A 144,179-nucleotide genomic window follows, 5' to 3' on the forward strand; every position below is an offset into this window, starting at 1 on the left:
ATCTATATAGAGTATATATTTTTAGTTTGCCTGGCATTATACTATGCTATTTATAACTTGACATAGATGCATCCTCTTTAAATAGGAAATGCTTCAAGAGGGAGAGTGAAAAATTTCTAATGTTTTTATACTACTCTTGCAATGATTTTTTTGACAATAGGATGTTCTTTGAAACATTTATAACGGAAAAAAATCGGTAATTACCGATCTTCTTTTTCACTTTGGTTTAGATTGCTCAATATTACTCAAAAGAATTTTGCGACACACTACCAGTGAAAATGAAAAAGAAGAGATTTTTCTATGTCAATGTCAATGAAATAATCTTTACACTAAAAGAGAAATATTATAAAGATGTTATATAATTTTAATATTTGATGCTAGGGGCGGGGAAGGGTGAGCTAAGTGTGAGGGTGTTATTGATAATGGGATGGTCACATTTTAAGTAAAGATTGTGCAATAATGATTTCCGGGTTTCATTGGGCTGTTCCATTAAAAATCCATACAGAGGGGGTGGACGAACCTTTTAAAGTCAAAACAAAATATTCTTGAAAATGCGGGGATACCCCCTGGAAAATGGAAAAATTTGCTAAAAACCCTCGGAAATTTTTTTTTTATTATTTAAAGTGACTGTGGCCGAACTTAAACCTGTTTTTTACCTGCTGGAAATTTTAGAATAACTATTTACCCCCCCCCACTCCTTTAAACTCCCTGGAAATTTTCGTCCACCCCTGTATGAAGCTAAAACGGAATGGGCCCATTTCATTACAGATCGTCCATCCTAAGTGATATAGGGGCTCTGGAATAATTGGAACCGGGGGGGGGGGGCATGCGAGAAATTGTTGTCGATGTGGCCGCCCTAAGGGCTTCCGTACACAAGCAACATAAGACGAGCTGATCGAATTCGAAAGAAAAACATTTGAAATTCAAATCTTTGTCTAGTTTCTCCACGCCCCTTGATAATTGAAATAAACAAAACAAAGAGTTTCCACTTTTCATAGAAACCGGGCTTTACAAAGCCCTATGCACATTTGCATTAACGTTTCAAACAAGGTTTTTTTATGAAATCCTTATTTTTTTGGAAGTTTTTCACGTTTTTTTATACGGATCAGGTGACGTTAGCGTGGTCGGTGTCGTTTAAGTGAACTAGTATATTTTACAAGTTCACTTAAGCGACACCACCCAAAATGATAGTACCGAACTGAAGATGGCACATTTCAGAAAGTGGGCCACCGTCTAAGATGTAATTTTCTGACCAGCCAGAATTCACTAGTTCACTTAAGCGACACCAGCTAGTTCACTTAAGCGACACCAGCTAGTTCACTTAAGCGACACCTACTAGTTCACTTAAGCGACACCCACTAGTTCACTTAAGCGACACCTACTAGTTCACTTAAGCGACACCTACTAGTTCACTTAAGCGACACCCACTAGTTCACTTAAGCGACACCTACTAGTTCACTTAAGCGACACCTACTAGTTCACTTAAGTTTACATTCACTTAAGCGACACCTACTAGTTCACTTAAGCGACACCTACTAGTTCACTTAAGCGACACCTACTAGTTCACTTAAGCGACACCTACTAGTTCACTTAAGCGACACCAAACTTTACAAGTTCACTTAAGCGACACCCGCTAGTTCACTTAAGCGACACCTACTGGTTCCAAACTTTACTTACTTAAGCACCGCTAATTCACTTAAGCGACACCCGCTAATTCACTTAAGCGACACCCGCTAATTCACTTAAGCGACACCCACTAGTTCACTTAAGCGACACCAAACCTTACAAATGCACTTTGCTGGCTTGGATGATCTGCTGGCTTACCCAAGCCTCGCAGCAAGTTTAGCTAGTTCCGGACCATCGCGCCGTATTCATAGCTATATCGTCCAGGTCGAATTCTTTCCGAATTTCACGTCACTGAGATGCTTTTACAAGGGATTTTTGTACAAGCATAAAGTCAATAAAATCAAATGCAATACAATGCTTCGCCGCCAAGAAAAGTAGGTAAATCGTAATTACCATTCACACCTATCAAATATAAATAAAATTGAAAATGACGTCATTACGAAAATAAAAATTAGTACCTTAGAGGTGGATCCTTATCTTGAGGTCGAGATTTCGTTGATATAGCATTATATTTTGGCTTTTTGCTATAGCATAATTTTGCTAGCTCAGCAAAAAAGGACATTTTTGCTTATTGACAAAATGAGAAAACGTATTTAAGCTTATTTGCCACTGTTTTTGTCTAAGAAAATCCAATTTCGCGAAAACTAATTCCTATGAAATAAGTCAATTTTAATGATTTGCAAAATTAAATTCCATCAAAACACGCGGACCAGACACCTACTAATTCACTTAAGAGACACCAAACCTTACAAGTTTACTTAAGCGACACCCGCTAGTTCACTTAAGCGACACCAAACTTTACAAGTTCACTTTGCTGGCTTGGATGATCTGCTGGCTTACCCAAGCCTCGCAGCAAGTTTAGCTAGTTCCGGACAATCGCGCCGTATTCATAGCGGCTTTATCGTCCAGGATAGATTTATATATACAGTAATATTTTGAAATGTTTTCAATGAGCCTCGGGGCTATTAATACCGAATAACCTTCCATATCTTGTTATTACTAATATTATCTATCAAACGTATTGCCCACGCAAGCTCGGTCAATGTTTTACGATATTGCCCTCATAAATAGTTAGTATAGGATTAGTATAGAAAATGGCTCTTCTTACTATTATACAATAATGACCGGTTACTGAGGGTTATACTGAGAAATGGCGTCGAGGTCGTTGCGTTGACCGAGGGCAATATTTCTCAGTATAGTCCAAAAAAAAACAGTCATTTTTGTATTTGTTAGCCTTTTCTTTCAGCTTCGGTTGATTTTTCGCACTGTTTTACTGTAGGGGAAAATAACGAAAGCAAAAAAAACAAAAAAAATTGAAAATAGTTTTGATTTCTGACGTCAAGAATAAAAAAAGGAACGAATGATTTCAACGCAGTGTTAATTTTCCTTTGAAAAAACTGACGTCACTGACGGGCAACCTCTTGTGTATAGGCCTGTAGTCAAGCGAAATTAGACGTAAATACAAACCGGTTAACAATAGGAAGGATTGACTTGACAATATGTCTTCTTTTGAACAGCCAAAATTGACGTCAAAAATGCTAATCAACAAAATATTGATCTCAAGTTAAGAATCCACCTCTAAGGTACTCATTTTTATTTTCGTAATGACGTCATTTTCAAATTCAAGCTTTAGAGTTGATAGGTGTTAATGGTAATATAACAAAAGTTATAGCCGCAAAAGACGGCCACTTAGTTTAGTCTCTTCGTAAGTCTCTCTTCGCTTCAATGCAACGACTTCAATCTAATTCCGAGCAGGCCGCAAATGACGTTATTGCCCTATAACCCGAACGGTTGATGATATTTCAGCCAACTGAAGCCTGGCGCCTTATTTTCCTCACCACGGGTATATGACTATAGTGAGGTTAAGCACGGGTTTATTTTGACCGTAAAGTGCGATACCGTAGGTCTGTACATAACTTGCCAAAGTAAACCATGCAAGTGAAATCTTTATGTACAGGCCTACGGTATCGCACTTTACGGTCAAAATAAACCAATGCTTAACCTCGCTTATAAGTCAGTAAACCTTTCAATACTGCCCACCGATAGAATCTTTCATGGCTTACTTAATGACCGTTATATGGATAGTAATTACGATTTACCTACTTTTTCCTGGCGGCGAAGCATTGCATTGTATTTGATTTTATTGACGTTATGTTTGTACAAAACTCCCTTGTAACAATATCTCAAACAGCATCTCAGTGATATGAAATTTGGGTGCAACTGTGCAACTGCAAGCTCGCCAGAGAAATCAATCTATCCTGGACGATAAAGCCGCTATGAATACGGCGCGATTGTCCGGAACTAGCTAAACTTGCTGCGAGGCTTGGGTAAGCCAGCAGATCATCCAAGCCAGCAAAGTGAACTTGTAAAGTTTGGTGTCGCTTAAGTGAACTAGCGGGTGTCGCTTAAGTAAACTTGTAAGGTTTGGTGTCTCTTAAGTGAATTAGTAGGTGTCGCTTAAGTGAACTAGTGGGTGTCGCTTAAATGAACTTGTAAGGTTTGGTGTCGCTTAAGTGAACCAGTAGGTGTCGCTTAAGTGAACTAGTGAGTGTCGCTTAAGTGAACTAGTAGGTGTCGCTTAAGTGAACTAGTAGGTGTCGCTTAAGTAGGTGTCGCTTAAGTGAACTAGTAGGTGTCGCTTAAGTGAACTAGTGGGTGTCGCTTAAGTGAACTAGTAGGTGTCACTTAAGTGAACTAGTAGGTGTCGCTTAAGTGAACTAGTGAATTCTGGCTGGTCAGAAAATTACATCTTAGACGGTGGCCCACTTTCTGAAATGTGCCATCTTCAGTTCGGTACTATCATTTTGGGTGGTGTCGCTTAAGTGAACTTGTAAAATATACTAGTTCACTTAAACGACACCGACCACGCTAACGTCACCTGATCCGCTGACTCTTGTGACTAAAAGCTTTTTTCATAGTCCGAAAATTTTATGTACCGTTCACCGTGGCTCTTGCAAAATACCGTTTCCCGAACACTTTTTATCGTTTTTACCGCTTCCCGGTTCTAAATTAGGCCTTATTCCGAGTACCGCCAGATCGTACGCCCTTTCAGCATGCACTTGTCTTTATAGGAGGAATAGAAATATATAGTTTTCAATATGGTTTGAAGACCTTCGAAAAATACCAAAAAATTCGGGAAAGGTGTATTCGAATGCAAATATATTTTCGACTAAGAAATTATGTATATAAAACTTCCTTAAAATGAATTTTACTCGAACTTGATACTATGTAAAATATACATTTAATTTTAACAGGATAATTTTGTGTCGCTCTCCTTATCAATTTTCACCTCGTTTTTTTAATAAATAATCCAATTTTTGACAGGTCAAAGAATGGAAGAGGAAGTAGGCCAAGAAGTGTTGATAAACTGAGACACAAAAGGCTGCTTATTGGTGGGCTCAGTCTCGGCAATTTCAAGTGTGGTCTCGGGATACCACCAGAAGTCTAATGCGGAAAAGAACGACACGCAATAGCACAGAACAATCCGATAAGACATTTGTTTTATGTAATGATTATCAATCATAAAAAGGCGAAATTTTCTAAATTTAGTCGTCCTGTTTGTAGTATACGTTCGTATTTTTCGAATTCAGAGGAAAAGAATAAAAGAAGGGATCCTGAGGGTTTGTCCCCTACCATTACGGAAAGACTGGTGAATAGTTTTGTAAAATTTTTTTTTTTTTTTTTTAAGTCATTACTCATCTATAAGGACCGTTATTTTGATGACTCTATTAAAGAGCTATTTAGCTTTAGCTTAGCATGAAAATTCAAGATCTTTCAGTCCTAGTTTCAGTTTTCTGATAATGAGTTGATGAAGCATTTTTTTATTTTTGAAATTCATGCTTCATCTCACGAAGAGGCATAATCAGTTAAATCTTATCTTTGATATTAGATATTTATTGTTCATTACTCATTATTAATACCATATTACATATTGAAAGCTTTTGTACTAAAGGGGGGATTTGATATAAGGATATGTGACTCATAATTCCTTGAACCATTGAAAGTAAAGTACCCCAGCCTTAATTATTAGTTATCAATGCTAAAATCAGTAAATAGGTTAGGATTATAGTATATTAATTTAATTTTCCTATTTGTTTTTTAGGCATGCCGTCATGAGTCGGATTTTACCTATATGCTAAAATATTGCCATTCGTCAAATCTTTCCCCAGTTTTCTTCACATAGTTGAAAACTAACCGAAAGTTTTGTAAGAACTTGATTCCAAATTTAAGGTTTGCATTAAAAAGCAAAGAAATTCTAATCATTGCTAAATTTTGTTTCAAGACAGCCCAATTTTTTGTTTCTAACACATACCTTTCTCTTCCCTAAGACCCACTGGGACCCTTTCCACGCCCCCTTCTCGCAGACCCACATGAACCCTTCCCACTGGAAAGATTGGCCAAAATATCGTCCCCGGTGGAAAAGTATACTCTAATTTTTGTCCCTGCTGAAAATAATCAAATAGACCAATCCTCACTGCAAAATATTATTCTATTTTTCCCGTCCCTGCTGAATTTTCTGATCCCCACTGAATTTTCTGACTTGAAAACAAAAGAATGAAATCCCCAGCCATAAAAATATGGGAATATCAATGCCCCATTGAGTTTCAGTCCGATATTCTTTCACCCCACTGGCTGAAAAATCCTAACGGTTTGTGGGAAAGGAATGTCCTTCCTACTGAAGAATTTGCAAAGAAGTCGTCCCCAGTGGAAGGTTTTACTCGAATTTTGATGCCACCTGAAAATAATCAAATAAACCAGTCTTCACTGCAAGACATTATACGCTTTTTCTCATCCAAATTGATTTTTCTGACTTGAAAACAATGGAATTTAAATCCCCAGTCATAAAAAATCGGGAAAATCAATCCCTGATTGAGTTTTAGTCCCTTTTTTTCACCCTCACTGGCTAAAAACTCCTACCAGGTCTGTGAGAAGGGAGTGTTCTAACAGAGAACCTCTCAATATCTGTTCGAATTTTTGTGGAAGAAGATGAAAAAGAGCCATTTTTCTCCTTTACCAAATTTCTAACAGGCACAGCGGAAGCAGGGAAACTGGGAAGATTTCAGCCTCCCCACTTTTGAGCAAAATGATTTGTTTCTCCAATTCCTAGCGAATTTTGACCCTTCAAACTCCCCACTGTTACGGTTGTTCCACCAGGCCTGTAAGAGCCTACATCATTATCTTTTACACCACTTTTTGACATACTTTTGATGAGCACTATTATAAGAATCATTACAATAAATGAATGAGCGAGTGGGTTTGAGTTTGTCTAGAAACTATCAACAGAAACTACATTAAAGATAGCTCAAATTTACTTTCAAAAAGTACGAAAAATTTGAACTATTTCCAGTTACATTACAAACTGGTTATCAAAGGTAATGAAGAGATTTTTACGCTTATCTGTCTCTTAAGGTATTTACCTTTTTTGTCATTTCTAATGTCTGGAAAATTTGGCAAGCAGTATAATAAAGACAGTAACAAGGACATGTAATGAATTTAGCCCACCTACTTACTTTCGAAAACGTTTATGAATTAGAGAAAAAGATAAATTTATTTTTACAGCTTTCATAAGCATAATTCCTCAGCCAACGTAAAATGGCCACGAGGTTATTTTTAAAAGAAACATGTCGTACGATCATCAACTTGTACATTCATGTAACGTTCATAAAGAAGACGTTAAGACATTTTTGACGATAACAAACGTGGCGAGATGGTCCAATGAGACGATCATGCGTAGTTAATAACCGTTAAAAACTCTGCGGTGGAGTGTTTTCCTGCCGCACACTAATGCAACCGCATACACGTTTATTTATAAGAACATATACAATCTTAACTTTTTGAGTTTTAAGCCTAAAAATATCCTTAACATGTTCTTATTTCATTAGAAATCGGGTGTTCTAGAGGCCGAAAAGGCTAAAAATATTCTTAACTTGTTCTTAATATTTTAGCCATGGAATCTAAATGTTCTCATATAGTTTTTCTCATAAAAAAACGTGTAAAAGAAAAACTGTAAATTAATTTGTTGGATGATTTACTTTGTCTACAACCCCCAAAAAAATAGAGGGAAATTGTAGTCTACCTTATCGGCCAAAACTTAGTCGGCCTTAATTTTAGTCGGCCTTAATTATTAGTCGGCCCTAATTTTGGTCACCTCGTCAAAATTTAGTCACTAAGGGCCGACTAAGCGGTTTATTTACAGTTAATTTGTCCCAAAGTTTTAGTCGGTCTAAATTTTTAGTCGGCCCTAATTTTAGTCACCAAGCCAAAACTTAGTCACTTAGGGCCGACTAAGTTTTGGCCGATAATGTATCCGGAAGAGGGCTACGGAGGTAGCGAACAACGAAATACCGACGCATTTTGGGAGCTAGGCTTCCCAATGTCATCTAAAAGTATTTTCTGATATTCCAAAGGTGAATTTGCGGCCAAACCAAGCCAAAACTTTAAAGGGAGCGGATCAATTGGAAAATCTTCCCGATCTTCAGAACTTTAGCGTGACGGTAACTAAATAGCCAGTTAACTAAAAGTATGAAGATACGGTACTGGCCATGCTCAACTAACAAGGACTTACAAACAATATTTGAAAAATGAACCAAGTGTTGCACTATTTATTTCTAAGATTCTTAAAATTTTCTACTTTTTATTGGAAAGACTCAAATCACCACACTAAGGTTATTTCTTCTTCTTCTTTAGTGTTTTCGAGACCCTGTCTGGAACTTGTTGGCGGGTTTAATAAGCAGCAAGCCTGAATAGCGTCACATACTGCACCTCTTCTCGTAGTACCAACCCTGTCAAATTTTAAAGCTGACGAAATTTCTCTCCATCACAATTTTGTGATGTTTTACGAAAGTGCATTCAACACGGAAGTATAAACATTTCCATGAAATTACTTTCGAGGAAAGTTATTTTTAAATGATGAGGGAATACCAGCAGGGAAAATGATGACCGACAAATCATTATTACAATTTACATATTACTAATGTGTTATTAGATAAGCTTATTCCTTCTGATCCAACTAAGATGAAAGAGTCCCTTTGTTTTATGAGACCTATAAATATGAGGTAATTGTTCCAAATTTCATATTTATTTTCATCACTTGATAAGAAAACAAGGTGGAAGTTGACAATTGAAGAATTTAAAAGGTATGTCGTATTCATTTTCACACCCCTGTCTCGTAGCCACAATGGAACTTTCCTCAGAGGGGATAAAAAAACTCCTATATTGAAATCCTAATGGGGATAGAAATTCTATTGTTCCAAGGTTAAAAAACCCAGTTGTGGAGTGCAATCTCTAAACATGGAATTTCGAGTGAGGATGAAATAAAAGTCAATTTCATAGTGGGGCTGGAATTCAAGGGTATTTTCCCATCGGGGAAGAAATTTTTGCTTAATCTTCCAGTGGGGCTTGGGTCCCAATGGGTCTGTTAAACAGGGTGTATTTTCATTTCTTGCATGATCGAACATATCTCGGAAAATATCTCACGGTAGGAGGTCCTCGAATATTATCGCTGGGACCCCTGCCCTACTGGAATATTTACCCAAATCTCGTCCACGATAAGGAAAATACCCTGGAATTTCTTCCCAACTTGAAAATTGACTGTATATTCATCCCCATTTGAAATTCAATGGACAAAATAATGTTTTCCGAAATCATTCTACTGAATCCTTTTAGCTGAGAACAATACAATTTTTTCCCTGTTGGGATCGCAAAAGAAACCTTCATCGCCACTGTGGGAAATAATCCATCGGGGGCGTTGAGACAGGGGTGTCTAGAAGGTCTGCTAATCTGGGCATACTCACTTAAGAGGCCATGATCTTTTAGATAGAGTGAATACTTGCCATACGGAGTAAACAATGCTCTTAAAAATTTGCTCGGTGATTACCACACCCCTCCGTCACAGACGCGTTGGGACCCTAGCCCCCTGGAATTTCAGCTCCACTGGAAAATTGACTTTTTTTCATCCCCACTCGAAAATCGATGTTTAAAATTTGCCCTCCAAAACCATCCCCACTGGATTTTTTAACTATTGAACAATAGAATTTCTATTCCCATTGGGATTTCAATGGGAATTTTTATCCCCATTGAGGCAAAAAGTTCGACCAGGGCTGTGAGACAGGGGTGTATTACCCTACTGGGTACATTTAACAGGTGCTACAATATCTTCTGTATTTTTTTAGTTGGTGAAAATTTGAAATGGAGAAAGAAACAATTTCAGTGATCGGTACCGGTAATTTTGGAAGAGCGCTTTGTCATGTTCTCCTGAACGCTGATTATGAAGTGAAACTCGGCAGTCGGTATCCTGAACGGCGATTAGAAGCAACATATGATCCTAAACTAAAACAACCAAAGGAAGTCGTCAGCATCAAAGACGCGATAGCTGCATCGAATATCGTTTTCTTGGCGATTCACCCCGACGCTCAGAAGGAATTTTGTGATAATTATGGAGCACTGTTGACAGGAAAGATTATTGTCGATGTAGCTAACCCTGACCATATCAGAGAAGTAAGCTGTATAAAACTTTAATCACATAACATCAAAATTATCAATTATTATTGAAGCCTTAAAAATAACCTTAACTATTTATTTTGCGGGTCACCATTCTAAATCGTGAAAAAGTAAACGAACGAAAAGCAAAAAAATAATTAATAACCCGTGTATAAATCTCGCTAAACTTTCATGTGACTAATAAAGTCAAGGTTAAAAACGAAACAATTCTTTCTACTGTCATTCTTAGAAATCGAACGCTGAGATATTGCAGGAAAGATTGATCAATAGCAGTGTTGTGAAAGCATTCAACACTGTATCAGCGTATGGTCTCACATCAGATGAAATCTCAGATGTCAGATTGTTGGTTCATGTTGCTTCAAACACCATGAAAGCAAAACAGGAGATCACTGAGATTATTCACCGGCTTGGCTTCACACCACTCAATGCTGGTCTTTTGCAATCAGCACGTAAGTTGGAATCAAAAGCTGGAAAATTATTCCATGGCTGGGGTAAACCTTGCATTATCTCTTTTGTGATTTTTGCAGTATGGTTTATTTACGGAACAATCCGATTCCAACATATCAATGAATACGCTTGGAGTAGATTACCGGTCAATGTGATGAATAAGATCATCGGAAGTACCTCCATCACACTACTTTGCTGTTGCTATCTTCCTGGATCATTTGCTTCTTTCTTGCAGCTCTACTATGGAACAAAACATCGCCGTTTTGCCAGTTGGTTAGATAGCTGGATGAAGATGCGAAAACAGCTTGGTCTCTTAGCTCTATGGACTGCAGTGGTGCATGGTTTCTTCTCTATCGTTCTTCTACAGCCAGGTTATTATAAAAATTGGTTTGATGAAAGTGTTGTGAAAATTCCACCTCATCTCAACCATACATTTGTTGTCAATGTTGCTCCAAGGATGAATTGGATTGGTGAAGGAGCTGTTTTCTTTGGCGTCATTGCACTTGGCTTGATGGCTATTCTCGGAATCTCATCATTACCATCTGTTGGATCAATCATGAATTGGCGACAATGGGTGTTTGTTCAATCACAACTTGGATATATTTGTCTATTCATCTCCACCGTTCATCTTGCTTTCAAAGCTTGTCCTTCATGGCCCAAAAATCCGTTCTACATAACGGTACAAAAGTTGAGTTTCCTCAGCATACCTTTACCATTGTTCACTTTACTTCTTCGTTTGGTGCTCCTGATTCCTTGCGTCAACAATCAACTCCAAAAGATACGACATGGTGTAGAACGTGGTAATCGAGAAGACCAACAACAAATGGTGGTTGAGAAAGAGAAAACAATGAAATTTGATAACAATGGATTTTCAATGGCTTAGTTGAAATTAAAACATACTTTAAACATCAAGTGTTTCCTTAGTGGAAATTTGAATGATAATTTTGCGATCGTTTTTACAAAAACAATTTGGGTTAATAATAAATTAATTTCCTGTGTTCGTCTGCTGGTAGCATTATATCGTGCCCTTCGAAGAAATTACGCGAAAAAACATCAACTGCACATAAAGGTCGGACTCCACTTTCGCGTGAAATGGGCGACAGTTTTTTCTTAACTTTTTTTGAAGAAAAGATTCCGTCATAAAAAAATTTCGCGCGAACTAAAAAAAAGTTGAAGGAAGTTCAACTTTTTTCACCCGTAACCGACACATGTCGCGCGAAAGTGGAGACCGGCCTTAATAGTTTTTCTTAGAGTACCCATTCATGCATTCATGGTTATTGGACCTAACTAAAGTAAAAACACACAAGGGTAAGATTATTTATAGTAATGAATGAAGCAAAAAACATTCATGATATTTCATCAGTAGTTGTAAAACCGTAAATAGTATATGTATATAAAAAAGTCTTACAGTACTTTGAACTTGAAAATATTTCAATAATGTATGTAATCATGTTCATGATGTAATGTAACTAATGTTTGGTTTTGTTACTTGAAGAATGTTTTATATATCGGTGATAATTTTTCATCAATCCTTCATCTTTTGTTTTGGTCCCAGGGGGGGGGGTTAGTCAGGCAAAAATGGGTGCTGGGTATGTGCGAGCGGCAAGGGTCGTTTTTTTCACCTAGTCTCTCTAAGGAGGGGGGCGTACGGGGGTCGCAGACACCGAAATACCGACGCATATTTCTTGGATTACCGTCAACACCGGCAGCAAAATTTGGTTAATTTGTCAAAATGGCATCCGAATTTGACTGAAAAACGTCACTTTTCCGTCAAACACCGGCATAAAATTTTCAAACGGGTTAATACCGTCACGTCAAACACCGACTTTAAAAAAAGTCCACCGTACCCGTACGCCCCCCCCCCCCTCCTTTAAGGGTCGGAAAATTCACGATTTTAGGAATTTCTTTTGATTTCAAGTGAAAAAATTGTAAAAAGAAGTTTCACTAAGGGTATACCAATTTTTTCAAAAATCGAAGAAAATTTTTCAAAAAAGTCTCTCTAAGGGCCTCCTTTTCAGCAAAAATCAGTCTCTGTAAGGGTCGGTTTTCGGAGGTCCCGTTCGCATATAACTCTCATCCGCCAACCCTAGCACCCCCCCCCCCCCGGGGTTTTGTCAATTTTAGATTTGTGGCGCTGTTATAAACTCGCCCGGGGGGTACTTAGGCAAATGGAGGGTACGGTATGTGCCGCCCTTAAGGGTACCTTTTTTGGACTTCCAAAGTCCCGCTAAGGGTCGGAAAAATCAGAAAATCAAATTTCAGTCCCACTAAGGTCGGAAAAATAGGAAAATTTCAACTTTTTACCCCCTGAAAGATCGAAATTTGGTCAAAATTGGTCAAATTTGTCCCGCTAAGGGTCGTAAAATTCCCAAATTTTCCTTTGTTTTCCCCTTTTTAGTCCCGGTAAGGGTCCAAAGTTCGAAAGTCGGGCGGCACCCCCCCGTCAGCTCACAACCCTAGTACCCCCCCCCGTAAACTCGTCATCTTGCAAACTACTTTTAGTACCCTAGGCTATATATTGGCAAAGGTAGTTTAAATAGTTTCCATTGTTAAATCTCCTACGCTATCAAGTACGAGTAAAATCGATTTTCCATGCTAAAGATTGACTATTCGAAGAAAAAGATTTAATAATGATTTTTCAAGAAACATGTCATTAACCAGTATTCTCCAAAAAACTCTTTCGAAGAAGGAAGAAACTAGACAGCTTGTGCAAGTTTACATTGAAATCTTATTAGTGTAAGCAAAAAAGTTAAACCTAAAGTCTCTCCCAAAAGTATGTGCACACTTTAGTTTTTTGAGCACCCATTCATACTATACTAGAAAGTTATGCACCGTTGAAAAGATAATCTTAAAGGGAGTCCGGCACAAAAAATCAGACTTTGTCAGGGCATAGCTATCATGAAAAGCATTTGAAAAATTCAAGTCAAAGTTGTCAACAGTGATTCTATCCTAAGATATTGACATCCAAAGTTCCAAATTCTAAAATTGAGAAAATTTGAATTTGGAAAACTTCTGTTCATACCACCTAGTCATCAAACTAAAATAATTGAGAGCAGGCTAGAAGGATACCTGTAGTTGAACTAAATAATTTTAGTATGGTTGATGAATGCACATGACATTTGGAGGATTTGTATACAATAAAAAGTCATTTAATTTTTGACCCAGTCCTCTAATCTTTACCTAATATGGATTAAGGATACCAGAAAGTTTGAAATCAAACTTTGAAATTATCATTTCAATATGGCTTCCACAGAGTGCAGAAAAATGAAGATTGAAAAAATGAAGATTTTTTTCTACTGTTTTAAAAATCATGACATGAAATTTTCTAGAATATTTGAACCTTGCTGATTTCAAAGCGCTGTATTCAGACTATTCGTATCTTTCATAGGCGAAGTGAGATACACTGCAAAATTTATGAGGGAGTGCAGACGTTTATGACATATTCATTGTCTTTTGATAAAACAAAGACAATAATTACAGTGTCGTTAAAACCACTCTCATCCATAAATTTTGCAGGGTATCTCGCTACGCCTATGCTTCTTAGGTAGAAAAAAAAGTTATAGCAATGTGAAGTTGGTAATTTTTGCTGTTTTTGGTGATTTTTGACTGTTCAAGGCAGGCCTTTAAAAGTTTGAAACTCCAGGGCTTTTCCTAAAGTTACATTTGGAAAATAGATTTCTTGCCGGAAACTGGTATTTCAAAAATATTTTCGATGGCGGATTTTTTGTGTTCGTTTAGGCGGTTTGACTGAACTTAAGGAAAGACTCGGGTAAGTTATGGCACGTCTCAAAAACTGAAAATTACCATAATTTTTAGATTGCATTAGTCGACACAAAATGACCAAATAAATGACTGAACGTGAATGGTGCTATGATGAAGTTTCTAACTTGATGTGTAACATAATTGTTTTTACCCTCACTTTCGCGAAAAAGCGCAAAAACTGATTATTACGTCATAATCGATGACGTCATCAAAACTAAAAATTGAATTTCTCAAGAATGGTTTATCCAATTGTGTTCAAACTTTCACCAAAGATGTATCTCATTAAAGTCGATCATTTGAAATAAAAATTATTTCGAAATTTTAATGATGTCAGCAGAAATCAGTAAAAAACGAAAAATCCTATTTTTTGCTGACGTGATCAGAATTTTCTAAAAAATTTTTTTTCAAATGATCGACTTTAGTAGGATACATCTTTGGTGAAGGTTTGAAAAGAATTGGATAAACCATTCTTGAGAAATTCAATTTTTAGTTTTGATGACGTCATCGATTATGACGTAATAATCAGTTTCTGCGCTTTTTCGCGAGAATGAGCGAAAAAACAATTAGGTTACACATCAGGTTGGAAGCTACATCATAATACCCTTCATGTTCAGTCATTTGTTTGGTCGTTTTCCGTTGGCTAATGCGATCTAAAAATTATGGTAATTTTAAGACATGCCATAACTTACCCGAGGATCGACCGAATAGCAGAATCGGGTACTCCTCACCTTTATAGGTTATGTAAGTTTTTTAAGAAGATTTTGGAAAGCTGGCTGCATCTACAGGAAGAATACTAATGGCAAAACTTCAAATCGATTATTTAGAGGAGAGAATTGACATATTTTTTGTGATTTTTCTTCACTTTGAAGTTTGACCAAGTATGAATGGTCAAATAACATAACACGTTCAAAATTGCTTTTTTTTTGTTAAAATTCCGCGAATTTTTCATTTTTCGGGCCAAAATTTCAGTCAAAAAGCCAATATTTCTTCTGTTGAAAAAATGAAATCGTCAAATATCATACGTTGTTAAGTAAGTTCTTACATTTTAAATAAAATTCAAATGAATATGTATAAAGTGCCAATGCATAAATATGTTATGAATTTAATAAAAATATACAGTAGTAAAAATTCCTTCATCAAAGTGTGATGACGTCACTGATCGTATCAAGATCATCAAAAGTTTGTTTAATATTTCTATTCTTCATTTCCATCTCGTCTGAAAGCGATTCAACCAAAGAATGAAGCTTCGATAAACAATTTTCAAAGTCTGTCATTTTCTCATTTGTTTGTTCAAGTTTATCAAAAATGGAATCCATCTTTTCGTCGCCATCGATTCTAATCTCCTCATCAATATCATCTTTCCCAATAAATGCTTTCATTTTCTTGGTGAAATATTCAACAACTTGAATATCTCCGGCTTGCTTCTCAAATTCTTCATCGAAATCAGCATCAATGGATTCACAAATAATCGCCATAAACATATTGAAAGCCACAAAAAGCATGAATCCGCTATACGCTAAGAAATACATTGGACCAACAATCGGTCTGGCGTCTGACATGCTTTCGAAATCAGCCGCTCCTAAGAGATGCAGAAACTGACTTGTAATGGTGCGCGGGATCGTCTGAAATTCCTCTAAATAGCTACCGAAAGCCAAATGAGCACTCCATGAAAATAATAGGAAATAAGTTGTAAACGGCACCATAAAATACATCAAAGGTGCTGTGAAAGCTTGAATAACCTTTCCAATAACAAAAAATAATTTTGCAAATTGAAGCAATCGTAGAAACTTGATGTTTAGTAGAAAACAAACGATACCGATAACGGACATAAGTGCTGAGTCAGCAGAGGCTGAATACTGGAAACTGACAAAATCTTTCGGATTTTCTTTAAAAGTTTTAATGTTAGCTGAAGTCGTTAGCCAACGAATCAGGATCAATACAAACATGACCATATACAATGGCATCAGAGCAGCTTCAATCAAGTTGAAGAAACTTTTGAAATATCTCAACTTCAATTTCAACATTCTTCGAATCTCCACAACAGCGAAATAAACAATAAAACAAATAAACACCATTTCAGCCCATAAACTTTGCAGACCCTCTTTAGCCGAATAGCGATAACCGTTGAAAATTTTAAAGTCAGCCCATGGAAAAGCACCACCAGTTGGCAATGTTTCAAGATACAAGAACGCAGTCATGAATAAATTGATATTGGCATTATAGACGGTAAATTCGGTGAAAACAGCTCTTGTTTGTTTATCAAGCCAGTTATGAATATGAAGATCAGCTAGCACTGTCCATGATGTTTCCTCATTATAACCAAGATTTGCAACGTAGCCGCTCCCAGGGTACGTGTTCGTTCTTCCTACGATGGGGAAGCCACGAAGCTGACTAGCCGTGAAGTATTCCCAACGATCAGAACATGAGACGACAGTACCGTCAGGGAGTAAAGCTTCTGGCGAGACGAAATAAATTGGAGCACCGTTAGCAGCGATCTGGTTTTTCAGCTTTTTTCGACGTCGAAGTGATCCTCCTAGATTTAAAGAATGAAAGTTTAAAATGTTATGTCTGAGTGAGTGTCTGAGAAATAAAACAAGCATCTGACTAACCCTGAATGTTGTGACCTTAAGACAGCCTTCTAGCCACGTAAAGGCTTTTATGGTGCAATGTAACATCTGCCTAAGCCCATGAAGTAGATCTCATTCATAAGAAAGATTTTTGATCCTACTATGAATTTCCGAAAAGGGTAAAAGTTATAGTCCATTGGATTTCACTATGAATTTCCAAAATAGGTAAAAATTATAGTCCATTGAATTTCATTTGGATAATCGTTAGCAACTTTCGAATACAAGCCTTTTCTTTCAACTATTACGAATATGAAAATTTGAGATTTTGTAAAAATTATTAACTTTAAATCCCCCAGAAACTAATAGTACACCCGCGCGTCACAAACCAGGTGGGACCCCCACCCCAGTAGAAATTTGCTCAAAATTACATCCCCATTGGAAAAGATGTCCAACAATTTCAGCTTTGATTGGAAATTGGAAATTGACTTTGATTTCATACCCAATTGGAATTGAAAAGAAATTTTGAGCTAAAAACTAATTGTTATCCTTATTGAAAATTTGATATAAATTTCCCCATTGAGGGGAAATCCATTGGAACTTTGAGATAGGGATCGATGGTCATGGCGAACAAACAAAGAATGCTTATAGAGTTTCTTTAGACAGAGAATAATTGAAATTGATGACCACAAACCTGTCCCTGTGTCCATCTTCTGGTACTGAGACGTGGTTTGATCACTTGTCGACGTCTCACGCCTTTTACGAATCGCTTGCGGTGTGATCGCGCCACGTTCCATTTCTTCATCTTTACGTACAGTCCATGAGGACCGCCTTTTACGAGACGACATCGAAGATGCAGCGAAGTCGGAAGACATATTGAGATTTTTCCATGCCACTGCATAATCTATGTGATCTTCGTCAGAGTCTTTGTAGAGACTTTCACAATGATTGATCAGGTGACTGAACGTCGAATGAACAGGACACGATTCTGACGAGAAAGTGTATTATTGTTGGTAAGTAAACTCTAGCTTGGACGGCCGACTGTCTGTTCTACCTATTCTAATTGTTAGAGTAGGCCAAAAGTGGGAACAAAGTTGGCTTTGCTTGAAAAAGATTGAAAGAATTCATTGCATTGGCGTCAAAAGAGGGCAATGCATTTACTTAAGACAGCCAAGTTTATGCCAACTTTAATTCACAATTAGAAAAGGCAGGGCGAAAAGTGGGCCGCCTAAACTAGAACTAACCCTTGCATCCCTTGTAAAATCTCGGTGACTGCGCCCCAATTGCACACTACGAATATCCTTTTCTTTCGAGATTTTTCACAAAATGTACTGTGTTATAACAAACTCGAGACTATACTAGTATAAGACCAAGCCTTTTGTGCTTTTGATATTTTACCTTAGTTTACGCTGTTTTAAAGCCTCCAAATTTTAGTTTCCCATACCTTTTTGTACGCGAACTTGTCTTATTCGAGGAATGCTCACAAGAAAGCTCTCATGGTTATCGATGAAACCAGAATATTTCACCAGTTCATCGTTATACCAAGGTCCAGCAAAAACACCTGGAATTAACGTATCTCGCATCCAAGCGTAAAAATAGCCGTGGTTCGAAACCTGAAAAATAATTAAAATTATATATGTGAAGAAGTTCATAGGATTTCTATCCAACTATCTTCTTTCAGGAGATTTGGGTGGCAGAGCAGCATATGCATTTCGTCCTTATTAGGACTCGTCAGCATTGCATACTGTACCCTGGCTGGGCAGATCGAATTGCCTAGCAAAACTAGGAATCATTTTCAAGTAGAGTTTACAGAGAAATTTGATTAACACAGGTTCAAGATGGAGAGATGTGACTGTATACTAAATCAACAACACTCCATTCTTGTTAGGATTTGATTGTTACACATTTTTTTAAGCAACCCCACCTTTCGGCTCAGGGCTGGACTTGTTAAGGCTTCCCGGATTTCACGCAAAAAGTTGCTTATGAATTATTGGCCGGAAATGCCTATTCAAATACCATCGATACATAATTTAATTTTAAATAATGCCAAAAATGCCTCTTTTATAGGTATTTTTGGTTGCTTTTCATGTCCATGCTCAGTTTCGAGGCTAGGTTGCTAAGCTCAAGTTGCTTACTTGCTTGTCCATATTCTCAGGACTAGACCCGAAACAACTAGGATAACAAGTACATGAAAAATAAAGATTGTATTACCATTTCAAATTTGGGACCTTTTGTATATGTAGCCTCCTTCAACATACTAATCATATCTTCTCGGTAAATATAACTGTGGAAATCTCGCTCCATGTAAGCCAATTTAGCCACGATCAAGAGGAATATCAAATAAGTAGCAATATCCTTGACCACAATTCCCGTCATCTTTTCACGTATCTTCTCTTTTCTTGATTTCTCAAGCTCGCTATCAGTTGGCCTAAAATGGCGTGGAGAAAGTTATAAAAACCAATACAGGTTTTAATTACTAGTCTGTGAAAATGATTAAAACGCTCTTTTTCTATAGACAGCTCAGGCTAATTAACGTTAGTTTGTCAACGAAGTTTTGAAATTCATGCATCATTTCGAATGGCATCTTTGATTGGAGATGTTGACTTACAGATGGCTAAAATAGATCGTATCGGAGTTTTTATTTTTTGATCTTACTAAAAAGGCGACGCATTGTGGGATTGTTTCGGGGGTATTACAAAAGAAATCTCTTAAAAGAATAAGAATTCCTCGAGGGAATTCTATTGTATTACCCCCGAAACAATCCCACAATGCATCGTTCAAGTTACGAAGTCTTATGGAGACAAGGTTGTTAGAATTTGCTAATCTTAATCAAACCCTTTAACAACCCATCCCGTTCTGTACCAAAAATACTGTTAGCAAGATATCCCGTCATCGCGTTCCGTGCTAAATAATACTGATAACGAGATATCTCGTATGCACATTCTGTTACATGTATACCAAAGAATTATAAGATTCCCAAACAAAATTGCAACTAAAGACATCGTTTATTTATTTCATGCTGATAAGATTATTTTCTATAATTCCTGATACAGCCGCTTGAAGTTCAAAAACATATCGACGTCAGTACGATCAAGTCAAGATTTGACGTCAAATCACGGTAGAGCTGACAGTTAGTTGGCCTTAAAGCGGCTGTATTTCTTTGTGTGTTTTAGTCAGAGAGTTGTTGTAATACATTTTTTTGCTCAGAATTTCATTTTCTTTCAGATGGTACCAATCATTTTCGTTTATTTCGAATTTTGAAAATCAGCTATTTTCCTGCCCCTCATTTTCCCTTGCAGTTTTGCCTATGGCGTCACTATTTTAGCCACAAAAAGTTTTACCGGGCCTAATCGGCATTCTCCCTCTCAAAAAAAGCTTGTAATGTACTGTGACGTTGTTAAAGGGATAAGGGGTCAGTCATAAGAATTGAGAAAGCATTCAAGCTTTAAATCTTATTCGAGTTATGGAAACTCTACTGTAATATTGATAACTTAAGGCCGGTCTCCACTTTCGCGCAAAATGAGCGAAAACCTTTTGACGTTTTTGGTCGGTTGAAAAATGAAGCAATTCCATTGGTCGAAATTGACGTAACGGATGAAAAAAATAGAACTTCCTTCAATTTTTTTTGTTCGTGCGCAACTTTTTTATGACGGAATCTTTTCTTTAGGCAAAAAAGGTTGATGAAAGTGGAGACCGGCCTTTACCTAACAATTGGAACTTCATCAGCTGTTATAATCCCATCATCACCGGAAAGCGATTCTTCCTCATCTTCCTCTCCATTAACTTTTTTCACTTTCTCCATTTCTTTATTCTTCTTCTTATCATCGACCTCCTGTTTAACAGGCTTCTTTAAAATGACAGCGAACAAAAGTGCAACAACAACAGCTTTTATAGGCTGAATAACGAGTACTGATTGGAAAAAGCCTGTAAACATTGATACAAGCCATTCGTTTGATTTACGTGGTCCCCACATCATTGAGTAGAAGAAACATACCAGAGATGAACTTCCAACACTGGCAAAGACTAAGAAATAAGCTAGATATTGACATTGGTTCGGTAATGTAAACGGCTTCTTTTTCTTCTTCGTTTTGGCTTTTTTGTGATTTTCTTGTTCTGCTGTTTTGTCTCTATTGCCAATGTCATCTGTGTCTACAACGTGACCAATATCACCTTCATCTTCTTCGACCCCCTTATCATCACGTACCAATATATTTGTATCCCTGGCACTATCAATACTTCCTCTTTGAGTCTGTTGTTTTTTCATATGTTTCTTCTCTTTCTTTGGTCCCAGTCTTCTGAAGATTTCTACGATGAGGATACTTGGCGGTACAATGATGAACGCTGATTGGATACCAATGATGATGCCAGTAAAATTGATCTTGAATTCACCAAGCCATACGATTTTTCGTGATCCTAAAAAAGTTGATTGATTAATTCAGTGTGTGTAGAGAAGATTTCAGGCCTAAAAAATGTTTTTAGGATTAAATTCTAGTAAATCTCTTTGCAAGTTTTATTTTTCAATACACTCAAACCGTACATCCTGTGCCCAAGTTCAGGAATTGCCATAAAGCCATTATGGTAATAACCGGGAGGGCACATTGCTATACATTGTACACTCAAACTGATTTAGATGGTTAAATAAACCCCCTTTTAACCTTTCCAGCGCGCATCATTTTTATATCTTCAGCCCGTCTGCGCGCAACGTTTTTTGATGAAAATGCAATTTTCACGATAACCGTTATAACTTTTTGAAAAATTAACTTCAGAAAAAAACCCTTATATTTTTGGAAAGCCCTACCTTTCCCCTCTCTAAATATGTTTAACTGAGTACTCCAAACAATTTTGGACAGAAATTATGAAGCCAGACAAAAGGTATATGAAAAAACAATGTCGCGAAAAAGTCATTTTTGGTGCAAAAAAAAAAAATTATAGAGAACTGAAAAATTGATAAAAACACTTACTTTTTTCTTTAGAAGGTTTCTTTATAGTTAGGTAACACAATTCCATACTTTTGAAAAGCCAAATAAAACTCTAAAACACTTTTATAAACCCTTACTTTCATAGCTAATTTTCTGCATCCTCAGTTTCACAAAATCACGCAACATAGCTTGGTCTACCATTTCTATTTTTGAAAAATGTTGCGTCATACCAAAACAAACCCCGATTGTTTCTTATCGGAAATTTCACGCTGATTCCGATTTTTTAATCGGTTTTACCGTACCTCTGACGGTTGGGGCGTGATCCGACCAAATATAAAGGTCACCTTAACAACGTATCAGATACGTCTTTCGGAACGTATGGCGAACGTATCAGATACGTCTTTCGGGGCGGAAAGGTTAAATAAGATAATTTTTCAAGGCTTCTATTATCATATCAAATGTCATTAGACCTTTACGACCTAATTTTGCAAAAGCTGGATTTAAGAATCGTATCAAATGTCAAAAATACTCGTATCAATAGATACAAACATCTTTCTTTCGAACCTATTGACTCGTAAACCCATTCCTGTAATTTTGAAAAAAATCCAGTTTGAAGTTCGAAGGGCTAGAGAGGAATCTTCAACCTTCCCAAGAAAGAAAGCGAAGTCTTGAGATTTGCATCGCTTATGGAAAGACGGATTGAATCCAGCGCTTTCTTTGTTTTCAAGCAACATATCTTTCGAAATCAATTTCAATCTGGCGTATGAGAAAACCACACGTGTCACATATTTTAGATGGGAAATAAGTGGCTTCATTTCCTCTCTAAGATTTTCCTCTCTTGCGCGGGTCTTTCAAATCAATGGTTTAAAAGGTGCATTAAAGGTATAAATGAATGGGCTATTCCATAAATAGTCTGTACCCCCTATGTTGAGGAGGTGTGACGTCCAGGGTGGACTCACAAATAATAAATCCAGGGTGAAAATGAAAATTCAGGGTGGTCAGTATAACAAGGTCAAAAATCCAAGGTGGTCCAAAGAAATGGGAGAAAAAAATCCAGGGTGTCACATTTTTAAAAAAACATCTCCTCAACATAGGGGATAAAGTTTTTTTCTGGAATAGCCCAATTTGAGCGTATTTTATACCTGGACTATCACCAGCACCGAAAAACATTGCATTGGTCAACATCACCAAAAAGATGAGGGCAAGACAAGCTGACAATCTCCTCACTCTGGTGAAAGGGCTATTCTTGGGACGCATAAAAACCGAAAACCAAATATGTCCATCGACAAGATTCTTAGAAACAGTTGACGCAAAGACCAAATGAAATTGTTTTAATTCTGTCTCGTCAGCAACCGTCAGCAGTTTTTCGATCTGTCCGTCATGTGATTCAACAGCTAACCATGAATCACACACAAAATGGTAGTCTGATTCGTTGTCCATATCAATGGCGAAAATACTGCGTAAATACCATGAAGGACTTTTACCTGGAATGAATGAAATTTTATTTTTAGACGAGCTTACTTAGTTCTTATAGAAACTACTAATAGTAAGAGATTTTGATAATACGCCGTTTAGTAGTGTCGACTGCGCACGCGTCCAAACAATTTTCTATTGTTTTGATTTTGGCGACCTTTCTTTCCCGCGTAAAAAATGGTAGGTAAAATTCCGGTTCCCGTAAGCAAACCTAGCAGAGTGACTGTAGGTAAAGAACTCCTTTTAATCATAACTTCTTTTCCTCTAGATGAATTTTTGTGAAATTTTCAGGAGAGATGCATAAAATTATCATTGATATCATGTTCAAATATCTAAATCATTCTCTTTAAAAAAAGAAAAGAAAAAAATTGACAATGTTTACATTCCTCTAACCTTCCACAGTACTAAAGTGCGCATTTTTACCTACCGCCCTCACGGTGGAACACGGTGGAGATAAACTCATAAACGGTGTATTTAACAAAGCTGTTCTAACGTACGATTAAGGTGACATATTTTTCTGATCAATCCTTAAATAAGAATCGGCCTAGTGCTAAGAGAGGAACGAAATTTACCTGAATTATCATGAAAGATTCGGATTGAAGTCAAGTTGCCAATATTTTTCGCTAATCGAATTTTGATGGCGATTGTCGATCGAGATTGAAATAATTTGCGTCCTGTGCATCTTAGAGGAATGACGTCAGTCTTTCCTTTTTCCCCTGAAAGTGAAAGTAATGATTTGTTTAAAATAGTGTCGACTACTGCAATGTGGGGAATCAAAGTTTTCTGAAACTTTTATTTCATTAAAACTACAACTTGCATTGGAAAGAAATTCGAAGATAGATACCTTTAATTCTTTTTAAAAGAGAAAAAGGTTTCGAAAATTTTAAAAGTCCCAAAATATTAAAAGCACGTTAAGAACATTTTAAGGCTTTGTGGAATCTTAATCAAACGATTCCTCAGCAAATTCCAAAAGAAATACTCTAAATGGTAAAAATAAGCAATTTAAGAACATCAAAAGGCTTCAAAATTTTTGGATGTTTTTATAAAATACTAAATTATTTTTGGATCGTAGCAAAAGGCAACATTACCTGTCAATAAACAATTAACATTAGCAGTTGTACCACACCCAAATCCTGCACCTGTCACAATGTTCAGTAGGATGTTTTGTTGTGTTGTTTCATCTCTGGTGCAATCCACTGTAATGATTTGTTCCTTTAGAGACAAAAGTGTGGAACAATTTGACAATCTCATTCCTAGACTCCTACTCAAACCATCCGCATAGCAAGAGTTAGTTCGTCATTAGAAAATTCTAGCTTGGCGGGTAAAGTTTTAATAGACCATGCTTTGAGACAAGGTGGTAAAGTATTTCGGTTACAAAAAATATTGACAAAAATTTACGGATGCTACAATCCGTGCCATAATATATTTGCACTTTTGGCTAATTTACCATTTTTTGAAAATTGAAGTTCGAGCGAGAATGTCAATTAAAGGCCTTCAACTTGATTTCATCGATTATTTCGATCTGGGAGGGATTTATTGGTTTCTAGGCTATATTTCAAGCCCTACTGGACCTTTTTTGAACTTTTGGATCTCTTAAGTCTTAAGTCTAGCGTTAAAACTCAGAGTTAAAACTCTACCCTTCGAACCTACTTTAGAGCACTTACAAATCGATTGTGGTTTCAAAACACCCCGGTGAATTTCCCTTTTGTGCCAAGTATTTTGTGACTGATTGTAGCAAGTATTCCATGCCCTTGCTAGCCATGTTACACTGTTCTTGAATAGTCTTTTTTAAATTTTATTTCATCATTATTATCTATAATATTTTCCGGATTTGTTGGATTTGTTTTATTTTAGAAAATTTTTAGTTTGAAAATTGCGAATGTCTCGTTGAACTTACTAGTCAAGTAGACCGTAGCACTAAGACAGGGGTGTTATTCTCATCTCTGGGGGAGGAAAAAGATCTGCAACTGAGCCGCAGCTCTCTAAATAACTTTACTTGGCGTGGAGAATTTAAAGCATAGTAAAAACAAAAACAATAGGATTTATGAAAAAGAAGTTGGCACACAACGTTGTTTCAAAGTCTGTGTAAAGTTCATGACGTCCATAGACCGTTAGATGAACGTTAAAACAATGTTGTGTACCAGCTGAGTAGAGTATTGTCCGTTTCATGCCCCCAGCGGTTTGCGTGAATGCGTGAAAGAAATTGCGTGAATGCGTGAAAAAAAATTGCGTGAATGCGTGAATTGGAATTGGAAAGCTTTGCGTGAATTGAAGGTTCGTTGGGGGGGGGGGTCCTCTTTCATTATACTAACCTCGATGATGTCCCTGCGATCTTTTCTTCTCGCCCATACAAGTAGAACTGCATAAAGTAACCACAACGTTATGATGACCATCAATACACCAAGGTTATCACCAAGATTCTTCAAACCAGCAAATACTTGATCCATATCGATAGGATTCGGTGCAACCATAACATCGCCAGCAAAGTCAGTTAAATGGTTACAAAGACATTGTGTTTTTGATGGTGTTGTCTCAATACCAACCTGAAAATAGTATATGACTTTAAGGGTTAATAGCCTAGTTTTGAGCACTTTTATCCCCTTTCAAGAAATTTGGTAAAAATTTATTTATAGTGTACGATTTGAATTCAATATCCCCCGCGCGCCTACTAAGAACCTCGTTGACAACCGTGATTCCAATTCTTTCCATCTATTAATCGATGACAGATTCATTGTGAAATTCTGAAAGAAGTATACTAAAACTGGTGTAGGATATATTCTAACAACTACACGATCTTTTTTTATAATTCTTTTTAGAACAATCACGCTCGATTCACAAAAATTTTATCAAATCAATTTATTTTTCAGTTAAAAACTTTTAGGCATAAATTTTTAATCTACAATATAAAACAGGCGATGTTCGGGCTTTTTTTCCCCCTATCTCCCAATGACAATATTTGAAGGGAAAAGATAAAAAATGCCAGGAGATCGACAGGCTTATACCTACAGATATCTTATTTAAAACACTAGATAGAGCTACGTATTTCCTAGGCAAACGCAGTAGGAGCAAAATAATCCGCTATCTTTGCTGAAATTAAACCATACTGTAGCACCAGCAATACGTTCATTCAAAACAAACAGCTAGCGTGGCGCGAAACGAGGAAGCGAGAGAATGGTCGTAGTCGATCAAGCACCGAACTGTGGTATTATTTCGCTTCAGCGAGGGACGAACTAGCTCCATCTACTGTTTTATGTGTGCTTATATCTGCCGTATCCGAGTGCATCGCACCAGAATCCAGGATCTAATGCGTAAGGATTACGATATCTGTGAGCACAATCTTTTAAGAGTTGAGTAAGTAAAAAAACTAGGTTTTACTTACGACACATCCGTTTGACCCCCAAGTCTCGTTCACTGGATCCCAAAACAAACATTTGGCTTTCGTAATTGAAATGGAATAATTCAAAGATTCGTTAGTGTATAAGGGTGGTTGTGTCACCCATTCTCCAGGCGGGAGGGTGGGAGCAGGTGTGGGAGGGGGCGGTTTAATTACAACACAGAATTCTTCATCCACTTTATCAATATCAAGAGGATCTTTTATTGGCGCGGTACTTCTTCTTCTACGAGATTGGTTTTCTGGATACGTTTGTGATTCTTCTGTGGGAGGTGCGTAGAAAACACCTAAAGGAATGGAAGAAATGTTGAATTTTACCAAGTAAAACAAAAGAATTCTAAATTGTTGATGAATACATCACTTTGAAATCCTTGATAATTTACCACCGAAAAGTCATAACGTTTGAAAGTCCCTAAACCTTCATCGCATCGGAAAACAATCTGAGCTCTAATTCCCATTGGGAAAGACAAAATGGATTCAGGAATCTCCACTGGAATTTTGAGCTGAAAACAATATAACTTGAAGCTAATTCTCCCTTCAGCGCCATGGCTGTAAATCTTCTCACTGAATCACAGAGAGTACTACTTATGTGCTTAATTGTAAAAAATCACCCCGATAGCATTTTATAATGACTCACTCATTTTATGAAATTTTCCTTTAAAGGTGCCAAAACCTTCATTTTCCTAAGGGTTTTCGGAAAAATCACCCCAAAATCACTTAATAATGCCCCCACCCCATTTTATGGAATTTCTCCCAGAGTACCAACCCCCCCTGCTTATTCCACCCACCCCTACAATTAAGCACAAAAGAGTAGATAAATAGATATTTTACACAGATATTTTACGTAACATTGAAAGTAACCGGGAACTCCTTGTTTGAGGCGTCAGCACCTCCCAGCAGGCACACAACGTAGTTCCGACGTTTTTCTAACGTTCACAACGTCCATATAACGTTAGAAAGACCACTCGGCCATCTTTCATCTAAAGAAAATTTTAAAATATAATACACAAACCTAAATAGACGTCAGCTAGGTCATGTTCATCACTAACAAATATGGAGTAGACATCTCTGGTACAAATAACATCTTCAGCATCAACCACCAATAAATCAATCACATCCTCAAGATGAGCAGTCTCATTCTTCCAAGAACAGGACGAATTATCCGGTAATTGCCACTGAAATAAATATTTATCCGGTGTCGGTCGTTTCCTATCTCGTAAGTAAACTTGGATTCTGACATTATTGATTGGTGTAATTACTGCACGAAAACTTTCATTTTGTAATTTGATGTTATGGAAATTCTGCTGACTACCATCAGGCTGTACACCCATTGTAACGTTTTCAGGGTCTATCGGCAGAGCGTTGTTTTTTATTACTATTTCGATCGGTTTTTCTGTATTGTTAACTGACATTTTTTCGCCGCTTTTCGTAACGAAATTAATCCCCGTTACCGATGATTTGACTTTGGATGCAGACACGTCGTAAGTGAAAGGGTTGATAGTTTTTCGCACCTGAAAATGAAAAAAAAAATTAGGAGTATAAAATAATGAAATGTATAGCATATACAAATTGAAACTACAATCATGGACAAAATATTTGAGATAAAGGGGATTTCCCTGCGAAATTTTAAACACCACAAATGATTTACGCGTTAAAGTACGGTTGGAAAGTAGAATTTTAACATTAGTCTTAAGACTTACGAGCTTAGGATCTCAGAATTCAAAAGCTCAATATTGTTCCAATAAGGCTGGGAATATAGCCTAGAAGCCACCGAACCCCTCCAAAATCGAAATATTCAATGAAAGAAAGTGGAAGTAGTAAAATCGCAATTCTCGCCCGAACTTTAAATTCTGAAAAACTTATACTGGTCGCATTTTTCTTGATAAAATAGCAAGATTGATCAAATTCAACCAAAGTCATATGATATGCAACAGTAGCGTAGCCAAGAGGGGCGCAAAATTTGTGTAGGAGAGCAGATTTTTATGACACTAATATCTTTTTACATTATGAATAGATAATTACAATGTCATAAAAATCTGCTTCGCTACGCTACTGTTGCATATCATAAGACTTTGGTTGAATTTGATCAATCTTGCTATTTTACCAAGGAAAATGCAACCAGTATAATGTTACCTGAACCGTGAGAGAATTTTGTGCTCGTTCATAATCGGACGTCAGATTCTGATCACCCATGATCATTGATTGGTCGAACTTCGTTCCAATACCACCAGCGCTGATAACTGAACTGCCATTGGTAGATTGAGGAAGTTTTGATGAGCCCAGGGTGGAATCTTTTGTTTCTATGACAACTGGTTCTGAACCAGGGACTGCGAATTTTGTTAGGATATCAAGTGATGCTTGTAGTTTAGATTCCAATTCAGCAATCAGCTCTTTGCTCTGTGTTATAAATAAAGACTGGATTATTCTGGAGATAAAAGAGAATCTACCTTTCCATGAATGTGATGCTACCGGAGACTTTTAAATGTTACCATAAAGCTAGAGGACGATTTCTAGGACAGCGAAACTAATAGACCTTATCGGAGTTTTTGATTTTTCTAAAAAAGCGATGCATTGTTGGACTGTTCAGAGTGTATTACACTAGACTTTCCGACTTTCCTCCAGGAATTCCTAAGAGATTTCTATTGTAATACACTCGAAACAATCCCACAATGCATCGCTTTTTTAGAAAAATCAAAAACTAATAAGGTCTATTAAAAATCATAACCCTTATTCGCATACCTTTTCAAGACCGGCACCTTCCGATTTCATCGCAGCAATATCTGTATTATTCTGGTCATTGACATTAGCAACTGCTCCATTCGATTCTAACATTTTACTTGAAATATCCAAGATATTGGTTAGTGACTCACTAGCTGCATCCACGTTCTCCAGAGATTCAATAGTGTTCATCATCCCATTCATGAGCTCGTTTGCTTTACTTTGTGTCTCTTGAGAAATTTCATATGGGTTGTCAAAGATGGTAGATATAGACGCGGTGACGGTGTTTATGTTTTCAATGCTGTCTAACGGGATAGCTGATACTTGGTTATAGATATCATTACGAAGCTGAAAGTTATAAAAAGTGAACACAAGATCCTTATCCAGGTCATCTGATTCACACCTACAGTGTGTCCGAAAAAAGTGGACAAATTTTTATAAAAAGTAAAATCCTCATAATTCATGTGAAATTTTATGATTTCTTTATTTAATATTTCAATCTTAAAAACCTATTTAAACATTTTGGGAATTGAGTATCTATTGATTGAACAGAGAAATTTTAATATTATTTCAAGCATTCTAAGCCCAGTTAAGATGATGAGATTTGAGGATTTTGATTTATATAACTTATTTCTCAGGAGATTTATACATTCTAGTTGAGTTCAGCTTTTCTTGACATTTCCCAATTGGCACAAAGGTCTTTTGGACGTCTAAAGTACGTTTCTAGGACGTCCAAAGGTTTTAAAGCCGTACATTGAATGTCCATAAGTCGTTGCGTGCCCATAGGGTTGTCTTTTCGAAATTTTGACTCTTTGCATTCTTGCCGGTGATCAAAATGACAGCAAAATGACAGCTCTAGATCATTAGCATTTCTCTGGATTTTTTCAGGTATCCACAGAAATAAGGAATTAGAAATCCGGGAATTGAAAAAGAGAGCTTTTTTTTGTTATGGGATAAAAGCAAGTCCGAGAAAATTCATAAAGCCAAGATACTCAAAGTAAAAGAAGAAAAGTTTGATTGAAAAACTTTTATCCTTTATTGGTCTAAATTATCAGTTGGTTATATGGATAACAGATACCGTCCACAATCATCCCTTAAAAGTATCGAGGGCTATAAAAATGATTAAAAAGTGAGACTTGCCTCAATTATACACAATAAAGACATAAACTTACAGACATTCTATTCAGTTTCTCATTAAAAAGTTGTTCTTGTTCTTTTTTGGTCAAGTTACCAGTTACATTATCATTAAAAATTTGATTGTTCACAATGGATGAGCAAGCATCTGCAAGGTTTGCCAGAGCTGAGTAATCACCACTACTGATCAAATCTTCAGCTAGATTTGTTCCATTGGTGGATGAGAAGATGGATTTCACAGAATCCAATGCAGCACTGTTATTGGTGTTCGGACCAACCTTGAATAATGAAAATACATTGGGGTTAGTTTAAAGATGTTATACACCCCTGTGTCACAGACCCGCTGGGACCCCAGCCCCAATGAAAAATTTGGCCAGAATTTCGTCCCCGGTGGACAAAATACCCTACAATTTCAGCCCCACTATGATATTGACTTTGATTTCATCCCCATTCGAAATTTGCTGTACCGTCCCCACTGGATATTTTAAGCTCGGGACTTCTTATAGAAATTCTTATCCCCACTGTGGGAAAAAGTTCCACCGGGGCTGTGAGGCAGGGGTGTTGTTATTGACTCGGTAAGAGGATCGACCTAGATTGGTGGACTGCTATTAGAAGCTTACTGAAAGGTTTCGTTTTTAAATAAGAGTGAGATCGTTTGCTTAGTTGCCTCCGCACTATTAGAGACCATCTTGAATCAAACTTACATTGACCGTTAAATTTGAGACGATAGAACCTCCAAGGTTATCAGAGATCTTGACAAAAATAATCAATTGATAATCTTGTGTAGCATTCCCAATGGGTAACACGGTATTACATTCTGCAAATTGTCCATCACAAAAGGGTTTGGTAATGCCATTATTGAAGGCGAAGAAGTTGTACGATAATGGTTGATGTTGATCTAACCAATCAGAACATGAGATTTTGAACGTATCCTCTAATACTATCCCTGATGTTGGTTCTATCTTGCAAGAGCCTGAAATTTGAAAAGTAGGGCATTGCAGGTTTTTAGAAGATATCTTCAGATGAAATGGAGTTTTTATAAGATACTTTAATAATTAGTCATTTGAAGTAATAAAAATGACGTGTTCGTTAGAAAAAGTAACAGAATTGTTTTATTACTGGTTAACGATCAACCAAATTAAATAAGAGCTTGTAAAAACTCCATCTCGTCCAAACCCTCCCTTTGAAGAGAAATTTGACTTTCCCAGCCAAGTGGGAGGTAATAATCTCATTGGTTAAAGCTAAGCAATGTTTTATAAGAGACGGAAAGTGGATTTTACACAGCAAACAAGCACATTAATCTTGGCAAATTAATTTGATACGGAAAATACTTTTATTTAATGAAAAGAATACAGTCGGTCTCATGTTGTCTTCTGACAAAAACCATTGGAAAACCAACGGATCCAGCGAAACTCGACCCCACAACCATGCCATTCGTGGGCATTTGCTCTACTTTTATATACTTCACTGAGACAGAAATCCGTCTGAGAGAGAAGAACTTTTAACATTGTGATCTATTTGAAAAAGCCGATCATGGAAAACGAGAAAAAATATACTCAAAAGTTTAGGCTGCTCCGACGGGTAAGGATAGTACACGCAGGGTATTGCCGTAGGAAGCATTTTGATATCGGGGGAGGGCACAAGTTCAGTGTTGTCACTGAGGGCCAACCATGGTTTGGCCCAAGGGAGATTTTGAAATCTAGAGCTCTAAATTGGATAAAAGCACACTCAAAAAACTAAAATAGTTCGAATAAAGGCTAAATTTAAAGCTAAAATACTCCATTTTATGAAAAAATCACTCTTGAAAATATTGGGGGGTTAAACACCCCCTAGCCCCCCCCCGGTAGCTACGGCACTAAGGTATTTGACTTACCTGAATGTGGATTCTTGTTGACAAAGAAGCGGAAAGAAACTTCACCATAAGTTGCATTGTCACGATAAGCTCGAAACATCACCAAATACCACCGATCTACTGTATAAGCTGATGCCTTCGCATGATAATAAATACTATTAGCTCCAGGGTTTTTCAATATTCCATTCATTTGGTCTGTTGGTATTTGTTCACATTTTGCACTGTCATTCACACATGTGTGTAGAGTCCATTCGAATGTTAGTTTTCCGTCGCAATTTGATTCGCAATATCCTTGGAAGACTTGCTCCTTATCGTGATTCATGTAGCGATCAGCGTTTCTTATGTGACTGTAAAAATAGAAAAAATAAACTGGGAAATGCAGATACAATCATGGACTTAAATGTTTGAGAAAAACACTGGAGAATGCTGGAAAAACAATGGAATGGCCCCCTCCCCCCAGTGGCAAAGTTTAGTGTGAACGGCCTTCCCACCGACCTTCCAATATCCTTCAACATTGTATTCTACTTGTCTTGTCTCACAATTTTCGTCCATGATTGTAGCTAACGCTATGACTATATTTTTAGGTGCATACCGACTACTTTTGCTAAGGACGCGTGTACAACCTCGTCCCCGTGCATCTCAGACTCATCTTACGTTACTGATCGACGCCAGAGAATATTATCCTGTCCTATCAGTAAGCATAAAAAAAAACGATAAATGCAGGGAACGAGGTTGAAGGATCAAGTCTAGCGTTACAACTCAGAGTTAAAACTCTACCCTTCCAACCTAATTTAGAGCGCCTCCAAATCGTTTGTGGCTATAAGATTTCGTGGGAAATTCCTTTTTTTCTCAAATATTACGATCACTTGATTATAGATTGCAAAAAAGATTTAAGAATAAATTCTTGAAAACGAATATGGCTCGATCCAGTCTACTATTCAGGGGTGGAGAAAATACAGACTCTTGAATGGACTTTATAGGTGATATATTTAGGAGAGGTATCATAGTGTGCACCCCCCAGAATAGTGGGTAGGAGGGTTTTGGTGTTCCTGGGTCAAAAATTTCCAGGTGGGATTTGGAACTTTTCAGTTTTTATGTGGGAGAAACAAGTTAAGGCGGGGATTGATTTCTTTAGGTGGGATTTTTGATGATTTGATAAAAGTTAATGTTAGTTTTTTCTTATTTCCAATTTAGTTATAATTTTTTCTAAATTTTATATAAATAATTCTTTTACTATACTCACTTTTCTCCTTTTTATTATTGTGCTGTAATCATTTTGTTTCGTTCCTCGAATTAGTATAATTTTTCGTGGGGATAGCACTTTTAGCTGGGATCTAGGAGTCTGGATTGAGGGTGGGAATCTTAGGGTTAGGTGGGACCTGAATTTTTTAAGTGGGACCTGGAACTCCCTTGCACACCATGGGTCTTTTTACCTTATTTTAATCAGTGGTGGTTTATTGGCCATGATTATTAATTGTTGCTTGAAAGTTGACCATCTTGGTTCATCAACTGGTATCGAAGAATACATCCCCAAGATAACCTCAATCCTAAGAAAGAGTTTAAAATTCATTAAATGTTTTGTTTTTAAATAAGAGTGATTTCGTTTGCTTACTCATCAATTTTAATTCACAAGCTTTTTCACATTGGATTGACACGGATGTGGAGCAAGATTGCTCAAAAAATAAAAAATAAAAACTTTTTTGCTTATATAAGCATAATATAACAATAGCAAGACAATGTCCTGATACGAAATATGTGTCTGATATGAAACGGAAACACTTATGTAAAAATAAAACCTTTAAGGTATTTGGACACCTTTTTTCTGGTTATTTGTCAAAAAAAATTTCAGCCAAAGTGGGGGAAAAGTTACTGGATTTCATTTTGGTAAAATCGCAATCTTAAAATCTGATAAAATTTAAAATGAATTTTAAATAAAATATTAAAATTTGATCGAGAGTTAACAGTTTTAACAACCATATTGTTAGCCCCTCTTTCATTAGGAGAGACCAAACTATTACAAGAGGTGAGGATTTCAAACAATATTTGGATTGAGTTTTTTTATTGGGTCGTCCAAATGGAAATTTGGAGGTTTGATACCCCTCCATTAAAGTCTTTGAATATTGGCGAATCTGTTCGAGGCCAGCAAAATAACAAGATTTTCATATGCTGTTTCATTTTATATTACTTTCAACGGTAAAGATTAAATGGTAATATGAATCTGATTTTATTGATTATTCTTGAAGAACATGTAAAAAGTAATGGTGAAATTTCTAAACAAACCGTGTGCAGTACCGCAAAATAAAAACAAATATGGCTGATTTACAAGTTTATTTTGGACACGTGATTTCAATTGTTCTCTTTAATGAAACGTGGTTCGTACAATGTTTACATTTTACTACTTTTATGTCCCTTTATATAGGGAAAAAACATACGTTGTTCCAGGCTGGATATGTTGACCATCCAACCAGACTTTGGTAGCACTCGACAATGTTTCGAGACGACCCACACCATTACCATAACATCCTTCTCTCTCTGTAGCCTGAATAAGGAAATTTGAATTTGAATTTTAAGATATGGTTACAAGATAGTCGAATTTAAATAAGTCATGAATGGTGTATTTGAAGAATGGGCCCTTCCAATATACCCAATATACCCTCCGCCCCATGGGGGGCGGAGGGTATATTGTCCGGGGGGTAGCGAAAAATCATCAAAACTTGCCTTGTCCGGGGGGTAAATTTGGGTCGTCCGGGGGTTCAACAGATGCTTGTCCGGGGGGTAAAACCCGTTGTCCGGGGGGCCAAAAGTCACTTTGTCCGGGGTAAATCAGTGAAAATTTTTATATCCTCCACCCCCAATATTCAATTTTTTTCTGAGAAAGCCCAATGTTCAGAATTTCATTATAGTGGTGTAATGAAAAAGGCAGCCCCTCAAGGGAGGAGTCCTACTAAATACTTTAGTCGTAGAAGTTTTAGCAAGACTAATTTTAGCGTTTTAGCGAGTTTTCCCTATTTTCGCTAAAATAAATCTCGCTAAAACACGCCGAATCGACGGATCGCTAAAATTTATCCGCGCGAAATTTCTGGTTATATTGCCTTGATACATTTTTATCAATATGAAGGGTTTCAGTGCAAAGAAATGCTAGAAAACGAATTCAGTCAATAATGTAATACGTGTACTATTCGCTAAAATTTATCCCCGCGAAATCTTTTGAAATCGTGATTCGCTAAAATAAAATTTCTACGATTAAAGTAGTACTAAAAATTAACAAGTGGTTCCCCCTAATATTAACCGTAGTTCGTATATCTTTCTTCAAGAGAACAGAAAAAGAGGGGGTTGCAAAACAACAAAATCTCCAGAAAGAGAAACTATGACGGGTCTGCTTGACCGTCCCGAGAAGCCCTTGTGTTAGCAACGTTGTTTCAACGTTTATCTAACATTCACAATGTCTATATAACGTTAAATGAACGTTGAAACAACTTGTGTGCCACCTGGGACTGATCATTGGGTTAACAATAGGTGTATATTTTTAATCAATACCTGTGAATTATTAGACGAGGTGTGATTCAAATCAGGCTTTCTAATAGATAACATCTTAACAGAACTATATGTGAGATTGAACTCTTCATCGACAACAGTACGGCAAAGAAAATACATTTCCACGTGTCTCAAATCAATACTGTCTGGGTCACGTGATAGTGTCGCATCAAGGATATACTGGAAATGAAAAACAAATCAAATTCCAATGGCAAATTTATGGTAAGCAACAGTTCTAGGTTAAATGGTGTAATGGCAGCACCTTTAAACTGATCCGGGGCAGGGTTTACCAACTGACGGTATGTGCGGCGAAAAATATGGTTTTTAGAATCGCAACCTTTACAGTGCAACAAGAAATCGGTGAAATTCATATCTTTACAGTGCATTTATCGAAAAGTACACCCTTACAGTGCATTTCTCCTATCTTAAAAACATACCCTTAACCGCCGTTCATACCCGTCGGCCAAGTTGCCCGTCTGTCCCCCCCCCCCGGATACTGATAAATTTAGTTTTCATTAGTCAGTTTTTATTACCTTGTGTATATCTCTCCCTATATAAATTCCTTATTACTCAAGTCCTGCGGAAAAACATCACCGTTGTAAAATGTTTCCTATATACATATCGAAGAAAATTCCTAATATAAAGGAGGCCAAACAGATAAAACGCCAGTTACATCAATTTGCGCTGTAATCTCTTCTTTTCAATTGAAGTGTATGCATTAGTGGTTGAAACTAAGAAAAGTGGAGATATTCCTTTCCAGGACTGGAAAGAGTTGAATAAGGTACCCTTAAATTTCTTTTCTGCGGCAAGCAGCTTCTTTTTCTCTAACAACAAAAACATTGAAACTAAAAGAAGCAATTAAAGTGCTGCATGCTTATGTAGACCAGCCTTCAAGTCGGTCAATACATACATTGCATTTTTTTATATAAATGTACACTTTAACTTTGGTTTAAAAGTAGAAAACTAGAATTACCGGCTCTTCCCATGGAATATTTAATTGATCGCCACCAGAGATGATAGGCTCCAATGGTGACGGTATAACATCAATGAAACCACATTCTTCATCTTGAAAGCGTTCTTCAATCTGCATTTGAACTTTCAAACAAATCTTATACAAACCATATGAAAGTGTATTCGATTCGACGATAAGTTTTAGTTGGTTTACATCAATGGTCGAAGGTAGTTCAATTGTTTCGTTCTGATAATCACCAGTGAAGACAGTCCATTCAGCTTTGTAGATCATTGATGAATTGCAGTTGATTTGGACACGAGAGTCTGCCTTCAGATTTTCACTTTTCATAACTTGCCTTTGCGTGTATATTGAATCACCGAGTCCTAAAAAAAATTATTTGATATTAATTAGAACTTCTTTGTTTATTCTCTAATTTCCTACTTCGGTCTTAACATCCCAGGAAACTGCAGAAAATTAAAACCCGAAAAATTGTCCCGGTAGATTAGGAATCAAAAGTCCTAATATCCATAATTTACGGCGACAACAGCGAGAAAAAGGGGGAAAACCTGAAATTTTATGCCTATTGAAAAACTATACTATCACCAAAATGGAATTTTGTAACTGTAATTAAAAAGCTTTGAAGTTTCATCCATTGAACCAAGAGATGTTCCATTTCCGTTGGCAAAATTCTTGATTCTAGTTCTACTTGCTAAAAAATTCTCACCGCGTTTCTGAGAAAAAGCATATAGTAAACGTGAAAAAGCAAAGATTTACCTAAAATCTCAATTTCAGGTGACCGGCACGTCATATTTATAACGCTGATGATTGCCGTCTCCAATTGTGACGTCACATTATTAACAGCTACCATTTTGAGTTCATAATCTCCTGGCAAGTCAAATAGTAATTGATATGTTCCCAAGAAAGATCCATCCTCTTGTGGATTAAGGTCCTGATTTGAGATAACTTTGTTAGTAGTTAAACCTCTATTGCTGCAATCATCTTTTGTTGAATCAGCTTTGGTGAACACCGTGATTTCATTAGAATCTAAAGGCGATTCAACCAGGAAACAACTGTCGTATCCAAGCTCAAAGATATGCAAATTTAGCATAAAAATATCACCCAACATTACAGCTTTCTCGTATTCACTGGTCATGTTGATACCAATTTCCAGGCAGATGTTGGTTGATGCCAATGCTGTGATTGCTCCTAATTTGGAAATATTTAAGTGAATATCATAGCATGAATTGTTGAATGGAAATTGATGCATTATGGAGTTTGCATCTGTATTATAAATCTGATCCAATAGGTCCCAATTATATTGAAATCCACTCAAATCAAATGCCGTAAATTGACTTTTGATTTCAACTGGATAGGCACAATCAAACTTGACAGCATTTTCGGGTATGTTGGAAGGTGTTTTCGTAGATTCAAAGTTGAATTGAGGTAAGATAAGTATTTTCTCAATGGTCGTAAAGTAGTTTCCGTTTTGTAAGGTAACATTAAGCGTATAGATTTTGCTTGCCAAGAAACTGTGATCTATAATGAGTGTGTTTGTTTGTTGGTCAAAAGTGACATTTGGATAAAAATATTGGTTGGTTTGAATACCATTTTCATCGAATTCTTGAATTCCCAAACCATTAAATTGCTCAACATTTTCGAACTGTTCAAAATGTAAAATGTAGGTTTCATTGATGTAGGTCGAATGTGAGATACTGGCAACAATCATTGTTATATTGATTGGTATGGATTGGTTTAAAATGACATCATCATTTGAATATCCAATAAGTGTTAAGGAAGATACATTTTCGAAATTAAAACTGTAGTAGGTTGTAAAGGTACCATTTATGCAAATGACATCGTTAGAATTACATTCGAATACTGTTCGAATAATACCGTCATTCCCAGCTTGGACAGTCATATTTTCTGATAAAGGTAGTGAAATAGTGTATTGACATGTATCACCACTACAGACAGGGTTCGGTACATCACTGACAGGTGCCTAAAAAACATGGAAATATTTAGGCTACGTTATATCTTCCTTCGTTTCGAGCGTAAAACTCCTACTCTTCGGGATATGCGCACTGCTCTTGTTTTGCATATTGAAATTCTCCGGATACATCACATGCACACTGAGGTTTTAATGAAGCAAAAGAGAGTTTCGAAACCTAAGCCAGTCAGCTGTGTCTTTTGTTAAAGTTTTCTATTATGTTTAAACCTATTAATGAGGAAAATTCCCGGTGGGGGTCACTTATAGCAGTGTCTATAGACCAAGAGTAAGGCCTAAAAGCCTGGAGCTGTCTATTGTGTAGACCATGAAGTATTATGATAAAATAAAACAAACGGATCATTAAGGTAGAACATCCAGCTACAAGGCACAAATTTCAGGATTTCATCCCCAGCCGGGTCATATCGAAGACGCCTAAAAACTTTATAGAGTACTATTTGAAGCTTAACGCGAAAAAGAAAGAGAAAATTGTCACCAATATTTGGTTGGACAGCTAATGCAAAAGGTATCGTAGTATAAATGGGTGTAAAGGTAATGTGTTAGGCTATGCGCAAGGTTGAGGGTCCATCCCCTGCTGGGTCTAGCCAAAGACCTAAATAATGGCATTTTTTTAATGCTTTAATGGTGTAAAGCTAATAAACTAATCATTGATAAATGATGCAAACAGAGACTGGGACTGAGCTAGCACGATGTTAATGAACTGAATGATAAATAGACATCAATAAAGTGGGACTCAGACCCTCGAGCTCAGACCCCTGAATAGAGCGAGAAAAATATGAGCGAGAAGAAGAAGAAGATGAGGGACTAGGAAAGAAGAGCTAGAAAGAAAAGTACTTGTAAATGAGAACTTAGAAAAGGACTTGAAAAGTGACCGAGAGATATGACAGGATTCGACTTTCGTTAATCGAAGGAAAGAAATTTAACTTATTTGATGTTATTTATGTTACACTACTTTAAGGGCAGAAACTTTAACAGCAGAAACTTTCGCAAGACCGAAAAGTCACGAAATTTCGCGGATTTAAGTTTCGCGATTTTTACTTTTTGAAGAAAATTCACGGAAGAAACTTTCGCGGTTTTTTGTGAATGTTCAATTTTAGTAGGAATAACTTTCGCGAATGGCTAGGGAAAGTGAATAAAAAATTATTTCGAATCTCATTTTTTTTCTTTGAATCGAAAGAGTGATATGCTAATAAACGAAAAATAAACTATTTACACTTCTTCCTCCCATTCCGAATCGTCGTCACTGCTATACCTTCAGTAAATTTTCTCTTGAAGAAGCTTTTCGCATATCCGTTCACCGTAAGATCAAGGGGTTGATAATTCTTGGTCATGTTAGCTTGGGCTTTGTCGATCAGGATGTTTATTACTTCTGTGGTCATCTGACCATTTGACCATTTGACCAGTAAATACATCCATGATTACAAAAACCTTTTGATCCGCGGCACATTTAAGAGATTTTCTCTTCTTTTCAGCATACGGCTTAATGATTTCAAAGATTCAGCAGTGTTCAAAAAATGTTTTCGGTTAACGCTGAGAGAAAAATCTTTAGGAAACTTGAACCGAGGTAAAGATTGAGCAGTTTTACCCCCATAAATTAATTGGATTGGTAAAAATTCACCTTGTAAAATCTTTCGCGATTTTTGGGAAAATTTCATTTTTCGCGAAATTAACTAATAAGGGCGGAAACACTGATCGAAGGAAAAGTTTAAGTAATCTGAGCGGTCCCCTCAATTAAGCTAGAGGTTGACCCCAATCGCCTAACTTCCCTTCATCACAATACTTTGCAAATAGAGAGAATGGTCAATGGGAAATAAGCAAAGAAATCCAAAGAAAAAGAGTTTTTTATCTTCAGTTGTTCAGAAAAGACTATAGGTAAGGTTTCTTAAGGATAAATCAACAGAAAGAACTTCCCAATCCCTGTCTGAAGCAAAAGCATACCCAATCTCTACGCTTGCCACCCCATGTTAAATGTGTGTTAATCAAACAAATAACCGGTGTCGAACTGTGATTCACTGTGGTATAATTTTAATAAAGATGGCACTACATATTATTTTGCTTCACCTGGCATGGCTTGCGAAGAGGCTTGAGAGAGACAGGGAAGCTAGTGATGAAAATTCAAAATGAGATTTGCAAGTTAATCATCAGGAAATTATTAAATGTAGACTAAAACGCAGCATAAATAAACACATAAGAAAGTATAAATTAGGGATCCCGTGTATAAAGGGAGAGTTAGCTACTTACTTCTGTAGTCGTTGTTGTTGTGGTAGTTGTGGTGGTTGTCGTGGTGGTAGTTGTAGTGGTAGTCGTTGTTGTTGTAGTTGTTGGCACTAAAAAAGAAAAAAGAAAAATTGTGTACTTTGAATTGAATGAAAATATTCATCTTTTTAAGCAATATAACTGAGAAAAGTCGTTGACGGATTAATAGTCTTTCAAAAGAAAAGCGTCTTATACCAGTGGATATCCCTTAAAACCTACAAAAAGTAAAGGTACCTTCTATCTGAAAATTTAAGTGGAGTTTGAGGCTGAAACTTTTTGTGTTGAAAGTACGCTGTCTATTGTTTTCTTCCCTAGCAGTGATGTTTTGTAGAAACCAGTTTTCAGTTTTTCACAAGGGAGTGAAAAAATGCCATTTTTTAGCTAATTATCCCTTAAAGCCTACAAAATGGTTTTTCTCGAATAAGTTTTTATGAAATAGTCCTTTTGGTCTCAAATTTTGAAAAGTGATCCACTGCAAAATTACTAATGTTGCAATTAGATTATTAGTACCTAAATATTTTCAAAAGTGTACTTTAAAATCAAATTACATATTAAAACCTACACTTCTATTATACTTTACAAACTTGACCCCTTGCTCAAAACTTACTGAAACTATGAAATTGTAATTCGGGTACTGAACCGTGATTCAATTGATGAAATACTTGCTAGAAATCCATTGTATTTTTCAGGATTTCATGCCCAGAATGCAACTGCGCCTGTTTTTTTTTGGGTCAAAACTTTTATTCACTTCATTTTTGACGTATGCTCTATAACTAATGCTTTTCTAAATCTCCATCAAATTTGTGACATTTTGGTATATAACATGAGAAAGTTCTCAATCATATAGTATTATTACAAAAGTTAGTTTTCACCCTTTTTTATAAGGGCAATTTTATAAGAACAAAAGACTGAAAATTCGCCAAAATCTGAGAACAAATTTAGAACAAATTTAGAACAATCTGAGTGTTAAATTTCAGAATTTAATAACAAGGTACTGATTTTAACAGATTTTAAACCCATTATCAGTTTTTAAGTAAAGAAACTAAGCCTTAGGCCTAGTTTATATATTTATATTTTATGCCGCGTCTAATTTAAAAACATAGAAGACATAATCAAATTCGGCAATATAAACATGACTCTTAAATAAGTTCGAGCTTAACAATTAAATATGGCAAATATTGTCGAATTTGAGGCAAAAAAATAGATAAGGGTTTCCCCTGGGGTTTCCAAAACCATCTCATCTTTATTACCCTCGTTTGAGGTCTAATTCTTCCCAGATAAAGTCGACCTTAATAGAAAAAGTTGAGTTCATGACGCCGACAAAATTTAATAAATGTCGAACTTGTCGAACTTATCTAAATAAATTAGACACGGCGTAAAAGCGGCCTTATAAACTAGATCTGAGCTGTGTATTTAAAATGTAAAATTTCTTGAATTTAAAAAGATTATATACATAAAGCACTTACAAGCGACGACAGTATAATCAAGTGATTTTTGTGTATAGCCTTGAGTTTTTAAGAGAAAGGTATTATCTAGAAAAATAGACAAAAAAGTAATTCGTAGAAGAGTGAAGAAGTTTGGTGGCCATGCGAAAGAGGGTTTTGAAACAAGTGGCTAGATGCACAGATCGATCAGCGCGTGGTGCGCCGCAAGTGTAACTATAAAGGGATTAGGTGCAAAGGAGTAACCCCCACACCCGACCGGCGGTACATCCACATCTACTTCCTGTGTGGGTGGGTACCCTCCTATGTGGTTATAAACAAATGCTAGCATACCGGGTTCAGAATCACTGACAAAATACTTTCGTGGTTCGAGCTGGGGTCAAATCTACAGTTTTGAAAAACTTTAAGTCGCGAGGCGTTCTGAGCATTTAGCTACATGTTTTGAAAGCTTTGTAGACATTTCCGCCTCCAATTTCTTAGAAAATAAGATCAATATGGTCACAAAATGTTGAAAACCTTAAGAATATTTTAAAGAGCATCTTTAAAGGCTTTCAACCAAGAAATTAAGAACATTCACGAATCCAAAGCAAAAACTTTTGGCGTTCTCATTAAAACGCATTTTATTTATAAATCCAGTGAGATGAGATGGGGGTAAAAATTAGAGGCAAAACTAACAAAGCCAAATCTAGTCCTGCCACAAATATCTATTCGAACCTGGTATATTGGAGGAAAACTTATTTCCGTGTCGAAAAAGTGTTTTTCTTTTAACCCTTAGCGGGATAATTTTTAAGGACCAAAAATAACACCAAGGGCGACAAGGGTGTGCACGTATGTCCTTCCCGGTGGGCGTAACTTTCTATTGCTTCGATAACTCTAAATTGCGTACTTACCTTCGATGATCGGTGCCTTTATCTTCACTAAGTTGAAATGTTTAAGATTAAAATCAACAATATCTCTTTCATATTTGCCAATGAAATTATAACGCCCTTTTAGCTCAGCAAAACCATTTCCATAAAGCACACAGCCAAACTATAAGAAAGAAGTAGGGAAATAAGCTTTTTAAAACAGAAAACTCTAAAAACCATTTAGTAATTCATTTAAAAAACATCCAGGCAGCCTTATTCCTCTCTTAGTGTTTTAATAATAACCAGCTAGATGCTGAATGGACCTACCTGATGATGAAAGTTAGATAGCAATGCGAGGAGAAAAATGAAAAAAATCAGTCAGAAAATATAGCGTTTAGCGAAAATGCATAACGCAATAAATTCATCATTGATTGTTGATTGGGGGACAGGGAAGGGTTGTAGGGAAAAAATAAATAGAAAATTCTGGTCGCAAAAATCAGTTTTATTGACAATTGAATTATGCTTGATGGTGAGCATTGTTATCAGTAATGTTTTGTGTTAAAAACATAGAAATATAAGGAACAAATCCAATGAAAATCTGCAAAAACGGCGATTTCCGGCATTTTCAACCGGAAAAATTTTTTTCTCAAAAATCAAACTCGGCCATGTTTTGAGCATTGCGAATACGCATCTTTCTGCAAAATATCAGAAAAAATTCGAGAAAATGTCAAAAAACCGGTTTTTCCGGCATATTTCCGCCAAAAAAATTTTTTTCTCAAAAATCAGAGTCGACCATATTTTGAGCATTGTTAATACGCATCTTCGAGTAAAAAATCAGAAAAAACTAATGATAAAATCTCGAGATAATGCCAAAAAACCAGTATAAAAACCATATTTCCGGCATTTTCGGCCGGAAAAATGTTTTTTTCGAAAATCGGGCTCCGTCACATTTTGGGTATTCATCATCATCATCATCATCCTTCGACCTAGGTCCGAAGGAAGGGTTGGGTGGTTGCGCCAATCAAGATTCTGGACTCTTTTCAAAAGATTTGTATAGCAGCCATCAAGGCTCTTCAGCATGGTTTTTGTCATGGTCCAAGTCTCCGAGCCATATAGAAGAATGGGCTCGACAAGACTTCTAAAAGTTTGAAGTTTAAGAGCGTTAGACAAATTAGAGTGCCATATCTTGTTTAACTTATTGCAAGCTTTCCAAGCTAGACCTTTCCTAATTTTAAAATCGTTTTCAGAGCTGTTAATATGAGAGCCAAGATATTTGAAATCCTTCACAAGTTTGATATTGACACCATTCTTTGAAGTTAAAGGGAGAACATTTCCAGAGGAGCTGATAAATTCAGTTTTTCCAGCATTGCAATAAAGACCGACTTGACTGGCCGAAGTTTCAAGTGAGTGAAGAAGACTTTCAAGATTTTGAAAATTTGGGTATTACCATTTTGCATCATTGTGCCGAAAATCAGGAAAAACGAACGAGCCAATCTCGAGAAAAGTTGGTAACTAACGAACGGACGAACATCAGTTAATTTATAGGACCTCCGGGTAGGTCCAACAATAATAGCAATAATATCTTATATTTAAAGTGGCTGGTCATGAACAAATACGCTTTTAGACAGCCCAGTTATTGTCTTCACCAGGAGTTAGTTCATGTAATGTTTCCAGCTCACCCAAATAGAGACTTGTACGCATGCGTAATTTGCCGTTCTTTCAAACCATATTCAGTTAATTCCCGTGATAAACAAAGAGGAATGAATCCGTAGAGGTATACAGTATGGTATGGGCTGACAGTTTGAATTTCCTAGATCCTAATGACGATTGAAAACATAGTACTCTGTACCAGAGTATATCTCACGTTTATCGCTTTGTGGTACGGTAGTATCCTCTGCGACAATGAATTTTGAAATTAGCCCTAGATATCGGGTCTGTGTACAGACAAAAAACATAGCTAATCAAATTTTGTTATTCTTTTGCTGGCCGCACATTCTTAGAGAAAGCGCAAGTTCCGAAATTAGGTTTTTATTTTAGTAAGTGAGGACAGCGCTAAATTCGAATTATCCACTAAATTTTTTGAGGCAGAAATTCTTTTTATGGTAAAAAGTCTCTTTAACTTTGAGAAGTATGGTATAAATCGAATGTCTCCTTCCTTAACTTGAACAAGTTCTATTGTCCATTTAACAATGCATCATAAACCTTACTCAATCTCGAGATTTCCTTAAATTCGAAATAATTTTGTGTTCGCTGTGCGTGTTCGAGTTCTAGAGACTTCACTGTATTGAAGAATTTTATGATATTTTCCCAGCTCCTTTGTAAAACTTTCCAACGCTTCCCTCCATTGCCTCAATGTAAATGAAAGTGCATCAGTGAGAGCAAAAATTTTATTCCAGAAAAGTTTCAGCACTACGTCTAGAAATCATTTTGACTTCTTGTTGGTCTTCTAACCCTTAGAGAGATCCCCGGGGGATAAAATTATCCAGAACTGAAGAATTACGTCCAATAAATGTTTCTCAAATATTTTAGTTCTGAAAGTATTTGCAAATAAATAATTGTCAACCCCACTTCTAGTTTTATGGTAATCACGCCTCCTATTTCTTTGTGATGGTAAAAGTAGGAGATGTCAATTTTGAAATTTTCATTTTCCATTGTAAGTGATGGTATAACCCTATTCGTACTAAGAGTAAAGGAGACTTTTTCTGTTCGGGGAAGAATGGGTTGATTAACAATTAAAAAGGTATGACCGCATCTCCCTCCTCAAAAAAGAAATGTGTCAAGAAAAAAGGTTTCTCGCTATAAAATGTGAATTGTTTTCCGTTGTTTGATGAATTTTCTGGCTATTTTTAAAGGGAATACTTAATCGGGTAAAAATTTTCCTCTACGAATGGGTCACTTTTGTGAAAATCTTTGCTAAGACTCAATTGAAGTTGACTAGAAATGTTTCAACAGGGAAGACTTCGTCTAAAAATTCCGACCCTTTTCTCCTACTTTCCCCCTTTAAGGTAATTTTAACCCTTTATTTGACTACTCATGATATTCAGAATTCAAAACACGTAATACTTACTGTATAGCTGTCATTGAGGATGGGTACTGGAGTTGAAACGGTTGGTAGTAGAGACTGGTGTTGACTCTCGGCAACTGTTACTTCATTAGTGTAATGCACAATAGTGTATTTATTACTAATTATATCACGCTCACGAATTGAGAGGGGCTGAATCCCGGTTGGCATGTCCCAGTTTTTTGTGGCATTGAAACGCGGTGGACGTTTTAACATTGTATAAACCTTCTCCGTGTGTTTTGTGTTTCCAAACCAATATAGTGGATCTCTGTTAAAAAAACAGGATAAATGTAGATCTTAAGTTATAGAAATATTTTCCGGCCGGTCGCATGAGAACTTTTTTCCTTCACCTGCATTCCGGAAGCACTACATTTTCTTTATTTTCACCTAACGTACAATTTTTTTGAATGTTTTCCTCATTGATGGTACGTATTTTGATATGAAAATGGTGATCTTAGTACAATAAACCTTATCGGAGTTTTTTATTTTTCTAAAACAACGATGCATTGTGGGATTGTTTCGGGGGTTATTACAATAGAATTCCCTCAAAAAATTCCTAAGAGATTTCTATTGTAATACCCATTGAGTTTAAAGCCCGAAGGGTTAGAGTTCAATCTCTAACCTTTCTCAGGCAAGAAAAAGTGAAGCCTTAAAAAATGCGCCGCATTTTTGACGACAGATTGAATCTAGCAATTCCTTTGTTTACGATTGATATTTTTTTCTAAATTTAGCGGTAAATTTTAGTTTCAATCTGTCATTTGTGTAAAAACCAGGCGAGCCGCTCAAGGCCGCGCAACTTTGGTAGGATTTGTTGCCTTCAAATCCTACCAAGGAGATTGACTTCTAGCCCTTCGGGCTTATACTTCATTGGTAATACCCCCGAAACAATCCCACAATGCATCGCTTTTTAGAAAATCAAAAATCAAAACTCCGATACGAAAATAAAAATAAACGAAAATGATTGGTACCATCTGATAGAGCATGAAGTTCTGAGCAAAGAATTGTATTACAACAATTCTCTGACTAAAACACACAAAGAAATACAGCCGCTTTAAGACCAATTAACTGTCAGCTCTTTGACGTCAAATCTTGTCTTGATCAGTACTGGCGTCGTTATGTTTTTGAACTTCAAGCGGCTGTATTTCTTTATGTGTTTTAGTCAGAGAGTTGTTGTAATACATTTTTTGCTCAGAATTTCTTGCTCTTTCAGATGGTAGAAATCATTTTCGTTTATTTCAAATTTTGAAAATCACAACGGAATGGAATATAGTCAAGTCGTCTTACAAATCTGAAACGTTAAAATCGATAAACACGTCATCGACCTGTCTGCTCACAGCCCCGGTGAAACTTTTTTCATCAGTGTGAATAAAATTAAATGGGGATAGAAATTCTATTACTCAAAGGTGTTCCAGTGGGAATGGTTTTGTAGGGCGATTTTCGAATTTCGAATTGAATTTCGAAAAGGGATGAAATCATAGTCGATTTTCCAGCGGGACTTAAACTCCAGCGTATTTTCCCATCAGGGACGAAATTTTTGCCATATTTTTAGTGGGGTTGGGGCCCAGGTCCAGCGGGTCTGTGACAGAGAGGTGTTTTTATTGATTTTTGAAGTTATTTGTCTCTTGTCTTTTGACACCATTATAGAGTCTAGTCTAACAAAATTCCTAAAAATTATTATATAGGTTTACCTCATTTGAAGATAAGGGTGACGGAAAGGTGTATAAAATTCAATTCCGTTTGTGTGCTTATGAAATGTATACCCGTTGCGAATTTGTAAAAAATCTTCATAAACTTTGGTATTGTCAAGTTGCACCACACTAATTTTATCTAAGAATCAATAACAAATAAAGGTCTTTCGTATTCCAATCATATGCGTGTAAGCCCCCTCCTTTTAACCCTATTCATAGTAGGCTTTTAGGAGTAGTTCAGAACTATGAGAGGCTTTTCCTGTACCACCCTTTAATTTCTTGGCAGTAAAGAACCTTGTCGTAATATGACATATTATGAGGTAAATTTGGACAATGAATTTTGATTAAGCTCAAAAATCTACAGATTTAGAACGCCATACAACACATGAAAAAGGTCCACGATTAGTTCTGACGCTCGAACAACGGAAGTTAATCATTGAAATTAACTAATCAAAATTTAATCGCGATATTTCTGACAGACATAAAAAGAAATAGCGTTTTTGGACAGGTTGAAAATATATTCAGTAAAGTGGAACAACATTATAAAGAAAAATCTCAAAAAAACTTTGAAAAATGTAGATAGAAAGTGAAGAAGAGGGAAAAATAAGCTTCTTTCAAAAGAGTGTCGTAATAATCATTTTTACGCCTTTCTTTGACCTTAGAATTGCGAGAAAAATTCAAAAAATCGAAAGATATTAGCCCGAAGTTTATCATCAAAAACGGCAAAAGAGCCATTTTTTACAGTGAACCATATAAAAATGCTGTATTTTTTTACTCATTCTATTAAATCAACGATGTAAAAATAATAGATAACCAACTACCTCTAGAAGGCACTTCTCCCAAGAGAACAACCATTGTTTTCCTATTGAAATGAGCACTCCTTTAAATAGCTCTGTGTGCAGTGCTTGTTATGCTTTTAGCTAGATTTTGACACACTTTTTGACATCCACTGAATTGATAGAAAATTTGAATTGTTATTTACTGCAAATTTTGGATTTTTTTTCAAAAGATAAAGGTACCAATCTTTAGACAAATTGACTACGGATCGGCCTGATACCACTTAATCTTCATCTGGATAAATAAACGCTCATAAAATGATGTTATCTGAAAAATATATGCGTGATTTGAAGTGCGATATCTCACGAATGAAAAGTGCATGAAGGTTGCCTGATACAAAATAAACAGATGAATGTTTATAGAACAATAATATATAATTAAATAAATAAAATTCCTTCTGTGAGGCTGCCTATAGGAAAATACACTTTTTCTAACCCAAATTTTGGAAAAATATACATCACGTGATCGATTCTGTCCAATAGAAGGTTGCAAATGAAGCAAGTTTTTATTTAATTGCACTTTTTACGATGCAAAATGTCATTAATATTTTTACAACCGTAACACGGATGTTTTTTGAGAATCAAGGCAAGTTGGTTATCTATTATTTTTACATCGTTGATTAAATATTATTTGAATTTTGTTTTAGTGAGAAATTTCTAAGACCTTTTGATTTATAATGGGTAATACTAAAATACGCAACCACCCACCAACCACCCAACCAGCCACAACAGCCACAATCAGCCACAACCCAGCCACAATCAGCAGCCAACCAGCCACAACCATCCACAACCAGCCACAACCACCACAAACACCCCCACACAACCACACCACCACAACCACCCAGAAAAAGGTACAACCAAACCAAAAAAAGGTACAACAGCCCAGAAAAAAAGGTACAACCAACACAACAGCCACAAACCAGAAAAAGGTACAACCAGAAAAAAAGGTACAACCAGCACAACCACCCAGAAAAAGGTACAACCCAGAAAAAAGGTAAACCACCAGAAAAAAAGGACAACCACCCACACCACCAACCACACCAACCAGCTAGAAAAAAGGTACAACCAGCCACAACCACCCAGAAAAAGGTACAACCACCCAGAAAAAGGTACAACCAGCCAGAAAAAAAGGTACAACCACCCACAACCAGCCACAACCACCCAGAAAAAGGTACAACCACCAAAAAAGGTACAACCAGCCAGAAAAAAAGGTACAACCACCCACAACCAGCCACAACCACCCAGAAAAAGGTACAACCAGCCACACCACCCACAAACCACAACACAAGCCAGAAAAAGGTACAACCACCCACAACCCAACCACCCAGAAAAAGGTACAACCAGCCAGAAAAAAAGGTACACCACCCACAACCACAAATCACAACCCCACCACCACACTCTGATTATAGTAAAATTATTAACGAGTGACATTATGAATCCTTAGGCCGCATTTACAGCTGTTGGTTTACTTAGTTAAAAATAAGTGATGATTATTTTTTCTGTTTTTTTTCCTTAGAAGTTTCCTCTATGGGTTACAAAACAACAAAAAGTCCGAAAATCGTCTCTTTTTGTACATCCGTTTTGTTAAAAATCAATAAAATTAACCCAACAACGTCATTCTAAGAAACATTTTAAAGATATTCATGCAATAAAGAAAGACAAGAAAGAAGCCGTGTCTCTATGCTGACAAAGCAAAATAAACAGAGGAACTCAAATCTGTGCTTGCGCGACGTCCTTAGTATCTTTTGTTCAACATTTTGTGTATGCAAATATTTAAGGAGATACATATCAAATTTTGTCCTTCAAGGCTTTTGCAGAATTTACAACATACAATTTTTTAAGAAATTACATACACCAAAACAGTCAGAAAATGGTAACCTGATAACAGATGTTCATAATTTTCTTACGCGCACGGTAAACCTCTAAAGGCACTTGAAAATTATACATCTGAGGAAAATAGTCCTCCCGCGGAAAATTCTACAACAAGAATCTTGTTGTGCGCCGGAAAAATAAAAACTAATACGGCGCCCTATTCATAAACACAATCGCGCAACTTTGTTGTCATTCCCAGTCCTTTTAGACGAACGCGGTCCTTACGATTTCGAGATTGCATATTCGTCAGATTGTTTGTTTTCACACATCCCTTTAGAGCTTCAGCGTGGTGTGCAGAAAACATTCACAATCTGATCTCAGGTTAGAAAATGGTGAAAAGAAGAACTTATACACGTTTCAATTTTTAGTCTTAAATATATGAGAAATTAGGAGATTCAAAGGCTTAAAAAACTTTCGACATTCTTATAAAAATTGTCAAAATTGTGCAGGCATCACACATCCCTTAAATAGTTTTTTATAAGGATTGCAAAATAGCCCATTTACTAATTTTGCTGTTAAAGCGAATTCAGAGAGTGATTATAATTTGATTTGACAGGTTTCTGTTTTTAGTTTGCTTTTTCAAATAAACAAAAGATTCTGTAATGAAATAAGAAATAGAATAATCAAACGTTCTTTCGTTCAATCTGTATTTGTTTAATCCTCCAATCATCATTTACCTCACATAAAACAATCCTTTGCAGTGACTTACTGGTGCCTGAAGTTTCTCGCCAGATTTCTGCAAGATACAAGGGTATTCTGTAAAGTACTCAAAAATCAATAATATTAGTCCGATAAAAAGCAACAATTGTAACCTGGAGATGTGCTGTACGTTTTTTATAAGAACAAACTATGTAAGAACACAAGACTTCGATGACCAAAGTATAAAACAAGGTAAATTTGAACCTTTTTCCGGGTGGTTGTACCTTTTTCTGGCTGGTTGTGGCTGGTTGTACCTTTTTCTGGCGGTTGTATCTTTTTCTGGGGGTGTGGCTGGTTGTACCTTTTTTTGGCTGGGTGTACCTTTGCCCGGTGGTTGTATCTTTTCTGGGTGGTTGTGGCTGGTTGTATCCTTTTTTGGCTGGTGTACCTTTTTCTGGTTGGTTTGTACCTTTTTTCTGGTTGTGGGGTGGTTACCTTTTCCTGTGGTTTTAAACCTTTTTTTCTTTTTTTGTACCTTTTGTGGCTGGTTGTACCTTTTTCTGGCTGGTTGTGGGTGGTTGTACCTTTTTTTCTGGCTGGTTGTACCTTTTCCTGGGTGGTTGTGGCTAGTTGAGGGTGGTTGTACCTTTTTTTCTGGCTGGTTGTGTGGTTGGTTTTACCTTTTTTTTCTGGCTGGTTTACCTTTTTCTGGGTGGTTGTGGCTGGTTGTGTAGTGGGTGGAGTGGTTTACTTTTTTTCTGGCTGGTTGTACTTTTTTCTGGTGGTTTTACCTTTTTCTGGGTGGTGTTTGGTTGGTGGCTGGTTTGTGTGGTTGTTTTTTTCTGGCTGTTGTACCTTTTCTTGTGGGGTTGTACCTTTTTCTGGTGGTTGTACCTTTTTCTGGGTGGTTTTTTGTGTGGCTGGTTGTAACCTTTTTTTCTTGGTTGTACCTTTTCCTGGGTGGTGTGGCGGTTGTAACCTTTTTTTTCTGGTTGTACCTTTTCTGGGTGGTTGTGGGGTTTGTACCTTTTTTTGGGCTGTTGTACCTTTTTCTGTGTGGGTGTTGTACTTTTTTTTCTGGCTGGTTGTGGGTGGTTGTACCTTTTTCTGGTGGGGTGTACCTTTTCTGGTGTTTGTCCTTTTTTGGGTGGTTGTGGGTGGTTGTACCTTTTTTTCTGGCTGGTTGTACTTTTCCTGTTTGGGTGGTTGTGTTTTTTTTTTTTGTGGCTGTTGTACCTTTTTCCCTGGGTGGTTGTTACCTTTTTCTGGGTGGTTGTGGCTGGTTTGTACCTTTTTTCTGCTGGTTGTACCTTTTCCTGTAGTTGTCTTTTTCTTTTTCTGGGTGGTTGTGGTGGTTGTACCTATTGGTTTACCTTTCTGGCTGGTTGTACCTTTTTTTTCTGGCTGGTTGTACCTTTTTCTGGGTGTTGGCTTGTGGCTGGTTGTACTTTTTCGGGGTTGGGCTGGTTGTACCTTTTTTTCTGGCTGGTTGTACCTTTTCCTGGGTGGTTGTGGCTGGTTTTGTGGGTGGGGGTAACCTTTTTTTTTGTGGTTGTTTGCTTTTTTTTGGCTGGTTGTATTCTGGTGGTGGTAATTGGTTGTTGGCTGGTATTGTGGCTGGTTGTATGGCTGTTGTGGCTGGTGGGTTGTGGCTGGTTGTGGGTTGTGGCTGGTTGTGGCTGCGTTGTGGCTGTTGGGGCCTGTGTGGCTGGTTGTGGCTGATTGTGGCTGGTTGTGGGTGGTTGCGTATTTTAGTATTACCCATTTATAATTGGTGATAATAGCACAATTCTACTAGAAGTAGTTTATTTGTTATCATTTTTTTTTGTATTTTCTTTGATAGTTTTCCATTTTTGATTATCTTCTCAACGAACACAAAACCGCTATCTTCTTTGAATTCGCTGTTTTGTTTCCGCTGCATATTATATTGAACAGACTTTAACCCTTTAAGTGCCAATGTCGTATATAGGCCTATATAGCCTTTAAAAGTTTGAACTAGCGATTTTCTTTTAAAAAATTAGAAAAAAATTACCGTGGCACTTAAAAGATTAATATTTTGGCCATCAAAGCCTTATGTTATATACCTTATCGGGGAAAAGTTCGTCGGGGAAAAGTGACGAAATTTTGGCCAAGTCACGAATATTTTTCCCCGACGAAAATTTTCCCCAGCCTTAATGCGTTTACCAACTACCAGCAAGTGACGAATATTTTTCCCCGACAAAAATTTTCCCCGACGAAAATTATCCCCGATAAGGTAGTTGTTTTCACGAGGAAAAAACGTGCAATGATAATTTTACTCACAGTGGTATAGTTTATAATAATAACTGCAGAAATTTCTGACTGAAGTCATTCCAGGTTTGTAAACCACGTCTATTCTTTTTACTTTTATCCATTCGCCCAACCAAAAAGAACCAAATCTCGTGATCTGGATTTTAGTACCATTGGTAAAAGTAAGATATGTATCAAAACTCTGCATATTATATGTCTGATATTTATAAACAGCTGAAACAAATAATAATAATGTGAACTAGACTGGAGTCGTTTATAACCAATCTACTCTAAAGGTCGTAGAAGGGAGTGGGGCCGAAATTTTTTCTAATAAAAGTAAAGCTAAATGTCAGCTTCATAGAATTTGGCAATGTTAAAAAGTTTCACAAAAATGCCAAATTTTTGCTTGAGGTATATCATATTACATGCTAGATTTAGGCTGGGTTTGGATCCTAACCTAAGAATAACGTAAGAATATTTCAGGATGATTTTTCCAAAGTACATAGTTAAGAATACCCATGATAAAATGGCAAAATATCATTCTTATAAAAAAGCGTCCAGACCGGGCTGTTATTGGATAAAACGTTACCGTAAACAGTTACACCCTCGTCGCCAAAGTCTTTGTAAACTGTAGTATTCAAGGGAATATATTGACATCTATGAACTAAGTTAATTTCCAGCGTGATATCTTTGGGTTCTAATTCCCATCGCAAAATATAACCTAAATAGGAATAGAACGTTAAAACATATTAATATGAATAATCTCAAATATATTCTCGACTCTGCGCACATCATGCCTAGTTTAAAAGGGGTGTGATGAATGTGACTATCAAAGCCTCATTGCTTGTTGTTAGAAAACGAAAGCGAAAGCGTCTGGGTTTTCTTGTTTATACAAGATTTGATTTTGGTGCGATTTTTTTGGCATTGTGTTGTTAAGGCAATCACCGCGCTCAAAAATTCATTGAGTTTTCATCCCAAATCTATATAAAAAAGATCGAAGCGGTCCGCTAACATGGACAGATTCCCTCACGGAGTAATTGCCTTTAGAATGAATAAAAGCCACGTGTGGAGTAACCAAGATCTGATTAGAGATGAAGAGGCGAAGGATGTTTTAGACTTCGGTAAGTTTTCTGTACCAACTAATATGTAATAATAAAAACTTGACCTTTAAACCCATACATTAGATCATTTCCACCCGGAGAACGGCTATTTTCGAAAACACAGTAAAATTATGTTTCACCAGTCTATATATTTATTATCAAGGATTGCGATTTAATCGAAAAGTTTTGTCTCCCTCAGAGGGTCATAAATTCTGGAAATTTCGACTTATATTTGGTAGTTTGGTTTAAATTCTGTGAATGATCTTTATAAGGGTCGTAAAAACGTTAACAGTGGTAAAAAAATTCAGACAATATAAAAATTTTAGCTCGGACATACCCGCTGACCATCTCACCTCACCCTGGGTACAAATTCTTGCTAGAAATTTTACTTTCAACCCGGCGCTTGCTCGATCGAGAGATACAAGAGACATTCCCTTCGAGCTTCAGGGATTTGATTTAGACCCGTTGTCACAGCTAAGTTTAACTCCCCTAAATTATAACTCCCCAGTCATAATGAGCTAGGTTATTGTGACTCCCCAGTTAAAATACAATAGTTTATTTTGACTCCCCAGTTCTTATAAACTAGTAAATTATGACTTCCTAGAGTTAATATTCCCTAGCAAATTTAGACTCCCCCTGGTTTATAACGACTCCCCCTAACTTCAGTCGAGCTAGAATGTAACCTGTTTGATACTACATGTACAAGAAAAATCTAAGGCAGCCTGAAGACTTCCAAAGTTGTCGGATGGATGAAATTAGGTATACGTGCTCGTCGTGTTCTTTGGGTAAGCATCTAGATGTGGTTGATTCCAAAGTTAACAGGGTAGAAATTTTCCTTATGGGTTTTTTTTCTTTCTCTATTACCAGTTTTTTAAGGACAAGCCACAAAAGAAGCTTTTGTATAAATTCATTGTATTTGAAAACATTTCAATGATTCGTTTAAACAGCTAATTCGATGAAAAATCAGACAATAAAATGATGTATTTATAACGCCATACCTTGAGAAAGGTCAAGTGATCCATTTTCAATCTAATTCTGAAGTTCGGAATCTTACAATGCAAATTTGTGATATCTTCGGCAACACATGGTAGTGAATCGAATAAAGGGATACAATATATTGATCAAGTTAATGTAGTTAAGCTTTTGAAAAATTGTTGAAAATTAACAGCAACAAATAAATGTATAAAAGTACCAGAATGATATGAAAGTTGGAGAATATCTCAAAAGATGTCTACAAAATTTCCAAATTAAACCTTTAATTCTATCTTTGGTCCCTTGGAACAAGAATGAGTGCAAATTTTCCAATAATTGCAAATGCAGCGTGTTAAGGTTAGTTAGGGTAAATGACTTCTTTTGCTTGACATATGAGTAGGCTTGTCCAAATAGTTTTTTTTAACTCTTTAGAAAAAGGGTTTTGGGGAGTCATTATTTACTAAGGGAGTTATAATTTCCTGGGAAATTTCTACTCTAGGGGGAGTGTTTTTTTTACTAGTTTATTATGACTGGGGGAGTTATCTTTTACAGGGAGCAAAATAATCCACTACAACGGCAAACGGCGAATTTTGGCAGTACCCAAAAAATTACAATTAACTGGTCTAAACAGTTGGTTCGCCGCTTCAAGGTCATATTCAGCACGCTAACCAATAAACTGGGCTTGCTAAGAATTCACCGGCCTAGAATCTAGAGTTAATTCTTCATTCACCAGCCTATCAAAATCAAAACAAACCTCCCTGGCCCAGCTGGCACACAAAGTATTTTCGACGTTTATCTAACGTTCACAACGTCCATATAACGTTAGATGAATGTTGAAACAACGTTGTGTGCCAGCTGGGAACCTCCCTGGGGCTTCAAACTCAATAATTTATACCCAATCCAGAATGTCCTGTTGTCTTCTTGCATCCACAATGTAATTTGAAGTAAAATTGATTGACATTGTCGTTATTGTATTGTTTTGTGACAATAAATGACGTGAAAACATAACCATCGTAACGTTGTTTGAGGTTGTCTGGTTGAAATGTGACCGTTTCGTAGTCAGATAAGATTACTGTTTTGTGTAATGGTTGTAATACACAGGATGTTGTTAAAGGTTGATACGACACATTTTGGCTTTTATATACAACATTGACTTGAAATTTTGCTTTCCCACTGTTTATCGTCTCGTCCACCTAAATTATTAGATGATTTAAGTAAGATTTTGTATCGTGAAAAAATAGCTAAAACATCACTTACATACTGATTCAGCTAAATTCTACTTAAAAGCCTCGAAAAAGACCTGTTTTAGGCAGTCTAGAAGGGCTAATTTTCAAAAATCTTTTCCCGTCGGCGCCAACCATGGTAGCGCCTCCTTAGACACTAAATCATGGCCCCAGCACTTTCAAAGTAGAGCCGCTGCCCCTGTATCAGAAAATTTAAACTTAGATTTCTTGTCAACTACTATGTTAATACTGAAAATTGCTAAATTACAATTCTGAATAAATAATATAGACAAGAGACCCATCCTGTATTTTTATAATCCGATATATACAAGACGGGTTTAGGCTGTGATGCAAAAAAATTTACTGTAAGAAATTAAAACTAGGTGCTGTCCTCATTTACTAAAGTTAAAACAACTTTAGAAAGTTTCGGCAGTGAAAGAATACAGTAACAAAATTTGATTTTCTGTGTTTCCGTTTCCGTTCGAAAATAAGGCTGCTTTGCGGGCACCACTTTATAATTTAAAAGAAGAGGAGAGGAGCTTGTGAAAATTTCAAACAAAAGTGGTGAGCAGGCTAGACAAAAAAGAGTGGGTGAGTTTTTACCGGGAAGAATTGCCAATTTGTAAAAACACCCCTGTCTCAGTGCCCCGGTGGAACCTTTCCCTCAGTGGGGATGATTTTTGAGTCCAATTTTTTCTATTCAATTTTCAATGGGGATAGAATCATAGGGCAATTTCCCAGTGGGGTTGAAAATGTAGGGTATTTTTCCCACCGGGGACGATTTTTTGGCCTATTTTTCCACCGGGGCGAGGGGTCCACTGGGTCTGTGACACAGGGGTGTGTAAAAGATTGTTTTCCATAAATTTTTAACTTTCTTAACCCTTTCTGTCGTCTTGATATTTTGCATTTATATCTTAAATCTAAGTTAGAAATTTCTACAATTAGATTCATAATATATTGTCCCCGCTGACCTCTAATAAAACCCTTGACTAAGCTTCTTTTTAAATAATTTCTTTTTGTTAAGGCGTCATTTTGTTACTTCTGTGCGCTTCTGTGACGTCATCAATTTCATAACTTGTGTTTTTTTTGATAACTTTAACTTAATAACTTTGACTTCATTTTTCGAGTGTTTTCAAGTGATTTCTATCTGTTTTTTTTTTCGTTCCTTTCCCTTAAAGATATTTCAGGGGTACGTGTAGCTTACCTACCAATCATAGAGACCGTACCTAACTTTTCCCCATCCAAAAGAATGAAAGACTTACAGCTTGTATATCCAGAACATCGCTGGCATTATAATGAATCAGACCCATATCCAAACTATTAACCAAAATTCCATAGGTAGCAAGACCTTTGAGATAACAAAAAAAGAAAAAATATAAAAGAAGAATTTATATAGCTCTGATGTATTGGGTTTTTCCAGAAAAAAATTGAATATGAGGGGTGGAGGATATAGCAATTTTCAGTGATTTACCCACCGGACAAAGTGACTTTTCATCCCTGGACAACAGATTTTACCCCCGGATAAGCATCAGTTGCCAATCCCCCTGGACAACCCGAATTACCTCCGGACAGAGCAGATTTATCCCGGACAAGGCAAATTCTAATGATTTTTCGCTACCCCCGGACAATATATCCTCCACCCCATGTACGGACATTTTCTGGAAGAGCCCATTGCCAGAACTGGGCCAACTATGTCTAGTAAGCACTATGATGTCCCAATCCTACGTTATTATCCCGGTGTAGGTGGGATCGGTGGGATCATCTTTTCTTTTATAACCAAAGGTTACTTAATAATCACCTTAATTTTCTTTTTCAATTACAGCTTACAGCTACAGCTTGAATATCAACAGCTTCATGGTCTTTCAGTTAAGAATGCCTTATAAACCGTTCTCCATAACTCGAAATTTCTTTAACTCGAATAAATTTTTGTTTTGAAGGTGTTTAAATGAACCAAAAATTAATTTAATATTTTTAGTACAAAAATCTTTTAGTGAGTTTAAACGATGGTTTTTGTTTTCCCCTCCTGAAATGATGAAATCTTATTGGTTGAAATATATATCACATGGCTGACGAAGTATAGCTTTCATGGTCACGTTATCCAATCATTTCATTTTTTCCCTTTCTACCGACTATCTATGAATGGTGAATTGACTTGAATTATTTATTTACATGAAAGTTTTTTTTCATACAGTGACCTAAGGTTGTTGGTAAAACTTTTTTATATAAGAATGTCCATAATTTTTGAAGCCTATGTTCTTAACATTTTGACTTTCAAGCCTAAAAATGTTCTTAATATGTTCTTATTTTCATCGTTTTTTGTCCATTTTCCTAAGAAATAGGATGTTTAAGAGTCCATAAAGCCTTAGAATGTTCTTAACTTGTTTTTGATATTTTGGCCATCGAAGCCATATGTTCTTATATAGTTTGTCTTATAACAAAAACGTGTAGTCACACAATCTTAAAGAAATAGATGTCCAAAAATAATTTTCGGCTTTATTAACATATTCCATGAAATTTATTTCTACTTTAAAACATCAATCAGCGATGCAAATAAGTATCTTTAACTATGCAAGCTATGGGTTTAAAAGCTGAATAGAAAGCCTTGAAATTTTAGCTATGCTTAATATATTTGAATATTTTGTTTTAATCTCACGTGTCTGATAAACATATCCTCAAAGTTTGTTAAATGTTCGATTTCTTCAAGGCGAGGCCAATTTAATTTGTTGTTTTTATACGGGCCAAGCTACCCGGGAAGCTACCCAAAAAAGAGGGTCGGTTGGCGAAAAAAATAAAAATAAAAGTAAAATTTTACCGATAAAATCTCCTAAAAAGCAGTTGTGTTGAAGTTTTTACAAGATGCTCACATAATTGGTTATTCAAAACAATAGAGATGACGCGTTCTTTAGAAAAATATAATAAAAGTTTTTGTTTGAACAGTTTTAACGACCAATCAAATGACAAAAATTCTTGTAAATGTTCAACTTGACCCCTAAAAAGGCAGCAAAAACTACTTCTTCTCGACAAAAGTGCGAAATAGAAAATAAAAAGACACAAAAAGCTCGAATTCATGAATAAATTGAAAAATTGAACATAAAATTCTCGTCTCGAAACCTTGAAAAAACTACAAAAATTTTGAAAATTTGTCAATCTGTAAAGCAATGAAAATAAAAATGTACTGCCAAAATCAATTTTATCTTTATTTCGATTTTTGGAATTTCAGGGTCGGTCGGGACCGTAAAACAACTAATCAAATTGGTCTCGCCTAAAATAAAAAAAAGCTCCATCGTATGACCTTAGACTGGGTTTGTTTATATAAACATCCAGTTTATCTTACTAGCATTGCCTACTCTCTGTTGTATGTGTAGCATGCTAGCTACAGATTTAATGCTTTATCCAATGGAAAAGTTATTTCTTATGAATTCATGTTCACATCCATACACGTTTTCATTTATAACAAGCTAGATGCTGAATGGACCTACCTGATGATGAAAGTTAGATAGCAATGCAAGGAGAAAAATGAAAGAAATCAGTCAGAAAACATAGCGTTTAGCGAAAATGCATAACGCAAGAAATTCATCATTGATTGATGGTGGGGGGAGTGGGAATGGTTATACAGAAAAAATAAATAGAAAGTTCTGGTCGAAATCAGTTTTATTGACAATTGAATCATGCTTGATGGTGAGCATTGTTATCGATAATGTTTTTGTGTGAAAAACATAGAAATATGAGGAAAAACCCAATGAAAATCTGCAAAAACGGCGATTTCTGGAATTTTCAACCGGAAAAAATTTTTTCTCAAAAATCAAACTCGGCCATGTTTTGAGCATTGCGAATACGCATCTTTCTGCAAAAAATCAGAAAAAACTAAAAATAAAAATTCGAGAAAATGTCGAAAAACCGGTTTTTCCGGCATATTTCCGGCATTTTAGGCCGGAAAAAAATGTTTTTCGAAAATCGGGCTCCGTCACATTTTAGATATTGTTATATTGCGTCAGTGTGCAAAATTTCATTAAAAAATATAAAGGACAGCTCGCGAAATTCAAGAAATACTGTCTTTCCGGCGAAAATCGGCTGTTCCGGCAATTTTTAGAAAGTTCCGGCTTCAAAAATCAGTTTTATTGACAATTGAATCATGCTTGACAGTGGGCATTGTTATCAATAACGTTTCTCTGTGAAGAAACAAAGAAATGTTAGGAAAAAGTCCAATGAAAATCTGCAAAAACGGCGATTTCCGGCATATTTCCGGCATTTTCGGCCGGAAATGAATTTTTCTCACAAATCAGACTAGGCCATGTTTCGGCGATCGCTAATACGCATCTTTGTGCAAAAAATCAGAGAAAACTATTGATGAAATCTCGAGAAAATGCCAAAAAACCGGTTTTTCCAGCATATTTCTGGCATTTTCGGCCGGAAAAGTACGTTAATTGAAAATCAGGCTCTGTCATATTTTAGGTATTGCCATTTTGCATCAGTGTGCAAAATTTTCATGAAAAATATAAAGTACAGCTCGAGAAATTCAAGAAATACCGTTTTTCCGGCGAAAATAGGCTGTTCCGGCGATTTTTAGAAAGTTCCGGCTTCAAAAATCACTTTTATTGACAATTAAACCATGTTTGATGGTGGGCATTGCTATCAATAATTTTTGTGTGAAAAAAACAACGAAATATAAGGAAAAGTCCGATGAAATCTGCAAAAAACGGCGATTTCCGGATATTTCCGGCATTTTTCAGCCGGAATAGATTTTTCTCAAAAATCGAACTAGGCCATGTTTTAGACATTGTTAATACGCATCTTTGTGCAAAAAATCAGAAAAAACTAATGATGAAATCTAGGGAAAATGCCAAAAAACCGGTTTTTCCGGCATATTTCCGGCATTTTCGGCCGAAAAAGTACGTTAATTGAAAATCAGGCTCTGTCATATTTTAGGTATTGCCGTTTTGCATCAGTGTGCAAAATTTCATGAAAAAATATAAAGTACAGCTCGAGAAATTCAGAAATACCGTTGTTTCCCGGCGAAAAGGCTGTTTCCGGCGATTTTTAGAAAGTTCCGGCTTCAAAAATCACTTTTATTGACAATTAAACCATGCTTGATGGTGGGCATTGCTACAAATAATGTTTTTGTGTGAAAAAACAGCGAAATATAAGGAAAAAGTCCAATGAAAATCTGCAAAAACGGCGATTTCCGGGATATTTCCGGCATTTTCAGCCGGAATAGAATTTTTCTCAAAAATCGGACTAATCCATGTTTTAGGCATTGCTAATACGCATCTTTGTGCAAAAAATCAGAAAAAATTTTGATGAAATCTCGAGAAAATGCCAAAAAACCGGTTTTTCCGGCATATTTCCGGCATTTTCGGCCGGAAATGAATTTTTTTCGAAAATCGGGCTCCGTCACATTTTGGGCATTACCATTTTGCATCTTTGTGCCAAAAATTAGGAAAAACTAATGAGCCAATCCCGAGAAAAGCTAGTAACGAACGGACGAACGAACACGGGTTAATTTATAGGACCTCTACCCCACCGGGGTAGGTCCAATAAGGATAAACTATACAAGAACATAAGGCTTCGATGGTAAAAATTCTAAGAACAGGTTAAGAACATTTCAAGAATTCGCAGACTCTAAAAACACCCAAATTTTTAGGAAGATGGACAAAAAATACTCAAAAGAAGCTAAAATACGAACATAGTATTGAGAATATTTTTACTTTAGCTTAAAACTCAAAAAGTTAAGAATATCAGAAGGCTGCAAAAATTTTGGATGTTCTTATAATAAAAAAACATTCACAACATGAAGATTTTTCAAAAAAGCTCTCACGCGCTAAAGGGTGAAAAAAGGTAATTTAAAATTATCATAAGTAAATTGAAGTACCATGAGTCCATTGGTCAAGTGACATAAATATCATTTCATCATCCTCACAGTCTGTTGTGAGTGTCAATCCATCGGATAAGTCCGTACTTGAAACTATAAGCATGTCGTCGTGCTTATTGACGGACAAAAAAACCTGAAAATAATGGATCAATTTAGTTAATGCTTGGGGACACGAGAAGTTTTTTTCGCGTTGGTGCAATGTAGCATGCTCTATCTCACCAAAACAAGAAAAAAAGTGCGTGCCCCATGGTTTATGTTTTTGCATCATGGGACAAAAAGTGAGGGAAATACCCAAAAGACATGCGCAGTTGAATCAATTTTGCTCCATTGTCCCAGGGACAAAAGTGAGATTTCACTTTTAATATGGTAGAAAGAAAAATGGGGTGGAGACACGAGAAAGCGTTTCAGGTTGGTGGGATGGAGCATATCAGCTTCGCTTCGTCGAATATCATCAAGCCCCATCCCCTCGCTTATTAATTTTTTGGAAAATGTTTTTGAAAGTTCCCTCTTTTCCCTCTTTATTCTGTATCAGCCTCCTTTTAAAAAATTTTCCACCCAGGACATTTTTATTCCAACCCCCCCCCCGCTTATCAAGTTTTGAGATTTTTTCCACTAACCATCCCCCCGCTTTTAACCCCGCTTATTCCACCCCCTGGCTATTAGGTAACCGAGAGTAGCTACGTCATTCATTTTTCAAAAACCAAATCGATTTGTTAAAATCATATGTTAGATTTGAAAAGGAACCGATTGGGAAAGTATGAGATTGTTGTCAAACCTGATCATTGTAGGGTTCTGGTTGATGAAAAGTGAATTCCACGGCTGTTGCAACACATGGCAGGAGAAGAATTCCTAAAATAAATGCCAGAATAAAATGATCAATAGTGACTGATGATACAAGTTTATATAACAATAAATAAATTTGCAGAATTTTGCAAGCATCGTGAACTGAAAAACATTTACTCGGTGAGAATTTTTCTTTTAATTTCTTTGGAAATATGTCTTGTGGAGAACGATTGAGATTGTAACGAAATGGATAGTTTATTCAAAATAAAATCTCAAAACAAAACCGACATACAATGGAGCTTTGAAGTTAGAAAGAATTTTCAGTAAATATCAGGTGTCTGGCCACCAAAGAGCCCTCCAAAGGGACAAACAAAAACCTTTTTGAGTAATTCGTCACTATTAACAAATCCTGGGATTCTAGAAACTTTAGAACATCTTATCACAGAAAACAATTTCTTGGCCAATATTTCCAATGGATGGGATGTGAAACATGAGGTATACAGTAAAAGGTTTTACGGTAAACCATTGAGGTATAAAGAAACAGGAGAAGCATTCTATTGTAACCAAGCTCGCCCTACGATTAAAAAAGTTACGAGGTTTGCATGATCATAAACTCGTATATCGTGCATTTTAATAAGCTCTTTTATCCATTAGTGAAATCTTACATGGGCCCCGGCGAGCCATTTTGAGTGAGGGGGCCAACATTTTGGAAAAAAATGTCGGCCACCATGGTTGGGCGACGAAGAAATTTTTCACTTTTTACACCCTCAAAACACCTTAAAACGATATCTATTTGGGGAGAATAATAGTTTTTGTGGTTTGATTTGGTCTCAAACCAGCTTAAAATAGTAACTCTTAAAAACGTATGACATGGTTTACCAAAAAGTGGTTGACGGGGCCCATGTCTTATTGGCTCATTTAAGCTTTAGAAATTAGATGAGGCGAGATTCATTGTTTCTGACATCAGTGTAAGAAAATATTTGGACTAAAAAAAGGTCCTGTAAACTTGGCAATCCCTCAAATAATAAGATTTTTCGATCAATGTTTTCTTTAAGGTGAACTCTATTGCTTGATACTTTCCTCCAAAATTCTCCGGCGACTTTATGTCTACAAATTGAGTCTGAAATCGTGTGTGCTCATAAAGAACTTTTCATTTTCTGGCTTGAGGAAATATATTTTCAAAACAAAATTGAACGGATAACGAAATGGAACATAAACTTGTTGCGTGGACGAAGTTTTATTTAATTTTCGTATATTAAAAGGTTAGAATCTTCAATACTGATAATTAGAATGTTCAGAGCAAACTTGAGTTCTACTAAAAAGTCTCATTTCATCTGGCAAGCTTAGAATTTCTTTGGATACATTTTATAAAAGAAATCAAAAGACTTTAACGACCAATTACCGACACATTCAACTGTTTTTCTTTATACCTCCATGGGTAAACATACAGAAGTTCATAAAATCTTTTGACATATTTAATACAAAAACAAAAATTTCCTCACCTATAAGGAATTCCCAATGCCTTCTCATTTTTTTCAGTTAACTTCGATTTAAAAAAATCACATTTTCAAAAATATTTTGTTTTTCGCTATGACACGGAAATTGAAAAAAAATATTTCCTTGTACGAAAAATAATATTTTAAAATGTGTCAAAAAAATTTATGAAAAAGTGACATAAAAGTATATTTTATGAATACAAATTCAAATTTCCCATGATGTGATTGTTAAAAAAGTTTATTTGTATTGATATTTGATTAATATGTAGTATATAACTTTTTTATAAGAATAGTAAATTTTTGTCGAGGCTGGGCTGCTAGACCCAAATTAAGTTGTTTTTTTTAAATATATTCAATTAGCAATAGCAATAAGCCTTTATCATTTTGAAATTCAATCGTTCGAGCTTTGTTCTTATATTATTCTTATCTTTTGGAATTTTTGTACACCCAGTTCTTATAAAGTTAATCTTGCATAGCAAATAGTGTAGTCGATTTGTATCATTATTTATGAATGAGTGAGCCCTAGAAACCATTAATAAACAGGACGAAATAGTGTACTGAATATTGAAACACAAAATTTTTTACCCATACGGTGACTATTATTACCGCCCACATATATATACACCCCTTCTCAGAGACCCACTGGGACCCCTTCCCACTGGAAAATTTGGCGGTGGAAACTATTCTCCAATTTTTGTCCCTGCTAAAAATAATAATACACTAATCCTTACTGCAAAAGATTTACTATATTACCCATCCCCACTGAATTGAACAAAAAATTGAAACCCCGATTCATAAAAAATATGAGATCATTGATCCCAATTGAGTTTCAGTCCGTTATTTTCATCCCCATTGGCTGAAGAAAATCCTACTGGGTCTGTGAGAAGGGGGTATTATGTTGGTAGTGTTTGCTGTAATTGTTCGTTAGTGCGTATTGTCCGTGTTTTATTCTATCAAAAAAGGAAAAGGGCTATAAAATAAATCACAAGCTCGAACCCAGTCCCTTAGCGATAATAGCATATCATGTCCATCAGTAAAATCAAATAAACAGGCCCATCGGAACAACAAAATTTGAGAGGAATTTGAGAAAAACATCTCATTTGCTTGTCAATTATTTTTTCCTGAAACATTGTCATTTTTTTGTAGTACTTGCAGTTCCTCCTGTTCGGGAAAACCCTTGTCTCGGACGATTCAGCTAGTCAATTTTTTTGCTTTAATTTCATTGCAGTTCCTCCTCCTGTTGGAGAAAAGTAATCCTTTCTCTGTAACCCCGTGATATCATAAAAAATATGTTTCTCTTTAAGCTGATCATTTCCCCCATAAAACGTTTTCCTATTTATAAGGACGCATCAGCTTGTTCAATATTTCGCGCGGAAGCATTGTTATTGGGCGTTTGTTGTTCTTCATTTTCATCCTGATGAATTTTTATTTTCAGTAGTAACAACTTCCTTTTGATAGGTCTATTGATCACTAGAATCACTACCGCATTGATAATCCCAGTAAGATTTTGGATCACATTCAGGATGACAAGGATAATGATTTCATTGGTAGTATCAAATTGGTTGCCAAAACGAGTTTTCCCAAACCAATTGTAGATACTTACGCTAAGTAGACATGTGCTGCTGATCATATAAAGGACGAAATAGAATTTAGTTATCTTGGTTATGTCTGAATTTGTTCTCGATACACTTTTGTTGGACTTCTTGTATCCATTAAGAATGTAGAATGATTTGGTGTAGAGAAGAGTTGACAATAAGAATACAATGATATTGACTGGTAGAGCAAGCGGAAACGTAGATCTATTTCCGACGTAGAAGATATTCAATATTGATGGAACACATGTCTGATATAAGACAGAAATATAAAAGATGAACAGCAAAAATCGATACCAAGATTTTGGGAATTTTGTTTCATACTCTTGTAAATGTTTGATCCTCATAAAACGATCAAAGGCGATAACACCAATGATGAAGCGGCTTCCGAACGTTGTGAAGGGCGAGAAGAAGCGCTCACTGATTAGGTAATAACATGATACTTTTGCAGGTAATATTATCATTGGATATTTGTAGAATGTAGATAAACATCCGAATATATCGAAAATAGTTGCGTAAAAGATGAGCCTAAAAAGAAAGAGATAATGCGCTTGATGAAATTTAGCCATCTTTTAAATTTCTCTTTAGGAAAGGCTCAGTCACGCGCTATAATCAAGGTGAAATTAGTAAATTTGGGCTACGGGTTAATAAATATATGTAATCACATGATAACGAGTGCATTTCGAGAATAATTGCACGAGTAATTTTTTTGTTATTAATTTTCCGAGTCCGAAAGGACGAGGAAAATTCGGAACAAAAAAATAACTAGTGCAATTATCGAATTGTACGAGTTATTATGTGATTATGTGATGAAGGTCAAGTATTCTTAAGAAATTGCCAGAATATGAGGGTGAAATATTGTTAACGTGTTTTTACTTTTTTAGACTTTACTTTTTTACAAATATGAGAAATGATTAATTTGAGAGTTTTGGACTTTTGAGTGAACATTTGGGTTAAAATTACATTTCTTCCTCAAAGCTTCAATTTATCTCTAACAAAAGAAACATTTAACCACATCTGTTAACCACATACAAAATGACTGTATTCTTATCAAATTCTGTGGAATTCACCATAGAGGGTATTCTTAGGGTATTCTTACGATTTGGCAAATTTTCACCCTGGTATTCTTATAGAAGATATTCTTATAAAATTGGAGTGTATTGTGCTGGAAGTCAAAGATACCTGAGCGATCTGTTATGAAGTTGTTTTGTGTGATGGAAAAGGAAAGCTACCAATGAATTAAAGATACAGCCAACTAAAGCAATGGTACCAATAATGATCAATAAATAAAGTTTCTGACTATCATTTATTGGTAGGTATTGTTGACGTCTTGTTTGACAAAAATCCCACGTCTCATTAGTGCTGCTGTTCGTTGAGAATGTTTTGTTACCAAAGCTTGAAGATATTAACATCATTGAGACTTGGCGAATGAGCCAAAAATTGAATTAGCTCAGCTTTTATTCTTCTACTGTTCTTGATATAATTTATATGTTTCTACATAAAATCTTCTATAGGCTTCAATCAAAAGTCTTCGGTGTCCATCAGTTGATGTGGTGAATATTAATCGCTTGTAGGTTTTAGTCAAAAAGGATTTGAATTAAAATCCAATAAAATCGCCTGGTGTACAATGGTTAATTTTCGCAACAGTATAAAAGCAATACTCTCCTTAATATTATTTTTCTTCACTAGTGAAAAGCACAGTATCCAATTTTTCTTCGTTTTGTCAAAATATAAGATTTATATCACTCAATTTCCTCCACAAAACTGAACGTAGTATAAGGAGCAGGGCCCCGTTCGAAGACACCAGGAGCCAACAAAGACACCTGCGTATCCAATGTATTCTTTCCTTTGTATAATTCTTTCGCCGAAAACAAAACATGAAAGGACAAAAAATAGGTCTTTCCAGTTCGTTTTAAGGCTTTCATAAGGTGGTAAAGCAGAAACAAAAATAATATTTTAATGAAGGAATAAATGTCCCACTTTAAATTGTGACATACACTCATTTTTTTTTATAAGCATAACGCTTATAAGCATACTGAAGCTCAAATTTCCAGAAAAATTAAGCATATGCTAAGCATACCTTGAGGCTCAGCCAAAGAAATATTTAGAATCATAATTTCCAAAACTTCAGAAAATAATAGAAGAATGAAAAAGAAAATTACAAACAAAATTGGTGATTTTATTTTGTTTAATCTCTTATAAATAACACAACTTATAATAACAACAACATTCGAAAACAATAAAATGTCTTCATTTCTCTCAAGATTAAAGAGAGGGAAAAAAATTTTAACCCCCCCCCCTCCTTCATATTTTTTTAACCAAGCATAAGGTTAAGCATAAGTCGAGGCTCAAAATTGAGCTTTACTTAAGCATAGTGAGCTTCAGCCGAAATTTACCGTATGCTTATAAAACAAAATGAGTGCAACTGAGAAAAAAGATGATAATATCAGTGATAAGAATTCTTTCAGCTTTTGCACTTTAAAATGTAAATGTAGAAAAAAGGTCTTTAAATTTTTAGCAAATTACCTACCGCTGTTTCGTTTTCCGTTGAGAAATTATCATGATGGCATTGTTTTTTCCCAAGGGATTAATTTTCTATAAAGTATTCCTTTCAATACAATCCGCCATTTGTTGCTTTGAAACAGACAAATGGCGGATTGTATTGAAAGGAATGCTTTATAGAAAATTAATCCCTTGGGAAAAAACAATGCCATCATGATAATTTCTCAACGGAAAACGAAACAGCGGTAGTGTCCTTAACTAGAGGAAAAACCAGACAATGAAACACCCCCTTCTCACTGACACACTGGGGCCCCTTCCCACTGGAAAATTTGGCCAAGATATCGTCCCGAGTGGAAAATTTTATCTTATTCTTGTCCCTGCTAAAAATAACCAAGCCCTCACTGCAAAATATTGTGCTATTTTTTCCATCCCCACTGAATTTTCTGGCTAGAGCACAATAGAATTCAAATTCTCATCAACAAAATTGGAATATAAATCCCTATCGAGTTTTTGTCCGTTTGTCTTACCCCCACTGGCTGAAAAATCCCACCGGGTCTGTGAGAAGGAGGTGTATGCAGTTAGTCATAGGATGGAAATCTCAAAAGCTCAAAGGATGTAAAAAAGCATATCGTTTCACCCCTGGAAAAGCGAATGAAAGTTTTTTTATGCTCCGTCATCCAACCCCTTAGAGAAGTCAAATCAAACTCCCAGGAAAAATGCAAACAATTTAACTTTTGGAATTTCTTCTTTAGGAGCCCCTTGTAAATGTTCCTCCATCCCATGTATGGATATAAAATGGAATGGCCTAATAAGAAATAAGAAATCTCCTTGTAACTTTTCATCGGGTTCTAAGTCCCCGATAAGAAAATAAGGAAAACCAGTCATTGATAAAACACTAAGCTCTCCACTGATCGTCGTTCCATAAATTATAAACTTATCGTACATACCTTATAAAAATTCGTTTAGACCAAATTTTTGGTACATTTTCTTGAAAGCCATACACATTTCGCACTTCCTTGTACAATTTGAGGTGGTGATCTTGATGATTTCATTTGGTAACAACTTCAAGTCTACTGTTCGATTTGTTTACATTTCTTTTGGTCACTATCCCGAATTCTTTTCAATGATAGCGAACACATCCTTTTTTAAACATCTTTAATCGTAGGATGTGAAATTATTTCCTTCAACAACTTGGATCTGTAACAAATAGAAATCCATTTAAGTATTTTTTGTAGTTTTATAAATCTATTTAGTTGTTGACATCTAAAATATTAGAAAAAAACATTAAAGAGAATACCAACAGACATTCAAACTTGAAAAAATCTTTTGTGCCAAGAATTGACTAAGGACACTTACCCACAAAGGTACCCACAAAAAAGCCTACATTGTAAGAATTTTTTCTGAAGAAAAGTAGATTTAGCCCTCTCAGTGAATTTACACCCACATCGGGAAGTGTTACCATTATGGTTCCACATTACTTAAGACCGATGAGGGTTTATTATAAACATTTACATTTTTTTAAATGATCCCCTCCCCTTCTTGGCATCCCCTCTAACCTTTAAAAGTGCCTATCCCCCAAGGATTTTGAACAAAAATAGCTAACAAATACCTATATGTGAAATATCTTTAGAGAGAGAAAGCGAAATAATAAACTTCTTTCTTCTTTTTGACTCAGACTGCTCTAAGAGAAAACTTCCTCCTTAGAATGGACATATCAAAATTAAAAAAAAGAATACTCAAGATGATTCAAATTTATAAAAAGAACTAGTCAAATAACTAAAAGAACTCATTTCGTCCAATACTTTGCGAAAGTCAGAGACAGTTTCTTCCGATAAATCTAGGATATCAGGATCGATCAATGTTAATGGCAAATGTTTAAATAACAATAAATCTTCTGGTAATAACTTGTAGTTTCCCCTACGATTCCAGCAAAGCTCCACAGATTTCAGTTCTTTTATCTGTGACATTGTATCGACAATTTCGAGCATTTTATTCTTTTCAAATTTAAAATGTTTGGTGGTCAAGCAATATATTGGAAGGTCAACAAACAAATGAACTGGCGGTGGTCCATCGTCATAATAGCCATCTAAAGTAATTTGATCAAGATGTTTCATCCTTTTTAAAACAGGAACAAATTGTTCTAAATTTGAGCTTCGACGGTTAGTAGCTAAACATACGGTGGAGATATAAACAACTTGAATATTCTTTTCAACCATCATCTCTAAGTCTTCAACAGTAAAGAAATAATTATGAACTTCAGGCATTTGGAAGTGTACTTTACAACTCTTCATTGCGGATATGATATTAATGAATTCTGCAACATTTCCTTCATTAAAATTGCAACTCCTAGTACTTATATCAGAAATGTGAACTCGCTTTGAAAGAAATTTGAGTTCGTGTGGTTCAAAAGATTGGCCAGCTTGCTCTAAATCCAGAGAAACCAAATCGTTGTTTTCGATCAGCACTAAGATTTGTTGAAATATATTTAATTCTTCGTCTTCCCTAATCGCCATAGAGTGTACCATAAGGGGTATTTTAACACCTTTAATTTCTTCTAAGGTATGTTGGACTATGTAAGAATTAACATTTAAGCATTTGAGACGTGGTATAGTCTTTATAAATTCATTCAATGGGCAATAAAAATCGTGTGTGCATAACTCAACTATCGGCAAGTGTGAAATTTCCTTTAAGAACTTAACGTCCATGATACCGAGCATAAAAGTTGGTTTTGACCAGATTCTCTCCAATGATAGCGAGTACATCCTTTTAGACATTAACGATATGTTTTTAGCATCTCTGGTTGTAAGGTAAGAGAATATTTTCTTTAACAACTCGTTTGGTACTAAGTTGAAATCCATATTTCCTTTTAAGTATTTTCGTTTTCTTTTTAAATTTTACGCCTAAAAAAAGAAGAGAAAACAATATGCACATTTTATTTTTATAGTTGGTTGGTACCTGAAAAAATAACATAGTTAAAAGGGGGGGGGCGTACGGGTTTGACGGTGTGACGGTATTAACCCTTTTTTCTGTCGGTGTTTCGGTGTTTGAAGAAAAAAGTGACGGTATTTCGGTGTCAAACATGCCATGCGGTGACAAAATAAGGATTTTACCAAATTTTGCTGTCGGTGTTGACGGTAATCCAAGAAATATGCATCGGTATTTCGGTGTTTCCGACCCCCGTACGCCCCCTCTTTAAAAGTAAAAGCCTGAACTAAACTTTTTGGTTCGCAAGTGCAATTTGAAACTCTGGCTTTTCCCTACAAAATGGAAATCATCAATTGTTTTTACTTTTTACGCGTGCTAATTTCAAAATCTTAACTTCATGATTAGACTAGAGCAGCCAAAAAAGAATTCATGGAAAACAAACAAAGGCTTAATAAAAACCATGGATTTATTATAGAGACTGCATAAACAACGGATGAATCGGTGGAGAGCGAAGTATTGTCGGAAAAGAACAGTTTCAAAAATCGTGTGACATTTTTTAGAACACAAAAAATGGACAAAAATCTTTAAAGTTGAATAAAATCTACTCAAATTAATTACAAGCCTTGAAATTTTGACAGGTAATAGGAAATTAATCACCTTTTCAAAAACATATTTATGAAGTCATTCTTTGTGAAAGTAAATGACTTACTAAATGAATTACCCTGTTATGTTCAAAGTATGTCACTCTCTGTCACAATCAACTGTTGAAAATAATTTAAACATAAATCCATGTTTTCATACATACCTCCTAGTAGTTAAATATAGGGTCCTCCAGGGTTCAGGTACCCCCAAAAAAATTAGGTTCCCCCAATCATTTTGGTACCCCAAAATTTTTAGAATTCTAAAGTAACCCCCCAACTTTGAGTTTCCCCCTTTTTAATTTTTTTATTGTTAAAAATACAAAAAGGGATTTTTTGCTTTTTTGCCATTCCTGGGAAAATACTTCCATGGCGGCCAGCACTTCCTTTTCAACAAATTCAAGGGTGTCATTTTTTACTATAATTTTCCGAGGTTTCAAGAGATTTTTATATACCACAAACTTTCAAGTGTTTCTAGGGTTTTTAGTTGATCTTTGCTAGTTTTCAAAGATTTCAAGGAAATCTGTTGACAAAAGGAAAAAGGTTGAATTTTCAATTTTTGTGTAAAGGAGGGCCCTTAAATTGGCTGATAATTTTAATTGATAATTTTACAACCACCCATTCTATCACCCAGACCTGCCAACCTCATATAATTCCAGTGGCACTTAAAGGGTTAAAAGGTAAACCCCCTAAGAATGAGCGTGGAATACCCCCTTGAGTCTCAGGGGTTCCAAAAGTATGTTTTCTCATTTTTAAGTCACTGCGATGTTTGTATCCTACGCAATGGGAAAAATTTTTGTCTTTCTGAAAGTTAAAATGGCTGAAAATGGCCACAAAACTTGGCATTTCAAGGGTTTCAAGGGTATAAATCTTGCATTTCAAGGGTCCCCAAAATAATATTGACTTTTCAAGGGTGTTTCAAGGGTTTCAAGGAATTCAAGGGTGATGACTTCATACAAAAACAACAGCCCCCGCCCCCACTAATGAAAATGCAGGTACCCCCAAACATATCAGGTACCCCCTAAATTTAAGAATACTTCTAGGTACCTGGCTTTTTTAACACTTTTTTTTTTAGGTACCCCCAAATCTCTGGGGGGGTGGATCCTATGTTAAATATGAACAACTTTTTGTGTTGATTATGCTAATAAATGACTTACTTTATGGGTAAAAAAACTGAAATATTTCATCCTTAAAGTAAGTCATTTTTTGTCACACTTTACTTCTGGGTATAACGTGAGATATAGTAAGTCAATTTAGGTAAAAAATAATGCATTATTTAGGGGATATATCTGGCTTAAAACAACCATATCAAAAATATAGACATTATGCACAATGTGCTTTGTTTCTATGAGACTTTTTTGTGTGAGCCTTCAAAAATGTCACACACCCAGTACTGAATTTTTGAAACTGTTCAAAAATGGAAAACAAGGTAACAATGGCATTGTCTGAGATCTTCTAAAATAAAGTATTAAAGCTTTTTTATCGTAAAGTTGATTCAATTCCTTTTAAAATCCTATAAATAAGATAATATGAATGTGATAAGTTGGTAAAGGTATCATTATTAAGTATTTTGGATCCCCTATTTTATCCTTCAAGGAACACCTTATTTTTTATTATTAATCCACCAAAAAACAGACTTTTTTCTTGTTTCTCTCGTCTTCTCTCTTTCTTTCACTTTTATTCACTTTTTATTGCTTCTAATCATTATCGTCGTCCAATAAAATTTCTGATTTACGTTTCCTTTGTTTCCCTTTTTGATTCCATTGTTTATCCAAAGCGTTTTCTTTAATAAATTTATCAAGTTTTTCAAATATGGTTGGATTGCGGCGACATAATAATTTTACATCATCAACGTTTATAATGGTCCTCTTCCCATGCTTTGCAAAAGCCTCCAGATCTTGAGCAAATAATTCCATGGTATCTGTGGTTGCTTCAGAGAGTAATGCCATGAATCCTTTGGAAAATTCTTTGCCAGTTTCTCGGTGTGCATCTTCACTCTGCTTACCAATACTATAATGGATTGCACCTTTTAATTGTTTCTTTGTATTATCAGTCATTATTGTTTTTTTAATTCTTAATTTAACAATCATAGACTACAAATCTAGGTCTCAATCTATAAGAATAGACTAGGTTACAGGTCACAGATTACAGGTCATTGATACAGGTTAGCTTTAATTACTGTAAAATACAAGAGAAAAAGTTTGAAAAATATTTGTTATTCTCAAGAATATCATACTGAAGGTAATTTTATTGATCTAGAACCTTTTTATAAAAGTCAAAATCCATCCATGTGCTTACTACATTCTTTTGCATTTTGTGCCATGTACACAGGCCTGTAATACTTGTATATATTACACCTCCATCACACGCAGTCACACGTGTTATAAGAGTTATCTTTTCAATTTTATATGGCTTTATCCCCGCTTTATCATATTCCTGGGATTCGATTCGAGACAAGTAGTGAAAGCGAGGGAGAACAGGAAGAAGAAAATGACGAGGAAGTAACAATCTTGTGATTTATGAAATTAATTTTTTAAAAAAGAAAAATTATCAGGTGAAAATAGAATATTAACGAGTGCATCACTAATTTTATCTTACCATCTTCCTCTCTTCAAACTGAACATTTATTATACTATAGTATATGTATACCTATCTAAATTTCTTCGTTACAAACACTACCCTATTTGTGCAGTAGCAGCATAAAAAAGTGCTTTACAACCCAACTAGATGCTTTAATACCGCTATAAAAGAGGAACAGATTTTAAATTAAAATAGGTGTTTAGCCAATGTTAGGGTCATTTCAGACTCCAAAATTTTCTAGAACCCCCGCTAGGGGGCTTAGAGCGCCCCCAGACCCCCTGCTCTAAATTTACTCGCTACGCTTGTAAAAATTACCGGCCAACTTACATTTCCTTATTTGCAGCACTGTCCCATTATACCTCCTGCATCACATTGGGTATGATAACAAGAATTGGGGAAAATAGCACCAAAAGGATTATATTTTATAAATATTTGAATATTTTTATTCGCTTCTTTGTCAGGCTAGCTCTAAAGCTCTTAAACAGCATCTAATAACATGAAAACCAGAATATGATTCTTCAATGGGAATCAAAACTATAAAGTGCACTCGCAAACATCAATCTATTCTTTTGCCATTCTCGAAATCTTAACGGTTTTTGAAATGTAAAAAAGCCTTTATTTCGTGGTTGAAAATGACTACAATGTGCAGTAGGGTGGTGGGTCGAGTAAAATTCGGGCAAACTGGGTAGGCAATTTTAGAACATTTTGATTTTCATGCCCGCTATGATAAGTAAAATTTTGGGGTGTTTTCTCTCTTTTTTGGATAAAAACGTGGTGATATAAAGAAAAAGAATAGAAGAAATAGTAAGCCCCAGCTTTGCCATTGAAATTCCAGGCCCCCCAAACATATCAGGTCCCCTCAAATATTTGGCTGTATTTTAGATCCCAGTTTTCATTTGCATTTTTTTGGGTATAACCCCCTCCCCCCAAAAAAAGTCAGGGGAGTTGACGCTATGGATTACTGCAGTCAATCACAGTCTGAATGTTTCACACCATCTAGCATACTGACTGCTTAGAAACTTGACTCTGTACTGGTTGAGGTGGTTTTAGATTTAGGATGTGTATTTAATTATTTTTATTGGCGCAGTTTTGGCACTTTGCATTCAATTCAATCCCATTGTGTACTGAGACAGCAAGATTGAGCCTATGGACTGATCAAATTACAACATGGGATTTACAGTTAAATGACATTTTTTTGTATGGAACTCTTGGAATTCAAAATTGCAAAATAAATTTCTAAACAGACAATACAAGGATACACTTTTCATATAACTCGACTAAAATTTTGATGTTAAACCTGATAAAAAGGTTGCTGTTTTAGCCAATCTAGAAGAGACAATTTAAAAAAAAATTCTGATCTTTTTTTACCCAACTATGGTGGAACATTAGACACTATATAAAGCAAATTAGTTTTTGCATGGAACCCTCCAAACATTACTCTGAATATACCAGAGTGTATCTCGCGTTTATCACTTCGTAGTACGTCAGTTAGTGAAAGTAGTTCAATTTTTAAACTAAGTCTGGGCTCAAAAAATTGTTGGTTTGCCGTCACCCGACACTAGATTTTGTAGGTGGGTCGGTCGGTCGGAATTTTTTTTTATTTTGGCGATTTTTGTCCATGGAAGGGTTAACAGTTTGTTTACGTTTAGGTAATTTTGAATAAAAAACAGAAGTGCTAGCAGGGAATTTACGACTCTTATGCTTGAGACAAACAAGATACGAGTTTTGTTTTTTTATTGTTTGAATTTTTTGAAGGAAAAAATGGCAATAAAATGTTTTGGGTCGGCAGGTTTCGAGGTAGGGTCGGTCGGGTGACAGCAAACTAACAAGTCCAGCCTAATTTTTGAAAACATGAACCAACATTTAATTTTTTGATGATATAATCCTTTTGAAGCAAGAAAGTGTGACCATGCTGATTCACAAACCAATGAAATGACATCCAAAGACAATCCTTTTAACAGGGTAGACCTATACCATGATGCATCCTGTTTTCATGGACCAACCAAATGAGAAAACCAAGGTCAAACTCATTTGTATGAGAAACATTTTCTTAATTGTCTTTTTTAAATATTTCTTTTGGTTGTGTCTGATAAAACCTGATTTTGATCAGATAAAAAATTCTCTCATCATCTCCACTTATCTCACCAACACTCTGTCGCAGCGGTCGGTTTGAAAAATCTCAAATGAGAAATTAAGACAATGACAACAGACCCTCTACGACAATGCATTTTGCTGTTAGATACTGGGTATGTGTACAATCCAAACCCTAGATCCGCCCCTGCTGTGCTTTTTCGCATAATGGTACCGTCAACTGCTCTAACTTGGGACGATTGGTCGAAACATGGGACTGGTTTATATCTGGTCTGTATTTTCACTTACTGTTAAATCTCTTTGACAACAAATTTGTTTTGATAACTCCACCAAGTTTATCAATCATACTTCTTCGTTCCTCTTACTTAGAGTGCACAGACGTGTGTTCCACTACGGATTTTTTTCATATTTTGATTTAAAAGCATACTCGGTGCAAAAGAAAAATTGTGTATTTTTTCATACACCGTTCACTAACTCAAATTAAATGCCTCTGAAGGTTCGGTGAAATGGTGGCCGAATTGCCGTACCATGTTTTTTCATATAGTCCCAAGTTAATGAAAGATTATCCAAACTCCTGGACGACCAAATCAATCGTAACCTCAGAGAAACTCTTATAATTTCGTGGAGTCCCAGGCAACTGCAATGAGTCCTGGTCAAAAACCTCCAATAAATTGGCCAAATTTCTGAGTGAAATTGATCAAAATCACTTGAGAGTCAACGATATTCTTCATGACATTGACCGTGCTCATCGACCAAACCCCAACGTGGCTGCATCAACCAAAATGAATGGTGACATTTCCGAAAGTGTGGAAAAGTGGAATCCAAGTGTTCTGGCCAACTTGGACTTGGATCAAACTGTATGGGTTACAATTATAGAATGGACGGATGCCACACTCATTGGTGACCTTTGATAAAGAAAAAATGAAGTTTATAGCTATTTCCGTTCCTGAGATCGGATGCGGACCGGCACGTATTATACTGCTTGGTGACATTTCCGAAAGTATGGAAAAGTGCTATTAAAAGGTATTGGTGACCAGTCTAACTTTTGAGTGACTGTTGTATTTTCAGAAATACTTAGTTACTCAATTTCAGTTGTAGTCGCGCGGCTGAGGTCTAAAAAAGTGGCTAGAAAATGATTTTCGTGATACACCTCTTAGATTCCACTTTTTTCGATGGAAACTCTCGAATTAGTATATGTAGATTCCAAAATCAAAAAGTTTCCACGATATTATCGTGCAAGTAACGAGTAAATGGCGATTTTTTGCGTTTCCAGGCAAAATTGCAAGGCCTGGAAATTCATGATTTTTTGGGGGTCTTCAAATTAAAAAAAGACCTATATCACATGATAGAGCTCTTCAAACTGAGCAAAAAAGTGTATTACACCAAAGTCCCAACTTCTCTAGATCAAAAGTTATGGGCCTATTTGTGGTCAAAAAGGTGTTTAATTTTGCATAAATTAATGCAGATTGTGGGGAAATTCCCTGTTTTCCATCAGTTTTTTACCACAAATAGGCCAATAAATTTTAATCTAGAGAAGTTGGGACTTTGGTGTAATACACTTTTTTGCTCAGTTTGAAGAGCTCTATCATGTGATATAGGTCTTTTTTTAATTTGAAGATCCCCCAAAAATCATGAATTTCCAGGCCTTGCAATTTTGCCTGGAAACGCAAAAAATCGCCAATTACTCGTTACTTGCACGATAATATCGTGGAAACTTTTTGATTTTGTAATCTACAAATACTAATTCGCGAGTTTCCGTTGTTTTTTTTGGAATCTAAAATATGTATCACGAAATGAAACGTTTTTCGACCTCAGCCGCGCGACTATTGGGCTGAAATAATTTTTAAGCTATAAAGTTAAACTTCATTTTTTCTTTAAAAGGTCACCAGTACCTTGTGCATCCGATCTCAAGAACAGAAATAGCCTGGATATCCAAGCTCAAAATTTTAGAAAAAACAAAAATTACCTCAACATACAAAGTTCTAAAATTATAGAGCTTGGCCTATTCCTAGAGAATGAAAGTGCAAACCCATGTTTCCAAAACTTTCCTAGTCAACTCAGGGCAGCAAAACAGAACTTAATAAAAGCAGCCTTACAAGATCTAAAACTATCTTAAACATCCAAAGATTACACCAGAGTCCATAAACAAGTTTGCATAATGCATATTATCATGACCAACCATCAGACCATGTTTTCTTGGAAAATAAACTTGCCTGTTTTCTTCTTGTTCATGTTTTCATGTAACAGAAAGCTCTATCTTCACTACCGAGTGGAGGACTATCCTATTTTTGCTTCAGAATTGCCCGGGTGTGGTATCTGTCTGTTCTATAGGTAATTGGAACCCATACCTTTTTATCTAAGCTGACATCCAGAATACCTTTTAATAGCACTTTCCATTTGAATGTGAATCAGGCGCAGCGGATCAACATTTTAAGTGGTCGGGCCACTTAATATAGTGTCTAAGGAGGCGCCACCATGGTTGGCGCCAACGGGCTAGAAAATTTTGCAAATTTCACTCCTCTAGATTGGCTAAAACAGCCCCTTTTCTTGAAGAAGATATCTTCACAAATCCATAAAATTTTTTCCAAAAGAGAAATTTAGTCAGCAAATTTATTAATGTTAGACTGTGTTTTGTAGAGCCTTAAATGATAATGTATAAAATATATTCATACAATGATTAGTCAAGATGGATGAAATATCTGAAATAAAAAGAAGTTTACAAATCGTTTTCTGTAAATTTGCCGAAAATATTTAGTCGCTCAGGTTGAACTCTAACAAACTCATTAGCAATATCAATCAGGGATAGTGAGTCTAATGTTTCTTTGTATTCGTCATAGTTCAATTTTTTTTTCTAACTGACTTTTCAAAACATTTGAAAAATTAATTTTTTACTTCAAAAAAAATTCTTTACTCTGAAAAAAAGTGGTCGGGCCATGGCCCGACCGGCCCTACCGCTGCCGCGGCGCCTGTGTGAATATAACGCTGCAAATCTGAATATGACGCTACCAATCTGACGCTAAGTTCATTTTGGTACTGCATCAAATATCAAATTAACTGGGAAAAGAAAAATGTTGTGAATTTAACGATCCTATTCGGACTAGACCAAATTTGATTTGCTGAATTTTCCAACCCTTAGTGGGACTTTGGAAGTCCAACTCCAAGGGGTAAGGGTAATTAGTAATGATCTGTTCAGATCAGAGAAATTATTAAAAATGTAACATTGGGACTGTAGATTATTTTCTGATCCGAACCTGTGGTCCATATTCCCATACATACCCTACATATCACGTTACATATCCACAACAAGCGCGTTTCAAAAATGCCTTACCAGGAACAGGAAGAGCCCATGAAAATCATGAGCAACCAAACTGTGACAAGCACTAGCTACAAAAGGCAAGAGTGAACTCGAGAAATGAAAATGAAAGCATACCGTCCGTCCGGATTTTGGCGGGAAAGCAATGAAAAATTCTTGGAATTCATATACTTAACCTGTACCAAACTCTTTCTTGCTGATGTAAGAATTCCCTCGTGGTACTTGAAGCGGTAGATACAGTTCGTTCGTTCCTGTTAAATTTTCGTTCGTTCGAATTTGTAAATAGTAAACTGCATACTGATACAGTCTGCTAAACATTAATATGGCAATATTTGATCCTCATCTTTGATTCTTTCTACAGTGATTAGATTGACACATATGGCGCGCCAAAGCGGAAATAAATACTATCTTTCATTTCACGACACTATCTTTCAGTTCGTGACACTATCTTTCATTTCGCGACACTATCTTTCATTTCGCGACACTATCTTTCATTTCGCGACACTATCTTTCATTTCGCGACACTATCTTTTATTTCGCGACACTATCTTTTATTTCGCGACACTATCTTTCATTTCGCGACACTATCTTTATTAAAACGATACTATCTTTCCAAAAAAACATTATCTTAATTGAAACAATACTATATTTTTTACGGGATACTATCTTTTTTACGGAAGCCGAGAAGTGCCATCGACAAAAAAATATTAAAAAAAATAATTAATTTTAAAATAAAAGAATATTCAATTTTAGAAAAATAAATTTGAATTCAGAGAAAAATATTTGATTTTAGAAAATAGATTTAAATTTAGAAACAAAATATTTAATTTTTAAAAATTTATTTAAATTGGGAAAAAAATATTTAAATTTAATTTTAGTAAAAAAAATTAAACTTAGAAAAATTATCAATTTAGAGAAAAAAATTTAATTTTACTTTATAAAAAATAAAACCTTAAAACATACCTTATTGGAATAGTCGAACGTGCGCACCGCACTGGGCTCAACTTCAGATTTTCCCGTTATTAGAAGGCCCAATTGTAACATTTCAAATATTTAGTATTAGGTAGCAAATATACTTTGTCCGTTTTGGCTGAAATTTGGTACACTTGTTCCTTGGGTGAATACCTGGGGGTGTTTTTATCTTAATCCAGGCCCCAAAAATCAAAATTTTCAAAAAATGAAAAAAACACCCCTAGATATTCACCCAAGGAACAAGTGTGCCAAATTTCAGCCAAATCCGACCTTTTTTGAAGTGTCCAGCCTGCCCTAAAGTTTTCGGACGGACATACATACATACATACATACATACATACATACAGACATACATACAGACATTCTCAGATTATAGCTCAACTGAAGTTGAGAACTACTTCTCGAGGGTTTTAATTTTGGCGCTTTTCGCGGTTTGTTATGTACATTAATTTTTGTTACCGAAATCTAACGCAACCGTTACCTACCTATTTATGATAATCAGAAAATTTTTTACCTACGTTGTTATTATGGGAAAAAAATGTCAGCGGAAAGTGACGAAAATTTTGAAGGGGTGACGAAATTTTTCCCCAACAAAATTTATTCCCGACATTCCATCACCTGACCAAAACTTTTTTTACCCGATTTTTTTATTCCCGACCAAAAACTTTTACTCAATTTTTCCAATTTCAAATCCAAATTTTTTACACCTTTATTAACCGAAATTAGTGTTTTATAAACGTCGAATTACAAGATCTATTTTCGAGCTAAGTGAAGAAAACCATATTATTTGGAGAGTTTAGTCACGTGAAAGTGACTAACTAAAAATAATCTTGTCTGAATAACAAAAGTCAAATCCAAAGACAAATCCAGGAAGTATGAAAAACGAATGTAAGTAAGTGTGCCGCCCAGGAGGAATCAGATCAAAAAGTTTTTCTTTTTTCAATTTTTTTCAGACGGTGGACTTTTGGTGTAAGCATGCACGGAATCAGGCAAAAAAGGTTTTCTCTTTTTTCTCTCCAAAGAAAAACTTTTTTCTTAAAACATTTTTTTTCTGAAGTGAAATGAACTTAATTTTTTCTCGAAATTAAATTGATATTTTTTTTAAATTTATTTTTTTTTACTAAACTTAAATATTTTTTTCTAAAATTAAATATTTTTTTTCTAAAATTAAATATTTTTTTCTCGATGGCACTTCTCGGCTTCCATAATAAAGATAGTATCACGTAAAAAAAGATAGTATTGTTTCAATTAAGATAATGTTTTTTTGGGAAAATAGTGTCGCCAACTGAAAGATAGTGTCGCCAACTGAAAAATAGTGTCGCCAACTGAAAGATAGTTTCGCGAACTGAAAGATAGTGCCGCGAAATGAAAGATAGTGCCGCGAAATGAAAGATAGTGCCGCGAAATGAAAGATAGTGCCGCGAAATGGAAGATAGTGTCGTGAAATGAAAGATAGTATTTATTTCCGCTTTGGCGCGCCATAGACACATGCGCGATAAAATTTCTATTATTGGTCTTCAAACAAATTTCGTGTGCGGCAACGTGAACCTGTCACATTCGAAAATTCCAAGGACAAGATGGCGGCTGCGGTGATTGTGTCAGCTGCTGATCTCTCAGAATGTGTCGAGCTACATGCGATGAGAAATTTGTTTTTAAAGCCAATTTCAAAGCTGGTTATCGTTGTTACTATGCCTGCTTTCAAAACTCCAGGTATCTCTATTTTCATTCACGACTTTTGCGCATGCATGGGTTTACACATATTTCCACAGCGTCTCAACTCAAGTGAGTTACGGCATGTCCAAGGTAAAAGTGAACCAGTTCCACTCACTTTCAAATTTTCAAACATAGCTGGAAAGAAGCGCCATATGACGTAGATTAACGTGATGGGTGTTAGAAAAATTTAACTTGAGGCTATAAGAAGTTATAGCCCAAAAACCTGTATTATGACGTCATAAACATTACGTAACATTACGTCACGAAACTTAAAATTTAAATAACTCATAAACTATTAATGATATCAATATGAAATTTTGACAGAACAAATATATCGTAATTCTCTAGAAGTAAAATTTTCAAAATCTCCTGAAAAATGATGATTTCAGCATTTTTAAGCCATTTTCGATTTTTGGCTATAAAAAATGACGTCATCATTTTTTTCAAAAGATTTTTAACTCAGAAATTTTCTTACATCAATATCTATTTGTGGTCAAAATTTGACGTTTATAAGACTATTAGTTCACGAGATATTCAAATTTTTAGTTTTATGACGTAATGTTATGTAATGTTTATGACGTCATAATACAGATTTTTGGGCTATAACTTCTTTTAGCCTCAAGTTAAATTTTTCTAACACCTATCACGTTGAACTACATCACAAGGCGCTTCTTTCCAGCTATGTTTGACATTTTGAAAGTGAGTGGAACTGGTTCACTTTTTCTTTGGACATGCCGTAACTCACTTGAGAAACACAATAGACCTTTCGCCTTTCCATCCGCCATATTGAATTGTATGCAAAAATTATGGTGGCCGAATTGCCGTGGTGAAATTCCCTCAGAAGGTATGCAAAACAAATGCAAAAAGAAAGTATTAATATAAAACTTACATGCATAATTGGCATTTAAAGTCAGTCTGGGAAATCCTCTCAATACACTGTTTAGGAGTGTCGACTGCGCACGCGTCAATCCAATTTTCCATTGTTTTGATTTTAGTGATCATGGAAAATTCACTCTCCTCCGTAAAAAAACGGTAGGTAAACATCTGGTTCTCATAAGGAAACATAGCAGAAAAACGGTAGGTAAAGAACTCCTTTTAATCATAACTTCTTTTCCTCTTGATGAATTTTTGTGAAATTTTCAGGAGAGACTTATAAAATTATCATTGATATCATGTTCAAATATCTAAATCATTCTCTTTAAAGGAGAGAAAAAAATTCACAATTTTTACATTCCTCTAACCTTTCACAGTACTAAAGTGCGCATTTTTACCTACCATTTTTACCGGCCTCTGCAATGGAGTACCGTGAAGATAGCGAGACTCCTAAACGGTGTATTGCACGCTTATGTTAGCAACTTCAGAAGATTTTTCAAATTTTAATTTTTTTCTCAAAACCTATCCTATCTTGTAGAGCTTTGAAAAAGAAAGAAAATGATGGGTCATAGACCTCCAGAGGATAAGTGGTTGTAAAGATATTCAAATTTTAGTGTCAAAAATTTGACTAAAAATGTCAAAAAAAAGGTTAGGAAAATAGCTTGGAAAAATTCAAAAAATGTGTCAAAAAAGAATAAAAAGAAATTTTCCAGTCATGCTTCTTCAATTTTGCATATCTCTTTTTCTAGTGTATCTAGAGACCTGAAATTTGGAGGGAGGATTCTTTGATGGTGTTAGAATATTATTATATAAAAATATTTGTAAAATATTTAGTATATTTAGGGGACCCGTCCATATTCATTTGACAACGCAAAACGTCAAATTGACGTTATCCTCTGAACCCCCCCACCCCCCACAGATAACGTCAAGCGATGTAACCAAAAGTTGTAGCCATTTTTCATCAAAGTTTTCCCGTTCCGTCGCAAAGTCCGTACTTGAATGTACCCGTGTGTGTATGTGTTCTTTTAACTAATGACCTTTATTTAAAAAGAAATTAAAAGCTCCACTTGGCGTAGGTCCGTACCGTGCTTTAGGCGTACGACCTTCTTTGCCCACTTGTGCGATGTGGTTCGCTCGATCGCGCAAACAATGAAAATATGATGTAATGATATCATAGCGCGAGCCAATGGGATTATGCGAGCAGCAAATTTTCATGTACTTCATACACGAATATGTTTTCGAAAGCTTATAAAGTATAGTGTGGTTGGTGGTTACAAATATCCGCAATTTTCACAAAAAGGTATACCTTTGATTTTTTATAACGTCAAACCTAACTTTTGAAAACCCCCCACCCCCTCATAACGTCAATTTGACGTTTTGCGTTGTCAAATGAATATGGACGGCTCCCCTTATCAAAATAACGAAAGATATATCTTTTTTTTTTTAAAGAAGACATTGCATTGTTTTATTTTTGTTTTTGAAGAAAAGTAGCTTGCAAAAGGTTGAAATGAGTCAAAAAAGGTGGTAGGACCCATTTTCAAGGGGCCTCTGGAAATGGAGGAACAAAAACTTATGAGTAAAGAATAAGTTTTTCTGAAAGGAGAAACCCCAAATGAAAAGAAAATCCATTTCGGCAGAAATAAATGGACATTCCCATGCTAAAGAAGCAAAAAAGTGAAAAAAACTACATGAAAATGAAAGAACTAAATTTAGCGAATGTGATTTTTGAATTCCTCACCCTTTTTCTGATAAACATACAAAGTTTCAGCCCTCAAACACATTTTCCTCCGTTTCCAGACACATTTATTCATCGAAAGTTGCAAAATGTTTTTCTCCCGTCGGCAAACAATTTTCAAAATGTTGCAAAACGTTCGGCATTTTACCAATTTGCCGTCTAGCCCGTGTCCACAGTGTTATATACCGCTGGCTTTCATTTAGTAAAAACTGGAACGCTTTAGCATACATAGAAGAAAAGTTTGAAGGGTTCAAAGTTAAAGTTAAAGTTCACTGAAAAATGAAACATTTGGTTTGACGTCAACGAAAGTTGCATGACTTCTGGAGTCGCTACTTATGTTCCGAGGGCGTAAGCGCGCAATTGCATGGTTATAATTTAAGCCCGCTCCCGCCCCAGTTGAAATTGCTTAGGGATTTCAAGGGGTTCAGAATTCTCAAATTCGGGCAAAGGCATGGTTTAACGGGCAATCCATTTTTACGGAATCTTCTTCTACGATAAATTTTGAGTAAAACTGCCCTAGGCTTTTGAAATTCAACAGAGCTTTCGGAAGGAATTGCGTGTCAAAAATATAGGAAATTTTAAAGCGTGCAATTGCACGCTTACGGCAAAAGCCGTCACCCGTCAATCTTGCTTAACGCTTACCGCCTGTTTCAGAACAATTTCGATAAGCGTGTAATTACACGCTTAAAAATTCTGCCATTTTGATAACCGTGCAATTGCGCGCTTACAGCCTCGGAACATAAGCGTGCAATTGAGAGGATTTCCCAGACTGAAAGTGTAATCTTGTAGAAGAAAGATTAAATTTGCTTCTTTTGAAAACTAGAAATAATCAAATTCGCCCATCTCTTAGAACAAGCACTTCAAAAAACCATAACATTAGACATAAACTCAAACTGAAAAATCACCCGCGAAGGTAAAAATAATCCTTATTCGGCTGACGGTAAATTATTCTCCTGGGAATAGAACCGTCAAACAGTCAAATCAAAACATCGATCTGAACCTGTTTGCGTGTTTTGAAAGTTGGTGTGTGTACTCTGTCTTCATGGAATTTTTTAATGGCATGAAAACAGAATATGCTATGTCTTTAAGAACAAATTTCTAAAAGGCTTTTTTTGTGCGGTAAATATTTCTTTTTGGATTAAGAAATCCATCTTTTATTGTTCTAATGATTATAAAATTTATTTATAAGATGCTTTGTTGTCTTTTTAATCTTTGTGTAAACTTGCATATGTTTTGCATATTTTCCAACTAAATCCAACCACGGCTTTTTCGTTCCTGTATTTTTGCATACAATTCAAGATGGCGGATGGAAAGGCAAAAAGGTTTATTTTTGAACAAGTTTTGTCTACTTACTCACATTTATTGATTGCTTGCGTCATCTCACAGCGCATTTTCCACTAGCTGTATTGAATTTTTTGATTCAAATTTTTCACTTACGTTTAACTTTTTTGAAAATCATTTTCGACCAACTCTAAGACAACCGTTTAACAAACTGTGTGTTTGTATTTTGTAGAAGGCTAGGTCATATGAACTAGATGATAATCACTGTACATCTGATTTGTTTGGAAAAGCGTGTGTCAATGTCAATGTTTGATCGAAGAGATAAGTTTTCACCAATGTCTAAACTTTTGACTATATCAGTATAGACCTAACTCTTCATACAAAAATTACGGGGAACGCATGTTTGGACTTTGTACCCTATGCTGCACACAAGCACTTAAGCCAAAGTCCCACAAAGGTGGGACAAAAATCAGTTTTTTGGAGTTTGCAAAAAAACGCCACATAGAAGATCTTTCAAATTCAAATGTGATTAGAGCAGTAAAAAATGCAACTTTTCTATTTTGCCTTTTTTTTGCAAAAGTTCTAGGAATGAAAATAAAGGGATAATAATATTTGAATACTATCCATTGATGAACTGCGGCACTATCGTAAAGCTAGAATTGCTTCGTCTTTGCTTGAGAAAATGATTGACAGATTGAAGTTTTTCACCCGTGTTGTGAGCGTTCTCGGCTCTCAAGATTCTTGCATAACTTTTTATTGCAGTACCCCCGTGTTATCCTGGTTTGACAACGGGTACATCAGAAACATGGGAATGTTTACACATGACAGGATAAGTTTCCACGAAGCACTAGCAAGAACAAAAGTTGGATTTGGGTGAAAATGGCTGAAATTGGCCTTTGACCTTTAATGTAATTTTGTTGGTAAAAGATATGGTAATTCTGTTTGGCTATATGAAAAGCTTATCTATTCCTTGTCAAGATACTTTTCATTTGAGATTGATTGCTTTACCAAACAAAAAGGATATTAAAAAGTCTTGACGGGCCATTTTTGTGTCATTTTGGTCAGCTGAACAGATTGATGCATTTCCATTGTTTTGCCTTTTGGAACACGCATGTAATCAGGATGATAAAAAAACTCATAAACTTTCTCGTATTAAATTTCTTTTCACTAATTCTTTTGTTTTGAAATAGCCCATTTTTATTTCCCTTCAGCATGGTTTTTCCAGAACTTTTCTTCAAGTCGGTATTCTTTCTAAAATTAGTTTTTTGTTTGTTTTGAAAGTGGGGATCTAAGGAGAGTCTTCATTTGCTAAAAAACGGGGAGATTCTGGTTTTTTATGTCTATCCAGAGATTCAATATACCTGATTTCGAAACTGATTGCATCAACTTTTTGGACCTACCCCGGTGGAGGTCCTATAAATTTAACCTCTGTTTGTCCGTTCGTTCGTCCGTTAGTTCGTTACCAACTGTTCTCGAGATTGGCTCATTAGTTTTTCCTGATTTTTGGCACAAAGATGCAAAATGGCAATGGCCAAAGTGTGACGGAGCCCGATTTTTCGAAAAAAAATATATTTGTCCCGGTAAATTCTTATTCGCCTTAAAAAACAGATTTTCGTATTTTGGGGAAATTCCCTTTAACCAAATAAGAAAATATAGCTTTTCTCAATGTTGACTCATTATTTTTTTTTGATTTTTTGCACAATGATGCAAAATGGCAATGCCTAAAATTAACCCCTGTTTTGTGACATTTTTGATGTCATCCACTATTTTGCTCATAGAATGAGGCCATCATGTGGCTTACATGTCAAAATACATCCATGGTTAAGCTGAATAATTTATCTACCTGTTGCAAAAAGAACGAAATTTTGTTCATTTCTATGTTTTTTACACAAAAACATTATTGATAACAATGCTCACCATCAAGCATGATTCAATTGTCAATAAAACTGATTTGTGCGACCAGAACTTTATATTTATTTTTTCCCTAAAACCCTTCCCTGTCCCCCCATCAACAATCAATGATGAATTTATTGCGTTATGCATTTTCGCTAAACGCTATATTTTCTGACTGATTTTTTTTCATTTTTCTCCTCGCATTGCTATCTATCTTTCATCATCAGGTAGGTCCATTCAGCATCTAGCTTGTTTATTAATATTTCAGAGAAAGGAAACTGTATTGGGCTGATTTTGATAGAAATGCTTTCTAACATACTCATCTTTTTGGACAAGTATTTTTATGAATGGTAGTTGAATATTCTTTTCTTGCAAAGCTTTTTTGTCCACATGTAGCCGTTTGGTATGTTTTTTGAAAAAAACGGTTTTCTTGGTTGCTTCCGTGCAAAGTTGGACCTTTCGGATTCTATTCATTCTTTTCTTCTTGTTTTTGTATGATTTTTCTGGGCTCAAAAACATTTGGTAGCAGACTAGACTGGTCGCCAACTGGGCAGGGGACTCTATAAGGTTTATTCTTTCTTAGAACCCTTTTATAAGTTTTGCCGCGCATTCTTTTGCTGGCAAGTCAAGTAAACGATAAAGCACTTTTGCAGCATCAATCTTTGATACGCATTTCTGCGAGACACTTGTGTGACTAATTGTCAATACAGAAATGAATCAAACATGACCTTTATCAGAGCTTCAGAATGAAGTTTTGAACCTTTTTAACCTCAAAAACTACTTGTTATGTACATCAATAAAAAGAGCCAATGAGTCAGAGATTAGGCTGGATTAGGAAAATATTTCAAATTTTGTAAAAATGGACTTAGGCCCCTTTTGAACTGGGGTACCTAGACTTTGGAATTTTGAATTAAGTTAGTGCAATGGAAATGTTGTTTGAATTCTTAGCGAAAGTATATTAAGTGCAAAACAATGTATTGTTCGCTGGTTTATTGGAAATTGCTTTCGAAGTGATTCAATTTAACAGACTAAAAGTACTTGCTAGGAAAAGTTCGCTGCAACTGGCTGCAAACGATATTGCATTGAGAGCATAGGGTTGATCTATGCCTTACCATGGTTTTAAGGTTGAAGCTTGGAAAGGAGGAAATTATTATTTTGAAAGTTTGATTTTGTATTCCTATGTATCGAGAATTTTTTGAAACGGGAAATACCTAAAAATACATGATTAAAAAGCAAGAAAAGCGCATGTAAAAGTTTACAAGCTTTATAGTTTTCTGACACCTTTTTCCGAGTTGCTGGTCGCTCTTTTCGAAAATACTTACATTATAATTATGTATATGTTGTTATAAAAATACATTAATCAGTAGCGTACAGTAATTATTGTTTTATATTATGAATAGATAATCACAATGTCACTTCTACTTACACAAGTTTTGCGCCCCTCCTGTCTACGCTACTGTTCATCAAAGATTAATGGAAGGATATATATTTCTAAATTCGAATCATTTTCTTTCAATCAGGTGTTACAGTCTCGAATTGGGAAGTAATGGAACGTTTGAAATCAATGGTTGCACCGGACCAATTCACTCAACTCAAAGTTGCGAAATCATCTGTTGAACTACTCACTTTTGATGCTGAAGTCGATTCCAAAACAACCCTGTCCAAATTTCTCATCAAGTTGGATGGGAAAACAATCAAATTATCGAACTTCGGTGAACCGTTACGGGTCCGAGCTGCACGTAAAAAGATTCCTTTTCCAAAACGTCACGATTGGAACACTTACTTCAAAGAAGCTCAAACGACGAACGAGAACAATCCGGGTGAACGTCCGGACACTGTTTATATCGGACACTTACCAACAAAATGGTTTGTTGAGACTGATCGAGATAATAAACCTTCGGAACTTGTTGTTGCGGCTGTGTTTTCAAAATTCGGGGAAGTCCGGGCAGTTGACATCCCGAATAATGATCCTTACCGGGAACGTATAACGATGTTGGCTGAAGCAAAGGAGAATAAGGATAACCCGGAAAAATCGGTTCCCGTTTTAGAAGCGGCTTCAGCTGCTGCGAGTGGGTTTAAAGTTTTCTCGCACAATTCGAACATTCATTTCGACTGTTACATCCAATATATGGATTACACAGGGTTCGCCAAATGTATGAAACAGCTACGAGCCAAAAAACTATTATTTATGATCGAGGACGAAAAGGGAGCTACGGCCAGCGTAGATGTTGATTTTGACAAAACACAACATATGAGTGAAAAAAATATCAAGAGACGGAACCGACGCCGCGAACGTCTGATACGTACGGACGTGGAACAAGAAGAGACGAGACGTCGTGAGCAGGAGGAAAGAGAACGTAAAGACGAGATCGAACGTCTTGAAGCACGTCGTCAACAGTTACTGGAATTAAAAGAAGTCCAAGAGCTGTTACAAGCCAAAGAACAACGCCGCGCTTTTCGGGAAGAAAAACGTAAACAGAAACGGGAAGAGAAACGGACAATCGAAAGACAACAGAAAGAACGAGAAAAGAAAACAATAGAGCTGACCGAAGCCATGAAAGTAAGTAATAATCTGGTTTAATAAGAAATCAATATCATTCATTCCTCTGGTATGATTACCTTTTTTGGCGGGAAATTAATTTTTGTGATTGGTACAATCCTTTTATTTTCCTAGATTTTTTGTGAAGGATGTACTTTGAAGAGATTAGCGAGGTTAAGTATCAAAGATAAATCAACGCGACGAACGAACGGGATTTGACCCACAACCTGCAGTAAACATGTGGACCTGCATTTTATAGAATCCAGGCTAAAACAGCTGAAGAACGAAAAACCTTGAAAATCTTCGTTGTTGAACAAAGAAGATATAACATCTACTTTGCTACCCTTACCATCTTGCAGAGAAAAGGTCCGTACGTCGCGTAGATTTATCTTTGATACTTAACCTCCCTAGTAACTTTTGTCGTAGTCACTTAAAAGGCGAAAATTAATAGTTCCGCGAAATTAGTTTGAGGTAATAGGTAAGAGGTAATCAAAATTAAATTGAATTATAATTAGACAAATTGATCGGAATTACTTTTCAACAAAATACGAAACCACCTGCTCCAAACACAAATAAATCACGATCGTCCCTTACTGCGATCGAGCGTTTCAGATTGTTTGTATTTGGTTAAATAACAAATGCCTCGCTTATTTAAAGGTCCAACGTAAAGAAGAGGCAGTCGCCATAGTAACCGAACTCTTGACTCGAATAGCCAAGCGTAAAGAAGAGGACGAGATCGCAGAGGCTAGACGACAAGCGGAGATGTTATTGAGGAAACAAATTGAAGAGAAGAAAAGGAAATTAGACGAAGAAAAGAAGAAAGAAGAGGAGTTGAAGAAGAAACAAGAAATGAGTTTAGACGACGAAGAAAAAGAACTCAAAAAACGGTAAACACTTTTCTCCTTTATTCATTCAATCTTTCGTGTTTTCTTCGTCCTATCGGTTTTTTTTTTGGTTTTTTGGCCCAGCGCTAGCGATAGGGCCTTTCATTTGCAACTTTCCGTCCGTCCTTCCGTATGTCCTTCCGTTTTGGTAGAAACGGCGCTTAAAACCAGTAACGTACTTTTTAATTTTACCGTTTGGAGAGGGAAAAGGTTTCTAAAGTCGGATACTGGCTATAAAAGATATATTTTCTGATTCCGCGCTCCTTCAAAAAAAATTTTCAAAACAAAACAAGATGGCGGTCGAAGCGAGGAGGTTGATTCATACTTTCTTGAACATTTTCTTTGCTTTAGTGGTCAAGAGACTTTCAAACCAAAGATATTTTGTAATGATTTTCTTTATAAACCTTTTTCAACATTCTGCCATATCTTAAAGTCTTTGCTCAAGTTTTCATAAAATTTTATGAGTGAAAATTCTACATTAAATCACTTTCATTTTTAGTTTCTTGTTTTCAAAAAGACTTTATTTTTAGGAAATAATGGCTTCTGATATAGAAATAAATAAACTGAAATGCAGCTCATGTGTAAATTTGAATAAGATTGGAACTTTTTCCTTGATGCTACACAAGAAAACAGTCACTTCTGGATCTGTCGCAAACAACGGTCAGTGGTGGGACGTGGTATGATTTTCAAACTCAACACAGAATTATTTCAAATAAGATGATTATGGAATACCGTGAGATTGGGTAACTTGCATCAGTGGAGGCTAACATGCATAGCCCTCAAATGAATGACCTGGCTGGTCATTAAAATACAACTACGCAGCTCCGCTTGCATCTTTACTCTACCATTTTTGTTTTGATTTAACTTTGTATTTTAATGACCAGCCAGGTCTTTCATTTGAGGGCTATGCATGTTAGCGTCCACTGATGCAAGTTACCCAATCTCACGGTATGTTAGCGGAGACTAAAATGCAGCTCGTGTGTAAATTTGAACAAGAATTTTTCTGGTTTACGGTCTGGTCCAACTAACATGCCTGTAGGGATATTTCTCCCTCCATATGTGAGTGCACCTAATTCGTTAAAAAAGCGCCCACTCGCTAACTAAGCAGAATATTCCTGGGGATTTTTTTATATTTTTCTATGGACGCATAATTTATGGGAAAAGCTGACCTTATGAAAAAAAGATAAACAAATGAAAATGAAAACACAGGTTCATTTCTAAACAAAATGGCCACTGGAAAGGAGCCTTTTTAAAATGTGGCTGATGTTTTGATGTAGTTTAAAGTAGTTTTGAAAGTTTTTTGAGTTTGTAAAATAGGTTTTATGGTAAGTTAATTACGTGTGTCTGCCTGGGTTTTGATAGTCTGTCAACAAGGGTTCACTCACAGGCAGTATCGAACAAACTGTACCCGATTTTTTTAGTTACCAGGTAAGATTTTGTTTTCTGAAATTTTGAGTCTGGATACCCAGGCTAGAATGTTATTGGAAAGTTGAATGTAGTTGAAGAAATTTTCGCGAGGGGGGGGTCCGCTGCTAAGGCCTGGGTAAAATATTTTATTGGCCAAAGACTATGACTACAGACTAAAAGGTACACGAGAGCATTCAACCGGGTGAACCTGCGCCTGTGTAGGCCCGGTTGGTAGGAGACCATTCAATAATATTCAAGCGTCTAACCAATGAGAAGTACCGCAGTGATTTTGAATTTTTTTTTTCCTGTCTTCACTTTGATCCATGTCAACGGGGTCATACATTTGCTGTTTTGCATGCTCGTTTTCAACACGTTACTTTTCGCTGGGCCTTCACGCCCAACGGGCTTCTTGTTTGGATTTTAGAAGGGGCATTTATTCTGAGAGATCGTTTATGAAATAATTTGTAACCAAGGGTGACTGAATGTGAAAACTTGTTTGACTGTTCGTTATTTTTTGAGTGCAAATGTGTCTTTTAAAAATTACAGAAGTCGGAAAACTTTAAGGATAGCAGGGTGTCTACGGGACCTTGAAAAGCTTGAAAATGAACGTGCCATACATGGTGGGCAAAAAAGTGACGAGACTAAAATGTGCTTCTTGAAGAACAATTGGTGCCATTGAAATTCGAAAACTTTGGCAGTTTGTTTTTGTCTTTGTTACACATCCCTGAAGACAATATATCATAGTTTCTACCCCCCCCCCCCTTCCTCTCGAATTTTGATGAAACCCAAACAGGAAGGTTTTGAAAGTTCCTAAGTTGGGGTTGCCATTTTAAGGGGAGGGGGTCTTTAGAAAATCAAGCAGAAAAATTCCAAATAGGGGAGTATCTTGAACCCTCTAGAAATTATGTCTATCAAAGGTATGTCTAGGTGCTTAGCACAATTAACAAAAGAGAACTGGCTCTGTTAAAATATGTATAATCTCTTATGGCGATGTCTACTACTAGTATGTTACGAAACATTTCTGAGAGCCATGCCAACTGAGTATAAAAAAAAACTTGAAAAATATCAAAACATTTGCCAAAAAACCTTGAAAACACACTTAAATAGTTAAAAATGACCCAAAAACCTTGAAAACCTTGAAAAGCCTGAGAAAAAAATCCGTAGACACCCTGGATGGGTGTTTAAAAGAAGGGGACGTTTATTCGGAGTAATAAGGTATAAATATAACGAATTCGAAGGACCCTGTAGAATTCGCGCCAAAAGCTTTTAAACTTCCCTTTAAAATACTGTTTGATTTTTAAGTTCCATTCCTCTCTCCTCTCCAGGCTGAAGAAGATCATGATGGCAAAGAAACAAAAACAGAAAGACAAAAAGAAACAGCCAAAGGGCGGTGGCGGAGGAGCTAATGATGAACCACCTTCAAAGAAGACCAAGCGAAGTTCAAAGAAGACATCCTCATCGGGGAACCCCCAGGGTGGTAGTTCATCAAAGACGTCATCGAGCTCAAGTCGAAGAAAGCGTGATCGATAAAAGGGGCATTTATTCTTCAAGGAAGTTTTTGGACGACAAAATTTATTTTGGAGTCAGGGGGCTCAGTATTTTATAAAACTTCTGAGTCCACCATTCTTCAATGAACTACTGTTATTATACAGAAACATTTTATTGGACCATTAGAATGGGTTTGGATCACTCAACATAACATTACAATTGGAAAAGAGCATCATATGTGCTGATCGTAAATTTGACTTACGATTTTAAAGTAACTTTTTGATTTGTTACTCTATTGTAGCCATGTTATGCACCTAATTAGTATTGTTGATTCGATTTGACGATAAATCGACGTCGTAGCATACTAGTAGAACTTTGCCATGGTTTATATCAGATTATGATGACAATCGATAACACTATAATTGTTATGCTTCTTTTGTGAAATACTGTTTGACCAGAATAATTTTGAAAAATGCAGATGCTTTCACAAGCTACAGTGTGAATTCTTATAACAAAACTGAAATTTTGCGTTTCCGAAGTTAAGACAAACTTAGGTTTATTGTGGTAATGTCAAACTTTTTTTTCATCTTTTAATGCTGAACTCCTTATAAAGCATTTTAAGAAAATTTCACGCTTTTTTATAGGAATAACTTCTATAAGAATATCAGGGTGAGATTTCGGAGTTAGAACAATAGAAAAATAAGAATAATGCTTACCCTCATCTCAATCTCAAAAATGGACGTTCTCTTGAGAAAGTTAAATTTCAATGTTACAGATCATTTGAATTACCTGGATTCTTTTCGTTTTCTTTTTTCAAAATGTCAGATGATTATTTTTGCTTGTCAAAATGTCAGATGCCAGGTATGTATTTTTCTTTCAAACTCACCTTTTTAATATTTTCAGTGTTGTTCCATGAACCACCACTGTCAAAACAAACCACTTTCATGTGGAAACAAAGCTTCTGTGATGAGTCTCCACAAGAAAAACTAGTGTCCAACATCGTTACATTTGCTTTTAAGAGGGTCTTTATCTTAATGTCCTTAATGGTGTTAGATTGAGAGGAAAATTTTCACTTTGGTTTTACTTTGATGAAATGTTTTTTGTTTTTTTAGATTCATTTTTCTTCTTCCAAAAGGGTATTTATGTTTTCTTCTTGCATGAATTGTTTTGTGAATTGTGAATAGTTTTTTGCAGGGTCACAGCTTCAGTGAGACTCAATAATCTCAAATGTCATTGAATTTGAATTGTCAATCAAACAGTATTACATTATTTTTTTGCTCCTTACTTGGTTCCCTAATTGCTACTGTGAGATTCTCGATGGGTCATTGATTGTGACAGGGTGTGGCAATATGGAAAGTTTACGTTAGAAAAACGTCAACCGTCGAATAGGACATTAAAATGATATTTAAACCAAAAGTACTTTAGTACGTCATGATTTGCACTATTTTTAAAGAGCTGGTGACGAAAGATGGCCGATTTCTTGACGTCTTTTTCTATTACGTTTTTCTCAATTTGTTTCGAACCTTAACCTTTACGAAAATAAATTCAAATTCAACCTTAAGCCTTCCCTTTAAACTTTGTCAACATTGTCCAATGTCATGTTTTGTTTTTTTCTTTTCGATAGAACGTCATATTCTCAAACACATTTCTGCTCCAGACTTCTAATTCACCAAAGAAGACATTTCGAGCACATTTGTAAGAAAAAGGTATTAATAAAGAATCTTTGTTAATCCAAATTAAATAAACTGTTAAGACGTTGCTAATACCCTAATCTTTATCCTATATCCCACACTAATACCCTGAGTGATAAATAACCTTTTATGCCATTTGAAGGTTGGTTTAAAAGTGTAGCATTTAGTTCTTTGGGATTCGTTGAGTTTCCTAAATTCTCCACTCATAGGACATTCTTATTCCAAACATTTGGAACCAAATTCTTCTGTATTAGCCTCCTAATAAAGATTTTCCACCCAGGACATTGTTATTCCCCCCCCCCCCCTACCCCCCGATATCATGAGATTGGTAAGTTGTAAAATTGATTCATTCGAAATTCGTGATAACGGTATGGTATCTTTGGCATAAAAGTCACTCTAAATCTTCTATATTTGGAGAAAATGGGCCATTTTAATTTAAGGGACATTTTTAGCTGATTTCAGCCTGCAATGTCTTGACCCACGTTTTTAAAAATTTCACTTTGTTTTCTTACAACTGAAAAAAAAGATATGTGTTGTTCTTGTTTATCCTGTTCCCTTTACAATATTTGAGTTCAAAACAAAAACGATTAACTGGCCCCTTTAATGGGGATTGGTCAAATTTTCAAATCCAAACAAACGTGAAAATATTTTAATTCGCTGTTGTTTCGCTATCAAAATGTTTATTTGTTCGGCGTTTTTATAGATCGAACCCCCGTCTGAAACTAATAATAGAGTTAGGAAATTTGATGTGTCCAGGGGGTTTTAGTCAACACAACTGTTACTTAGACCCTTTTGGTTGAATTATATAGGAGTTCAACATCATACGTTTGTATTTTTCAGAAAACTTTGAATTTTATGTTGGTTAAGCATTCACTTCAAGAAATCTACTGTCTTAAGTTTTACAAGTAATTAAAGAACCAAGATGAGCCCTCTGTGGCTGGCAATAATTGGATTGCTTTCATTTAGCTGTAAGTAAGGTTTTATTTTAACGTGGGTAGTCAAGTAACCGAAGAACAATTACAGAGTTTATAGGCATTTCTCGTATTTTAAAAGTGAAGCGATCTTAAAGCATGATACAGTCTGCAATAGGATTTAACATTTGAAGAAAATTAATTTTGATATTTGGCTCTGCAGACTTATACGCGACAGTGCTCGTTTTATTGATTGATCTATTCATTTTATGAATAGAAGATCACAATATTCTTATCATCATAACTGCTCCCTTTTATACACGCTACTGACTTTGTTTCAGCATAGACAAGAAAATTTTCAAAATTTTCATATCATTCTTTTTTTTCAAATTTTAGCCTTTGTTGACGGGCAAAAATATTGTGGAAAATTCTTGGTGCACAGAACCTTTGCAAAGCCAAGGTGTTTGTTGTGAAAACAAATGGGCGTGGGTGGGCGTTAGAAATGGTGCATGCTGCGGTAGCAGAGGTTACGCTCCCAGTGGTCAAATCTGTTGTGGCGGAAAAGTCAGTAGTAAAGACAGCATTTTGTCAGGTTGCTGCTATGGAAAGGTATAACCATTTTTCTCTAATACCAGATGTTTTGAAAGTCGTAGCATACAATGATCACTAAGTCACATTCTAGAAGTAAAATATCGCTCTGTCGCAAAGGCTTGTAGGATGTCATGAGCCAATATTGATCAGGCTAAGGAAACTAGCTATCAAATTTATAGTTTGGTCCCAGATTCGTCTTACACCGATCCTGGCACATGCTCAAATGCAGTGACACAGACAGTTCTTAGTGTTTACCAATACATATTCAAATAAAACATTAAATAACCATAGATACAATTATAAACAAATGTTATCCACGTCCAAATAACGCCAACGTGTTGACTAAGATTTTTTTTCTCTCTGCGAAGGCTCCTAACTCCGCAGTTTTCCATTTAGTGGGTTGCATACAGCATGCTAATTTTATATCTTTATATCTCCATTTTGCTAGGACCGGCATAACCACAATGGCCAGCAGCTAGTGTTCCCTTTGTTTTCTTTTACTAGCGTCTTTCAATTTCAGTCAATTTCAGAGTTGAATAATGTACTAGTACATTCATGACAAGGGCCTTGTAGTAAAATAGAGCAGACAGTCTTTCTCTAGCGTAGAAGAACTTGGTACATGTTAACTCTGTATATTATGTTATTCTTTTTTTTTCCAGCCTTACGAACGTAACCAGCAACATTGTTGTGGTCGTGAATTGATTGATATTGCAACACATGGATGTTGTCGTAATGAACCTTTCAATAAAGCTTTCGAAGAATGTTGTGAAGGAGAAAGAGTCCCTAATCTCTATGACGAGTAAGTCTCTCCCAAACTCGTACACAGTCCCTGGGCATAGTAGAAAATACAGCAAAAACGGTCTAGTTTATATAAACTGATATTATCCCGTAATAATTATTGTATAATCGATACCAGTCTAATTAGTTAAATAATTCAGGCCCGGTGGAAGCTGGGAGACTGGGGAGACTTTAGCCTCCCCACTTTTGAGCAAATGAGATTTTTTTCTCAAATTCCTAGCAAATTTTATTTCATTTTGAGCATTGAGCCTCCCCACTTTAACGGTTGTTCCGGCGGTTTCGAGGTCAGAATATTCTAAAATTCTTTGTATTCTAGAAAATACTCACTGGTTGCTTTTTTTTTTCTCAGCGACGTTCCTCGTGAATGTTGTGGGAAGGAGTTATACAACAAAGAGACAGATATGTGTTGTGCTAAGAAGGTGGTCAAGAAAATTGCTGGAGAACACACCAAGTGTTGTATAACTAATCCTTATGATGAACGAAGGGACGCTTGTTGTAATAAAAAGGTCAGTAAAAAGGTTTTATATTAGAACCAGTAATTTTTCATTAAGACTTGGTTGTTCTTATGATTAATGAAGTTCTTTCTAGATGTATTTTATGTGAAAGATATACTTAAGTGAAAAGCTTGAGGCATCTAGTCACCCTCTAACGAGAAAGTTTCCTGGTATGAGAACAAATTAAAGAGATTCTATCAGGAGAATATAGGGTGACAAACAGACCAGTGAGCATAAGCATTTCAATTTTGGTTTATTATACTCATCAGATTTTCGTACACGTTTTTTATAAGAACATCAAATTTTTTAAAGCCTTCGGATGTTCTTAACTTTTTGAGTTTTAAGCTTAAAAGTGTTCTTAACATGTTTTTATTTTGACCAATTTGTGAGTATTTTTTACCATTTTCCAAGAAATAGGGTGTTTTTGAGTCTACACAGCCTAAAAATGATCTTAACTTGTTCTTAAATTTTTGGCCATCGACGCCTTATGTTCTTATATAGTTTGTTCATATAAAAAACGTGTACTGCAACCTGACTGAGCAGATCGAATAGCAAAGCGCCTCACCGCCGCATTAAACTAACTCTGTCGCTAACTGAAAGATGTAAAGAAAGTGATGAAGTGATCTGCCGATCAAAATACTGTAGCGATTATGTAATAAAAACTTTGTTTTCGCTATATAGATTATTCCCAAGATACCGGGCCGCTCAGAATGCTGTCATGGCCGTATGATTGACCCACGCAAAGAATTCTGTTGCGATTTTAAAATCCAAAAACGAAAATTTGGCAAGTCTACAGGTAGGTTTCTGTCTCCATTCTTGCTATCGAGAAACTCTTTATCATTTCATTGACAGAAAATTACAGTAGAACCTCCAATTAGCGGACACTCTAAAAGGCAGACACCTCCAATTAGCGGACACTCTAAAAGGCAGAACCTCGACACCTGATTAGCGGACAAAATATTTTTCCCCGCCGTTTCCTAGTCAAATCCTTATAAAAAAGTCTCCAAAAGGCGGACACTCAATTAGCGGACACATCCATTTAGCGGACAAAAGTTTTTGCAAGGAATGGTCAAAAACCTGTTTTTTTTTCTCCAATTAGCGGACACCGAGGAAAACATAGTTTCAGACATTAAGATACAAGTAATAAGTGATTTTAAACCATTTATTTCAAACATTTTTTTGTTTTGTTTTTCAAAATTTTGTTTACAAAGATTCAGTTTTTCCTTTATCTAGTTGATAAGCTTTCCTGTGCAAGCTCTTTAGGGAAATGCCTAAAACCATAATTTCATGTTTGCGACCCCCTAGTACGGTTTAATTTCGAAATTTGAGCCTGAAACTCAAAACCCTCCAAAAGGCAGACACCTCTAATTAGTGGACACTAATCCGATTCCCCGATGGTGTCCGCTAATTAGAGGTTCCACTGATGATAAAGAGCATAACCTTACCGGAAAAAAGGCGTGCACTTACTTTTTGCTCAATCATTCCGGTGAACAATCCAGCTTTCGCCATCATAAGTTATGTAGTCCGATTTATTCCGAGTTTCAATTTACTATTTTTCCCCTATAAAGGTTGTTGTCGACTTGGCTTATGGAAGTACACCATGTATAACACCGACTCTCATATATGTTGCGCCCGTGAGTTACGCCCTCGATTTACGAAATACGCCCGTAGACATGAACGTGAGGAGGCTAAGAAGAGAATCAGCTGTTGTAACCAGGCTGCTTATGATACTAAGCATGAAATTTGTTGTGGATTAAGAGTGAGTTTTTTTAGGGAAAAATTAAACTTTTAGATAACTTTAAATTTAATCAAAGACGGAAGCTTAACGAAAAAAAGTTAATAACACAACGGTCTAAATTGTACGAAAACAGATCCGGTAGATAGAGATGGATATTCCCATGTTTTCTTCATAGCTGGGAATTTGAATTCAATTGTTTTCAAGTGGATGTTATTGTGTCATGGTTGCTAGGTCTACCGGAAATGTCTTTAAAAACTAGGTAAAGTCTTGTCGATAGAAAAGGCTAGAATTGGCATACTAGTAGGGGGAATTTTGTTAGATTTTTTGAAATCGCTCGATTTTTTTGTTAGAAGCACTTGTTATACATTTTTGGAAACTTCAACCTTAGAGAAATCGAAATTACGATGTTTCCAATTTTTTTTCGGACACTTTGGTGTAATTTTCGGACAAATATGACGGTCTCAGGCAAAAAAAATAGGGTCAAAAATGGATGAAGATTTCAGCTTGAGAAAACGGAGACCTGTTGTTTATTTTTGGAAAGCTCTCAAAAAAATTAGGATTAGAGATATATTGCAAGAATAGGTGATTTCTGTACCTAACTCGAGATATTAACCCATTGAAAAACCCGTGTTTTTCAGCCAGAAACAGCTGTTTTGTCCAGTTTTTGCGCTTTTTGAAGCTCAATATCTCGAGTTAGGTACTGAAATCACCTATTCTTGCAATATATCTCTAATCCTAATTTTTTGGGAGCTTTCCAAAAATATACAACACGGTTTCCGTTTTCTCAAGCTAAAATTTCATTAATTTTTGACCCTATGATTTTTGCCTGAGACCGTCATATTTGTCCGAAAATCACACCAAAGCGTCCAAAAAAAAATTAGAAACATCGTAATTTCGATTTCTCTAAGGTTGAAGTTTCCAAAAATGTATAACAAGTGCTTCTAACAAAACAATCGAGCGATTTTACAAAATGCCCTCTAAAGTCTGTCTCGAAATAATTTGCAGCTGGAGATAAAAATAGCTGTAACTTTTGATAGAATTCGAATCAAGATGCGATTTTGTGCTCGTTAAAAAGATATTCGTGAGTGGAATATTATCAAGTAAAAAATTTGAGAAAAAAAAGGAAAATAAAAATGAAAAATGAAGAAGAAAAAAATCAACTTCTTGTAGAAATGTGGTATAATTACCATTTTCACAGGAGTGACTCTTCAATCTTAGATCATCATCACTGTCAAAAAATTTTTCAAAAATATTCATTCAATCAAAAGATATCAAACTAAGTTTATTGCTGGTTGACTCTATAAACACTATAAAGTAGTAAAAAACGACAAAAAAACAGCCTTTTGTCGATCAACCAGCAATAAACTTTGTTCGATATCTTTTGATTGAATGAATATTTTTGAAAAATTTTTTGACACTGATGATGATCTAAGATTGAAGAGTCACTCCTGTGAAAATGGTAATTATACCACATTTCTACAAGAAGTTGATTTTTTTCTTCTTCATTTTTCATTTTCATTTTCCTTTTTTTTCTCAAATATTTTACTTCATAATATTCCACTTGCAAATATCTTTTTAACGAGCACAAAATCGCATCTTGATTCGAATTCTATCAAAAGTTACAGCTATTTTTGTCTCCAGCTGCAAATTATTTCGAGACAGACTTTACTATACCTTTTTGGAAAAAATATGGAATTAAGCAATTGCGAATAGTAAACTTTCTGGAAATAAGGAACTTTAATCCTGGCATTTGAAATTCCTAAAGATTTCTGCTCCTTTCGCTCGCAACCAAATCTTTAATTATATTACTTCTTGCTTTCTACACCTTAGGTGCATAAACGAAAGAACCGTGCTGAACGCTGTTGCGGATCAAGAACATACGACCGATCTCGTTATATTTGCTGTGATGGAAGAAAATACAGATTTAACAGAAAGAAATTGGTCGAACAGAGAGGTTGGTTCTAATCAATGAAGTATAAGCCCGGAGAGCTAAAATCAAATCTTTAACTTTTCTCAGACAAGAAAAAGTGAAGCCTTAGAATATACGCCGTATTTTTGGCGACGGATTGGATTTATCGATTTGTTTGTTGTGGAGTGGTATATTTTTAAATCTAGTGGAATTTTTTTTTTCAATCTGGAATTTGTATAAAAACTACACGGGCCGCTGAAGGCCGCGTAACTTTGGTAGGATTTAAATGGCTTCAAATCTTATCATGGATATTCGATTCTAGCTTGTAGTTCATTGATTCTAATCATCCTAGCAGACTATCTATTCTGATTGTGTCAAGATCTGTCAAGATCGCCTTCGTTTTGTTTAAAAAACATTGAATTTTTGTTAATGATTTTTTTTGACAAAAATTGACAAAAAAATCTTTTCTGTCTAATAATGCTGGACAGAAAGTCGGCCATCTAATCTAAAGCTTATTCTTTTAAAATTCGTAAGTTATATAATCATATTATTCATAGACAAAGGTTCACTCATTGAATCTTACAATACAAGGACTTATCTATGTTGTTTTTTTCTAATTTAAGGGAATACTTATTGCTGTGGAAAACGAAAATACGATAGACGAAGAGCTCAATGTATATTGGCCAAGAAGAACTATAAAATAGTGTCACTCAATTGGAAAAAACCGAAAACCCCAAACAAGTCAAATAAGATACCGTCAATTGAAATCTTCTTAGCTGGAACAACATCAAAACCATTCAAGCCTGAAGTCTTCACGCTACCAACCGTAGATCCAGACTTTGACCCGTTTGGCGCTTGGAATAAGAAAACGACGAGCAGACCGAAAATTCTGAGTAAGAAGTCGGACCCGTTCGTTCTACCAACGTTCGATCCGAATGGTGGCTTGGACCCCTTTGAAGCGTGGAAAAATTCCAAAAAAACGACGCCGCGCCCTAACACTACTCCAAACCCGTTTGTGCTACCAAACCTCGGAACATTGGACCCCTTTGAAGCCTGGGCAAACAAGAAAACGACACACAGCCCAAACACTACTCCGAACCCGTTTGCGCTACCAAACCTCGGAACATTGGACCCATTTGAAGCCTGGGCAAACAAGAAAACGACGCATAGCCTGAACACCACTCCAAACCCGTTTGTGCTACCAAACCTCGGAACATTGGACCCCTTTGAAGCCTGGGCAAACAAGAAAACGACGCGTAGCCCAAACACCACTCCAAACCCGTTTGTTGCTACCAGATTTCGGAAAACTCGACCCATTTGCTGAATGGTCGAACAAAGAAACCTCTATCAAAACGACTCGTCCATCTCGTTTTATTGCCCCAAACTATCTTAAAGAAATTGCTAAAAACGCCAATAAAGACAAAACACACTCTCTATTGGAGCTTGACCTCTTAAAAGAACTTGATAGGTTTGAGGGTAAGAACGCCCGCGGTTAAAATGAACGCCCCGTGTGTAGGCTCGGATGCCTTGTAGTGTAAAATGGTAAATGGTGGACACACTATATGACACTGTAAAATGCGTAGTATATTCTCTCTATATAAAGAGCGATATTAGTAATATTTCTACCAAAATAATTCTTATGTTTTAAAATGTATATAAATTATTTCAAAAGACCCAGTTGGGATGGGATTACCGCTTTAATCGAACTTTTGGGTAATTTTCTCCTCTCAGGTGGAAGAACTAAAACGACAATCTACTATCCTAACACCTTAACAAACCCCTAATAATTATTCTCTCGACCCCAGTGGCGAAAAACTCTCTAAAGTTTCGAGCTTCAAACAGATTCTATAAAATATACGAACTACAGCTTTTTGTATTACATGATACAAAGTTTTTTAAATATAAATTATTCTAAATGAAAGAAGCTTTGTCTTTCTTCAAAAGTCATTTACACGCTTTTTTATATATAAGAATGTACTTTGGACGAGGGTCAAGTATTCTTAAGAAAGTGCAAAATTGAGGGTGAAATTTTTTAGATTTGACTTTTTACAAACATGAGAAATGATCAATTTTGAGAGTTTTGGACTTTTAAATGAACATTTGGAGCTAAAATTACATTTCTGCCTCAAAGTTTAAATTCAAGTCTAACAAAGGAAGCAGTTTTGTTCTGTTAACCAAATTCTGTAAAACTCACCCTAGAGGGTATTCTTAGGGTATTCTTATGAATCCGTTAATTTTCACCCTGATATTCTTATAGAAGATATTCTTATAAAAAAAAGCGTGTATTGTACTCCTGAGATTTTTTTTCTCATTCAAAACACCCCTGTCTCACAGGCCCGGTGGAACTTTTTTCGTCAGTGGGGATTAAAACTTCTAATGAAATCCCAATGGAAATGGAAATTCTATTGTTCCAAGGTTATAAAAAACCTTTGGTTTGGAGTACAATTTTTAAACATAAAATTTCGAATGGGGAAGTCAATTTCCCAGTGGGTTTGAAATTTTAGGGTATTTTTCCACCGGGGACGAATTTTTTGCTAAATTTTCCACTGGGGCTGGGGTCCCTGCGGGTCTGTGACACAGGGGTGTTTTAAGTCAAAAACTGTGTTTTAAATAAGAGTGATACTGTTTGCTTACTCATCAATTTTAATTTACAAGCTTTCTCACATTGAATTGATACGGATGTGGAGCAAGATTGGTCCGAAAGAGGAAAATAATGACATTTTTTGCTTATATCAGCACAATATAAAAATAGGGAGACACTGTCCTCATACGAAACATGTGCCTGATATGAAAGGTGAAATGGGAACACTTATGCGAAAATGAAACCTGTAAGTCGCTCAATAAGTTTGATATTTTCTCAACTTTTGACGATGCTTTTGAAATATTTTCGAATTTCTTTATTTCTGTAGATATAGACTAGTGAGTTGATACCATTATTTGCCAACCAGAGTAGGAAAGTTACATTCTTTGCCACTTTATCTGAATGCCATACAATCTGCACAACGAGATAGACCGTGAATGGTAAACAACATAGCAAGTAACAGAGCGTTAACAATACTAAAGTCATTACAGCGTGTTTCTTACGTTTGAGAGATTGAAATTCTGCTCTGTTTATTACTGACAATGTTTTTCCTGGCTCTGTGGTACATGTGTTTCTTGTAGCTAATTCCTCTAAAGTCTTGTTGGCATGTCTCTTACTTTTCGGAGATCGAAACTCTACTTTGTTTATTGATGATGATGTTTTAACTGGCTCGATGTTTTTAGTTTTAGAAATCTTACTGGTTTCGAAGTTCTGGGACATTCTTTAGTGAGAGGTTTCCATGTGATGACTTGTCCTTTTCGCGTTTAAGTCGACTTTGTTGTTTATCTTCTGTCGTATTGTTGTTCTTTAATCCAATACTTTGTGTTTGAGATTTTTCGTCGTCGTTCAAAATGGTAGCTTTTTGCTGACGTATTACACCTACTCCATCGTTCAAAATGAATGATTCTTGCTGACGTATTATACCTGTTCCATCGTTCAAAATAGTTGATTCTTGGCCAACTACATCCCTTTGTTCCTTACTTTCTTGCCTTTGTAGTTGAACACTCGATATAGGGGCATTATCTTTCAACGTCAATAGCAAAGACTTACTTTGACGTTTTAAATGTACCAATGACAAGAAATTCAACAAAATCACAAACAGTAACACCAAAACAAAGAATGTTGGACCAATAACTCTATTCACCAAATATACTCTCTCAAATGTCACTTCATTGCTAAGGGATGCAATAACTAACCAAGCCATTACAACATTATAGCCAGAAATGATAGTCAATTGTACAATCAAAGATACATACACTTTCCAAGGGTCGATCACCACAAAAGGTTTCTTTAGAGATAAGAACCTCAGAATCGATATGGTTCCAAAAGCAAATATCCCTAAAGCGTTGACATTACTGGTGAAGAAAACAAGTAAAGTCATTGCTGTAAGACTCTCAGGTTGCCAGATTTGAAGAGTGAAGAACGGTATATAACAAAGCATATCTAACACGGACAGATATATAAAGATCTTGCTACTCATATTAAGCTTGGTGGTCTTCACTCTCAACAATCCAATGATTAAAGCACTGTTTGTACTAGCGATGAAAATGAATAATAAAATACTGACAGATATCGGTAACGGATCGGAGATACTTGACATATCGGTTCCATTGTTGGTGATATCATCAAGCATAGTGTATAGTGTTTTTATTCTTCGGTGTTTTTTTAGTATTATATTGTTGCTTTTATGTATCGTAAAAGTTTTTTTAACAATAATAAAGAGAATGTGCCGGAAAATTTCGCCGAAGCAAACGTGCCTTTCCCAAGTTAAATGCAACGGTTAACGTGATGATATTTTCAATGAATTTCTACTTTGCTTGCGTTTTTGCTTTGCTCACTCATTAGTATTTTACTAATAGTGTAACTCTAGAGAGAGAGGTAGGATTCAACCGGTTGTCAAATGAAACACGAACGGGCTTTGATAAGTGATAAAATCAACAAAAGAAGCTTTTACATGTTTACACAGTTTTTCATAATAGCAATCTAAGAACATAAGCTTACCAATGGCCAAAGCATTAAAAACAATTTAAGAATATTTCAAGGTTTTATGACTCTAAACTGCGAAATTTCTTATATATTAGAAAATTTGCAGAAAAATACTAACAAAATGGTGAAATTAAGAACATTTATAAGCTTTAAACTCAAAAACTTCCCAAGGCTTGAAAAATTCTGGATATTCTTATAAAAAAAACGTGTAGACATGAGATTACGAAAAACATTTTAGGCCATTTTAGGCCATTTTAGGCTTCATTCTAACTAAATATTTGGATAATCTATTTGAATTGTAACATAAAACTCAGGTGATTTTTAATAATCAATCTCCGGATATCTTTCATATACAATCTCACAAACCCACTGGGAATTCTTCCCACTAGAGAAATTGATTAAAATATCGTCCCTAGTGGAATACTATACTCTAATTTTGGTCCCTGCTGAAAATAATCAGATAAGCAAATCCCACTGCAAAATATTGTGCTACTTTTCATCCTCACGGAATTTTCTGGCTAGAATGCCAATGGAGTTCAAATTCCCAGCCACAAAAACATGAAAATATCAATCCCCATCGTGTTTTTGGTCCATTATTTTTACCTTCAATGGCTGATAAAATCCCAACGGGTCTGTGAGAAGAGGGGGTTTATATAGATGCAAGCATGTCCGATTTTTTTCAAGAACCGATCAACCTCGTCTTCGTGTATTCCAGATTACTGATGGATGCCAGAGAACTCTCTGCTTCTTAGTCTACACAATAGACAGATCCAGGCTTTTAGGCCTTACTCTTGGTCTATAGGCACCGGGAATTGCTTATTATGATTAAAACCTCAGTGCGCATGCGATTTATCTGGAGAATTTCAATATGCAAAACAAGAGTAGTGCGCATATTCCGAAGAGTAGGAGTTTTACGCTCGAAACGAAGGAAGATATGACGTAGCCTATCTGCTTCTGTATGCTGATGCGAATTCCCCCTCTCATCATAGTCATTACAAAAACACTGGTCTGGAAGGCTGTTGTCTCTTGTTTTATTGTAAAACGATGGAGCTTACGTACCAAAATCGATTTATATTGCAAACTTTTTGATCATGTGATTAGAAAATAGACCAATCCCAATTGCAAGTTTATGTATCTATTTGCCCTTTTGAGGACGGAGGATGGTAGGGTGACTGAAGTGATTTGGAACACAACCTGCAGTTCTGACGAGAAAAATTGTAGACGGTGAAAGTGCTGATTACCGTCGTCCTCAGTTAATTAGGATGTAGATAGACGATGCTATCGTCCGTATATTATTATGACATAACATAAAGTTTGTATATTATAAAACGTAATATGTTTCGCGGCGGATAGAGTCTGTGTTTAAGACAACAGCTACCCCCGAAAAAAATTCCCGTCTTCACGTTTGTTCCTCTTAGATGAAACTCGTCTTAGACTATAGCATAGTCTAGGATGTAGATAGATTAGAAATCTTGCCGTCCCTGTCGCAGAAAGCACAGAAACATAAACTATCGTACCGCTACCTGAAATTTAAGCTGTGAAGACGGACTGTAAGAGTTTTATCGCGCATGTCTCAATAACATTAATATCCACAGAACCGTTGGATCCATACATCCCCTCTGATATGTTTTGATATAGGGGCTACTGATCGTGTATAAAATTCCCTTCCGAAAATTACCCCCCGTCTTCTCTTTGAAAGTTTTGTAATCAGTTTTAAGCTCTTTAAATATACTTTGATCGATTCTTAATTAAAGTCTTCATAACTCGAACACGCACTGGGAACACACAAATTTGTTCGAGTTAAAAAGATTTCGAGGCATCGGTGGCAATGGCAGATTTAAGACAATAAAGACATTGCTACGTCGGGAAACATGTGAAGGTAGTGCAACGCGCTCGTTAAAAGACAATGAAATTACAATAAAAATCTCTTACTCTGATAAGCTCGACGTAGTTTTTAAAGCCGCTTATTGAAGGGACCGTAAAAGGTGTTCGAGTTAATAAGGATATCTTATCGGTGAAAATTTTCGTCGGGGGAAAATCCGTCACTTGCTGGTAGTTGGTAAACGCATTAAGGCCGGGGAAAATTTTCGTCGGGGAAAATATTCGTCAGTTGTCCAAAATTTCGTCACTTTTCCCCGACGAAGTTTTCCTCGATAAGGTACATTCGAGTTTTAGAGGTTCGAGACTCCACTGTATATAAAGATATGCATGTTTTGTTTTGAGATTATAGTTGTTCACTGAATCTATTCTACCTTTGTTTACTGTGATTTGATTGGTGTACGGCTTCATGAACTTCTAACGACTGGACGGAGAGCTCCTCATATATGCGCGTAGTTTTCATTGTTTCAAATAAATAGGATGATGACGTTCTGTTCACGTGATATTGCATCAGAAAAAGTCGAGGTCTCGATAACCCAGTTGTTGTGATTTGTATGAATGTCGGGCAAAAAAACATATCAGTGTGAAGTGGAAATTTTTGACTTTTACAAGCTTTTTCATCAAAATATCGACAATATCTATTGGCAATCTTTTAAATACAGATTCACATCCAAATATAAAGGTAGGAGTTGAAATATTATTTCTTTTTTCTATGAAAAGAGAGGGAAAAGTATGTTGTTGGAATGAGAAGGCTGACAGGCTGATGAGGGGTTTCTCGACTCTCTAACTAAAATCATTAAATTTTTTTTTGATTTTCACAAATCTTCCCTCTATACATTACTGATAGTACAGGAAACAATTTAGCAAATGTGCTTTCGAAGAACTACTACCCTACTACCTTCACTGTCCTTCACTCAAATGTATAGAAAATTAAATAATATATACCTTGTCAAAATTGCTTTTTTTAAAGAGTACATTTTTTTACATTTTTAGGATTCTCATTCTGTGGTGTCAACAACAGAAAATGGTTATATCCACGACTAACATTTATTCATTGAACGGGATTTGTATGAGGAGCAGATGAAAGATGTTGATGTCAAGAAAGATGAATTACATGTATTTACGATAAATCATACGTTATGATGTTTGACGTTACTCCCCAGCTGTATTGATCTAAATCAATGTCATTAATCAACTGGTCAAATTCTAATAAAAAGCAAAGCTTTTAAGAGAGTTTGTTATTAAATCTCTCACACACGCAGAAAAAAATCGATATCCATTTCTTTAAATTGACATTATAATGACAGGACTTATTTGGAAATGAATTTCTAAATTGAACATGTGATCGTTGGTAATTATATATGACTTTCCTGACTATACTTTATGTCAGTTTGGTCAAACTTTGTTAAAATATTGGAAAATACACATGAAAGACTGCAATGGAATAATGGTCAGCTTTTTTGTTATTTTGTTTGCTGACAATATTGACACTCCCAGCGATGGTAAGGTCATAGCTGCACAATGACCAAAATTTGTACGTGAACATAAATTGGCAGTAGTGACTCTGGAAATGTAGTGGCAAAAATCAATTTTTATTTAGAAAATTTTATTTCAAAAATTTTGATTGAATTTTACTTATGTTATTTTTGGTATGAAAACTTTTTTCTACTGTAATTAGGATGATTTTAATTTATTAGACTGAAACAAAGATTAATTTCAAAAGCTTTATAAAAATATTGGAGTCCAAAACAACAGTGCTGACATTCTGCTGAATGTATTTAAATTTTACTTTAATTTTGAGGTGGTATTTCGGTTAAGAAAGGGCTGAGCTATCTAGAAATTAGTTCAAACATATTTTAGATGAATTTTATTGATTTACTAATTTTATGTACAATTTTTTTTAATGTTTACAGGATATAAATCTCTATGCTGTGGAATTTAATCAAATTAATTTGATAAAGTGTACCACATTTGATCATCTTTTAAATTTTCGCAAAGCATAAATTACAGTATTTCAAGACCTAAATCATGTGTGTGCATATCTTTTTCAATTTTACAATTTCTGAAATGAAACCTGTTTAATACCACATTTCAACAACATTTCACAATTTTAATTTAGAAATTTTTTGGCCATTTAAAAAAAAAAACACCTAATTTTTTCAGCAAAAGTTTTGTACAAGTTAATACCTCAAAATTTTTACTTTTTTTTAATTGAGCAAAAGTTTTATGAAATTTTAAATCTGTACAGGCAAAAGAAGTTTTTGTACGAGGCATTCTGGTACGCCTGGTGCTTAGAGTGTTATCAGTTTTTTGTTTAACCACTTGTGTCACTAAATACCATAAATAAATATCTTAGATTTTATCATACATCCAGATAGACCTCCTAGTAGTAAGTACACCTAATATAAAATTGGCAATTTGTAATATTTCTACTGATTTTATGTATATAAGGGAACAAAATTAATAACTTTTCCTAATTTGGGTAGAAAAAAGGAGTGACATAAGTGAAATTTTGGAAGCAAAAGTTTGGGTATAAAAGAGAAATCCCAAAATCAGACCAGACATTAAACTTGTTTTAATTTTTCTTTAGATGAAATATATTTACCAGGACCCTTGTTAACTGGTACAAAAATCTAATTTAAAAATTATACAATTTTTTTCAAAGACAATAATATTCATTTTATTATAGGTGTTCCTATAGAATATTTTAGCCAATATGCTTGTCTCTCCCTAGTCAGAGTATGAATGAAATCAGACAAAAATACTGAAGATACAAAAAACATTAAATAATTTTCAAATGAGGTCTAAGTGCAAAATATCCTGCAAATGCTCATTTAAAAACTTCAAAAAATTGAAGTAAATTTTAAGAAATTAATATAAGGTCTGATAAAATATATATGAAAAATAAAATCATAATTTCTTGTATCAGTGAGGGAATCATGCAGTTATTACTTTAACCGGATTAAATTTCGTGAGATTAAATTTTGCGAGCTAAAAAAATCACGAAATTTTCTGGATTTAATTTCGCATGTCAGAGTTTTGAAATATTTCGCGAATAAGCCAGAAAACAGCTGAAAATAGGCATTTTTTGCCAAAAATGGAGACTTGGAACTAGTTTCTCCGCCAAAAATACAATTTTAAAAGTTTTGTGGTGGATTTAATTTGACGAACCAGGAATCTCACGCATGTTCACGAGTTTTAATTTCGCGAAAATGGCAAAAATTCACGAAATCGCGAAATTTAATCTCGCGAAAATTAATCGGATTAAAGTATATACAGTGTGCAAATTCATTCTAAAGAGCAGAAAATTTGAAAGCAAAATGTAAAAAATTACTGTAATTCCATCAGAAATCTATCAATGTATATATACCACAAATACCAGAAAAATAACCACACATCATTTGTCCACCCCAGTTAGTCTTTTGTTGTCAAACATTGATGTTTACTGTAACGGTTCATGTGTCTCTTATAAGGGCATGAAATGCAAATGCTGTAGATCTCAACTTTATATTTGATTATAGATTGCATCCATTTAAACTTTTAAAAAATGTCATTAAAATGTTAATATTTTCAAAACATCATCAAACCGGTTCAACGACAAATTTTCCAAATAAATACATAGATTTGCCGATTGATTCAAATGGTTGCATCTCTTAAAAAATGTTTCTCCAGCATGGTTTACGTTTGTAGTCCGTAGTTACGTTAAAGCTTGACAATGTTTCGCCCAATCTGTTTCCAATCTTTTTATAGCCATCCTGTAAAATAGAACAAAAATTCATTATTTTTAGTTTGACAACAATGTTACAGTATGACATTAATTTTCATTTGATAACAATGTAACAGATTTATCAGGGACACACCAATAAATTTATTGCTCTTAAATTATGGCTGGAATGCAGACGTCCTGCAAATTCAGTAAATATTTGAATAAAATTTGTGTGGGATGGAATGATGCTAAGGGGTATTTCAGAACTATATAGAATTTCTAAACTTTAGAATCCCAGCAAAGTACGATGCTGGCAGCATTTTTGACATTATATTTATTATCTTCCAGCTTTGTATTTCCACAAAGCGCAATAATTTTCTATTTGGTTGAGTTGCAGGAGGCTTTAGAGGCCTATTCTCGCAACTATAGACGCTTACTAATAAGAAACTAGTCAAACCTTTGTAGTACCAAACCAACACGTCAATTCTGCAAAATTAGCATCATGTTTAATAACCCCTACTGTACACTATACCCAGTACAGTCACACAGTTCAGAGATCAAAGAGATGAACAAACAGGTTAAAAATTACTTACTTTTTTATCAACTCAGCCAACTTGCCAGCTTGCCAGTGCAAAATGCATATCCAGATCAGAAAGTCAGTGGATGCCACTCAAAATATCCAAGATCTCTTAGTCTTTCTTTACCAATCAATTTTCTGTATTCCTTCTTTATATCCAGTTTCTGGTTTAGATTTGAACATGATTGAATCAATTTTGAAATTAAATTTTTCAAGAAGTTCGAAACTTTGGTTTCTGCACCAGCGGGAGGTGAATGAGGCAAAAACAGCTTGACAACAACGTCATTTCAGCATGATTTTCAAATCAAATTTAGTGGAGCTTCTAGGCCATGAATGGGTGTGAATCCCATTTGATTCTTTCAAGAAACCCTTGATCTATCACCAGTTGACCATTCATTCCCATTCAGTCAAATAAGCCAAGATCCAGGTCCATCTCTGACCACAACAAATTAAAAATAAAAGCCTGTCGGATTTTAAAAGGTGCAAGTGTCGGATGACTTGTCTCGATGAATGTAAAGTTTGAGATTGATTCCTTTTGGATGTTGGTACATGAATCATATTCAAATTCACCAATCAAAACCCCATAGTGATAGCATAAGCACGAAGAAAGATATATCAGTTTCTTTGGTTGTTATGCAAGCCATGTCGGGAAAAAAATTTTCGACGCCATGTTGAAAATCACCAAAATTCAATTTTTTGGCGGCAACGCGCTCTCTGCAAAAAGGAAAAAGCCGCGCTTTGTTTTTGAAACAATGAGTTCTCCGTCCAGTCGTTAGAAGTTCATGACGGCTTCATCCAACATCCTGGATGATTACCATGGTTACTTTTGTTCTAGCTGAGTGAGCTTTGATGAATGCAATCGGGATCTGTCTTTTACTGTACGTGGCATAATATTCATTAGACGATGTTATCGTCCATTACAGTGATAGTAAAGGCGAGAAAATACCGACTGTAAACTCTTTTCGGCAAAAAAACCCGTTTGCGAATTTTCTTTGGCTTTGGGCTCTTTTAGATGGTGACCCGTCTTTCACAGTACGTGGCAGAATATTCATACGCTTTGATATACTCATGGAGACAAACTCGCTATAATAAGAGTATTCATATTTGAAATGGGAATCTCCAAATACCAGCGCATATTATCGGCGTTCTGATTGTTGTACGGATAGCGCCACATATCTAAAACGAATTGTTTTAAACCAGGACCAATTTTCAATAACTTTTTTGTTATCGGTTGCGGAGAATCCACCCTAGATAGATGAATAGTCTGTCGTGCAAAGAAGCTTCTAAAAGAAGTACTAAAACATTGATATTATACCGGTCCAAACAACAGACAATATACCACAAATAAGAAGTTTTATAAACAACTAAGAATTGGCTGATACAATACTGAACACTTTGCCAACATTTAAATATAAATAACAGATAAAAGAAGAATTAGGTCTTGAGAAGTTGTTCAGTAGCAATAATAGCCGCGACGTCACAAGGCTATCATTGCTACTGCAGTGCAAAGAAAACCGAAGTACAACACTTCAATCAGGACGCTCCGACCTAAATTATATCAGCCAAAAATGGTGAAATCATAATCAATAATTTCAAATACCCGTCGCCTCGTGTGGACAATAAAGAGCTCACTACAATCATGATCGTAATATTTGAGGAAAAAAGAATCCACAGGAGTTTTGAACCCAATCGATTGTAAATGCTCTAAAGTAGTTGAGGTGGTGTTACTTGGTTTACATAGGCTTAAGACAAAAATGGTCCAATAAAGGCTCATAGTCTGGAGGTATGGAAGCCGACAAGGGTCAACGAGCGATTTCTTCCGAAACCTGTCGAGATTTCTTTCAAGCTGTCGAGATTTCTTTCAAACTGTCGAGATTTCTTTCAAACTGTCGCGTTCTCAAAAACTGTCGCGTTCCCAAAAAACTGTCGCGTTCCTAAAAACTGTCGCGTTCCCAAAAACTGTCGCGTTCCCAAAAACTGTCGCGTTCCCAAAAACTGTCGCGTTCCCAAAAAACTGTCGCGTTCCCAACAACTGTCGCGCTCCCAAAAACTGTCGCGTTCCCAAGAATTCTCGCGTTCCCAAAAACTATTCAGGGAATCCTCTTTTGTAGCCTCGTGGCGCGAATTCATATCATATCAGTCCTTTTTTCTTCTTTCTCATTTGACGATGTTTTGTCACTTGTGTGGCCATGATGTTCGTGGTATTTTTTGTGGAAACTGTGGCACAAAAAAACGAAATAAGGATGTAAATAATCTTGGAACAGAAAGAGAAATAATCGAACACTACTTCAAGAGAGGCTTTCAATATGAATCGATTCTATTATTCCTAAGATATAACCATAGATTGACCATGAGTTTAAGTACATTAAAACGAAGATTGAGACATTATGGTTTGTGTAAGGCTGGTGGTGAGGTCGACGATGATCAACTTCGACAGATCATTAGTAATGAAATTGAGGGACCAGGAGCTCAGCTTGGTTACCGTGGAATGTGGAACAAAGTGAGAACAACTTACAATATTTCAACTCCAAGAGACACCGTGATGAGGCTTTTAAAGGAAATCGACCCTGAAGGTACGGAACAAAGAAAGGCTAGAAAGTTAAAAAGGCGAGTTTATCAATCGAATGGTCCTAATCATGCATGGCATATAGACGGTTATGATAAATTGAAGCCTTACGGGCTCCCCATTCATGGTTGTGTTGATGGGTTTTCAAGAAAGATTTTATGGCTCAAGGTTTGCAAGTCAAACAACAACCCAAATTTAATGGCTAGCTTTTTTGTTAACTCAATTAAAGAATTCAAAGTGGCTCCAAGGGTGGTACAAACAGATTGTGGTACTGAAAATGGTCTTGTGGCTACCATCCAATCTCACCTTCACAACGATGCCGCAGCTCATCGTTATGGTAAATCAGTATCTAATCAGAGAATTGAAAATTGGTGGTCACATCAACGGCGCGGTTACACTAATTGGATTATCAACTTCTTCAAAGAATTGGTAGACGAGGGAGTGCTTTCTCTCGGAAACAATTTGCATTTGAATTGTGTATGGTTCGTCTTTTCGTCATTTTTACAAAAAGAATTGAACACGGTCAAGGAAGAATGGAACAATCACTTTATTAGAAAATCTCATCACAGTTTAGTTAATGGAATCCCTGATGAGCTTTATTTTTTGCCAGAAACAAGAGACTACGAGGATTGTGGATTAACTATGACAGAGGATCAAATGCAACAGTATTTAGAGCAAAATGAAATCGTTAACCAAGTTGGAAGAGTTGAAAATAATGACGAGGAAAGTGACATTTTCGAGTTTTGTCAACTCATAGTTGATCATTTTGGCTACGAGCACCCACCTAGGGACTGGAAGTGTGCAAAAGAACTATTACAAGTGATTATCAACCATCTGAACCGATAAAATATATTTTAACATCCTTATAATATTTACAAATATAAAGTGATCTAAATAAAAAGATCTAAAAAAGGTAGAAAAAACAAGGTCTCCATAAATTATTTTTAATAGCATTTGTCTCGTCAGTGTTCAAATAAATATCTCCTATGAATACAAACTGGAAAAGCATGGCAGACGATACTTTTGAACTTTTAAATAATTAACGCTGGAGGAGCAATTTCGAGTTGTGATCTATGTAAATTGCCAACCCATTTTCAGAAATCGAAAAAAATGACCTGAAAAAAAATGACCAATAAAAATTCAATGAGCTCCTGTGGGCTGAATAATTCTTCAAACGTCTAAAACTTGGTGTCCATTGGATGCAGAATTTAATGCAATAAAAAACAAGCAACCGTTTCTGTATCGAAAGTTATGGGGCTACTACCTCGGTAGAATGTCTTAACGAAAAAAAATACAGTTGACGCTCTCCAACTCGATTTTCAAGGGTAATCGGATTTTCATCGAATACAGGAGTGTATCGAAAATAGAGCTAGGAACGAAAAATATAAGCGAGGCTCAATCATCGGTTTAACCGTGAATCAGGAAAAATATAGAATACATTGTTGAAAACTTAAAATTTATGGCAGAAAACTTTCAATATTTTCCTGTTTTTAGAAGTTTTGAAAAATACCAACCAGACAGGTGGCCGATAGAATTTCAAAATTTTAATTCCAATTCCAACACAAAAAAATTGAAAAGCCTAATTTGGAATTCCGTCCTAGGCCACCAAACACACCAAATCGAATAAGAGAGCGAAAAACCTTCACGAGACTGCAAATTTCCATCGAAAACGGGAGCTTCTCAAATAATAGAATGTCGAATTAGAAAGCGTCAACTGTAATAATAAACAAAACTAAAAATTACCATACATGGTAAACTCTGTTCCATACCTAATTCAACATAAAAATTATTTTTAAGCCAGTTTAAGCAAAAAATAAAAATAATCTGGATACAACAAAACATTTCATTTTTCTCGGTAAATAAAAACTAAAAAAAAAAGAACTAAACTAGTATTACCGTATGGCTTCTAGTTAACGCCGTCCCCTAAATGGAAAAAGTCTCATCTCTTCGTAACTACAGTTTTGAGGCTAAAAGAGACCAGAAAAAGCAAAAAAGATTTTGCTCTGAAAACTGATTCTCGAAAAGAATTTAACAAACAAATTCCTTTGAATAAAAATGCTCTTAAAATTCCTAAGATTTTTTTAAAATAACCGGGGCGTTTATTATACGGAGTGCAAGTTAACAAAATCATAAAAATCTACTCAAGATGCCTTTAGAAAGAGACTTGAAAGGAAACTGATGGTAGGGGAATAACCCCCGAATAACGGAAGAGAGTGAAGATATAAATACAAAGAAAAAGACCTGCAATGGTACCGATTGGAAAATGATGAAATTTTCTACAATTTGAGTAGGATCAAAACCAAAAAAAAGAAGTCCCACAGATTAATATCAAAAGATTTCTCTTCAACTACACCCAGTTCCTTAAAAGTCTCCACTGAATTTCTTTTCTACAAAAACATGAAAACAATTGAAATGATCAACGTTCTTTGATATTTAAGACAATTGGAATCCCGACCCTTTCTTCATAGCCGAAACAAAAGATTCCATCATTTGCTCTTCAGTTTGTATATGGACTGGAATTTTCACATACAATGCACATGTGCTGACTGTGGGTAAACAGGCACAGGCCGTCCCGTTTGGAGAAAGGCCACAGTCATGTTTTAAAATATATTTTCATCTTGTCTGCCGGTAGACCAACAGGAGGGATCGTTTCGCATCCCGTCAGAAACTTCATTAATATTGGTGCCGGAATTAGGGTAGATTCTAAATAAAAAGATCAAAATGTATAATTATTGACAACGAACCCCTCGAAGAAAAATTAAGTTAAAGTCATGTTCGCAATGTTATGACGCATAGATACTACTAATAAATTTGTTTTTGAGCTCGAAACAACATTTGAGGGCAGCAGTTTATTCTTAAAAAGGAGGATGAAAGAAGTTTAAAATTTCTCATCCACTTTCATATTCTTACATGATTTTTAAAACAGTGTCTACGAGAACAAGGTGAAAATCGACTAAATAAAGATCTCAAAAGAATATCTCTAAGAAGTTTCCAAATTAATAAGAATGAAAAGTGGGAAAAACAATACTAGTCTTATTAGTAAAACTCGAAAAAAAAGCTGTCTATAATATTTTTCAGCAATATGGGAACTGAGATAATGCTAAGAAAATCTCAGTCTCAGCTAAATGGGCAAATCTGGGAAAACTTCTAAGAGTACCTCAACCTCTAGAAGAAAAAATGCAACGTACCATTCTGAAAACATTCATCTACGAAGTCCAAAAATGATTTGTAAGTGTTGATAGCATTATTTCTCTTGTTAGATCCAATTTCATTTTCGTATTGTGCTTCCAGCTTTTCTAGGAGTAACTCTCGGGTCCATGTGTAAGTTTCCATTGATGGTGTAAAGACAGGTCGAAAGAGCTCAAAATTTTCACGGATTACAGTTAATGCGCCAAATGCTTCCATTCCTTTTGATATTTGACTCAGAAGATGCAACATTAGATGTTTCTCTTTCATGAACAGCGACCTGGGTTAAAAATCAATCATTTAAAAAATTCAATAGGTCCTTCCGTTTATCAAATTTGAAAAAACTTTCCATTCCCCTGTTTAATGTAACCACCACCACCCCGTTTGTAAGCCTATAAGTAAGGCACTCAAAAGTACTGAGACCTAAATTTGGAAAACAAGCAAACCAGAGGCATATTTTGCAAGTCCAAGAATTTATTTTATTTTTGCACCCTGCAAAAAGTGGATTTTATGCCTTAAGGAGGGGAACTAAAAACCAACAGGACACCAAAAAATAATGAGCAAAAATTGAGTTAAGATAGATAAGTTACGATAGATACTACAATGTGTACCTTAGGACCAGTTGTTGATCATCCATTGTTACAGTTGCCGGGTTTCTTTGAAAACCGATAGAATCTAATAGGTCAATTCCCTCATCGCAGCATAACATTTTTCTTAGTTCTTCAACGTTTTTGGCTTGGTGGATCTGAAATTCGAAAATTTGATGAATGTTATTACAAGCGTCCCTCAAAGGATAGTTAAATACATACTTACAGACACTGAAAGAACTCTGGTCCGCCCCAAAGTTTTAGAACAGAGATACAGACATTGTCAGATTCTCGAGTGAAGTTGAGAATTCATTCCCAAAAAATAGAGAATTCGAACCTGTTGAAATTTTTGACTGCATGATTCTGGATGAAGTACTGTGTTTTCTATCCCACCAACTAGATATTCGTACGCCCAAGGTGAGAGAAAATTTGGAGCTGGTCCACTACAAACAATGGATGATATATAAAAAGATGACCAATACATATCATAGTGCCATCACTGACAGACATGTATCCAACAGCGGGTTCAAATCCATTTAAAGGTATCCCATCTGTCACTGGTTTGAAAAACCTCTTTAAAATTTGATTGAATGCTTCTGAAGTAAAGAAATTGTATCACTAATAAAAATTTGACTATTAACCATGGTTCCTTTGGTTGACTTTGGGATGATGTGTTGTCAACCCGACTGTCATTTAGACTTATTTGTTCCTCCTTCATCTACACAAGGCTATGACGTTGCTTTGTTATCTTCACAGCAGTACAATATTCATGATACAGTAATTATGATGGCTGTTCATTGTTTTCTGCTTTGATTATTTTCTTATTTGTTCCTGCAAACTATCATAAACTACACAAGGCTATGACGATTAAATTTGCTTCTCTTGCTTTTGTTGAAAAACAATCAACATTTCAAATTAATACAATATCAAATCACATTATACAAATATTCAAAGTTTGATAAGATACAGAATTGCAATGCATGGCTGAAATTATCTTTATTGTTCTTGGTTTTTGCTGCTGTTTGCATTGTTTTGTACCCATACAATTCATAATTATTCAACAGGTGTGGCCTCTTTGAGAAAAGGTCTATAAAGGAACAGTCAAAATTTGTAAACAAAACCTGACAATACTCTATAATATGATATATACCTGAATAAAATTCTCTGGAAATCCCTCCAGTGTCTTTTCCTGGCTCTCCAATATATTTGATTTTTAAAACCTGTCCAATCTTTGATTTGTTCCACGTTTTCGAAAAAAATTTCTGAAAGTCTGTAAACTCATAGCCCCTTCTCACATTTAGTACAATTGATACATCAGGATTTTGGTCAGGCCGAAATGTAGAAATCACTTCCTTAACTGATTGTGCTTTTTCAACCTCAGATTCTTGGTGTTCATCATTTACCAAGTCGATAAACTGTGTGTTATCATCATACTCATCATAAAAGGTTTCTTGAGCTATCGTATCATTAATGGTGTCTTTTCTTCTTCTAAACATTTATTTACATGTTCATTAAGTTCTGAGATGCTGAATTCGGAATTACAAATGGGACATGGCAGTTTACGTTGTTGGGGTGGTGGTGGATCTTGATTTTTTTGAACAGTTTTTGATCGCTTGTTTTTCTTGGATTTCTTTGAGCCTCTTAAGCTGGAGATCTCTTCATCAGATTGAGAAAAAACTTGATGATGATGATGACATTTCATCATGTTGAAGCAATTCCATTTGAAGACATACAAAAAGACATACTTTTGAATAGGGTTTCCCAAACCACTCCTGGTAACGATCCAACCTGAACGGCTTGTCTGTTCCTGGGATTGTATTAACAACTCTTCCATCGGAATAACAAAGAGAATACGAATCAGTTGGACAAAAGTATTGGTTCGTAAGAGAAATTTTTGTAAGGGCAGCATCTAAAACTGCATCCCTTGTTGAGTGTTCATTAACTTGAACATTCACTCTACTTCCACGTTCTTGAACAAAAGCACCAGCTTTTTCTTTCATTATACCGACTTGAATCTTCACATCTTTTGAAGCTCCTTTCCGGGTACCATTTTCACGAGGGAGGCTATCACCATCATTAACTTCATTTTGAAATAAATATAGTCAGTCGGATTCATCGTTCATTAGGTTTTGATTTAATAAAAGGCACACAAATTACAGTTAGGCTCGACTGAACTGGCGCTTCCCACAATATTCTCCCGCGCAGGTGATTCCCAATTCTGCGTTTATCATCATTCCCGCGGTTATTTTGGGAATCACCCTAAACAATTTCTGTCTTGTCTCTGGCTGGGAACATGACAGATTTTGAGAACGCAACACCTTTTGGGAACGCGACAGTTTTTGGGAACGCGACAACTTTTGGGAACGCGACACTTTTTGGGAGCGCGACACTTTTTCACGACATTTTGGGAACGCGACACTTTTTGGGGACGCGACAGCTTGAAAGAAATCCCGACAGCTTGAAAGAAATCCCGACAGCTTGAAAGAAATCCCGACAGCTTGAAAGAAATCTCGACAGCTTTCGGAAGAAATCGCACGCTGACCCTTCTCGGCTTCCATATGGAGGTCTATAAACCCGAGCCAATTTTTTTTTTTTTTTTTTTTAGATAGGTATGCGCCCCCGGTCCGCCCCTCACAAAATTTACAGTTGTTACCATGGGATCAAAACATTCTTTTAAAATGGTAGCTCCTTACTGCGATCAAAACATTCAGAGCAGGAAAGAACGCGAGAGGGTTCAGACGTGTGTGAACCAGGGTTGAGTTGATACTGGGTTGATTTTAAAAATTCCTGGTGGAAGCAACGTGTAAAATTATGGCAAAACTTATAGAAGCACCAACAAAATATACTCAAAAGGAATGGCATGTATCCAATCATTTGAATTATGAGAAGTCTGAAAAGGAAAGAAAAACTGGTGAAATGATAAGGGATGAAAGTGCTAGACTTGCACATGAAACTGATATTACGACTTTGAAAACACAAAATGATGTAAATAAGAAGATAGAACAAAGACTAAAGGACATTTCATTTTGGAAATCTGAACTAGATAGACAATATAAAGAAACAGAAGATGAAATAAAACGAATGATTGAGTATAAAAATCGCTTAGAAGTAGCTCTGAATGCCACTGAAATACCATTGCACATTGCTAAAGAGTGCCTTCAAAACAGACAAAAAAGAATGTCAATAGATCTTGTTCATGATGATGTAGAAGTTCAATTACTAAAGGTATAAATTAACTCTTTTAAACGCACATCATATCAACCCGCCCTGCTGTCAACAAGGTGTTGCACCACCAGAATGGCACCTGTGCTGAAAAGTTTTATTAAGACAGTAAGACTGGACAAACGTATCTGGTTTTTCTCTAAGTGTTGCACTATATACATTAAATTTTGGCACCCAAACAAACACAGTCATGCTTAACAAAACCAGCAGGCGTTACTAATCGATATAATAATCGATTAAAATCGATTATAATTGATAGCTAATCGATAATTAATCGATTGATTAAGAACAATAATCTATAGCTAATCGATACTCACAATTTTTTAGCGCTCACTAAATTATCACCATAGATTTTTAATCGATAATATCGTACAGTGTTAATAATTGATAATATTGATATAATCAATACTCACATTTTTTTAGGCACCGATTATTTATCGATTATTGTTTTTAATCAATATTTAATCAATCGATTAATTATCGAAATAGCTATTGATTTTATGGATTAGTAACATCTGGTTAAAACTGTAGGCATACACTAAGACGACCACGGTAGAGTATATATACACCTAATATACTCAGATATTTTACTTGTGCCAAGGGATTGATGTCTTGGAATAGTTGTTTGGGAGAACGCAACGGTCTATTGAATAACAAATTACTTCACATATTAATGACGTCATCATTAAAAACAGTCCTGCTGGAGTAACTACCGAGAGATGGGGTAACTTGCATCAGCGGAGGTTAACATGCATAGCCCTCGCTCAAATGAATGACCTGGATAGAGATAGATATCCTATGTCCTACCCACAATGGAGTAGGAATCACAACACAAGCAAACATTACGCGCCATGGTGTGGTGTATACCACGACACTCGAACTACACGGGAGAACAGATGTCCTCGCAGGTGTAGAACCTCTTAAGTGTCTCAGCACACCACAATGTCTGGAATATCTACCCATACTCTTGTATCAGAGTTATGGTACTCAATTCCCCTCACATGGCATGGGTTGATACAGGCGGAGCATTCACATGCCAACAAGTGAATTGTACCGTAACTTGGTCTAATGTCTACATCCCTCGTCATAATTCGACACCCTTTTCTAGAGCTGAAAAATAAAAAAAAGATTGAAATTATTTTTCTTTGCTTAGTGGTAAGGAAGAAAGAAGGGTGTCGAAATTAGAAGACCGATGTCGAGACTAGACCAACTTACGGTAGTGCCACGGTGAGTATCGAACTCTGGCCTCCTTGACAGAAGTCAAGCACAATAGCCACTATACCAGCCACACATACATACTACATATACATACTAATAATAATAATAATAATAATAATAACGAATGTTTTAAGTGGCTGGCTCCGAAAAATTCTAGAGCTTTTAGACAGCTCAAGAATTGTTTCCACGAAGGGCCACTACGAACAGAACAAGAACAGTAACAAAAAGGAACAGGAAAATTGGATTTTAAATAATTGGAGAATTAGGTGAAGAAATGTTTTCTTGCTCTACTCTTGAAAGACACAATCGATTCAGCATCACGGCATTCCCTGGGTAGGTTATTCCAGATAGGAATTGTAGAGCTTGCGAAGGTTTTTGCTTCAAATCTGTTTCTGTTTTGCCGTACTGCTAAATTATTCTGAGCGGCTAATCTAGTGTAGTGGTCGTGAATACTAGGATACTACTACTAGGAATCGCCTGGCTGGTCATTAAAACAAAAATGGTAGAGTAGAGCTGCGAGTGGAGCTGTGTAGTTCATTTGTTTTGAAATTTTGCTGCTTTAATTGGTCAGTCATTTGATGGCTATGGCAAGTTTCCCTCCACAGATGCAAGTTACCTGACTTTACCAGACTTTATGGGTAGTTATTCAAAAGACTGTTGCATTCTCGCAAACGACTACGCTAAGAGCGTGACGATTTTCTCAGCGACAAAGACTTTTCTGAAGTTAATTCAAAAGTCTTTTTTTAATTTAAAATTACCTCTTATTAATTGTACAGCTCCTCTTTGCATAGAAATTCTTTTTGGGATAGAAATATTTCAATCAATAGCATAGCTGTCAACTTCATCTCACAAAAGAGAGCTCGAAGTCAGAAAAATTTTCCCTGATACTGTAATCCAATTTCTCCAATTTGGATTATTGGGAATTTGGGGAATTTTTTTCGGGAAATCAGTGAAATCAGCAAATTTTTCGTAAAAAAAAATTTGCCAAAATCACTGTTTTGGGAAATTTTTGCCATTCCATTTTCAAAAATTTTGGATGAATTCCGAAATAATTTCAGGACCGAAGGAATTTTGCCCGATTTCCAAAATTCCGAAGAAAAAAGGGTCAATCTCCGCAATTCCGAAATACCGTACGCCCCCACTGCCAATGCGGGAGAGTTGACAGTTATGCAATATGTAGAGGGAGAGCGGAGAGTATATGATTTGTTCTGGTGGACCCGTTCTTATGCTGCAATCCTGACACAAGGGTCCTCATATTATCTCAGGAATCTGCGAGTTTGTAGATTAAGGATGCTCATTTGTTTAGGGGCTTTTTACACTGTTGAGGGACCCTTGAAAGGTTATGTATGTGAATTGAATGTTTTTAAAACCAATGTTATAATGATGTTATGTCTCAGTATACTCAGGTATACAGTAAGGTCTAAGTATGCTAATAGTTGTTTGATGTTTCATTTTTAATGGTTTTCAAATGTCAAAAATAATTAGACAGGGAGATTTCTCTCGATGAGTTGATAAGAGAAATAGGGTCACTTTTGAAATTTAGACCACATGATCCTGACTTATGACCTCTAAAGTCCAAAAAATGACGATTTTGATGATGTCATTACTGAGAGGGATAAATTGGAACGTCAACGAGCTAATCATTTAGCCCTGATTAGTATGTTTAAACCAACCGTTGAGGAGATATAACGATTTTAATAAAAATTTATTTAAAGATCGAAAAAAAGTGCTGACCCTCAGCAAAGATAAGGGTTATAAACGATTTTATCTGGGCCTGTATCTCGCCAACGGCTGATCTAAACATATTAAACCATATATTATAAACCTTACATTGAAACACTAAAATTGTAAGATGCACATAACAATCTAAGACTGTTCAAAAATTTATTTTGATAAAAGGAAGGTCACATCAACTCAAGATTTTCTTAAAAATTTCCATTAAAATAAAAAAAGTAAACAAACATCTAATAGTTTTCCTGGTAACTGTAATTGCAATTGACAGCCAACTGAACTGGTTTTTTTTTCGGTTTTGTAAGACCAATTTCATTAAAATTTTAAACTTTACTGTACAGACACCAATTTACTTTATTATTCGTTTTATTTTAAGGAGGTAGAAATTATCGAGGGTGTCCAAGCAATGCTGAGAAGAACTTTAGACCAAGCAACAGAACAAATCAGGTTAGTAATTTCGTCTTATTCTCTAACTAAAGTCTAATAAAACTAACTGGAAATAGTAGAGTAAGTAAGTATATTGAACAAAAACTGGGGAATAAAAGTTATTTTAGATAATGCATGAGAAAGTGGAAGAAAACCCTACACCGAGTTGGTAAAAGGTAAAATTTCAACTGAGATATACAAAAGATTTCATAACTTCATGGAGCTAACAATAACTTCTATGGAATGTAACTTTTTTAATAATTGTCAATGTTTCACCAAAGTTTGGCACGGACTTTATTTACTCACTTCTCACAAAAAGCTCTGTGTATAGGGGGGGCCCTGTATAGGTCTGTAGATTGTCTGCTTATGGTTAATAAAAAGGGAATTTGTCTTAACCCGGGTTCTAAAGATAGAAACAGACGTTCCCTGTCCTTGATCTAAAGAAGTATTTTTATTCCTTTTAGATTACTTCGATCTGCAAACCACTATCTTGGCAAGGATATCGGTGATAAATTTTCTGCATTAGGTATTGATGATCATTGTGCTGGGTTAGGCAACGATTCCCCACAGAAATATTTTGCTCCTGGTGCTGTCAAAGTTCAAGCAAAGTATGTATCTCTATTTACCATGGCTGAGTCATTTTTCTGGATATAACATCGAATAAAAAAAGAAAAATTTCATGTGGCCAATCAGTGCTAGACGCTAGAGGCTGTAACTTTTGATAGAATTTCAATCACATAGTTGAAAAGATATGGAATCAAAGAGTGAAACATAATGAAAATAAAATGTAAAAAAATCATAGCAAATTTGAAAAATGCAGATGAAGATGAAAAAAAATCAACTTCTTATAAAATTGAGCAATAATTACCATTTTTGCCCCAGCAAATAGCAAAAATCACTTTTCATGTGAAAAAGTGAAACTGTTAATTAGAGAACAGTTCTTCAAGATCTCTCTTTCCTACTATTTTCATCTTCATTTTTTAGATTTTTTTCGAAATTTACTGAAAATTTTCCACACAATGTCTTGTCAACAAGCACGAACTAATTTTATTCAAATTCTACCATAAAAGTGAGTACGAAGTTTTTTTTTTTGAAAAAAAAACATGGAATTTCAATCCTCATCCTCATCCAATTTTGGTTCCTTATTTTTATTCCCACTCGCTGAAAAAATCTACCGTGTCTGAGAGAAGAGTTTTTTTCTATTTTTCTTTCCATTTTCTTTCTTCACTTAGCTCCATAACCACAGAAGAATGGGAAAAATTTTCCAATAAAAATGTCTTGAAAGCTGAACGTGAACGAAATTCTGCCGTCACTATTGAGTCAATGATTGAAGAAATTTTACAAGAGACTTTTGAAGACCAACAAAAACAATGTGATAACGTCAACTTGGCCTTCGAAAAACGTATTGAAGAGACTTCAAAAGCTAAAGCAAAGCTTGAAGACCATCTAGTAAAGGTAATTCAAACACGTATCCGTGGTCTTTTAAAAATCAAAAAACGTATTTTGAAATCTTAGTACCTTTAATTTTAACCTGGACACGAAGCGCTCTTGTGGTGATAAATCTATATAATAATTTCCTTACTTGTCAAAAACGTTTACCATTTTGAAACACATTTTGGATTCATTTTTATCGGAAATTGTAATTTAGATCTATTCCAGTGTTTTGGCGTCAAAAGGCAAAAAGTCAACCTTCTAGACTATATAGCCTAGCTTGGAAAGCTTGTTTTTCACTGTTTAAAGACATAAACATTCTCATCTAGGTTAACCAAGAAATTACTGATATGGAATCAAATATCGATATGTTGAACCAAGCTATTAATGGCAAATTGTCACCCATGCAAGTGTCACAAACCAGATTGGACACACGAGCTCACCGCCCTAATGCTGAACTTTGTCGTGACCAAGTCCAATATAAACTGATCAGTGAGGTATCGATCTAGATTGTCGTCTTTATAAGATTTTTAAAATCAGCATGTATTTTATTCACAAACAAATTTCACTCAATTTCATATTTTCAAATTCTATATTCTGATTCATGTTTTTTAACACCAGGCTGAAATCAATTTGGCATTTAAAATTTTAAAATGTTGGAGGGGTTGTTTTTAACTATTTTTTTTTCTTACAAAAAATTCTGAATTGAAACTACCGCCTTAAATGTTACTCTTCAAAGCTCGAAATCTGCTGAAAGACCACTTACCTGTATTAAAACCCCAGGCTAAACTTATCCTTGGTGGAAATTTAATTTGGCGGATGGCCGAAAAAGCTTTTTCAGAGAAGATTCCATTTGGTGGGATTAAATACACTATTGTCAAAAAACGCCATTTAATAAAAAAACTGTCGAAGGCCTGAAATAGAGATGCCTTAGATTTTTACAAGGTACTTCACTAATTGGTCATTTAAAGTGATATGGATGACGCGTTCTTTAGAAAAAGTAATAAGATTCTTTTATTACATCTTAACGACCAACCAAATCAAATAAGAGCTTGTAAAAACTCCAGCTTGTCCCCTGAAATAGCACACATTTGGGGGAATAAATACAATAATTTAAATTCGGTGGGAACTTAATTTGGCGGATTATTGACCAAACCCATCATCATTTTTTCGGCCAAAATTTCTTTCCTCAAGTTAATATCTTCCTCTCTCCTAAATTTTGCAGGTTGGTGAAATCAGTGAGAACATCGAGCGCTTACAACAAGCATTGCGTGAATCAGAAGATAACTTGAAAGGATTAAGTCGTCAACAATTACGCTTAGAAGAAGATATCGAAATTAAAGCCAACACCTTATTCATTGACCGGGATCAAAACATGACAATACGTAAGCAAATCCAACACCAAAAATATTAATAATTTCTTCTACTTTTCATTTCTACTTTTACCTTAGTTTTTTATATCAATAAAAAATTTGGTTTGTTTTTGTATATAAAGAATAGAATGATCATTAATCCCTACTTATAACTCTAAACACAATATTACTTTTTGTTTGTAAAAATATTTTTTGATTGCTTATCTTATTTTCTAACTGAGAAAAGAAAACATGACACTATTTCTAAAATTGTATCATTTATTTCTTTATTCTGAAATAGTTCTAGCCAAATTGACCAAATCAGCCAATAAGTAATTTTAGAAAAATTCACAATTTTGGCCTGCAAATATCCAAAGCGAATGAGCTAATATGTAAACAAAGTCCTTGTAGATCGAGTCATTCAGATTTCGTAAACCTTGCACCTACGGAAATACTTTAAGGGAACTAGTAATATGGCGCGCCAAAAGGGTCTTTAATACCAACTTTTTATATTTCGACGCCAACTCTTTTTTTTCGATAGCAAATTTATTTTGATACCAACTTTTTTTTTCAGGCACCTCGAGTTAAACAATTTTCGAGTTGGGAGTTTTCGAGCTACTTAAATCAAAAGTGTCTCACTCAGCTCTATCTCGACTTTTTTCCACAAAAAAGTTTTTTGAGTTAGAGGAGTTAGTAATAGTTATCGGACAAAAGTAATTTTTCGACTTTTCGATATTTTCGATATTTGATTATTTCGATCTTATCAGTTAGGGTCAGGATTGGAACTCGAAATATTGCGTCATTATTTAGATGATCTGTAAAGTGTAGAAGAGGCTTTCTGGGGGAAATTGTATACTCTTCGGAATAGGACCTTTCTCCCTCTCTTAAACTGTATATTGTTATTCATGATATTCATGACGTAATGTTTTCTACGGAAAGACTCCGGCTCTTGCCAGTAGTGGCAAATTTTGTACAATTTTTGTCTAGTTTAAATTTGCCACTACTGGCTAAAACCGGTGTATTTCCGTAGAAAACATTACGTCATGAATATCACGAATAGATGTTCTATGGATTTGTTTTCTATCATATATTTTCATAGACTAGACTGGACTTTGGTTTCTGATGATTTTTTGAAACTATAAAAAAGCATATGAATACCTCAAAAATTTGAATAAAAATAGGTATACTGGTCATTGTTTGCTAGTTGTTTTTTCTCCAAAAAGGAACTGGATCTAGAGGCATTTATTTTATTTGCTACTACCTCGCAATCAAAGCCAAAAAATGGAGTCTGCTAAATTACACCGGGTCACTTATCAGCGCCATTCAGTCTATCAAAAAGCTTTTAGTCGACCCCGTACTTTTTCCAGAGATTGAACGTCGTAATAGAGAACAGTCACAAATTACAGTTGATATGAAAGTGATTTAAAACGATTCTTAAAATTGCTCTGGTTTAAAGTAAAATGAGGGTGTAGACCGATTTCACATGACGTCATGATCACCCATTTTTCTAAGAATTGACGGAAAGAATATGTACAGGGGTGATTCAGCCCAACTTTCCTAAGTTCAAGGTTATAAATAATTCTCGTTTGGACCTGTACATAGTTTAGTTCATTGTTTTGTTTCATTGTTGAAATTTATGTCAGTTACAGCCAATTCGATTGACTTCCAAATTTGCCATACTCACCAACTTTGCCAAATCTACAATTTCAATGTCAAAAGATCACAGCTTCATGGCAAATTTGTACATCGCTACGCCGCCATTATGATTTCCGTTTTGTGATGCTTAGTCAGCAGTTTTCTGTCGGCGTTTGTAAAGCGAACAATTTTTTAACCAATCAAATTGCCGATCTGCATTGTTTTGCTTTAGCATTGGAAGGTCTTCTGTTTCTCAAAATCTTTGGCAAAAGTGGCAAAATTGGAGCGAAAAGAACACAGGTCTTGTGGGAACAGTGTTTTGTATGGAGACGTATGGAGGTAAGTTCCAAAAATGCCAAGAATGCCAGATTCACCACATCTTTTTTATTTGGCATTTATGGCACTCAAATTTTGCCACATTTGCCAAATTTTTGTCAATCGAATGCAAAATGATTGGCAATCAGGGCAAAAATGGCATATTTTGAAGTCAATCGAATTGGTTGTTAGGGACCAGGGCCAAATATAGACTAGAGTCTACTTTTGGCTGAACTTTGCTTTTTGATAATTTTTTATGACGCTGAGTTCAGTGAAGTAGACTAGGAGCATTTGGCGAGGTCGCCATTTTGAGAAAAAATATATAAAAATCCAAATAACAATATAGCTACTTGGAGTTGAAAGATATAATCAAAAATGAGAAACAAACACGATTAACAGATTTGCGATCCCTTATTCTCTTATAAAAATATTGCTTCATGCTGTTTTTACCTTCCAAAATCAACTAAAATCTGGCGGACTGTTTTACAGTCCGCCTAAGCAAAGGCAGATTACCATATACTACCGGGCCACTTAATCGCGCCATCTAGTCTATAAAAAAAGCTTTAAGTGGACCCCGGGCTAGGCCAAATACGAATGTTTTAAAATGTTCGATACCTTGGTATAATTTAGAGTTAAAATTTCAAATTGTAATATTTTCATACATATGGTCAAAAATCCTCGATGTAATAGGACGGGAAATCCTTATAGAAAAGAATATACTTTTTTTCGATTATCTTTTATAGGTAGGAATACAAATTATATTTTTTAAGTAAACTATCGTACAAAAGTCTTATAACAATAACGAGTATAATAATATATATATATACGCAATATAATATATACGCAATAAACAAAACAAAAATTGATGATAATATACTATGCAGTTATACTTAGTGAGTTTAGTTTCTAGGATCGGTGGTTTCACATATTCAAGTCTACTACACGTTTTTCTTTTATAAGAGCAAACTATATAAGAACATAGGGCCAAAATGTTAAAAACAAGTTAAGAACATTTTAAGGCTTGAGGACTCAAAAGCACCGAAATTCTTGAGAAAGTGGACAAAAATAGTCATAACATTAGGAAAATAAAAACATGTTAAGAACATTTTTAGGCTTAAAACTCAAAAAGTTAAGATGGCTTCGAAAATTTTGGATGTTCTTTTAAAAAACGTGTAGTTGACAACAACTTATTATCACAAAGCTAAATCTACCTCTAAAATAAGGTTTCTAAGGCTTAGTTTTCTGGAAAACACTCCGCTAAACAAAGAACAAAAGTTGTGCTAAGATAACCCTTCTTCAATATTGAGAAAAAATAATGATAAATACGCAATATAAGAAAGAAAGTAGTATAAAATGAACTAAAATGACGTATAAAGAGTTTTAGGAATGATATAAATATATTTTTTTGTGAGTATACATACATTTTATTATACATAAATTTATCTTTGTATTGCAAGAAAAATACAGTATTAGTTTTTGGGCAACAAAGAATTACATTTTATTCTAAGCTCTCCAAATTTAAGAAATCTACGGAAATTAGGGCAGGGCTGGGTATGGGCATTATGGACAGGGCAATCTAGGCACTCTTCCCAGCAAATTTTTCATTTATAAAGGCGTTACACAATTCCCATTCATACTTTTCTCCGCAATATATAAAATACATAAAAAATCATATCGCCAAAAAGAGCAAACTTGTCAAAAAGCAACATTTTCTGAACAATTGGGCGTAAAAAAAATGCATTCACCTTTGACGCCTCTCTCAATCACAAAAACGAGGCTTTCGGATATCAAAAACCCCTACAATGAGCTCTCATAGCAAACGAACGATAAAACCAGTTTACAGATCACGTGACAAGCGGGAGCAATCACGTGTTTTCTTTTGAACTTATTGTTCCTTCCGTCGCCACAGTCCCCTCTGTATGAGCAGCCGGTTTTTCATCATTTGCTTTTTCTTGAGTCTCTTCTCTCTCGTCGCTTACTTGACCTTTGACATTCAAATCTTCATTTTGATGGTTTTCTTTAATGTCTCCTTTTTCGTCTTCATTATTTGCTTCTGACATTTCTTCAGAATTCGTTGTATTATCCGCTGAGAAAACAACAGGTCCATTAAAATCAAAATAAACTACCAAAATCGAAATATTGTCCATTGATCGTTGCTTGATAGCCAAATCAACTAATTTGCCGGCAGCCGAATCTCGAGTTCCTTCTTCCATACATTTCCGTACTAATTGTACAGCGTCGAAAGGTTCCACTGTATCCCACAATCCATCGCACGCTAAGATTACAAATTCCTCGTCACCTAAGAGGTAAATTGGGAAAATATAATCAATTTCCTTGAAAAATCTTCATCCCTTTTCAAAGCTTTTAACCTTATTGTGTTAATCGCTAGCGATCTATTCAGGAGAAAGAAAATTTCATCCAACATGCAATTTTCAGTAGCAGTGACGATGGGCTGCCATAAAAATGTTACTGACGTTGTTTATTAGCCTATGCTTTTATCAACCTTTTTGTCAACATGAAATATTTCTTTTGAAAGTTGCAAGTTAGTTATACAGACCTTCCATTTCGTATTCTTCGACATCCGGTTCACCAGTGACGTACGGTTTCTGTTCAGAATCACCGATTGATCGTGCCACGGCTAAAATACCATTGACACGCCATCCGCCGAAGTTTACAACACATCCACCTAGTGATTCGATTCGGGCACGCTCGTCCTAAATGTCAAATTAATATTGATTTAGACAATTCAGATTGATATACCTAACAATTATACCATAATATTGTAGTGTCGAACAGCAGTTAACAGCTTCAAGAAATACAAAAGCTAACAAATTGAAGAAAACAGCTTTAAAAATTTATCAGTAGATTTTATTACATGAATACTAATTGATTTGTACCACATGATATCAGATTAAGAAGCTGGGATACTTACAGGTCTATTGGGTTTATGAGGATCCATTAATTGTACAGCATCACCTGCTTTACACAACACAACCTGTGAATCACCAAGCCATGCAACGGTTAAGTTCAATCCTTGGATAAGTACCACCACGGCCGTCGCTCCACTTCTTAATTTCTGCAAAAAGTGAAATACATACAGACAATTATTATATAACACCTTTATTACCTGTTATTACACAGATTATAAGTGACTCTAATAAGTCTAAATACATTTTCAAATTTCCATTAGAATTCAATTTTTTGAATACACGTGAAATCAGCAAAAAGTTATCCCATTAAAAAGTTTAGCAATTTTTATTCTTTTTGAATCAACCCTCAGGTGACTAACTAGCTGTGTAAATTTACATTTTAGTAATTCTCTGGCAATCATTTTTTGCAAAAATTTGCATCCCGCCCCTTGCTTATTCAAGACCCTCTATTAGAAACCTGAGAGTATTTGTATTAACTGCTGCACTGTAAGTTGGTCTAATGTCGACATCCCTCTTCTAATTCCGACACCCTTCTTTAGATACAAAAAGGATTATTCCTCTCTGACCACTAAGCAAAGAAAAACAGTTTTGACCTTTCTATCAATTTCAGCTGATAAAAAGGGTGTCGGAATTAGATGAGGGATGTCGACATTAGACCAAGTTACGGTATAAATTGTTTACCTCACGTTTGCCTTTTTTTATAAACTCCTCGTCGGTTTTCAAGATAGCTTTGTGAAGAGCTTCACCAGGCTGCGTTATTAGATTTGGACAAGCTTTCAAATGTGTCAGTAAATGAGAGGCTGCATAATTGGCTGCGTCTATGCCACCGTGACCGTCAAATACAGCAAATAGGGCTTGACCAGTCTGGGCCTAGTAGAAAAATAATAAACACGTTGTAAATGATTATAACACAAAAAAATATAAGTTTTTTTTTGGGGGGGGGTATACAGTCGTTGTTGACAAATGAAAGAGGCCAATTTCAAAATAAGTGTCCAAGAAAACTAAAGATTTTTCTATTTGGTTGACCATACGTTTTGAGAATGACCCTCTTTCATGCAGATTGGACCTTCCTCACTATGTAAAAAGGGTCAATCTGAAATTAAGGTTGGCTTAACAGAAAATTTCGTGGTTTCTCATCATCCATGACATATTTTTTATGGAGTGCTATTTTGGCACGCGCAAGGTATTGTTCAGGGCCAGGCCTGTGAAAGGTTATCTATCAAGTATGGCAGAACAAACCTCATCCAAGTTAAGAAGTGAATTCAAATCAGTATAATAAACATGACGATCCTCCATTCTCCGCCTTCGGTTACGTACAGCTTGTAGACTGACATGAAAGCTCTGTGGATTCTTTTGTATAGTCATTGAATCGAAATTGGATATGAAGTCCAAACACGACTTAAGAAAAACTTGATAAAGATGTTTTGAAAGACTTGATGCATTGTATTCTAAAGAAAAAGAATAAGATGAGAATCAAAATTAATAATAATAATAACATATGTTTTAAGTGGCACGTAGGGTCAGCCCAGGTCTAGGTCCCAGGCAAAAAAATAGGTCCCCCAAATATTAAAAGTTTTTTAAACAGTCCCCAGTCCTATATTCGATGACTACAATTACAAAATTGCTAGCCAAGTTAACCTAGATACAGATCAAGGGCGTGGCATTGTCATATTTGTCCATATCTCCATTAAACACTTGGTAATCGATGTCAAGCCTCCAGTGACTTTCAATGAAGTTTGCATGATTGAAGTACAACTATCAGGAAAATATTTGCTCGCTGTTGCATGCATTTATCGAAGCCCAACTAGATCTACGTCCTCTAACGAAAACAACAACAACCTAAACTTATTGATCAAGTCCATTGCATTAAACAAGAGATATTCGCACAAATGTTTGTTAGGTGATTTCAACTTTCCAACAATCAATTGGGAAAACTGGACCACCCCGCATCTGAAGGATAGCAAAGAAGAGAAATTCTTAAATGCTTTGAGAGACGCATATTATCTCCATCAACATGTTAATGAACCAACTCGATGTAGAGGAACTGATGACCCATCCCTCATCGACTTGATCTTAACAAGCGAAGAAAACCAAATTAGGAATCTCGACTACCTAAGACCACTAGGAAAAAGTGACCATAGTTCGTTGGCTTTCAATTTCGTTTGCTACGCATACTCCAAACCTACGTAAACAAGGTTTATCTATGCTTCGGCATATTTCAAATTAATGAAAAATGACCCGACGTTGAGGGAATGGAAAGAAGGTTTCAAAAATGCACCCGTGAATAAATCAGTGGAAGATCTTTGGGAATCGTTCAAGAAAGTTGTCATTGATCTCAAAAATCGATTTGTCCCTTTGAAAGAAGTTGGAAACGATTTTTGGAGGAAAAAAGGTAAAGTTCCAATTAATAAGAATCTTCAAGATGAAATCAAGTTAAAGAAAACGCTCCATAGAAGGTGGTCAAGATCTGCACCTCTCGATAGAGATCGTCATCGTGTCAATTACAATATTGTAAGAAACAGAGTTAATCGTTTGATGTCAAAGACCCACAGGACTTATGAAAAAAGCATTTGTGATAAATCCAAGGAAAAGCCAAAGATATTTTGGTCTCGTGTAAGATCTAAACTTAAGTCATCAAGCGGAGTCTCACCACTACTTGAAAACCCTGATGACAAATCATCGATTAAACACGACGATCTCGACAAGGCTAACATCCTACAAAAACAGTTTTGCAGCGTCTTTACAAATGAGGCCCCAGGAACGATTCCCGACTTTCCTACACGAACGGAGATTCAAGTTGAGAACATCATCATAACAGAAGATATGATGAGAAAACAGATAAAATTGCTGGACGTGAGTAAATCCTTTGGTCCGGATGATATACACCCGAAAATGTTAGTTGAACTGATTGACCATCTAGCCGAACCCCTGTCTATCATCATGAACAAGACCTTGTCTGAGGGAACAATACCAAAAGATTGGAAGATGGCACATGTGACTCCAATTTATAAAAACAAGGGTGCCCAAAACCTTGCGATAAATTACAGACCTGTTAGTTTGACTTCAGTAGTCTGTAAGTTAATGGAATCATTTATAAGAAAGCGCATTATGAAGCATCTAACTGACGAAAAACTTCTAACCAACAAGCAATACGGTTTCATTAGTCGCCGCTCCACCGTCACACAACTCCTAAATTATTTGGACAAGTGCTGTGAAAGTATAGCTAACGGAAGTGTTGTTGACACTATATATTTCGATTTTGCGAAAGCTTTTGATACTGTTCCCTATCGCCGTCTACTTAAAAATCTGAAAGGATATGGAGTACCTGGAAACATCTTGAGATGGGTAGAGTCTTTTCTGACTGACAGAAAACAATTGGTTAAGGTTAACAAAACTCGATCTAAGACGGATGATGTTATTAGTGGTATTCCCAAGGAAGTGTTTTGGGACCACTTCTCTTCGTTATCTACATCAACGACCTCCCTGACAATGTGCTGTCTTCGATTCTCCTATTTGCTGACGACACGAAGATTTTCAGAGAAGTCAACTCGATTGAGGACTCATTGGCTATCCAACAAGACATACACAAACTTGAAAAGTGGTCAAAATGATTGGCTATTAAGATTTCACCCAGATAAGTGCCACGTTCTCACTCTCGGTAAATATTGGAATATTGTCCACGCGCACCCTTATTCACTTAGAGGTGAACAACTTGTACATGTTTTCGTTGAAAAAGATCTCGGTGTTCTGATAGACTCTGACTTATCCTTTGAAGAACACATATCAAAACAAGTGAAAAAAGCTAATTCCATTCTAGGAGTCATCAGAAGAGGATTCGAAGACCTTAGCCTTAAAACTTTCTTCACTCTGTACACAACCTTTGTCCAGCCTCATCTCGAGTATGCCCAATCTGTATGGTCACCAAAACTACGTAAGGACATCAACTTAATTGAGGGCGTTCAACGACGTGCCACTAGGATGGTCAGAAGGTTAAGTAATCTACCATACGAGCAGCGCCTACGAAAACTTAACTTGCCTTCTCTCGAATTCAGAAGACACTTCGGAGACATGGTTCAGATCTACAAACACTTGCACTTCTACGATAAGGACACCACAGTTGGAAAGTTTATTCGCAGGGTGCGTCCATCTCGAACTCACGATTACGAACTGATACCAAACTTTGCAGACGATGGATTTAGAAGTGTCCAGACCAAGTCGTTTTACTATCGATGTGTGACAGCATGGAACCAACTACCAAAAGAAACTGTTTACGCTACTAGCATCAAAGCGTTCAAAGAAGAACTAACCAAGGCATGGATGGAACATCCATTGCGCTACGAATCAAGATCTTTGTAATTGTAGACGATATATCGGTTTAGAGGCCCTTGTGTGCCTGGACTGTAAATCTTCATTAAAAAAAAAAAAAAAAAAAAAAAAAAAATATCGTTTTTAGGAAAATCACATCTCTATTCTTTTGCCATTCTTGAAATGTGCAGTAGCGTGGTGGGTCGACTAAAATTCAGGCAAAATGGGTAGGCAATTTTAGAAGATTTTGATTTTGGCGCCCGCTATGATAAGTAAAAATGTCTTTGAAAATAAAACAAGTGAATCGAGCACGAAAATGTGGTGATATAAAGAAAAATAGTAGAAGGAATAGTCAGCCCCCAGCTTTGCCATTGAAATTCCAGGCCCCCCCAAACATATCAGGTCCCCCTCAGGTCCCCCTAAATATTTGGCTGTATTTTAGCTCCCAGTTTTAATTTGCATTTTTTTGGGTGTAACCCCCCCCCCCAAAAAAAAAAGTCAGGGGGGTTGACGCTATGGCATGCTCCAAAAAAAATTCAAAAGCTTTTAGGCAGCTGAAGAATTGCATCCACGAAGGGCCACTAGAAATAAAAATCAAACTAAAATGTAATGAAAAGTCATGATATTATAAATATTTCTGCTTAAAACATACCTGTGGATTCATCATCTTTTCTCTCAAGTTTAAACTGTGTCAAATCAGTATCTTGAAACTTGTTCAGCACGTAACTGATCAGTGGTCCAATAAGAATATCAGGACATTTCCTGTAACAAAAAGAAGAATAAAGTAAAATCACTTGTTGGGTTCCAATGTTTACAAAACTCAAAGGAGTTTGCAGGTACAAGCTTAGGCTGAACTTAAAACTTGTTGTTATCTGACCCTAGACTTTAGAGATGGGTTGGTTGATCAGAAATAAAATTGATTTTGCCTATTTGTATCAACATTATCAACATTCTGTTTATATTTTGTTGATTTTGAAAGGAAAGCTGAATAAGGGAATTCACAAGTTTTACGCTTTAAACCCTATTAGAATCTACCATGCTGGAGTTCTTTTGTTTATATCTTGGAGAAAAATTTTTCAAACGACTTGAAACTTTCGACTTTTAATAAAATCTTATTAAGAGTACTTGTACAAAAGTTTAGGATCATAAGTTGTCCAGATCAGGTTTTATGACTTTATTGTGAAACATGACATAAAACCCAGCTAAAATCCTCAAAACTCAAAATTTTAAAGTGCTGATAACTTCTAAACTATTTATTCAATCGTTTTCAAATTTTGACACGTGATAGGCATTGATAATACAAATTTAAAAAATCTAAAGAAAATTTTTGAAAATGATGACGTCATCATTTATGACGTCATCAAATTTTGAAAAATTTACTCATCTTCAGCATAGATTTTAAGAAAAAATCTTCATGGAAATTGCAAAACCAGCAATTATGTTAAAGAACAGTCTTTTACCTTTCAGAATCTTCAAACAGAATCGAAATATCTTTATTGGTTCGACTGTAATAGACATTTTTGTAAACCATATATTTGGGTTTTTTTCCGACAGGTGGAAATTTTGTGATGACGTCATCAGTTTTTGAATGACGTCACCAATTTTTTTTTTTCCTGGAAAATTGTATCATGATGGAGAACATCTGTACCAAATTGGGGCTAATAGGGTTTTAATAAGATAGAGGGAGACAGACAAGATAAAGACTCTGATTTGGCAGGTTTTGTAGTAGGGTTGGTTGGGTACGATGGCAAATCAACATTTTTTGAAAGTCCAGCAGAGATGTACCCACCCCGATCCTAATGTACGGTAAATTGGTTTAAGATCCATATTCTCTAAGAATCAGACAGTTTTAGACAACTTTGTTGGTATTAAATTTTAATTGCTTTCATTTTTGGACATTTATTAGACAATATGAAAAGCCCTAAAAATCCATAATGGTCGCGTTGCTGGCGGCTGGTTGAAATTTGGACTTTTTTTCCAAGTGTAAAAGTCTGACTTTGATAGAAAAAATTAAGTTGCAACTAAGGACACATTAGTTTCTTTTGTTTTTCTGAAAGTACTCACAGTTAAGTGTGAGTACTTGTATAAAAAACCGCCTAGATATGGCACAAAATTCACTTTTTTACAAAATTTTTAGGCCTTGAGCATCTTACTTAGTAATTTTATTTTTGCCAAATACTGTTCACCTACTAACAAAGATCAAATGTTGAAAAATTTATCTTCTACTCAGCCTGGCTGGGCTCTACAGGCCCTATAAGAAGGTGTTAAACTCAAAAAGTGCAATATTTGCCTCAAATTTTCAAGAGTTGCGACAAACAGTTAATTGAGCCTGGAAAAAAAAAGTTGCCTGGTTTCAGAAACAAAAATAAAACCCCATGTGATCTCTAAGCATTTTTGAGTAAAATTCAAAAAATTTTCTTAAGTGCAATTCTTCTGGACTGGTGAGGCAAATAAGGCCCTTTAGCTAACACAAGAGAAAGTTTTTGAAAAATCATCGAAAAGTACTGTTTTCCACCAAAGAATAATGATAATCCCAATTTTCAATCACTGTATAAGCCTGGAATTTTCAGTAGCCTCTGGAAATCCCTTGTAAAGTAACCAGATTTTCAAGAAATTTAGGGGGTCTGCTGTCCAGGGGAGGAGGGGGGGGGTCATTAGTAAAATCTCAGACATATATGAGTAGTAAAAGGATTCTTACAAATTTTTACATGTCACCAACACCCAGACTTTTGGAAGAGGTATTTTACTACCCTGGTAGTAATAAAAGTTTTTGGGACAATTTGTCATGGAGACCACCTATTTTTTGGTTGCTTTTCGGACTGATTTTACAAAAAAAGCTAACAAATGATTTTCTGTGACACATTTTTCACTCAGTGCAAAAATTAATGTTTTGCCCTTAGAATTCAAGTGTTTTTTATATTGACAAAAAATTTCGAGAATTTTTTGTTTACAGCAAACAACTTTCCAACAGAAATTTTTTCAAATTATAAAAATTTTCAGATTTTTTCATAAAAGTCATCTATATAAATAATTAAAAGAATTACAAAAATAGCGAAAATTTGCTAATTTTACCAGTTTTAACTACCCAGGTAGTAAATTTTTTTCAACATTTAACACATAGATACCACCCATTTTAGTATTTACCTACCCTGGGTAGTAAAAGTTTTTTTCAATTTTTCGTCACACCACCACCGTAGTAAACGTCACACTATGTCAGAGATTTTACTACCGACCCCCCCCCCCTGTGCTGTCAATATTGCAAGTTTTTTGGCACTAAATATTTAGAAACAATGAATAGCTGGAAATGATTTTCTGAAGAAGTTTACCAACATTTCTCAAGATTTCTCTTAAATGTAACAAATCTAACAAACCAGTATCTGTTTCCTAGGTAGCTGAAGGTTGTTCTAAACTTAAGATTTAGTAGATTTTTGATGGCTACGTTCCACTTTCTTAGTACTTGAAGATGGCCAAATTGAGATTTTGGGGTTGATTAAATATCTGATTCTCAGTAATCTATCAGTGTAAACAATGCCAGCTGTAGGGAAAAATCAATTGGATTCACTTCTAATCTGCTCGTAGGGTTCATGAACATTCTGAGAATGCTAGAGAACCTTCTTGAATGTTCCTGATCATTTCCTTTTATTTACTAACTAGTTCCAGAATGTCTTAGAATGTTTGGGAATGTTGTAGTACATACCGTTGTTGACCTTTAAGAGCAAAGCTGTCACTGTCAGAAGTTTTTTAAAGGTTGAGGAAAATGTTTTTCAGATTTTATATACGACTCCATTTTGCTAGTCTGTATTCAGACAAAAACCAGCTAAAAACAAAACAGATCTGAACAGATTGGACATACTAAGGGTACAAACTATTGGTCACATTCATCTGCTACAACATCTACAAGATATTCAACTCCTGCAACTTTGTCCAAAGATTCGCAAATCTGCAGGGTTTGTAGACTGAAATTTGTTGATTGCCTACATGATTTCTTTTCTCCGCTGTAACAAACGCCGACTCAAGGATGGCTAAAAATTGTTCTGACAAGTGAGTCCGTCCGCTGTGATAATAAAGAGAAGAAAAGTCACATGGTTCATCCTTGGTCAGTCATCCAATTTTGACATTCCTAACAAATAGGGGTTTTTAATCTTAGTAAATTAAACCAAAGAATAAAAACAAATATGGCAGATTTTCTAAATTTTCTGTAGGGTTTGTAGGGTTTGAATGTCCCAAAGATTTGCACATTTCTTTTTGCTGAGAAAAGATTGAAATTCAGCTACAACTCCTGTGATATCTGCAAACAAAGTAGCTCAAGAGGTACTGTGTTTGAATCTCCTTCAAACGCTGCAAACCCTTCAAATTCGTGACCAAAGATTTGCAAATATGGGTTTTTTGCAGGGTTTGCAGGGTTCGTAGTGACCAATAGTTTGTACCCTAACTGTGTATGCAATGTCAAAAAAATAAATACTACCTGTTCAACAATAAATCAATTTTTCTATCTAAAATTGTCAAATAATGCCGAAAGCAGTGATTTTCATCTGTATACTGTACTTTTTTACTTTTCTGCTGATTCAACATTTCATCATGAAAAAAATGTCTTTTTCGGCAAAATTTTCCAAAAAGAGCATTTTAGTTTTTTTTTTTAAATGATGCTCCACTCTTTTCATTTGTACTCCAGGCAATGTCAATTGAACTGTTCCATTAAACAAACTAATGGAACAGTAATCAAACTATGAAAATTCAGCAAAGTTCGATTGATGGACCGCTCT

General features: G+C 35.6%; 8 protein-coding genes across 10 annotated transcripts in view; 4 read left to right on the forward strand and 4 right to left on the reverse strand.

Annotated features, from left to right (window-relative positions):
• Window positions 1–8,671: 8,671 nt before the first annotated feature.
• On the forward strand, window positions 8,672–12,090 carry LOC136816854 (metalloreductase STEAP4-like). The gene is made up of 3 exons (XM_067073185.1): window positions 8,672–8,762; window positions 9,798–10,122; window positions 10,355–12,090. Exons 2-3 carry the CDS (start codon window positions 9,814–9,816, stop codon window positions 11,453–11,455), a joined length of 1,410 nt encoding a protein of 469 aa, XP_066929286.1. The 5' UTR covers window positions 8,672–8,762; window positions 9,798–9,813; the 3' UTR covers window positions 11,456–12,090.
• A 3,209-nt stretch (window positions 12,091–15,299) lies between these two features.
• LOC136816884 (polycystin family receptor for egg jelly-like) lies at window positions 15,300–70,585 on the reverse strand. Of its 3 annotated transcripts, none has more exons than XM_067073227.1 (33): window positions 70,268–70,585; window positions 63,723–63,796; window positions 62,948–63,080; window positions 58,341–58,426; window positions 56,751–57,048; window positions 54,373–54,504; window positions 53,817–54,017; window positions 48,169–48,307; window positions 46,487–46,748; window positions 43,465–43,603; window positions 42,599–42,664; window positions 41,118–41,203; window positions 37,646–38,870; window positions 36,893–37,254; window positions 35,923–36,099; window positions 34,818–34,924; window positions 33,819–33,932; window positions 32,407–32,732; window positions 31,238–31,506; window positions 30,572–30,811; window positions 29,421–29,747; window positions 28,815–29,078; window positions 27,694–28,192; window positions 26,670–26,968; window positions 25,603–25,833; window positions 24,379–24,502; window positions 23,863–24,006; window positions 22,960–23,301; window positions 20,603–21,311; window positions 19,110–19,326; window positions 18,343–18,511; window positions 17,593–17,886; window positions 15,300–16,867 (listed from the first exon to the last, which is right to left on the reverse strand). In XM_067073227.1, the coding sequence occupies exons 3-33, from the start codon at window positions 63,048–63,050 to the stop codon at window positions 15,471–15,473; spliced, it is 9,348 nt and encodes a 3,115-aa protein (XP_066929328.1). In that variant the 5' UTR covers window positions 63,051–63,080; window positions 63,723–63,796; window positions 70,268–70,585; the 3' UTR covers window positions 15,300–15,470. The 3 variants fall into 3 exon arrangements, with proteins under 3 accessions (XP_066929328.1, XP_066929320.1, XP_066929336.1); XM_067073219.1 differs by lacking the exon at window positions 70,268–70,585 and adding an exon at window positions 65,233–65,332; XM_067073235.1 differs by lacking the exons at window positions 53,817–54,017; window positions 70,268–70,585 and adding an exon at window positions 65,233–65,332.
• On the reverse strand, window positions 65,755–68,674 carry LOC136816936 (uncharacterized). Its single transcript, XM_067073279.1, has 2 exons — window positions 68,001–68,674; window positions 65,755–67,346 (listed from the first exon to the last, which is right to left on the reverse strand). The coding sequence occupies exons 1-2, from the start codon at window positions 68,231–68,233 to the stop codon at window positions 66,563–66,565; spliced, it is 1,017 nt and encodes a 338-aa protein (XP_066929380.1). The 5' UTR covers window positions 68,234–68,674; the 3' UTR covers window positions 65,755–66,562.
• A 12,780-nt stretch (window positions 70,586–83,365) lies between the features above and the next one.
• Window positions 83,366–96,155, forward strand: LOC136816917 (A-kinase anchor protein 17A-like). The gene is made up of 4 exons (XM_067073255.1): window positions 83,366–83,549; window positions 90,855–91,894; window positions 92,531–92,760; window positions 95,490–96,155. The coding sequence occupies exons 1-4, from the start codon at window positions 83,417–83,419 to the stop codon at window positions 95,692–95,694; spliced, it is 1,608 nt and encodes a 535-aa protein (XP_066929356.1). The 5' UTR covers window positions 83,366–83,416; the 3' UTR covers window positions 95,695–96,155.
• A 2,025-nt stretch (window positions 96,156–98,180) lies between these two features.
• On the forward strand, window positions 98,181–105,199 carry LOC136816864 (uncharacterized). Its single transcript, XM_067073197.1, has 8 exons — window positions 98,181–98,311; window positions 98,651–98,863; window positions 99,505–99,644; window positions 99,993–100,149; window positions 100,819–100,933; window positions 101,706–101,896; window positions 103,706–103,829; window positions 104,408–105,199. Exons 4-8 carry the CDS (start codon window positions 100,045–100,047, stop codon window positions 105,106–105,108), a joined length of 1,236 nt encoding a protein of 411 aa, XP_066929298.1. The 5' UTR covers window positions 98,181–98,311; window positions 98,651–98,863; window positions 99,505–99,644; window positions 99,993–100,044; the 3' UTR covers window positions 105,109–105,199.
• A 14,472-nt stretch (window positions 105,200–119,671) lies between these two features.
• Window positions 119,672–121,309, reverse strand: LOC136816035 (uncharacterized). Its single transcript, XM_067072468.1, has 4 exons — window positions 121,189–121,309; window positions 120,876–121,009; window positions 120,267–120,544; window positions 119,672–119,781 (listed from the first exon to the last, which is right to left on the reverse strand). The coding sequence occupies exons 2-4, from the start codon at window positions 120,971–120,973 to the stop codon at window positions 119,672–119,674; spliced, it is 486 nt and encodes a 161-aa protein (XP_066928569.1). The 5' UTR covers window positions 120,974–121,009; window positions 121,189–121,309.
• Window positions 121,310–123,563: 2,254 nt separating this feature from the next.
• LOC136816875 (tektin-1-like) lies at window positions 123,564–130,501 on the forward strand. Its single transcript, XM_067073206.1, has 6 exons — window positions 123,564–124,076; window positions 127,399–127,469; window positions 127,913–128,056; window positions 128,681–128,903; window positions 129,209–129,376; window positions 130,105–130,501. Exons 1-6 carry the CDS (start codon window positions 123,663–123,665, stop codon window positions 130,291–130,293), a joined length of 1,209 nt encoding a protein of 402 aa, XP_066929307.1. The 5' UTR covers window positions 123,564–123,662; the 3' UTR covers window positions 130,294–130,501.
• A 2,397-nt stretch (window positions 130,502–132,898) lies between these two features.
• Window positions 132,899–144,179, reverse strand: part of LOC136816926 (protein phosphatase 1F-like) — a gene marked incomplete at its 5' end in the record, with an annotated part of 15,458 nt that continues 4,177 nt past the window's right edge. The window contains 6 exon segments of the mRNA XM_067073267.1: window positions 132,899–134,480; window positions 134,739–134,895; window positions 135,114–135,257; window positions 135,793–135,981; window positions 136,351–136,559; window positions 140,069–140,178. Coding sequence (XP_066929368.1) covers window positions 134,047–134,480; window positions 134,739–134,895; window positions 135,114–135,257; window positions 135,793–135,981; window positions 136,351–136,559; window positions 140,069–140,178 — 1,243 coding nt within the window. The 3' untranslated portion in view covers window positions 132,899–134,046.

This window comes from Clytia hemisphaerica, unplaced genomic scaffold, assembly GCF_902728285.1.
Source record: "Clytia hemisphaerica strain Z4C2 unplaced genomic scaffold, Clytia hemisphaerica genome assembly, whole genome shotgun sequence".
Lineage (NCBI taxonomy): Eukaryota > Metazoa > Cnidaria > Hydrozoa > Leptothecata > Clytiidae > Clytia > Clytia hemisphaerica.

What these genes read in the sequence shown, in the direction of transcription:
- LOC136816854 (XM_067073185.1), top strand. Translation starts at nt 9,814, where the DNA reads ATGGAGAAAGAAACAATTTCAGTGATCGGTACCGGTAATTTTGGAAGA. An exon ending in ACCCTGACCATATCAGAGAA is followed by an intron (nt 10,123 to 10,354) that starts GTAAGCTGTATA and finishes TGTCATTCTTAG; the next exon opens with AAATCGAACGCTGAGATATT.
- LOC136816884 (XM_067073219.1), bottom strand. Translation starts at nt 65,260, where the DNA reads ATGAGAAGGCATTGGGAATTCCTTATAG. An exon ending in GCATTGGGAATTCCTTATAG is followed by an intron (nt 63,797 to 65,232) that starts GTGAGGAAATTT and finishes CATTTATTTTAG; the next exon opens with GAATTCTTCTCCTGCCATGT. An exon ending in AATCTTTCATGATAATTCAG is followed by an intron (nt 23,302 to 23,862) that starts GTAAATTTCGTT and finishes CATTCATTCCAG; the next exon opens with GTAAAAGTCCTTCATGGTAT.
- LOC136816936 (XM_067073279.1), bottom strand. Translation starts at nt 68,233, where the DNA reads ATGATGTTAATATCTTCAAGCTTTGGTAACAAAACATTCTCAACGAAC. An exon ending in CTTCATAACAGATCGCTCAG is followed by an intron (nt 67,347 to 68,000) that starts GTATCTTTGACT and finishes CTTTCTTTTTAG; the next exon opens with GCTCATCTTTTACGCAACTA.
- LOC136816917 (XM_067073255.1), top strand. Translation starts at nt 83,417, where the DNA reads ATGGCGGCTGCGGTGATTGTGTCAGCTGCTGATCTCTCAGAATGTGTC. An exon ending in GCCTGCTTTCAAAACTCCAG is followed by an intron (nt 83,550 to 90,854) that starts GTATCTCTATTT and finishes TCTTTCAATCAG; the next exon opens with GTGTTACAGTCTCGAATTGG. An exon ending in AGCTGACCGAAGCCATGAAA is followed by an intron (nt 91,895 to 92,530) that starts GTAAGTAATAAT and finishes GCTTATTTAAAG; the next exon opens with GTCCAACGTAAAGAAGAGGC.
- LOC136816864 (XM_067073197.1), top strand. Translation starts at nt 100,045, where the DNA reads ATGTGTTGTGCTAAGAAGGTGGTCAAGAAAATTGCTGGAGAACACACC. An exon ending in AAATTTGTTGTGGATTAAGA is followed by an intron (nt 101,897 to 103,705) that starts GTGAGTTTTTTT and finishes TCTACACCTTAG; the next exon opens with GTGCATAAACGAAAGAACCG. An exon ending in GAAATTGGTCGAACAGAGAG is followed by an intron (nt 103,830 to 104,407) that starts GTTGGTTCTAAT and finishes TTCTAATTTAAG; the next exon opens with GGAATACTTATTGCTGTGGA.
- LOC136816035 (XM_067072468.1), bottom strand. Translation starts at nt 120,973, where the DNA reads ATGTTATGCTGCGATGAGGGAATTGACCTATTAGATTCTATCGGTTTT. An exon ending in GATCAACAACTGGTCCTAAG is followed by an intron (nt 120,545 to 120,875) that starts GTACACATTGTA and finishes TTTTTAACCCAG; the next exon opens with GTCGCTGTTCATGAAAGAGA. An exon ending in AGATGAATGTTTTCAGAATG is followed by an intron (nt 119,782 to 120,266) that starts GTACGTTGCATT and finishes CTTTTTATTTAG; the next exon opens with AATCTACCCTAATTCCGGCA.
- LOC136816875 (XM_067073206.1), top strand. Translation starts at nt 123,663, where the DNA reads ATGGCAAAACTTATAGAAGCACCAACAAAATATACTCAAAAGGAATGG. An exon ending in GCTGTCAAAGTTCAAGCAAA is followed by an intron (nt 128,057 to 128,680) that starts GTATGTATCTCT and finishes TTCTTCACTTAG; the next exon opens with CTCCATAACCACAGAAGAAT. An exon ending in TTGAAGACCATCTAGTAAAG is followed by an intron (nt 128,904 to 129,208) that starts GTAATTCAAACA and finishes ATTCTCATCTAG; the next exon opens with GTTAACCAAGAAATTACTGA.